Source organism: Apteryx mantelli, chromosome 4 (assembly GCF_036417845.1).
Source record: "Apteryx mantelli isolate bAptMan1 chromosome 4, bAptMan1.hap1, whole genome shotgun sequence".
Taxonomy (NCBI): domain Eukaryota; kingdom Metazoa; phylum Chordata; class Aves; order Apterygiformes; family Apterygidae; genus Apteryx; species Apteryx mantelli.
In genome coordinates this window covers 53,332,635-53,438,813 of record NC_089981.1, presented here as the reverse complement: position 1 = coordinate 53,438,813, position 106,179 = coordinate 53,332,635, and the positions used below count along the sequence as shown (strand labels likewise).

Genomic DNA, 106,179 nt, shown 5'->3' with positions numbered 1-106,179 from the left:
TTTCAAAACTGGCTATAGTTTCTCCTAAGATTTGTTTATTGGCTTTCTCATTTGTTTCAAGTTTCTTTTTCTCACCTTGCAGATTTTTTATGTCACTGTTCCTCTAGCTGTCCTTCTCACCACCCACAGTGTTCCACTTCTTTTTAATGTCCTTACCTGAATCTTTCACTCACTGTGTTCACAACTACTTCTGTACCAGCCCCTCTTCTTGGAGCTCTCTTTTTGCCTCAGTATTGCAAGCCTGTGGGAAAGAAAAGCTCTGAATGCCTGCCATTCCCATTGAAATCATCTATAGATTGCATCATGTGTAGATTGCAGCAATCCTTAGAGCATAAAGCTTCGGTACTTTTGTGGCAATGAGCCTGAGGCATTGGTACTTTTTTCTCTATGCAAGTCTTACTGTGTGCCTTGCAACTTTTCAGCACTGAACTTGGGGTGGCAGCAGAGGAAGAGAAATATGCATTATTAAAACTTATATCTTCCACTTGCATATAGCAATATGTTTGTTCTGATTATTAGCATGCTGTGTATGTGCTAACTTTTTTTTTTATACAGGACTCAATGATAAAGTGGTAGCAGGGAATGTAGAGAAACTCCCTTTACCATATGAACCCCAGCTTCAAAGGCTCAAACATGGCCTTCAGGCAAAAGATCTCCAATGTATCACCTTTTCTCTTTTTGCTGGAAGTGGTATGTTATTTTCTTTTCATACATTTCTAGATTTGTTGAGGACACACTCCCCCCTACATGTGATTTCAGTCTTTGTGGAGAACACTTAAAAAAGAAAAAAAGGAATAACTAAGTAGTGAACACTTAAGAGGACGGCGTGCCTCAACATTTAGAAATCTCAAAATATCATGAAATCTTTAAACATTTCTAAAAATTAAAAATTGTGTCCCTCCATCTCTGATTTCTGAGACCTTAGGTTGAACTATCTCAACTTTATTCTACCTACAATGCCTAGAAACAGAAGAGTTGTTTTTAATGACAGTGGAGATTCCCTGAATTGCAGTTTTGGAGACAGGACTTGAGAGCAATCCACCTTGAGACCCCTGGGAGAACTGGCAATGCTGCTCTCCTGACATGTACCCCATGCAACTGAAATGACCTCAGCAGGATTGCAAGGCTTACAAAACGGAGTATGAGAGGCTTCGTTTCTAAGAAGAGGACTGAACTTTCATAAACATCCTTAAATGTTACAGAATCTCAAGTATTATTACAGGTGAAGTTGTTATTATAGTGAAGTTTGAACTAGAAAAGCAGAGAAAAGGATGTGATTTCCTTTTGTGCCTTTCTGGGAATAGGTCAGTTTTGTTCTATGATAAACTAGAGAGTTCTCTGAAATATGATGGGGATAAAAATGGGTTTAATTGGAGAAAACTCTTGTGTCTAGAGAGGGCAGAGCAAGAAAAGCACTCCAAGATGTGCTTTTCATCCTAAAAGGTTAAAACATGATGAAGACAGACAAGCTGTAGAACACAGTCACCATAGTAACAGAATTCATTTATTCATCTTTCCCTAATCTAATCAAGAAGAAACACAAATGGGGAGTGGGGGGGTTAAATACAGAGAACTTGTTCCCATTAGTACTGCTTTTATTTATAGTCCTCTGCTGAACAGCATTTTAATACACATCTGCTGTTTTTATTTCACAAATAGGCAGGCAAAACACTACCTTCATTGTCTTTATACAGATTGCAGAGCACATTATCGAGGCTTTGTTTAACGCTCAGTTGTTTGTCTTTGGTGTTCTCACCTGCAGTAGCTTTTCTTTACAACAGGCAATATTTTTAAGGTAGACTATAACAGTTCCAGTACTCAAATCAAGACAAGCACTGCTAGTTTTCATTATGTTAATTCCTCTAAATGTTAGGGGAATAAACAGACTCCTTTCTTGAAAAGGGGGTTTGTTTAAATTTTACATGTTTGTTTTAATTTTTACATGAAGTTTTTTTGAATGTAACAATATATTTGGAGAATATCTGGGAACAGTAAATAAACATTATCTTCCTACTGCCTCCCCCAACTATTAGCATAGTCTTGTTCTCCTTTTTAAAGGATTTCTTCCTTTTGTTTAGTATGAGCTCTGTTTTCTGATGAGTTCCTCTAAGCGTATTCTTCAGTGGTAAGATTTATCCTTTATATATCTTTGCACAGACCAAACTGACCCAGTGTTTCCTTTCTTCTCTTCCCACAGCTTTGCTTTGTACTTCACTTCCCCTCACCAAAATTCAGGAGAGAAGAAGCAACACCTGTGGCGGTTAAAAACAACCATCATAACAAAAAGTAAGTTTTGCTCATCTTCAGTGTGATGATAAAGGAGAAAACAAGTCTTGATAATTGAGATTTTTTTCGTATTGGCCACTGGGGAGCATTTTGCCCAGTAGAAATCATTTGAACACAAGGCAACAGACAGCACTAGTGACTCAAAGTTAACACCACCACAGATTAAGTTAAAATCAAACTTCACAAGTCAAATACTCCATATTGCATTAAGAGTCTCCTGAATTACTTTTCTCTGAAGACAGTTTTACCAGAAAGGCTGTATTATGAATTTTGCACAATTATTCTTTCTATGCACAAAGATGTGCTTTTGTGCATTTTTTTCCCACTTCCCTTAAAAATTCACATGCATAAACTGCTGAAAGAGGGACTAAAATGAAATATTCACAGCTATTACATTCCAAAATAATTCTTAAGGTGTAGAAAAAATTGCTTTCTAGATATGATAAGACTAAATTCTATGTAGATCTACGGAATTTGGCTCTTTAAATTTATCATGGCATTTCATTCAACATGTGAGTTGGAAGGGAGAAAACTACGAGTAAGATTGTTTTCCTCAAAGGGTGTTTAGATCTGTGTGCCCATTTATCCACATTCATCAGTCCCAGAGACTTTGACCTTTATCTACATTAAATGTGCAAGAAATATTTAATTTAACCAGAACTCCTAAGGAAATTGTAACCTAGCTTGCTTTTGATTTTTTTTTTAATAGAATCTGTTCGTTCATGAATTTTGGAAAAACAAAACACTGCCTTAAAATTATTATCAATGTTTGTCAAAAGTATCTGCTATGGTACTTCTCCATCTCTGCCATAGAAGGAACGCTTTTTCCTGGAATATTCTTTCTGTCTGATTTCAGGCAAGCTACATCTGCCTTCTCATCTCCATACGTAAGAAGCAGGACAACTGGGATTCCCACCACCCATCTGGACCCATTGAAGACTGCTCCTCACTCCCATGCTGAGAACCCCTTGGACTAGCGTAAGATCACTGAAACCAAAGAGGAAAGGGGAAAATAAGCATCATTTACACAGTAATTTAGAAGTTCGCTTTTTTTTTTTTACATTTTTATTACATTTGTTTTGAATGCCTTGTAGAAATCCATCACCCTTGGAGCCACCAGAAGCTGCTGACTTTCTTCAACCATGTCAAAGGAGGAACAGGTACACCTCCAAATTCTGTCTCAGCAGTATTTTTTCCTCGCTTTTAAAAGTAACCAGGTGGATTTGGTAAGTAACTATGAATTTGGCAAGATTCTTCACCTAGTCTTTTTAAAAATATGCTTTGAAGAAAACTACTTTGATAAGCAGGCAATAAATTACAGGTATGCACCAAAGGGCTAAATTACAGGAGGTGTTACTAGATTGTGCTCTCAATAAACTACCCAGTGTGACAACAACGAATGCAGATGAAGAAGACTACTTGCAACTGAACAAGGATTAAAATGCCAGGGTTACAATAGTTTTAAACTATATCAGTTTGTCAGATGACCTTAAAATTTACACTCAGTATACACGAGACAATATGCCTGTGATGATGCACAGAGGTAAGCGGCAGGACATTTAATAACACTCATAAAAAGGCTGGTGTGCTGATACCAGGAATAGTGTGATTCGGATTCACATAGGAATTAGGCACCAGATTTGGAAGTCTTACGTTCAGGCTCATACACTGGGTAACCAGTCTGTGAGATGAGTAGAGTAGGATGACTGGTATTTATACCTGCGAAGGTAAAAGGAAAGCCTCCTACCACACCTCCCTCCCTCTAGTGAGCAACAGCATTAGCAAACCTTACATTTTGGGGTCAATTATCAGCTTTCTCAGCAGTGCAGTATAAGGCTATTAGCATTTTTGACCCATTGCTTTCATTTGCTAGCTTTCCCCTAAGAAAACAAGCAGAGTGCAACAGTAGATAAGAGTCTATTTCAAGGCTGACCCCTTGGTTATTTAAAATACACTATTACATACATCACGCTTTTATCACAGGATCAAGTGTTCTATTCATGCCCTTGGCACATGTATGCTTTTTCACTGGGGTCAAGATTTGTCTCATATTGTCTCCAATCCAGCTTTTACTTAGCTACAAGAATATATGTTTTTAAAAAGAAAACGGTATTTCAGATTTTTTTTTTTCTTTTCTCAGTTTTTGTGATATACATGAAGATCTGGGTATCCTTGGCTTTGCTGAAGTTTTAAGTCAAAAATTAGCATATTTTAACTTAAAAAAAAAGTTTAGCTGTTTGGCAGATATGTGGTAACTGTAATAATATGCAAATAAGGCAACTTTTGTTTTTAACACTGGTATGAGAAATGGATTCAATAGAAAAAGTTGTCCATCTTAACTTCATTAGTGAAATGTGCAGAGGCTTGCTGTGTCCATTTCTGAGGTTAAGGACCTATCCAGTTTGCATCTGTTTTGTGCTCCCTAGAACCTTTCCTACTAAGTTGCTATGATACCCAGTCCATTTTAATGGAACATGAAGCTTCCCAGTAAGCGAACTGCCCAAAGCCATAAGTACCCTTTGAAAGTGAATCAGGCATGTATTATTGTAGGTATTTCACAAATAAAACTAAGAATCAATGTATATATATTATTTTCATGAAAACATATTAATAAGGAACACTTGAATTTGGGTTTTTTTTTGGAATTAGCTTGAAAAACTAGCCTGTAACAAATTTCAGCATAACAAAGATCCATGGGATCACACATATAATAGAAGGTGACATTCCTGTTACTTATAGCTCCTGCTCTTACTAAGAATCCACCTTGGGAAAGATACTGACTTTGTTTCTGCTGATTTTTCTTTCTGCTTTACACTTGGGCTGCTTTGTCTGGATTAGCTCTTCAGGGGTATTTCCCAAAGGAGGCAGGAGTCTCTTCTTACTGTTCCGGTTTTCTGAGAGCCACTGTGGAGGCAACTCAAAGGGTCCAAAACCAAACTGCATGGAATACTTGTCATTTGCCATATCAGCTTCTGTGGGCACAGCTGGGGCCACCTGAGCTGCAGAGTCTGCAACTGTGTGTGGTATAAATTTGTGAACTAAAGTCTGTTCTATCTCTAAACTGGTTGTAGGAATTTCCTTCTGCTGAAAGTCACCAGAGCCAATGGATTCGGTTTCATTCTCCTCATCCTCTGTCGGCTTGAAGATCTGTTGCTGCCCGATATGAAACATCTCCAGAAGCTGGCTCCCCGAACGGACGTTGGGCTCCAGATTAGCATCTGCAGCACTACCAGAGCTGACAATGTTTCTCCTGCTATACCTTTGGTGCAACTGTACTATGGTCCCCACCAAGCACTTTCGTACAGATTTGTTGACAGTTAAAAATAACAAAGGATTGGCTAGCAAAGAGACCTTGGGCAACCAAATGGCAGTGAGGAGCAAGAAGACTGAAATATCTGAAATGTTGAGTATGGTGCGGTAAATCACCAGAGTCACATAGGGGACACTGCAGAAAATAAATATCATAACCATGGAAAGTAGCATGGCATGAAGTTCAGCTTCTCGCTGGGAGGCATAAGGGATAGATATTGTATTCTGAGGGGTCCTTAAGGCAGCTATGATGACTTTTTTCTTCTGGCTGGCACTCAGTGCCCTGCGGATAAGAATCATGAAGAGAAATACCACAGCCACTGGTACAATCACAGTGGTGATATTATAGATGATGACATACACCAGGTGACCAAGGGAGTAACTCCAGGATTCAGAACAGGTGGACATGGCATAAATATCAGACACACTGGTCACAGCAAATACTGGGATGCTGGCCACTATTGCATGGGCCCAGATGTAGATAACCAGGTCTCGGGATTTTGCATCAGATATTTTTCTTTCCAGGGGGTATAAAACAGAGTAGTACCTGTCAAAAGATAAAATAAATTAAAATAAAACAAAATACAAGTGATACAATGAAAAGGTTATAGTTTATAGTGAGCATAGTGCCCAAACTCCCTAACTGGGCTGCCAACTGAGTAGCTGCTTATGAGAGAGCAGAAACAAGTGTCCAGCTTTGCAGGTCTGTCTGAAGAAAAAAAAAATCCACACTCCAGGAGCACATTAATGGTGAACAACTCTTTCAGTAATTGGGACTATATTGCCTGGTCTGATGCAAATGAACATTATCTTTTGCTGGACAAGGATACGCTGTTTCAGTGGCAATACTGCTGTGCATTACAGATAGCAACACTGCATTTATCAAGACACTAACATTAGAGTAAGATAAATACCGCTTTGTTAGCTACAGTTTGGTTTTCTTTTGCAGAGCTAATGTATTCTCTGGTGAGACACATGATCAGACTATCTAACAATAATTTTATTTAACATACATAAATCCAACTGTATTAAACTGTAACCAGTATCTGCCCTTAAAAATATCTAAATTTCAGTCACTGTCAAGATAACAAGAGTTGTGCATTTAGGTGAGATCATTGACTGCAAATCACATAATAAGCTAATTTAATGGAAACCAAAAATTTATTCAGTCTGAAGGGCCACTTTTGTTTTAGACCAATTTTCTACATTCAAAACTTATCTGAATTAATTTGAGTTGTTTTAACACTTTCCAGAGATATCAGAGTGAACTGAAAAATAAAGGTATTCAATGTTACAGAGAAGAATATTTATTCCAATACATTATAGAAAGAAGCTGTACATTGCGAGCAAAGTACTGGAACAAGAGCAGTTCATGTAATGGCATGATACAACACTAAATAGCATCTAAAAGACTAAAATGAAATAGTATCAAAAGGAGAAAGGAAGAAAGAAAAATCAAGGATTATAATACTGCTCAAATTTGATCTCTTACCTGTCTAGAGCAATGGCCGGAAAACTAAGGATGGTTACTGAGCAGAAGACTTTGTGCAAAAACTTGGCAATTTTGCAGAAGAGCATCGTATAGATCCACCAGCAGCAGTGAGGACTGGCACTAAGAACAATGTCAAAAGGCACACACACCAGGCTGGCACAGATCCCCGAGCAGGCCAAATTCTTAATGAATCGGTTTGTTACAGATTTAAGTACCGATGTTCTGCAAGTTGACCACAGCACCATGATGTTACCTGAGAGCGGAGACAGGAAGGATAACAAAGCAAAACAAAAGAAAAAAGGAAAAAGAAAAATCAAGCAGATTTGATTGGTCCCCAGTAATACAAATAAAAAGCACTTGTCTGGAGTTTGCCGTGGTCACTGACATGAACCATCACACTGGTCAAACTAAAAAGTCTGTGTTATGGCTACAGACTTTATAAACCAGATGACTGAGAAACAGTTCTTCCTCAGCTATCTCCTCCCACCATCTAGAAGGACTGAGTTAGGGACTTCCAGAGGCAATGTCTAAGTAGAATATCCAAACCATGTGTTTAGATGCTTACATTGACTCACATGTGAAATAAGCCATCCTGAGCTAAGTGCTCATATTTGAATAACCAGTGCATAATTTATTTATTTTAAGAAAACCAACCACTGTAAGTAAATATAAAGCTTCCTGGAAGGACTAGTTTGAATTTGTCTGTCTCTGTGTGTCATTGGATCACAGCAAACTTGTTTTGGCTTCCACTTACCACCTCAATGGCAGAGATAAGCCTCTGTGAAGCCACAGTCAGAAAAAAATTGCCTTTATTTTTTTTTCCAGTTCAAGAGATTCTATACATACATAATAACATGCAATTAAACAGGACAGGAAAAAAAAAAGTTCTGCAAATAACTTCACTAAAGAACACACAGAATGTACATGCTTCAGTTTGCAGTAGGGAATGGATGTCTGGGGAACAGAAGCACAGAGAGAAATCAGCTTTAGCTAAGACAGTATTTTTCAGTTATTATTGTATCCTAGTGTATCCTAATCTCAGGAAGAAATCTCACCTCAGAGAAACAAACAGCCCTCCCCCAGATTTCCTTGTGATTCTAAGTCACCCAGCAGCAGCACGAAGTTAAATGAAGCAATACGTTCTTACTGCGTGCAGTTCGGGGCCCCTTCTACTGCATACCAAGACGTCAAAAAAACCCAGCTTCAAAATATAGGATTTTATCTCCCCTTTAAAAATCAGTCTTTAGCAACCTGATTGCTTGAAAAGAAAGAGAAAGAAGGCTTAACAGAAATGTGCAAAAATAAATTAAAGTCTTATCTTGAATTCCATAAAGCACAAGCAACTCTTAAGGCTTTTGCCACTTTAAATACAAGCTAAAGACAATCCTGTTGGTGAAGGCAATGCAGAAAACCCCTATGTGATCACAGAAATGCTTCCTTGCCCAAGGTGCGTTTCACGCACAAAGGGTGCCCTACAGACAGGTGAGCCGGCAGGATGGCCAGCAACTCAATCACAGCCATGTCGTTGGCCACCCGCTGCAAACTGCAGTCAGGGTGCCCAGCTCCAGGACCTGGTGCAGGTGGAACTGTTGCACCTGTGTCAGCTCAGCGAGAGGTGGCTCCTTGCTGCCCCAGCCTGCTCAGACCAAGTCCCTTTCGCCATGCCCACACAGGCGCTGGGGAGGCACATTAAGGTGGGGAGAGGCAGCGGGAGGGGGACAGCCCTTTCTGCCTTCCCTGCTGTCGGTGCAGATCCTGCCAGTCCTGGCTTTTCCCCTCCTGAGGCCGGCGATACACAGCAGCAGCTGACTTGCACGCTCGGCAGACACTGTGGCAGGGGACAGCACACCCGTTAGTTCTCTTAGACTGACTTTTCTACAGTACCCACACTGACAGAGATGCACTACTCGTGGCTGCTAAGGAGGCAAGAGGATCTCCATGAGCACAGCTGAGCAATGCACACAAATTCTGCAAGACGTAATCTGGTCCCAGCTTTGCCCCCATGCACACGCACGCACACACACATGTGCACATACACATCAGTCTGGCTCAGGCTCTGGCACCTACAACTTGAGCTAGTGAACGCTGCCTGCAGAGCGAGTGTCTGAAAGCTCACTGACAGCGATAGGATACACAGGCTTTCACAGCCTATTAAAATGGCAGCGCAGCAGATGAATAGCGAGGCGTTTGGAGTGAATGTGCCAGAAGTGCACATCTTTAAAGAAGTGTGCAGCTCATATGCTTCTAAGCAGGCTGTCCAACTGAAACCAAAAACTGCCTCATGTTTCAGCTAAATGTTTATCATATACACATGATAAAAGCAGCGCAAAAACCTACCAGGTTTTCTCAGGGTTTTGCAAGCATTTCCTTCTGAACTTAAAAGGCATCAGAGTTCTTTCCAGAAAGCAGCGCTCTCCCTTGTGGGGAAGGGGCTGACAAAGAAATGAAAGCAAACATACTTTTTACGACTTTCCCCAGTAACTATTAACAGCCGTTTTAAGAGAGAAAAATCTCAAGTGGAGCACATATCTCTTGATGATGCTGTCCCCTAGATAATCAACTCTAATGCGATTTACTAAGCAGCTCTCTTTCCACAGGGCACTAAGCAATAGACAGTAGTTAAATCATCCAACCAGACAGCAGATTGAGACAAAAATAAAATAGCTCTGTGTGCCAGACTGATTAAACTATGTTCAAATTTTCATACTGAAGAAATCCTGCAGTCACTCTTTGTTACCCAGCTCATTGTGCACCAGGCAAGAGTTGTCCTCAGTGATATGTATTACTTACTGGACAGGCTTAATTCAGATCTACAACAACTCTCAGCACTAGCCAAACTATGTAGCCGTGCTCAGTGCCTATAGCTCGCATGTGAGCAAGTTGCTTTCCACTAGCACCAACTAAACGGCAAAGGCTAATACCATCCTGACAGAAAGCGATTCTCCTTAGTCTTGTTTCTCCTACTGCACAGCACGACCAGATCAACCAAAGCCCAGCTACAAGCATAACAGTCCTGCTCGACAAGGAACCCCATTTACTCTAGCACAGTTGGACAGCATGCAAAGCCAAGTCAAGCTTTCTGTCTCCACGAAAAGTGGAATTGTTCTTCTTGTAGATGCTATCAACAGCTGCCTGCTACTGATATTCGGTATTGTTGATGCTTACTAGAAGCTCTTTTTAGTTGAACTGTCATTGATTTATAAGGCAGTCTGATTTTTTAGTGTTTTTTTTAAGGGTAAACAATATACACAAGGGGAGAAAAGAGCATCTTGAGCTGCTGACTGTGATATGAAAAAGCAGCTGCAGCCCCCCCCAGTTCTCTCTGTTGACACTACCATTCTTCGGCTTGTTTTTTCTCTCTAACCAATAAAAAAAACCAAGTTTTTATTTGCTGATCAGAGTTTTCCTATGCTGCCCGGATAACTGAAATGCCAGCAAGAATATATTCTTGTTCATGAGGCCAACATGTACACAAAAGAACAGATATATAACAAAAAATACCAGAAAGTCCAATTTAGCTTCTTGATAAAACAGCATCTTTCATGCATCATTTCAGTAAAACCACACAGTATTAACTTTAAAATTTACCTCACAGATACGCTATTTAGGACTGCAGTACTTAAATGTAATTCAGAATTTAACTTTATATAAATTGCATAATGTGTCTTATTATGCACATTCCTTTTTGGTAGCTGACAAAATATTGAGTTAAGTATTTACTATTTGATATATTTTAAAGAATGGAATCATCATCTAGTTTTGGCAGGTGCTTTGGGCTTGACAATATATTCAACATGCAGTGTTCAATCAGATGTATTTAAAGCTTCTTAAATTGCTAGGAGATATTCAGTCAATCAAGCCACTTGCTTTAGAAAACCTCTCTAACCCTCCAGTTATTAAAGAAGTACTTCTCAGATAGTAATAATATATTATTACGATGCCCTGGAGTAGGGGAGAAGCTGATGATTTTGTTTTCAAATTTAAATCTTTTACATAGTTTGTATTGCACTGATTTTGTAACCTTACTTCTAAGCAAGTTTCACCTCCATTACAATGAATATAAATGAAGAATGGAAAAATAAATCAGAGAGTTTTTTAATAATATTTCAGATGCTGCTAGAGAAGTACTAGGCTATTTTTCAGGATCTTACAGAGAAGTTTGATTCAAGACTCAAGATTTACAACTGTGGAATCACTTCTACAACTCATGTCAGATTGTCATCTATACTAGCAAGTGCCAGAAGAAAATGAAATTAACTCTGATGCTGGCTGATCCTGGATGGAAGTGGAAAGAATAAAGCACTAAAGATACTGGTTCTAAGATGAAGAAAAGCTCTTTAGACAGACAAAATGAAGTTGGAGCCTCAAAGGGGGAAAAAAAAGAGAGGCAGGAAGAAGCTGTATCTTACCAAAGCTTGGAACAGTGGAAAGTTAATGAGTGCATATTACTCAGGGAAACATATATTTTCTTCCACTTGCAATTATAGCTTGCATATAACCAAACCATTCTGATGAACCAGATCAGTTTCAGCATAGACTGTTGCTCTTTCTGCTGATGCCTTCAAATCAAATATTCCCCTTCATGCATCTCAAAGCCATCCACTCAGAGAAGAGAGTGCACCAGAAACTCCATATACCATCAAGTATAAAGAAGCTTAAGAACAAACTGCACCCATTTTCCATTTCATTGCTCCTCACCTTTCACCAGCTACTTATTTCCATTGGAGAGGATAACAGCATTCCAGGCAACAACGTAATTTAACAAACATTAAAGCAACTGTGCTCTGAATCTTTTCACAATTTGTAGAGCCGCTTTTCTGATCTATGTGTGTTGCTCATTCACTGTTGAACCCATGAAAGGCAGTGGTTTACCACTGATATTCTGCTTGGGTTATGGCTGTTTAGGCTGTTTCACATCCTCACAGCAGGTAATGCTGTCATCTTCTATCCTGGGTTATTTTCTGAGATGTGTCTGTTGGATAACTGGCCTAGGGCTACACGACCTTGGAACCAGACTTCATAAATTGCACAAGATTGTACAGATTAGCTGGGAGACATCCAGGGAAAAGTCAGAGCGAATATGCGTCTGACAACGCAGCATCTCACTGCTTCCTGCAAGCCAATGCTGACCAGGATATGAGCATCCCTTATAAATGATTACATGTGACAAAGCATATCCCATATTGGTTGCACAGCTTTCAGACATCTGAAACAAAAAGATAAAATGTTTTTTATTTAAAAAGAAAAAGTGTGTCTTTGCTCTTCTCAGAGAATGAGCTGTGTCTACATAAAAGCCTCACTACATCTGACATTAATTGGTAACCTTATCCGTACACAGACTGAATGAGTAGGAGGTGAGCATCCAGCTTGTCTGTGCCTTTGAACATTTCTCCAGGTAAAAAAGAGGTATAGGAAATGCTAAAGGTAACCACTCTGTGAGAAGGAGCTCTTCTCACATTAGAAACAAATATGCATACAGCCCACCAAGCAAAGTCAAATAAAGTTAGTTTTATCCTCTTGTATTCTGATAAATATCAACATTCAATAAAAATCTTTGTGTATTATATACTTACTATTCTACTGCATTCAGATTGAAAGGACACAGATTTTGATTCAGAAATATCACTGACAAGCAGCCACACAATAAATGAAGTTGCACAGAAATACACTGAGAAAGTAAATACAAGAACGGTCTGACTTATCACGGTGCTCAGACAACGTCCTTCAAGCCACTATAGTGTTTCAAGTTCATTGTATCTCCAATGAGTAACATTCTCTGAGCATTAAATGTTACAGTACATTATTTTGATTCAAAACAGCAAAAAATATTTTCACTCCCCTTCCAATTTGTACCCTGCTCAGATTTCACTGCCAGACACGAAGTGTTGATGCAGGCGTTAATAGCTGAGATAGTTTTGAAATAATAGCTCTTAGCAATAATTCAAATTATGCAAAAGACTCTGAATAATACCTTTAACAAGCAGAAGGATGGTCTCCATGGAAACCAGAGACTGTTATCTAAAATAAACACACTTGCCATGCAGTAATCCAAACAAAAAAAAATTTTTTTTCTTTGTCAATTTGCTCATGGAACCTTAGCTGATATGATCCAATCCATTAGCTGGGCATAAGATTCATGTTAGATTTTTCTTAACATTAATCAGCACATAACTGAATCAAAATGGAGTCCATATTCTAGTAAAATCCTCCTTCCCACACCTTGCCGATTCCCCCCTCCATCTGCAGGAGGGTTCTCAGCATCCAAGTGCCCTTCCCACCAGAGAGAACTACCGGAGCGCCTCCCGCGTACCCACATGCAGCGCAGTATCACGGGAGAAAAACTGGCAGCCCTCTTTATAAAAAAAGAAACTAGGATGCAATGAAAAAGGTTAGAAACTGGGCTTTGTCCTTTAAAGCCTTTCATTAAAAAAAAAAATTTTAACTGGAAAAAAAAATCACAGGTTCTGTCGACATGTTCAACAGGAAAAAGTTATCTTGTTGAAACACCAGGCTGCTTACCTTCCCAATCCTCAAACACTTTTTTTTCCTTTTCTGAGCTGTTTTGAGTAAAGTATTTTCTGCAATAGTCATTCTGTCAGAAAACAAGCCTCACTGAAAAGGCAGTACACTGGAAACATTTTTGGCAACCCATGGTAGGAGGCTTTTATGTGGACATGGTGGGTAGCCCTTCTTATCTTAAAAAATGTATGTTGTCTGCTTGTTTGCCTCCAGAGGGAACAGGGATGTAAGAGGATTCATGGTGGTTCACACTGCATGAAAAAATGCATTTTTTATAATTTTTCTTCATATATTCTAGTTTTAAAAAAATAAAGTCAGACTGACAGGATTGCCTTTATAAATGAAAAAGTTACCAAAACAAACATGTTTGTTCCAAACAAAAGGTTTGTTCCTGAAAACAAACTCCCACCTTTTCTAATATTCTAGCTAAGAACTTCAAACTTCAGTGCTAAAATCACTACCGCACTCCAGTTAAAAACAATTGCCAATAAATTTGATTTAATCTGTTATTTTAACATGCTGCTTTCACTTTTAGTTTACGCACATATGCAACAAAATCTTTTATATCCAAGATAAAGTGTCTGCTGCAGGAGTAACTAACTTGGAACAAGGTTTGCTATGTACTGCAATATTTTTTTCCTTCCATAAATCAGGTGATCGCCTTAATTTTAGGATAATGTTTCTCACTCTTTTTCTTAGAATTCTCATTCACACGTAACTCTTGGGGTAGGGCTGAAACTGGTATTCACATTCATGACTACTAACTGGCACTTTAAACAGAAAATCAGTGTATAATGGGCTCTGTCCCCACCCAGAACCTAAGACATTCACATTGTATTCCCTCATTTTTAGAAAGTAGAATAATTTACAAAATTACTTAAAGCAAGCAGGGTTCATGAAGTCAAGAAGCGTTACACTTCCTCAGTGTACTAGGCTCTCACCAGAGCACGTTCTCTCCCCACACGGGCAGTGAATCTTTAGGTTTCATATGATAAAAAAATTGTTTCGAACTGAAGGAGTCAATATCATAACACAACAGCGATGAAATGAGCTTTCAGTTAAAAGCCATACTTTACAAGTAGCTTATTTAAATATATGACATCAGGCTGAAAAAAGTCATATTCACATCATAAGTATTTATTTAGAAGTATAATTATTTCCAATTGATCAGTGTAGAGCTCTAGTCACCAAAACGAGCCCAGCTGCATTACATCAAGGATGAATTTGCCCAATACAGAGTAACCTGCAGAATGTTTCAGCATAGATGCAAACTATATTGGAAGCCCTTTAATTTAGAGTGTGGTATGTGATTACATAGTTTCCCTTCCCAAGAAAGTGTATAGGTACAAAAGACTTTAGGGAAGGAGAGTGGCTAGTTCATAGCAGTTTGGCCCCAGAAAGCATTCCATGCAAGATAGTTTTACCATGTTGCTCACTGAACTTTTTAAGGGCTACATTTAACTTCATAAGATGGAGGAGAAACAATTTGTCCTCATTAGGAGGATGAGGAATTTGCCGATATACAGAGAAAACCGTAGAATTGCCATTCAGTAGCTACAGCACCTTTAAAGTAGAAGCAATAAGCAAGTCCTGGTATTCAAAAGCTTCCCAAATCCCAGTATTCAAAAGCTTCTCTGAAGCTCTGGGAGGCCGGGGCTGTATAGCCGAGTGCTACAGGATGCATGCGACCAGCAACGTGAGCTCAGAGCTTCCCGGGGGCTGCCCGATTCCCGCGAAGATGAGCTTTAAACATGCACATCAGAGCCTCCAACTCACAGTATTCTGGTTATATACAAGCACCTGACACCTATTACTAGTTCTAGTACATACAGAGGATTTAAGTGGATGTTATTCGAACACTGAAAAGTGGCTTTATTTTCTTCATGTGGTTAACTGAAAGTCTTCATTGGAACTTTAAAAACAGCTGGAGTAAGTGCTGAGTAAGGGACTGTGGTATTCATTAAAATCACTATTTTCCAGAAAAGTACATTTTTTTAAAAGCCTGTCTGTAACACTGCTGTCTCTATGAACGCCTCCCTGCTTTCATGACCGTAAATATCTTAAATATTTGTAGTTCTCCTGACTGCAAAAACATGCTATCAGCATGACTGGGAGTAATACTGTCTCCAGCAATTATACCAAATGTTATATTGTTCTTAACAGATTTTATTTACTCAGCTTTTTCCATTTCTGTTTGTTCTTCTCTTATTCTTTTTCCTATAACTGTATTTATATAATATGAAATAAAAAGAAAACACAAGCACAGAAAAAAGCAATAGAAGGCAAGATACAAAAACAGAGGCATCACCAGAAAAACAAATAAATTTAAAAAAGCAGAAGCAGAAACATCCCAAATCTAAGTGCCAAATCCTTTATTTGCTAGTATTCTCTCTGAAACTGGTTCTTTAGCAGGCAATTCTCCTGCTCTTGCACAGTCACACATTCATCTCCATTGGCAGTAGTAGTGGTGGGAACGTGGTACTGATATGGCACTGACTCTTATTGCAGTGTTGCCTGGGACTATTCCATGCAATTTGATGACAGTCATTAAAGGTCAACACCTGCCTATACAATCCACTGCAGGAGCTACTGTGGTGACAGTACATCAAAGATGATCACCCCCACTCTGCCTGAAGAGAGACCAATAGTTTTGCTGCGCTTCTTAAAAAGGGTAATCCAGTTTAGAGATTAACTGAAACTGCTGCTCTTCGATTCTGTTTTTTCTAGGAAGGCAACAGACTTGGTAAAGCTCTAAAATGCCTTATTTTTTATATAAAACAGCACTCAACATGCAGGGCTTGATTCAATTGTCTGGTGCTACACAGGGAAAAACTAGCTGGTAATGGGAACGCAATACTTGTCATAGCATTTTGAGCGTTTGCAAGTTCTAGTTGATGATAAAAGTTTCCCGGGGAAAAAAGCTGGTATTATCACCTCAGACTTCTGCTGGAAGCAATACCTTCCTACAACATCCCTCTAAGTTCTAAGACCTCAATGTGGTTGCAAGACAATTATGTAAGGGTAGGAGACAGGACTGCCAAATTTTCTTCAGGTTTCTTCTCACTTCTCTACTAAGAATGAAAGCCTTTCATCCATGTGATCTCTCTGGGGAAGAGTAAGAGAAAGAAGAATACTACTCCTGTGGAGAAAGTTTCCAGCTTCGGTGGATGTTGGGATGTTATCTGGGGCACAGGAAGCCATCAGGTTCCACTACCTGCTCCATCAGGCACATTTCTCTCAGGTTTCCTCTATTAAGAGGTGCTTGATCCTCAAGATAGTACAAGCTTTACGGGCTCCAATTGCAAACAGCTTCCTGTTTATTAACTTTGTAACCTAGCAAAAGACTTCAAAAATTAGTCATATTACGTTTTACACACAAACAATATTCAGCAGAAAATAATTATTCCTCCCAAATAATAGTGTTCCATGTTTATGTTTTTCCTTTTTCACAAGCCTAATGTTCTGCTAAGGAAGGCAGCCTCTATTTGGCCTATCCTTAAAGCTGACTCTGAATACAGCTCACTCCTGCTGTCAGTCCAGCAAGCATTTCTCTTCCAATCTTATTTGTCACTTTGCATTCTGTGCCAGGCTCCTCACTACCCGTGCCATCTCTGCCACCAGCGCGAACCGCTGCCAGAATCCAAGTGAGATGAAATCAGCAGAGCCGTGGCCTCTTAGCTCTCCATCCCAGACAGAAGGGGAGGCGCACAGAGCACCGCCTCCAGTGGAAGCAGGATTTTTCACTTGTTAAATTCCTGGGTTTCCAAGCTGTATCAGTATCTCTAGCACAGCGCGTGGGAAATAATTAACTGGCAACTGCAACTCTGCCAAACCCCAGCAGCTGATACTTTTATGACTTTCAGACTTTGATTCTGAGCCTGTAAAGCAGAATTTCCCTACCTGGCATAATTTACAGGCAACTGAGATCCTAACCCACTTTTGTTTCTCATACAAGCTGCAAACCAGTGAGGAGAGAACAACTCAGCTAGGGCAAAGATCAGTGTTGGGGTGTTAACCAAATCATCATTTATCTGGAAACCTGACCCAAACTCAAAAGACTCGTGACTTCTTGTTTTAGGCTAGCTCTGAAATTTGGATTCCCCAATGCTTCTGCTGCCTTCAGCATTTATGAGCAAAGCTCTCTGACGTGATAAGCAAAGCTTGTCAAGCAAAAGCTCTTGATTTTTAACTGTTATAGCAAGCATTTAATAACACACAAAGACTAAAATGGAGGCAATCTTTGATTATTTCTCACGGAAAGAGTAATTTTCCTTGCCAAACCAAACCACAAAGAACATGAAACCTCTGCAACTGGATCAAAACCAAAACCCAAGTAGGTCAAGTTTAAGAATCACAGTTAAACCCAATTTTTGGATTAATGGTTCTGGGAGAAAAATGTGCACACATGATTGGGTTTTATAACCCACTTAACCAGGATAACCATGTAGCATCAGCAGAAAGTTTTGCTTTGAGATTCGGGTTTTATTTGAACCAAAGACTCTCACTAAACCTGATCAGTGAGATGTGTTGGGGGAAAAATGCATATAAAAGTGCATAAAATTCCTGCAAAATGGAACTGCAGAAACAATATGGAACAGTATAAACATTTTTTTCTGGACAACTAAAGTCCAGCAATCTGAAAGATCTTAAAATAAATTTAAATTTCAACATACATTGAACATTCTTTTTTGAAGAACCTAATTTAAAAATATATATATTTGGCTTTTCTGAGCCTCCTGATAGCTGCAGCTGTGTCACTATAAAGAAGAACTTGTGTATTTGGTATTACTGTATTTGGTATTTACTTGTAATTATTTGAAAAAAAACTTAAAGTCCTTACTAAAAAAAAAAAAATCTTAAATTGGCTTCCTAATTTGTATCTATTTATATTATATATGTATAGATATAATCATAGAATCACTGAATGGTTGAGGTAACATGAGGTAATATATTACATATATGTAATATCTATTTTCTGTAAACAAACAGCAAACAAAGACAGACAGATATTTTATGCCTACAAGCTATACCCTGCTTTCCTCTTTTCAAACAATATGATTTCATTTTCAGCCATTTCACTTTATATTTTTTCCCCCACTCTGGGAGCAAATTACTTCTCTGGTGTTGTATGTTAAAGGTTAAACAGAATTGCATTCAGTACAACTACCTACTTTATTGCACCTCAAGAGTTTACCATTTAAATATTTAGGTTTCAGCATAGCACTACATAAAGTAAAAGAAGTCTGCAAAAATTAACATAAGGCTGAAGGAAGTGCAAGGAGGTGAAGATGGAGTAAAGCTGGGAAACATGCCAAGAAGTTTAAAATTGTGGTTCTTACATCAACCATAACTTGTGTGATATGATGATATTTGTAATGTCAAAATTGTTATGGGAAATAATCATTAATATAATTCCACTCAAGAAATTTATTTCATGATGTCCTCAGACTATTTTATTAATATATTGTCTGGTAGGCAGATTCTGAAGTAACTGCTTTGTGCTAAAGGTCTTGGACACTCAGTGGAGATACTCTGCTGTCACATCTTTAAAAACTTTGCTCACTTGTATTTCACATCTGAGGAGAGGAAATAAAGGGCTACACTGATATTTCTCCAATTTTTCATATCCATTGCCACTCTTTCCCACCTCATATTTCCTACTTTCTGTCTGGTTAAAGGGACAGAATTTCTGGGTGGCCAACAATCCGTTTCTCCCCTTAGATAATCCTTTGACAACTACCGAGATCATTTAAGCCAATGAAGGAAATAACCGAGCTTGCCTGTTTTACTGAAGTACTCTAGATCTGTCTGAATTCCTTGCCTCTATTTTAAAACTCATATCCTCAAAGAACCCAAAACTCTTCAAGCTCCTTACAAAGGTGAAAGTTTAAAGAAAATTACTTCTCCAACTTCAGGACATTGGATTGTTCCCACATCATGATAATATCACAAAGGTATGGCATTGCCTTTAAAACTAAGCATGGAAATTAAAAATCTGAAAAAGAATGTCCAGATTTACTGCTCTAACCATAGCAGGAATATAAATCTTTTCAAAGTTATTAACTTTTTGAATTATAGTACCTATGGGACCAGTTTATTTAACTTATTCTACAAATATAACCTCCCAAAATTTTAAAATTTTAAAAACAAACAAACACATTTTTAAACCCAAGGACTTCACAGGAGAAATAGAAGAGAGGGCAAAAGGATGAAAGGAAATAGATATATAAGAGGTAAAAAGACTGATTCTGAAGATACATTAAATCATTGGCAGAACAAGTATGGGATTCCCACATCTCCTTTGTCAACCTAGTATGATATCCAGTGAATCATCTGGCCTCTCTACTACCAGGCTTTGTGCCAGTCACCCTTGGAGAGCAAATTCAAAGTGGTTACTGAAACAGTTCAGGGCCTAGGAAGCTAATGAAGCAGGTAATTTTTCTGAATAGGCAGTTTGTCTGTTCTTCCTCATCCCTGGTATGAGAGAGATAACTTTTGTCCCTTTATTATATCAAGAATGCACAAAAGGGCCATTTTCAACCTGAGTATCATGGAAAAACTGAGGGATGCAATAACAACACTTCTTACACATGCAAGGTGATTTCAAGCAACACATCTATTCACCCAGGCTTGCCTGACTACTGTGCTGAATCTGACTGCAAATAGCAACACAAGGAGCAAGCACATTTAAGATTTGCTTTAAAATAATCATGTTATCCTCCAGTAGCTTTTTTGTTTGTAGATAGCCTGTACCTACTTCTGTTGACAGCCTTGCTAAGTATGTCCAGTCGCATCTCTTCAGATGCTCCTTTTTTGGCCGAAACCACCCCACGTACCCCTGTCATTCAAATACAGCCATGTGGGTGCAGTTAAGGAGATGTTATCATTAAGATGTGACTTTTCACATCCCGGGTACTACTCAATTTCACTTTAATGACAAGACCGGCCCCAGTCCCTCCTAAGTTCCTCTAGGAGGAACTGCAAGTCCCTGGTCCTCTCGGAGGGACAGGTCAAGGTCAGATCCCAGAGCAGACCCACAGATTTACCAAATGAAGCACATTAGTGTACAGACTTAACCCCTGTGAGGCTGTGGAGAACCGCATGTCTTTTAGTGCGGCTCCAGCATTTGGCCTGTGCCGGAAGCCACTACGGCAGGTAGGAACCACAGCTCCCACCTTTTGTTCCGGGCCTTAGAGCACCTCCTGTGCTCTCCAGAGTCCGGCTCCCCCTGCCTTCCTCCTCATCGCTGTGCAGGTCAGAATGCAAAGCAGCAAAGCAGCAGACGCTCAGACATGGCCCAGCAACATCGTACTTACACAAAACTATCTCTCATCTATCTAACACTTTTCCAATTGTTCGCTCAAGGTATTAAGACAATACTCATAAAATAAGTTAGTTTCAATGCCATTGTAGTATGGTGTATACCACAGATTTACCCTGTCTGGACAATTTGACTAAATTACTGGTAAGTTCATTTTCCCTAGCTTATTTGAGGAAAAAAGCACAAATATACACAATTTTAAACAAATGATGCTTAACAGAGGAGCACGGTTTAAAAAGCCTGTGGCAATTACTAGTGGTTAGCAAGCAAACTTTAGAGTATCATTAATAAATAAGACTATCTTGTATTCTTTCTCTTGCTTTAAAAAAAAAAAAATCCTACCCAATAGGACCAACTTCTGTTCTTCTTTGAAGCTGAAATAACGTTTGTAGCTGAAAGACACCATAGTAACAGCTATTTCATGGAGCAGAAATTATTTTCTCTTCTAACACACAGTCTTGTGACTCATATTTTTGTTTTTTGCTTTATACAGCCAAGAAAGATCTGATGTCATTTCTGCATCAGTTTGACTGGGCTTCCCTCTCTCTAAAATGCCAAGTAGGCAGAAGAAAATTTTATTCTTCATATATTTTTGCCATGCAACCATTCACCAGATAAACAGCTGGACACATTCACTCTTGATTCTTTATACACAGATGTCTTCAGACAGAAATTACATATGCTTAATACTTCCTGCACAGTAAGATTAATTTACTTTATATTTAGAAACAAGCTTTTTCTTTCTCTTCTGCAGCTGACTCTAATGAATAGTTCTCTCTGCTCCTCCCAGCCCTGTCAATGGAATCTGACACTACCCCCAGGAAGAAGAAAATAGAGCGAGGGGCTCTGAACCCTACTTCTGAAACACCATGACTTACAAAGTGAGGGGGAAAACAAACAAACAAACAACAAAAAAAACACCCAGTATGACCCTCAACCAAATAACAAACAAAATCACATGGAAAAATATTCTAATTATCACAGCAAGGCATTTCACTTAAGATATATGAATCTACAGCAACAAATCAGATTTATTCAAGTTCAAAGGGAAGAGATGTGTGCATGGAATACCCTGAAAAAGGCAAGGTGCTCTGCTGTCAAGATCAAGGTGACATTTTTGGCCTGATTGAAATCAAGACAATAGTTTTTGTATCTTTTTTTCTTTTTCCCCAAACAACTTACACAGCCCTGAAGTAAAATCTGAGATTTTGTTGATCAAAAGTTCTCATCTGGGACTCTGCCAGAATTTCCTCCCTCTCCTTTTCCTAGTGTCCCATTCAGAGCAGTATCACGCTAAGGCTTCTGTAGTGTCTGCTCTCCTGTCTGCTTCCTTTCACTTTTGCAGCCTCTCCCAGCAACAGCGTTCCCTTGTATTTGTTCAAGATCCTCCCAGCAAAAGACACTGCTATTCTCAGGTTCTCACTGCAACGCAGCACTGTTAAACCCAGAAACTCATTGGGTTTAATGGGATGGGCCCCCAACATTCTTCTTTTGAATGTCCTCATGAAAAACACCATGGAATCCTAATACTATTGCTCAAAGCTTCCCTTCTATTATAAGGGCCAGAAATTCAGCTTGATCCATGTTCTATATCTCCTCAGCAAGGCCAACAGGATTGTTTAATCTAATCAAGATTGATGACTCAGTATCAAAAAAAGACATGTGAGTGCCCAAGACTGACTAAGTAAAGGGAATCAGATCCACTTAGACTAACTAAAGAAACAGTGAAATTTTTCCTGGCCTTAAGAATAAAAGATTTTAAAACTCTAGATTTGGACGTTCTCTGGCAATAAATTAGTACTGAGGGCAAGAAGAGCTGTGTAAACTGCATAATATCTACCCCAAAACAACACTCAATTAAAAAAAATCCTTAAATTGAGTATTTATTCTAAATCCAATTTTAGTTCCTCAAAATATTACATTTCTTCACTGCTATACTACTCCCCAAAGAATGGAAAGATTTTTTTTTTTTTTTTTAACTTTCTTTCAATCTATCATTAACTGCCCTGCTGGAAAAGAAAGATAATACTGTCATTTTTACTGTAAGTCTCCTTTTCCTCCCAAGTGTTATAAATACAATTAGCCATCCATATTTGCACTTCATAAGTTGCTGGGCACAGCAGATGATACTCTATGCTGAAACCTGCCATAACATTGCCAAAACCTTGCCAAAGGTCTCTTTGCGCTGCTAACACAGGCTTATGCCTTAGCATGGGCTGACCCAAACTCCCTCATGATATATTCAGCTGAGGAGAATCTTTCTGCTGATATATGGGATTTTTAGATGTATTATTAGCTTACTGAAATCAAACTGCTCTTGATATGAAAAATTCTGACACAAAGCTGGAACAAGGTGACCTGAAACTAGTTTCTATTTTCATTTTCTGAAACTAGAAAATGACGTCATTATCTTGCTGAATGCACGTAACCTGATAAAGTCTATCATGTATTAGCCATATGCATGTAGAATTAGATGGAGCTAACACATAGGTAGCACAGAACTAACCCTATAAAGGACGGCATCCACTGTAAGAAACCAGAACCACATCTGAATATCCTATCTCTTCCTCCGAAGAGAACTACACATGGGCAATGACACAGCACACATCAGTGACACAGGCAGTAATAGCCACAGATAACCAACACGTTAGTCACAGTCATTGACCTCTGCTTATTAAATATTTAACCTATCACTATAAAACAAGGTATGTATTATTTATATTTCAGTAATTGCCTTTCCTATTTCTACATTTCTCACCAATATTTCAAAATGTTACAGTTCTGCTTCTTCCCTTTTGCTTTCCTACAAAAAATTACAATGCCCCAGTAGTTGGGAATGCTCACACAATACATTTGTATATTTGCTCCCCTTTTGTACCAAATCATGAATTCTCAGCCAGCACAAGAAAACGTTTCAGATACCTCTGTACGGTATGGGAAAAAACAAACAGAAGATAAAAACAATCCAGCAATTACTCTTAACTTCTGCAGATTAAGTAGCAGCAAAAATGTATGCCAAAAAACCTACACCTATTTCAGTATGAGGGAAATACTTTTTCTGTTTGCTGTTGCGAAACACACCCAAACATGAACGATTCCCCAGGCAATTACAAAGAGCTGAGCTGCTCCTGTGCAGACTAAGAATGGTTTTTAATTTATCAGGAATTTCGAGACCTCTCAATCAGTATAAAATAACAATCATCTTCATCCAAGCTAATCAAATCAGTAATAGTGACAAGAACAAATCATTTCCCAAAGAATAAATACTGAAAGTCTAACAAACTCAACAAGCCACAGATGACAGTTGAGTCTGGACCCCCTTTCTTGTAACTATCCCAAGTAATTTATTCAGTTGCGTGAGTCAGAGAGCCACAGGAAGTAATCCTGGCTGATACTGAGCATATGGGGAGCACCAGCTATTTCAGCAGGACTCTTAAGCTTTGATGAGTTGCTCTATGAAAATTAGCAAGATGAATCATAGATTTTTGCATTTACTCTTCTGCCCACAATCTGCTGCCTTGCTTCAATAATCAAACACAGGCATTTTTTTCCTCATACCTCCTGACTGGTGGTTCCTGATTGGTAACCGTCTCCTTCGCCTGAGATGCCAGGCAGAAAGTACAAAGATACGGCTGGCATCCCCAGAACTTCATAATCATCTCTTGCGTACTGATCACTGGCAGACTCACATCCTCCCTATGCTAGGAAAGGAATTGGGAAAAGAAAACTTACGCTCATTGGAGGGAGAATGGAAGGGTTGTAAGAAAATAAGAGCAGAAGAGAACTCGGAGGCCAGAGTGGGGAATGAGAGGCATGAAAAAAATGTGAGAAAAAGCAGGGCAGAAGAGGATAAGCAGGGAGAGAACAGAGAAAGCAATGCACTGAAAATAATAACAATAACAGGAAAATTCACCAAAGTGAATTAGAAAGACTTCAACTTCTCATTTGCTCAAATCAGTAAGAAGCTTCTTCTAATGAACACCACAAAACTCAGTGACTCTGGGAGGTTTAGTTAGAACTGGCCCAAGCAACATAAAAAGCAGGACACCTTTTCATGTCACTGAAGATAAACAACAACACTGCATTTCTTTAGACAAGTTACTACTGAGTAGCAGGACAATACCAATATAGGAAAACATGTTCAATAACATAGTACATAAAAAGTCCCAAGAGGATTACAAAAGTCCAGCTTCTGTCTGTAGCTCGGAAACTGAAAATATCTTAAATACAAAGAGACAAAATATCTTTCCAATAACCACCCCTTACAGGTTCAGTATTATTGATGATAGCTGGACAACCAGAGAGTTGTAATGCTCAGAACAAAACTCTTTCATTACCACTCAGCCTCCTGTGTACTACCTTTACTACTACATTTATGAAGGATACAACACCCACTATATCTTAGGCTTTTCCTTTGCAATGGCCTTAGTGGATATAAATCCAAAGTGTTTTCTGGTGTGTGTTGCACACAGAGGAAGAAATAGGTAACAAAGGTCTTGTCCTTGAGACACAATGCGAATAATGTGACTGTGGAAAAGTACCTAATTCTCAAACATTGGGATAACAGTAGAACATCTAAGTCCAACTCAGTGTAAAAATTGCTACCTCATCTGCCAAACTGGAGCTTCCAGTTCAGGGCTGGGAGATTCATATGTGAACACGCAGATGTTCACATTCTGAGCCCACAGATTTGTTTTCAGGAACAAAAGATGTTTAAGAACATCTTAGGAACCTGAGTAATGATTAGCATTTCCAAAGCACTTCTGCAAAAGAGTATGGTGCTCTATGTTACAGAATTATTTTTGAAAACAGTATTTTTTGCAAAAGAAGCTGGCAAGCTGATTACTGAGAAAGAATAGCAACGATTGTTGTAATTAACAACAGCGAACACTTCGCTGCTGCAATTCATTGCTCTTCTGGCTCCACCTTTGCAATAGCATTGCCTACGAGGGAACGTAAGGGTCAAAATGAAAGTAACGTTTTGCATCCTCACTAGAAGAACTTCAAAAGCTCCACAAATTTAAAAAGAAAGGTATGCATTCTCCTTGGGTTTTAAGCTCATAGTTTAACTAGTCTTCTGTGTTGGAGCTGTATTTTTGGTACTACATGAATTCCATGAAGGAAAAGTTGTCCAGTTAATGGATGAAGCCCCTTCCGCTTTGTGACTCCCATTGTCTGGATGCAAAACTCATATGCCTGTTTTCAAGTAACAGTTATATGATTAGTCCTATTACCTTAAAAAAGGAACAGATACACATATTGTGCTCTTCAGGGGGAATATGAAGAGCAAGATTAAGTTTGCATATTTTGCTAGTGCCTGGAAAATTGCTGTCTTCCAAGACAGCACAGAAAAAGCTTTTGTTAATTTGTCACACAGGAGTTCGGCATACTTCAAGTAGTGGGCTACTATTAAAACATCCTAGAAGAAAAAGTGGTCTGTGCTCCAAGGGTATAATATTATTCTGTTATCAGTTGTTTTTTTTTTTAACTTTACAAAACCGAATTTTACAGGAGTCCTTCCTCTAAGAAACTTGGAATTAAAACAGTAGCTGATCCAGATTGAAAGACAAAACCAAAAAATTCAGAGCATTTTACTGAGAGTTTACAATTACCTCTGTAAAATTTTAACTTCAAAAACAAGCAGTATGATGATGCAAAAAAATATCCTTACATAAGAACTCAAAAATATGTTGTTAGGCCTGACTCATTCTAAAATTACTTTTGTAAGCAGCTCAGCAGACCTGCACACTGAGGAGAACCATGGTCTCCCACCTGTCTCCTAAAGGAAGCAGAATTTACATGACATACAGGCACTTCCCAGACTTTAACAAAATTATTTTTAGTGAAGATTATTCATTTTTGGTTCATGCCTCAAAGCATCCCTACAGCAAAGAAATCAAAAACTCCTGGTATTTCAAGGATGGAAGGGTTTATTTAGCATTTCAAGCTTTATTGATAAAATATGCTAAGGGAGAGACATAACTGATAACTTCAATGGTTAAAGAAATATCTCCTAAAGCATCTAGTGTATGCATGAATGCAAAAAATGTGAATGCAATATTAGAGTTGTATATACATTAATAGCTATTGTTACTGAATAGCCCTTTCATAGTCTACTTGAAAGCCATATCTGGCAGTATGGAGCAGCAAATACAGCCAGTATGTCAACAGCCTTTTCTGATTTTATATGGTTAAGTTTAACAATGCATCAATTATTTTGATCTAATTTGCAAAGAGTCTGGTATTTGATACCTTAAAAAAAAAAAAAAAAAAAAAAACACACAACTCACCCAGGCCAAATGCTTTGCCAAAGATTTCTGCCATATTCCTCATTACAATATTAATGCCAGTCATATCCCTAAATCTTCTACAATGCTTTGAAAACATATACCACAAATGCCCCTGGTATTTAACAGAGAACTCCCTTACAAGCATCAGTGGTAGGCACTACTCTTTCATAGCTGTATGTTTTTAATGCAATTTGATAATGCTATTCCAACAAAGAAAATGGACATTAAAAACAAATTTTATAATGCCATACACTAACGGGACTATTTCCATTCCTTTGAAATGAGTAGATATAATTGGGAAGCATTTTTATATACCCTTTTATGTCATTCTGGTGATCCCAGGCTGCCTAATTTATGAAATAGTTGCAAAATATTTCATATCCAGCTTTCCTTTGCTGGGTGATGGAGTCTCTGTAGGACACACAAGGAGAGTCACATTATAAAGGAACTTACTTAGAAAAGTTAAAAATAAAACAAAATGCAAAACTGAGACATGAAGCCACTTTTCTTCCTTCAAACAGGCCACTGTCAAAAGCTTCAGCTGTCCCAGTGTTTACTTAGACAAACCCAAGCACAAAACTACCCTTTTCCTTCCTGCTGAGATGGTGTCACAAGCAGTGATGGGGAAAACAGGACTGAAGCATCATCTCTAATTCACCCTGTTACGAATAATTGAATGAAGAGAAGAAGGAGATTTACACTTCTTCCTCTACTCTTCCAACCCTTTGGTTAGGTCAATAAATAAGAGTAATGCTACCCATGAAAGAGGGAGACAGCTTCTTCCTCTCAAATACCAAGAAAAAAAGGAAGAGGAAGAGATTACCCCTACATGCATATCACACACGCTAAGTTCAAATTCTGATGGGTCTATAAAAATGCAGCTTCAGCCTCCCAGAGGCACAAACACAGAGCATCTGATTAAGCTACAGGAGGTTCTCTGCAACAGAGGACTTAACCCAAGCTGCCAGCAGACGACTCCTGTGTCAGTGATTCATCCCTCACATCCCCGAGCTCGGCTGTGGCGTGATCAGCGCTGACATACCCCAGCCGTCCTCCCTGCGGTCTGCCAGAGGAACCAGAAGGCACTGCCTGGTTAGATTGCTATTTCCTTCAACCATATTATTAGGCAAATACTGATAATACAATTACGGTCTCACACTGCTCTAAAAATACATAAAAACTGTAATTCAATGCAACTGGCACTAAAATTACTCCCTTTCCTCTATTCCAACATTTATTTTGTTAACTTATTAATGATGAAAAGATAACTTTTACCCATTTCATGTTGCTGGGAAACAGAACAAACATTAAAGAAATGCAAACCTCCTCCTCTTAGCCACATAAATAGTCTTAGGGTTATTTTTTGTTTATAGTAATTCTGTATCACATTTGAAAACAGAGAGATTTACAAAGACTGTTTTCATGCCATTTTTGTTGGCTATAATAGATACTAGTAGATAAAAAATTTTCTCTGGATGTAGCCTCTTTCTGCAGTGGTGTGTTTGCAAACATTATTAATTCAATTTACTATTTGTTTTCATTTTTTCCCCTATTTGAGCCATTCACAGATTTTCTTCTACACATTTTCAACAACCAGTACTCCAGCTATACTGGACTGCTCATGCTCGTTTCATGGAATTGCTCCATGCATGCAAGCGTTGTCTCTCTTCAGAGGACAAAACAGAGAAAAACCTAATCTTGCTTTATGCTAGCATTTCGGAATAACACACACCCACAAGAACAACAGTTTTTGAAAGGTAACAAGAGAAGCAAGAATGTTAGGGGAGGTAATAGCCTTTATTAAGCTGATTGCACAAGTTGGGGGGGGAGAAAAAGACAAGCTTTCAGGCATACAGACAGCCCTCTCCTAGTCATGAGGATTGGATCTCAGTATTCTTTGACCTGTATGTCTACCTGCAAGGGCTCGCTCTTTTCAGGTTTAACACAAACCCAGCAGGATACTTATTATGTTTATTGAAATGCAAGTAAACAAAATGCAAAATAAAGCTGAGCTTATGACAAATACGAAAACTAAGTAATCTTCAAAGCAAAGTTTTGAGGCTCTAATAATTCTGTCATTCAGACAGATGATGCATCAACACTGCAGTGTATACACAGTTCTCCCATTCATTTTGATGGAATGATAGGGCACTTTCCAGCATATTTACCTGAAAATTTCTACTCCCACACATTTAATTTTCTGTACTTGGATTATCACTGCACTTGCCTCCACACAGTATCACACAGTCCACAGGCAGAGCAGGTGGAGGTAAAACTCCAGGGCGATGGCATTGTTTGTTTGGCACCAGTGGGAGAATCATCTGGAGTATCTGGCTTTCTGCAGATAAAACTGATTTACCCCTTTGTGATCTTTAGCAAAAAATACATTAAACACACAGGGGAACATATAACAATCAAATATATTAGGGAAATCTCTCACATTCTTCACTCTGCATCTGGCAAAATAACATCTTGCCATATTTACATCATTAGTTTGCTGGGAAAAAAAAGAATCTTGCAAAATCAGCCCTTTTTAGTATTGCACCATGCCACAAAGAGTTTGTTTACCGTGGCCCAACAAATGGTCGTGATGAGCCTGAGTGCTTGTTGCTTTAGCATAAATCACATCCATGACTTCACACATTTGGATGTGAATGATGATAAACCGTTCAGCACACCTCCCCTCTAGCCTGAGTCCACATAGATGGGCCAGAGCATTCCTGCTACCCCAGGACCAACACCAAGTTTCCTGACATCTGCTCGTCTGTTCAAGGAAAATCAGAACAAATTTGCATTCCTTGTTTCTACTGTTTTGAGGTCCAAGCTGGATCTATAAAGTAAAACTTGGATTTGCCAATAATTCTGAACTTAGTTGTTACAACAAACACAGGCTACTCTCCTTGTTAGCAGCAGCAAACAAATGAAAGGTTATTCCATTAAAAAGTCACGTCTATGACTTCTAAGCACCTTTTCTACCATATTTTGAAAACATTTTGCTGTGGTCACTCTGATTTCCCTATAAATCTTCCTATGAAAATCTTTATGAAAAGTAACCAAGGCCCTTACCATGAACTAGAACCAAATCAACACCTGCAACAACACACGGCCTGGTATAACATCCCATAAAACAGGGTGGCCAGCAGCTTTGTTTACCCAAACACTTGTTCACAGTAATAGCTGACAGTAAATTAAACTACTTCTTTTCTGGACAAAACAAAACAAAGGACCCTCCCTCTTTCCTGCTAAAACATTACCAACACCTATCTCTCTGCACCTCATTATAACTTTCTGCATCACCAGTTGCCTTGAATAAGACTTAGCTTCTTACATGACAGAGCACAGAAATCTCTCTCTGCACTCATAGTAATAAATGGGGTCTTTGAGAAAGAAACAAAACGGTCAGCCAGGTGCAGCACAGGAACCATCACTATTCGGAAGCACTGATTTTGTTCACCATCGCCAGGGGGATCCCAGGGTACCAAACCCGCCTCGTGTGAGTCCGTGCTCAGCACTGACGAGCGCTGCACGTGCTGACAGCTACGCAGAGATTTCAGTGGTTTTTGGTTACCAACTACCGGAGGATGCAAGACGCTGCTGAGAGCAGAGTATCCTTTTCTCCCCTGTTGTGCCCGAGTGAGCAGGGCAGGAAGAGTGAAGATAGTTCCAGATCTCATAACGCTGCCTGCTGGGTTTTCAGCAAGCGGCCACCCTTACCACCTTTCTTGGCATTTTAAACAGTACATGTAGATAGGCATTGCATAAGAAAGGCAGAAAGCGGGCCATCCTCTATCTGCCCGAAAGGCGTTCAGAGAAGCACTAGACACTGCCACTAACACTCCGAGTAGGATTACAGACATAATATCATGTATTAATCTTGCACACACACTCTTTAAAATTATGTGCAAAAGCAAGTTTTACACAAGCTGTCTACCAGGGCCCTGAGTACACCAGTAGGCCTTACTGGCCGTGACCGGCCTGACCTGGGACCAGCACCCACACCCTGCCCGCGGGTCCAGCAGCTGCAGTAAGTTGGAGCCTAGGCACCCAGTCCTGGCCCGAGCTGTGCTGCAGGTGCATCTGCCTCCCATCTCCAGCCCTGTCTCATGGATGGACCTTGGAGCTATGTCACTTTATTCTCCAGTTAAAGAGACTAAAGGTTGTGTCCAGCCACTTTCTTCCTTCTTAAAAGGAGCTGAAAAGACAACAGGCTGAACAAACTCTCACACAGGAGCAGCTCTTGGCCTGTAAGCAGCTTCCTTACTCATGCTGAGCAGCAAAGCTTCCTCTCCTCCCATCCCACCTGGGGTAGCTATCTCTATGGCTGGTTTCCTAATACAAAGGAAAGTTAAATGTAACAAAGCAAAAGCTCCCATTTATCCATAAGATCAAACCCAGGTTCTCCACTGCTTCATTAAAATACATGGCACTTTCTTGTGTGCATTATTTGGATAAGTATTTCTGCAGTACAGGTCTATAATTTAATGCTCCCTGTTGACTACTAACACACGGCATTTGTGACTCCTATTATATGCTGCTATTGTAGTAGTTATCATGTCAAAAAGACTATTTTCAAAAAGTTTAACACTGACTGTACTCAGGACGTTCAGCAACAAAGCAAAAGAGCCAAAAGATCAAAGGAACAAGGAGACGAGGGGAAACTCTTCAGTCTGACTGCGCCTTCTCCATGGACCAAAGTAATTTTCTGTAACTCACCCCCATATCTACAATCAGATTTCAGACTTTATTCCAGTTCTTTACAGGTTTTGCAACTGTTAGAGGTAAAAAAAAAAAAAAAAAAGCAAAGAATGATTTCTCCTGAGATGGTCACAGTTTGTAATCAATCTTTCGAGAATCCCTGAGCAGCAGCAAATTGTTCAAAAGACTCCCCAAGTCACAGCAGAATTATTCCATGCAGTGGTAGTATCCAATTAATCAGAATAACTGAAAGCACTCACATGCTGTCACGCTGTCATGCTATGAAGGTTCGATAGCAACGACTGAGACAGTAATATAATAATAATAAAAAAGATGTTTATTTCCTCACACAAGTTCTTGGATTAGTAACATCCATTAAAATAATGCGATTACTAATTTAGGAAGGATAACACAAAACCATCAGCTACTAATTTAGAAAGGATAACCTGAAACCGTCGATTACTGCATTATTAATTGGAAGGACTGCTTATCCCTACTTGAAAGCTTTCTTGTTCACTCTCCTAGTGAGAGGACTCTCAACCTCGAGGAGTTACCTTAACCCAGCGCCCCAGAAAAAGGGGGGGGGGGGGATACTCACGGTCCAGCCGGAGAGGATGATCAGGTCACGTTCCGTCCCTGCTCAAACTCTCCTAGCTCCCAAGTCTCTTTTTATACGGCTGGGGCTCTGGGCAAACACTGCTTTTGCTGACTTTTTGCAAGTTTCGCAATCGCAGGACTGTCTGTTTGTCTGCTTGGGGGGACCCTGCTAGCGAGGCAAGACCACAACACCTCCGTATTGCTTCTTCCCTCCCCGGGGGTCCGTGCAGATTCCAGGTGGCAGACTTCACTTCTCCAGTCTTGTTAATCATTCCGCAGCCTTGCGCATGTCAGTCCTTGCGCATATCGGTTGGTAGACTTCTTTAGTCCTGTTAAGTCCTCTGTTCAGCAGCTTTGTGCACGTCAGCTCTTGTGCTATCAGTTCTTCTGCATATCAATTGACAAACTTCAGTCCTGTTAACTCTTCACTCGCCCATCACATGCCAGCAGGGATTTTCTAATCAAGACTCTTCCAATCATTCTGCAAATCAGAATTTATTTTAAAAATAGCTTAGCTGAAGCAGAATAAAAATTGTATGGATTTTTTTTGTTTTAATAAAAACTATATTATTCCTAGAGCTTCCAGAGGTACAGCTTGGCCACTGTCTAGACTGAGAGACCAGAAACAGGAGAACTGAGACAAGATCACTGGGTTGCCTAACTAGCCATGTTACCTTTGGAAAGTCACTTATGGCTCAGTCTTCCAAGAGCAGATGGTGATTCTGTTTGGTGACACCTTAAGCCTGATATTCTGAAGATGGCAAACATCCATCTGTATGGCTTCTCAGGACAGACAGCCAAAAATCACTAGTCATTTTTGACAGTTTCTGAAGTGTGGACATAGATGCTCATGACAACTATTGCTCTTTCTGCTATTACCTTCACGTACTCTACTTCCTTGTTCTGTTTGCTTGCTCATTGAACTTTTGAAATCTAAATTATAAGCTTTTCAGACAACTTCAGTCAAAATGAAGAGTGACTTACATAGGGATGTTGAATGCTTCCAAATACCAGGGAAACACAATTCTGAATATGGATCCAAATTACACAGCCCAAGTTCATCTCCAGTTTAAAAATTAACTAAAATTATTAAGTCAGGGAAGAAAAAAAGGACAGTAAATCAGTTCAAGACATTGCTAAGGAAAACCTGTAAAAAGTAGAAGCCTCACAGACATGAAGTAAATTCTTAAGGCAAAAAAACAAATGACAGTCTTGACTTGTAGAGGACTGAGATATGATCACAACCTCACATGCTTGAGGAGAAACAAGAGATATTAAAATAGCAAAAACATTTAAACTCATTAGTCAAAACTCATCATAGTAGCTCCTAATATTCTCCACACACTTCAACATCTAATTAAAAAATGTCCAACTTTACATTAATCTTTTCTGGAGGCCACTATAAACATTTTGTCAGATTTAATTTGCTGAAGAGCAACCTCCACATCTGCTTCACACTCTGTCCCTGTTACAAGGCTTCGGTCCTCTCCCACTGCCAGAGTCAAGACTGCTTCCAGCTCTAGGACCTCAGTAGTGGCTGAGGCACACAGAGGGATTCTCCACACTAGCTCCTGCCAGGCTTTGCATTTGAGAGGCTGGATTTAAATCTCCATTAATACAGGAATTTCTAAATTACCTATCATTTTTATGAATGTCTCTGAATTTCTCTCTCATTTTCAAGAGCTAGTTTAAAGACGTGATGCTCATCTTTAGAGCATTTAATAGGTCAAGACTTAGCTATGCTAGAGATTTAATTTCAAGGTGTGAATCCTTAGGTATCTCTTTTCCTTCAAGACAATGCCTGAGACAGAGTGCTACAGTGTCAGGACAAAATATTCTTATACCAAAGGTAATTTTGTCATGGAAAAAAACTTCCAGAGGATTTTGGCAAGTGTAGAGCTCAATCACATTAAACAAAAATGCCATAAAACCTTCCTTATAAAGAGTCTTTAAGCTGCAGTAAGAATGATGCTTAGAGCACTAAATATTTACAGCCTTTAAAGCGTATCTGTAAAACACAAAATAAAAGCCTACCTCAAATAAATCTATGAAAGGACTAAAATGAAGAGTAAGCAGAATTTTCTGTCCCAAAAGAAATAAGAGCTAGAGCTTCTAGGAAGACCAGAGATTTCAGAAACTTTGTGGTGTCTGAGCACGTTCCATTTATTGCACAGAGGATGTTGAGACAAGCTTACATCCACAAAAATTTAATCTCAGGGCCCATATCCGACAGCATACATTGACCTCAAAGTTACCTTAGGGATGAAAACAAAGGAGAAGGAGAGAAAGAAGGGAAAGGAAAAAACTCTCCCCAACAATGAGCAGAAGGAGAAGCGATGAGGTCCCAGGACGAGCATCCTTCCTTGGCTGTCCTTGCCACCTGAGCGGGTGATGATGGTGAAGATGATAAGGATGATTTCCTCCATGCTTTTCCCTAGTAAGACATACTTTTCCTCAAGACCCACTCAAATCTCCTATTGTTTTTTCCCCACTTACGACACTATTAGCCCTACCTGGATCATGCCTGATCAGATGCAAGGGCTGCATGGTCTGCAACATAAGTTGCTAAGCTTTGTGTCTGTATATGATTGGGAAATGCTTATCAGATATTTAAATGGCTGCTATCTACTCTGGTGTTCACTAAGACTTGCCTTTCCCCAAAAGTTAAACTAAAGGTTACAAAACAAGGGTTAGGAGAAGGCAAAGGAAAGAAGAGAGGATTCTCATGCTGGCGGCCACCTCTCCTCACGGGAGCCCATCAGAAGAGCAGTATTGGGGTTTGCAAGTGCGAGGCCACGAGAGTAACAGCACAGCAACAACCGCATGAGAACAAGAAGTACTGCCAGGGCAGCTTGGGTGAAAGGCAGGAGACAGAATTGCAAATTGAAGGCCCTTAGGGTTACAAAGGTTAAAGCACGTAAGGTACTGGACAACATGTGTAAAAGAAATAAGCAGTGACAGGCAACAGTGCAATTTCCTTCCATTTTCTATTTTTGTATCTGTGTGCGACATTGAAGATGTTAAAGAAGTTTCATGATAAAAGTATCAAGGCCCGGGAAGAGATTGTACTACCAGATTAAACCAAGTAGCTACAGCCCCTTTCACTTAATAAGGCTAAACACCAGAAAACCTCAGCACACCAATATGCTTGTTCCCAGGATGTACCAGTTGAAGTCAAGTGTCATCCTGTCCAAGGACAGCTGGTACTCCCTTATCAGCTGCAAAAGACCATTTCAATATTAATTTCATTTTAGTATGAATGGAACTGCTAACACCAAATAACAGTGATCATTTAAAGCAGATTTATGTAAACTGATGCAAATCTGTGTGTAAACAGTGCTTACAAATGATAATTTATAAATTAGCTAGTATATTGCCAGAATGAAAAAGGACACTAGACAAGAGCTTTGCTCTTAGACCTGAGAGATACATATTAAGTAACTAATCTCTGCTACTCTTTAGCAAAGCAAAAATGTGCACAATGCTGGATACTGCGCTTCTTTTTTTAAAAAAAAAGAAAAGATTTTAACAGGCTTTTGGGGATAATTTGCTATCTCTCCCAGAAAACCCACCTGTAAAAGATGACTGTCACAGAATAAATTTCATTGCTACACAACAAAAGTAGGGCAAGTCAGTGGCAAAGCTAAACACATCAAGTCCACGTCTAAAATAAAACAAAGATATTTCATAAATTCTATTAATAGAAAAGAAGAAAAATTTTTTTAAAGAACTGCTGCTACCTTAATATTGATCATTCTGTACTTTATGCTAGCGACTGAAAATATATGGAAATGCAAGAGCATTTTGGCCACTTGAGGTCCTAACACACAGTGCACACAGCCATTTACTTGCTTTATGATATGTGTAGAATCATTTCATGTTTGGGCTATTTTTATTCCATGGGTTCCATGTTTTTTCTACTCTGCAGCAAAATAAGACAGTCATTTCTCCCCAGACTGTCACACAGGTCTCAGAGAATACTGGCTTCTCGCTAGAGCTGAATATACAGCACAAAAATTCCCCACAGAGTGAGTTTTCAACTTTCAAAAGAAGAGAGGTCTCATTCCTCCAGGCTGGTATTATTGGATAGATATGACTACCCCATATCTAAAGATGGCTTTGACAGAAGATAGAAGCAAACCCAAAGTCTGTCTCCGAATCCACAGGGAAGCCCCGCAGGCAGCCTGCAAGCAGCCCAGTTCATCTAGTAGCAGATCTGAAACAGGTCTCTCTCCACCCCTTCAAACAAAATCAAAGATGTTTTCTTTCAGATCAAGATTCTCAGGACCGCAAAGCTATCCACGCTCCGAAAATCGTGTAAAACGTGTAAAATTGTTACAAGACTTTGTCAATGATGTTAAGATACATATAATCGTAATTTATTAATGTACTGCTATGCAAATAGCCACCATCTTCGTTAGTTCTCTACATGGTGTTAAATGAAGAAAAGATTACTTGTTAGCAAAGTATTTAAATACCGGAGCCTCTAAGGCTTGTTATAGTCTATTTGCCCTTCCTATACATTACCACATGTGATTTATTCACTTTAGGCACTGCCACCCAGAAGTGTCTTTGACCTTGCGAACTGCATTTTTGGGTGCAAAGCAATCCGTGCCTGGCGCTGAATTAGCCCCAGCAAGTAAGAAGTATCTGAAGACGGCTGCTTGTTTGGATCTGTCCACATGATGTTCTACTGCACTATTGGAGAAATAGGCTCCAAACAGTAGTTCAGCTTCCAAAGGAGGCGGAAAACACCGAAGTGCATTTTTGCTTTCATAAATGTGTAAAACAATCAAAATAAGTCTCCAGAGGCTGGTACCACATGCAGTATCAAGCTTTGCCAACTGCATGCATACTTCAGTGTCTCCTCTAATTAGAGCCATTTCTTTTAGCTGACCAGTTGTAAGAAGCTCAGAAAGCAAAAGGATGCATCTTCTGTCCTATTACAGAGGCCTGTTACAGTCAGAAAACTTTTAGTGAGGTTAAAATTTATTTCTTCTTTCAAATTAAATTGTAGTCCTGGAATGCTGAACTTAGCCAAATCTAGCATGAACACTAGAGATCTGCACTGGATGAAAATAAGGATAATAAGTAAAGATTATTGTAAGTGAAGTAAAAGAACATTCTGTAATATACTACTGAGTTCTGTAGCTTTTTCTGTAAGTATTATAGTAATTCTGCTGACCTGTACATGATGTTCCTTGCAATGTTCCCTTTTTCTGTTAAGGTATCAGTGTTTGGGTGGAAGTGGGCAAAATAAGGACTAACTGTGCCTTTTTAAATATGTGCTCCAAAAAGACTATAGAGAAGCATAGGTAGCAAAATCCTGCTATAATTTCCTGATGATTATCAGTCGAATACACAATGTTACTATACATAAAATGCGCAGTGTCCCTAACTAAACCTTCACAAGACGGAGACAGGACTTACTTGCAAAAAACAGACGGATGTTACATCCAGCCATCACAGGCTATTTGTGTGCTCCAAGCAAAATGGCATAAATGCTCATCTCTCTGTAGCAAACAAGGACCAAGCAAAGAGGGCAGGCTGCACAGCAGTTTTGCCCACAAAAGGCAGGAGGAAGAACAGCGGGAAGGCGAGTGAGACTGGTGGGCTTGGAGTTTGCATGTTTTTTTGGTAGTGGCCACATGCCGTGGGCAAGTGGGAGACTGCTGAGGCTGCTCTGAAGCGTTTGCTGCTTGTGGATGTGAGAGGGTGTGGTGTGAAGAGAGGTGGTGCCTGGATCCTGACAAGGGGGCCCAGCACCCATACAGAGGGCAGGAGAAAAGGCAGGAGCTGAGGAACCAGTGGAGTGTAGGGAACAGGGGCAGTAAATATGCACTGGGAGCCTGCACTGGCAAAGGTACAGATCAGCTTGCTTCTCCACTCTCACACACACACACACACACACACACACACACACACGTACTCCAGGTCTCACTGCACTGCTATGTATCTTAATAAGGATATAGTACAGTAGGAGAAAAGCAATCTTAAATACTGAAGCAAAAGACATGCTAAATTAAAAAAAGTTTTCAAAAACTAACATATATTAAGCTCAAGGTGCAGGTCAAAGTCTGGGAAAAGATAGGGCTATGCCGTTTACTGCACAGAGCACAGCGTGTGCGACTGCCTATGCAGGGCAGGTTTTGTACACGTGGATACAGTACAGGGAGTTCTTGGCCCTGAAATAAAAGCCTCACTCTCTCGAGGTGAGGAGTAAACCAGAACAGCTAAGAGAAATAAAAAGATTCCAGGTGAGGCCTACAGGGACCCTACAGCTCTCACCTCCACTGCAGCAGCACTTGCTGTGCTAAAGATGTAAGTCTCAGGGAAGGACAGTGTTCATCTGACCGAGGGGAGGAAACCCACTCCAGTGCTCTACATCAGAGTCTTCTTGTGCACCAGATGCTTCTGCAGAAGAGGACAGGAAGCAGCAGAGGTGGGGTATTGCCATACTAGGCACAGAGCTTGCTGGCTTTGAGACATCAGAGAGGACTGCATGAGAACTTGCCTGTCAGGTGCAAAGACAGGGGACCTAATGGGATCTCCAGACCGCTCACAGGGAAGAACAGGGGAAAGGTCAAGGACTGCAGCACTTACTGGCACCAGAAACCCTGGGAGGTGTTGAAGGGACGTTCTGGAGGCTAAATTCAGGCGACCAGGCAGGATTCTGAAGTCTAGGACTTCCACAATGACCGTCTTTAAGAGACTGCCACTTCTGTATGCTAAGCCTGAGATGCAGGTAGAGATCTGGAGCCTCAATGCACGAATGAGGTGGTGGTGTTCAGAAGAGGATTTTAGATATTGTAGGAAATGGGGAACCCTTTGGGACAAGAGCAACTTGTAAAAGAAAGGCTGTGTCTTAATCACACCGGAGCCAGGCTGAAAGTTGCAGCAGATTATTTAAACCAAAAGCTGTGGAAAGCCAAAAGGCACAAAGCAGCATGCAATTTAGACTGACATAGTCCCAAAAGGAATGTAGCTAATGCTCCTCTGAAAAGGCTAGACGGGAAAAACAGCCTAATACAATAAACAGAGAAGATAAATCAGACCACCCTCTCTTGTTTCAGATACTTCTTAAAAATACAGATACTAAAATCTAACAAAAAAATTACCCTACTTTAATATTCTCTATTTTTTCCAATTAATTCAAGCAATAGCAGTGGAAGATATACGTACTCACTTTGTTGTCTGTGCTACAGTATCAGAGAAATGATCCAGTTATGCCACAAGGAAAACAGATACACAAAAAAAATAAGGCCTGCTGAAGTTTGTATAAGAAGCCAAGTGAAAAAAGATACATAGACAGAGATACAAGAGGTGACAGGAAAAGCAAGATCACATCTTATTCTCATATTTTATCAGTCTTCTGGAAGAAATTGCTGAGTTCTTGCTTGGAATTGCTTTGACACACAAGAAAGTCAGTCAAAGGGGGTAGAAAAAAAAAACAGACAAAAAAAGAGTTTCTGTCCCCCCCCCCCAAATTACATCCTCCTCCCCCCCCGCCCCAGGAATTGGGGGAATAGAAGGAAGGACCACATTTGTCAGGAAGTAAGCCAAACTATTAATGACAGAGAATAATGTGAATTGCAATGATTAATATCATAAGCAATAAAGCACTTAAAATGGCAGCAGTCCACGGCAATCTCCCACCAGTCCCCAATGACAGCAAAAGACCATGAGAGGAGGATAACACAATTCCAGCATTCCCTGCCATCCCATTTCAGCTTTGCCGCTGCTTTTGTTGCTGCCATAATTGCCATTTGCATTGTCTGGCTGATCTAATGCCTTGCTGTGATAGATTACATGATTTCCTCTCAAGCCGACCTCCACTCCAGGATATTCTCCTTATTGCAGTGTTTCTATGGAAGCTGGCTGACTACAAGGCACCAGCTTTCATCCTTGCTTCCAGCTGCTAAACCTAATTTAAAGATGCTAAAAATAAAAAAGGCTTACCTGTAACAGTACTATTAGAAAAGCAAGTAACTGTACTTGCTACAGGGATAGCATTCAATTAGCTGCAAGATGGAAAGAGGTACAATACAGTAATTATTTCACAGGTATTTCTGTCAGCACCTGGCTCACTCTCAGAACATTTTGAGAACTCTTTTCCTGTCAGATACTGAGACACCAAGCACAGGAGACAACACAGAGAAGCCCATGCTCTCTGGACTTCCAGTTCAACCATTACCTCAATCATCACCTACATTGCACATCCAAACAATGCACAGTCATCTACAAATTTTGTGATGATTGAGGGGGTGGAGTAGTACAGCAGTTAACCCCACCCCACTCCCCCCAAAAAACAGTATTTTGATCATTTGGAAGTTTTTCTTTAAAGAAAGTGTGGGTACACAATACAGTTTTGTTTTTATCTGCAAAACACTTCTCATGGATATTCCCACTGGTACACATACAAACTGCTACATGATCTGCATACAGTTTCATCAGACCCAAATTATCAAAAAGAAGATCCGTCTGTAGCTCTTGTCAGGTAACGTGATAACAGTGTCGTCTCCACGAACGACCACAGAGCAAACGGCAAGTGGGGGAGCCCCAATAACCCACTCAGGGGACGGAGCCCCCGACCCGGCCCCCAGGGCTGCCACAGGGGAGCCCCCAGCCCCGTGGGCCAGGAGTGACCCCCGTCACCATGAGGCAGTGGGGGAGGCTCTCTGGGCCACCTTACAGATCAAGGGTCACTGCCCAGGGAGTACCAGGCACGTCCTGGGATGCAGAGGGAGAACATTTGGGGATTGTACGAGACTTATTATGGGATGTTTAGGGAAAGGACCAAAGGTGGGGAAAGAGAGGGTGCAAGGTGGCTTATCTGGCCATGCTCTGTGCCTGATCAGCTGTCTGTCCTGTCTCCTCATTAAACTCCATTTCTAACTATTTTCTTGGCTGAGGGGACTCTATGCTGTGTGCTTGTGAGTGCATGGAGGTGTATGTGCCAGCAATGGGAGTCAACACCCCCCCACCCCATCATAGGGGCCCATGCATCTGGGCTGCCAGCAACTGGCGAGACCGGAGTAGGTGCATACTGTGCAGGTGCATGTCAGTGTGCAATCACTAGCAAACATCAAGCCAGACTAGCCGGCCAGAAGTCTGGAATGGATACTGCAGAGACCAGCAGGTCTGAGCTGGCTAGTGGAAGGACCAGGAGGTCCAAGCCAGCTATGGAGAGACCGTGGGGTCTGGGGGTCAGCTACTGGTAAGGTCATAATTCTGGACCAGCTACCAGAGAGACCCACTTGCGCACGCATGTATGTGAGTGTGTGAGTGTGTCCATGCATGGGACAACTGCAGGACCAGAGCATCCAGGGGCCAGCTACTGGATAGACTGGGTGTCTAAGGCCAGTTTTTGGAGAGACCCATATTGCATACATATGTATATATATTTTCCACTAATGGTCTTTCATCCTGATCAGCCAGGGAGGGGAAGAGAAGGTGGCCACCGGTGCTGTTTGTGTGAGTGCTGTGTTTTCTGTCTGCGTTGATCCGTGTGACCAGCCACATATATATAGGTGTGTGTGCGCGCGTGTGAGCATGTGTCTGTCTGGGTGTCTGGCTGGCTATTGGAAACACATGCTCAGCTTTCCTACTGGCTGGACCGGGGAACATGGAGCTGCAGCAGCCTCAGCTCTATTGGGCTACTGGATTTGTCAATTCCTAAAAACTTAACAGCAACTTTTCTGAGTTCTGAGAAACTTACACCATTTCCCAGATCTTGAAGAACATTTCCAATAAGTGGCAAACTTACCTTTACCCACAACATTAATTTTTTTATTTGTAGGTCACCATAAATTATATGATGGAAGGCTGAACAGAAGAGAATAAAAACTCATTTAAATGTTCATGGTGCCTGCTTGTTAACAAGCCAATAAATGAGAACCAGCACCATTTAAAATTCTTCCCAAGTACTGTCAGTCACTCACATACCTCCAGCATAAAGATCAGAACAATATCAGAAAATGTGTATGTCCCCTTCCTTGCCAAACAGATTATATAAATGGCTGTTGGAGTCTTTCAAACTAGCTGCTTGGGTTCATTCATTGATATAAATAGATTCCATAATGCAATAACTGACCTGCTTTGAAAGAATCAAAATCCACTTACCACCTGCATGTAAATGCAGAAAACAAGCACTCAGCCTTGAAAATCAACAGTCTGTGATACAAAATTATAACAATCCTGACATTTCCTGCCTCATTTGACTTCAAAATATACAATATAAGATTGTATATACCAATATACAATCTATATACCAATAAATACTATATATATATAGTACACATATACCAACATGTACATATACATACATGTGTGTATGTATACATACATGTACATACATATATACCAATCCATAGAATAGACAGACAGGGCTACCTCGGTAATTCCAGGAAAGAAAATCCTGAGTACAACTTTTTGGGGTGGTGTGCTACAACCATGATACTGTAGAAATCAAAGCTAACTATATCATTTATTGAAAAGCAGCTCTTTTTACCTGCTAATCCAGTGAGGACACAACAACTAAAATCAAATGTTGTGTTTGTGTATTTTTATGTCTTCCAAAAAGTAAGAAATTCTGCAAAAGTAAATGGCTGAAATACTGATTTACTGCCTATAATATTCAATACAAAAATCTTGCTTTACCTAAACTTACATTTAAGGTCAGAATAGTCAGTGACAAGGCAGTGAGATATACACCCACTGGCATTTCAGCTAATGTCACTCACAGTGAAAAGTAAAACATGACATCTAGTTGCTTAGTTAAACAGCTCTGCTTCATAGCTGGCACTGAAGTAATCACATGGGGGCTACAGACAGTAAAATGACTGGTATCAAACAGTTTCACTCTGAATAACAACCAGTTAAACTGGAAACAAAAATGAATAAGAAGCAATGATTTTCTGATTAGACACTATGTATGTGAAGGATGTTAAGCAGCTAAATTACATGTTATGGCAACAAGGTAGAGCACAGAAAAGTTGACTGGGCAAGACACATTCGCACACACAGTGGCACACACAATGGCATGATACTTAACAGACCAAAAAAAGCTCTAAAAATACTGCAAAGCTCAAGAAAAATAATTGTCAGAGAACAGAGATTTTGAGGAATGGTGGATCCATATGTCTTTCAGTCCAGCAACTAATACCCAGCTGACCTTAAGGAGAAGGTTCCAGGGTTACATTTCAAGGGCACGGTATTTTTGTCTCAACTTCCTAAAGGGCCAAGTACCTGACAGCAAGCGCCAACTACCTTCTACAGCACCTGACAATTCATTTATCGAGTCGCTACTTAAGCCAGCTTTGCAACTGATTCATACCATAAATCATGCACAAACATTCAAAAGCCTTTAAGGATTTTAGCTTTCATAAAGCATCTGCTGGAGAAACATAAGGAAATGTAAATGAACAGCCTAACAGAGCAAGAATTTATATACATTCTAGAAAGAAAAAAAGCAGTAAAGCCTGCAAGAATATGTTCTATATGGGTGAACATCCATTCTGCACAGTGATTGCAAAGTTTTATTTGATTTACCACCACTGGAACAGAAGTATTTCTACAAAACCTAATCAGAATTCTAGTATCTCATTCTCATTTCCATCAGGTACACATACGCATGGGTATTTAAAGTCAAGACAGGAAAAGGAATACTGAAAAGAAGAAAGGAGCTTACTCATATGCACATGTGGAATGGGAAGCAGTCGTCTTTATTCCTCAAGAGCAAGGACGGGATGTCCCTTGACCACCTCCCCAGGAACACTCTAGCATATAGTATCACCATAGTATCAGGCACTTACTCACATTACAGGTACAAACCATTTTCAGACTGCAAATAGTTATTTCTCCCAGTTCCTCTTTTTTAAAATGTACCACTGCTATCCAGGGAGTCCCGCAGCCAGGCACCAGAGAAGGCATCTTGCTGAAACAAAGGAGGACGGTCTCCATAGCTACAGGAAACCCCTCTTTCCCACCTCATTCCCCAAACTCAGTTTTTCATCAGTACAGAATTGTTTAGCACATCACTTGAAAAATACACAAAAAGCAAAAATGTGATACCTATCCATACAGACTTTATTAAAGAGGCAACATTAACTCAAATTACTGCTGCAGGTTTTATTATACCTGGGGCTTGGAACTGCTCATTGGAAAATGCACGGGAATACTATTACTACATGGTTATTATTACATGCAAATATTATCACTCATTATTACACTTGCCTGATGCTTCTCATTAGACTAGACTTTCTTTTCAGTCGCTTATTACTTTGTCAAACTTTAACTATTCAGGCTGATCAGCAATGAAGTTAATCTATGCAAGCTGCCTGGTTTAGGAGGTTTCAGCCAAAACAGTTCCAGCTTTTTCTAAGAGTGAGACCAGTAGAAATAAAACATCATCTTTTCCGTGCTGGAACCTTTAGTGCACTTTTTCTCCAGAGGTTCCACCCATTTTTGGAGCAGGGATACAAATTTTTTGCAGGAGCTATTGCAGATGTGCCTCCCTTTCCTTGAAAATTCATTCGGTCTAGTCTTTAACCATGTACCCGTGGTATTTTTTCCTGCAACATTCCCTGCTTAACTCTTTATTGAAGACAGCTGTGGCACACTTCACAGGTAGCTAGTCCAAGATGCAAACATTTATTCCTTATACTAGTTCACATCTGCCTTTACAAACATGTTACCTAGACTGACAGTTAATTTCAGATTATATCCCCCAAAGGATTTATGTCTTTATAGATTAGGTGCTGTAGCAATTACGTTTTACATCTGCTTTGCACAATGTCAAGATGGGGAGATGAAAACTGGTTTCAAGGACAGGGAGAGGCTGGAGCCAAGCAGCCAGTAGGATACGCTCAGGAAAAGAGGCGAGCTTGAAGCCCTGCCTCGTGTTCAGGACACAGGCAAGGCAGCAGGGGTTCACTCTCCCTTGGAAATCCGGTATCTGTTTCAAAGCACTCGGCAGAGCTCCCTGTTCTCCTTGAGGGGAGCCCTCCCTTGCATACCATCCCAGAGCGCTTAGAGCATGAAGTAGGAAACCTCTGCCCAAGAGGGGATGAATCAAACCCACAGCTTCCAAGAAAGTGCCATAACCACTAGATTATAATTCAAACTGTATCAGAACCTCCTCAGCCTCCCTAGCTGGGAGGAAAGCTGCATTTCCTTCTGTACAAGACAGATGGCTGAAGATAAAAGAGCAAGTAAAAAAAGCCTCACTCCCCACAGCCCAATCAAGGCACTGATCTACAAGGTCTGGGGAAGTTTCCTGGACTTGGAATTGTTTGGGATACATTAAGTAAAACTTGCATAAAAAGGAAGATGCATATTCAGTCTTGGAAGGGGGACACCGGCACTCAGGACATGCCTTTCTCATTATAGTTTTCATTAATGAACTAAAGTTTGATTTCTAAAGGTCTGAAAATAGAGGGGTTTTTTTAAGAAATCCATGGAGTTTTTAATCTACAAGGCTAACATGAAAACTGAACAGACTCAAATAACCTCAAGACCACACGAAGACTCTCAGATGTGGGAAACATGAAAAGAATTGAAACAACATGCTGTGATAATGGGATATAATCTCACATAAATCTAACAGGACCTGAGCATTCAGCTGCACCCATGGTACAAGCACAACCCATATAAGCTCACCCATTTAACTGTGCAGTCATAGTGATATGTAAATAAATGTAAATAATGTATGTAAACAAGCAAACTGAGGGAAAATCAGTTAAGAGAGAGAGAGGCCATATTCTGATCTGCCTCCCAGCTATTATTCCCAATTATCCTTTCCCTTCTCCTCAGAAGGATGCAAGATGATAACATCTACTCCATTTTGCCCATCTGTTTTGTCTCCCTTTCAGTCTAAGATCACTGCGCACGCTGTTTACAAGCGCCCTTTGGAGATCCTCTTCTTCAGATCCCAGACGCTCTCCCACCACTTGCCTTCCACTGGATCCAGCCTCACTCACTCCCAGTGGCCTCTGCCAGTCATAGCCAGAGCAAATACTCCCTCTTCCTGCTGTCAAAGATGTGGTGGTTGTGTTAAAGCACTAATTATTCCCTACAGATTACCTCTAATGGCAAGAGATAAATAGCCTTTATAAAGCAATATTTCTATATGCCAGATTCACCTGTGAATCTGATGTCAAAAATTCTCTTTGATAAAAGGGAAGCTATTAAAAATCCACTGGCTTTGAAAAGGAACCCTACATCATTCCAAGCCTTAAAAAAAGACAGAGAATGGAAAAAAGGCATCTTCAATTTGCCATTCATCAGTTAAGTTCTTTGCCACCTATTTAAGAGTCATTGGCCACATTTATCCTTTTTCAAACCAGTGACAACAGCAGTGGTAAAAGCAGTAACTCCATATTCACCTAAATTTAATATCTAATATTTTTTCCACAGTTAGCATGTTCAAATACTTTCTCTTCATAAACTGTTAATTCATTTTTGAATAGCAGCCAAATGGACAGAATATACTAGAGCTTTTTGTTGTTGTCTTTTCATGCTGAATGAGGGAGATGATCTGAATAGAAAAAAATACTATAATTTAAAGTTACAAATATAAATTTTTAAGTTTAATGAAAAGCAGCCTATAAATTTTGTTCTGCCCTTTTGATTTCAGACTGAAAGATCTGAAGCCTCTACTTCTTTGGACTGCAAATGGGCCATGAATAACACCAACACTATTTGTGATCCCCCCTGTGCAAACTGCCCTGCGCTGCATCACTGAAACATGTCTCAGTGCCAGTTGCAATCTTACCACACTGCTGCTAATCCTTACAGGACCCTGTGTATATTAGAAGCCAAACCAGCCTGAGATATGCCCCCAAAAATGAAAAAGAGGAGTAAGATCACTGTGTGAGCTCCATCTCTCTTGAGACGCCAAAGTACAACTATATGGTCTTCAAGATGAGAAAACAAACAAGAGAAAATTTGAGAACATCTGGTTTACACAGGGCTCTGGGTGGGAGGACAGAAAACAAAACACGCTTTCCTACGGCAGTGCAACAGAACTGCTGCCCAGCATGCTTCCTTAGGGTCCTCTGTATCTGTAGGGGCAATGCAGATACAACAGCAGCACTCTTGGCCATAGGCCTCACGTATACAGCTGGATGTAGCTACCAGTCTATTGGTCAGCATGGGGGGAAGCCAGCGGAGTCTCACTTTGCCGGCCTGGGGATCTCTTGGCAGCAAGAGCTGGTCTGTCCTTGGAAGCTCCTGAACCTCCTGATTTCTCAGCTTGCCCTGTGACCAGAAGCCCCATATACACCTGGTGACGGTTCGGACAAGGCAGCACAACGGGCGAGTCGTGTCGTCAGCCTTCAGCGCCCTGCATTGCTCAAAAGCTGCATTGCTCTGGGACACATCAATCCCTGTGGCCACAATGAATCATATCGGAGCTCAAGTCCAAGCATCCTATGGCAAGAGGAACTAACTTTCATGGACATGGGGACACCACAGGTTTTCGTTTTCTAACATTGGAATGGTACTTGGCAGTCATCTTCCAAATAAATCCCTACACAATCAGCAAAACTCACCAAATCTCTTTTTGCATTTAAAAAAGAAAAATCCCAAACAGAACTTTACTCTTCCTCAAAGAGAAATAACTTCAGAAGCTCCAAGAAAAACTGCACTTTTGTTATCAATTTGTATCACTGAAGGCGCTCTTGATAGTATGGCAATAGGCGTCAGTACAATACTGTGAAGCAGACAGTCAGCAGAAAGGCTCTGTAAGAAGAACCCAGAGGAAAAGACCAACAGGGTAACAGGCAAAACAACAACAAAAACAAAAACCCACACCCACAGAGAAAGCTTACAGCAACTACTACTTGTTTTTAATAAAGATATTAGCTTGAATAATTTTGAGAACAGAGAACTCCAATTTTTGCCTAAACAGTATTATTTAAGGCTTGAAAATGAGTACTTTTGTAATTAAACAACTGCCCATTCCATTTCTTACCTGGACTAAGCTAATTAACAGTGGGAGACACAGGAATATGGTCTCCATCCTCAAACCTCTGGCAATTTTACAGTACTACTTCTAAGCCTAAATTTGTTTTTCCCTCCTTCTTTTTACTGTTCTGTCAGCTTCACATGAACAACAGCTGCCTTTCAGTAGCAGCCATTTGAAATTGCCAGCTAAGGACCCTAGCTGGTATTATCATGAGTTCAAATCATCATTCACTTCCACATGTAACCTGACTTCATCACCTCTCCCTTTGACCGTGTCCATTTGGTGGGACAGGCAGAGGGAATCAGCCAGAAATACTGCAGGGACACAGCTTAGACAAAGCAAAACACTTCCTCCTAGGCAATAAGAAATGATCTTAGATGAGTCAGGTTTAGTCTACTAATCCAGTACAGTTCTGTTTTGAAGCAGATCTCTACCATTCTTGTTCTACTATTGATTTTTACTACCTTCTTTCAACGCAAGTTATGACACACAAAGCTTGAATCTCTTGACTCATTTTTTTCCACAGGAGAAAAACTGATCGGAAGCAGTATCGGCAGTATGCACTGCTTCTCAGGTCATACTGTTCCCTGCTGCATCATCCTGCTGGCTAGTGAAATCAGTAAGTCCTTCCCATTGATGCATGTTACTTTCCCTCATACTTCAGGTAATCAAAGTTACTGCATTACAAATAGAAAAAAAATGCAGAAGTTCACCACATTAGCTTTCAGTTTGCTAAGCTAAATAGGTGCAGTTAAGTGGTCCAAGACAAAGCCACTCATATTAGCAAGCTGAATAAAAGCATAATTATTTTAACACCTATTTTCCTATAATAACTTTTCTAAGAAGCAACAGATTTAATCACAATGTACCTGTACAATTAAGCCCTAAGCAGACTATTCAGTACAACTCACCCGGCCCCACACCAGCAATGTATCTTTTTTACACATGTACTTTTCATTCAAGAATTCCTGAAGCACACACACTCTTGATTTCAAGGAGGGTCAAGAACATGTGTGGGTCAGTAAAAGAAAGTGGTAACTAGAGGCTGATGCTCAGCAGAGGTGTCCATAACAGTATTTTTTTCTGTAGTGTTTGGTGCTCGCAGATCCAAGTACAGTTCAAACTGTGGAACAAGAAATACTGTCAGTAAGTGTTTTAACTGCATTTTACTCAACCCTGTTCAGAGTTGATGGCTTAAAGGCTAGGAAATGCCATTACTGTGAGAACTGTCATTGCCAGCCATGGAGCTGCACAGGAATATAGCATTAACAAGGCCTTCTAGCTTCTTACCTACTCCGTACCTCACCTTGTCCACTCAATAAACAAGTTCATCGATGTTTGCAAGGCACTTAAAGTTTCCCAGGTGAATTTCCCAACTCATATGCCCAGCTAAGCATCCCAGACTGAAATGGCTTAAAAGTTTTCAATATGCTGTAAATCCTCAATAGAGGCAAACTAAGATGCTGGCCAGGATACCTATAAACTCACCAGTTCCCTCCACCCGCCAGCCCTCCTGTCTTGTACTGAAATCTCATGGCAGGCTACAGCCAAAGGAGGGTAATACTGGTTGGGTGCAAAGTACAGAAATGCTTCAGCAGATTTCCCCCATCTTATTCCTCAGGCCTTGAACATTAAAATCATAGGTAATCTGCTAATCAAGAACTTCCACAAAGCAGTGGAAAAGGAACATCGGCAAGTCTGCACAGATTCAAAGTCTCATAAACAGCTGTTTAAAACTGTAAAATCTTAGCACAGGGTTGTCACTTCATTAACTCAGTAATTCATAAACTTATATGAAGAACTCTCATCTTTAACTGCCCTAAATTATAAGGGACTTCTAAACCAATATTTATGTTTTGTCCATTCCAAACATGGAATAATCTGATTCTTTACGAAATCAGAAATTTTTAATGACTAAAACTATAAGTTAGGAGAAAAAAAAATAATAAAAAAAAAGATCTGCAAATCAGCAAGCCTCTTCTTGGTATCTCTGGTTGGTTCTATCAGTTCGATCCTCTGCCTACTGAGATCACATCCAGATTTCAGCTTTGGCAAGTTTGTGACAGTTATATAATCCTCTTTAAAAATAAATTCTAGAATCTAGTATTATTCTTATCATTACCTAAAATAATTAAACAAATCATCTGAGGATGTGCTTTCCACGTATTGTAAAGTAAACATAAAAAAAAAACAGTTATCAGAGGAACTGTTTTTAACTCTGACTCTTTATTTTTCTAAACAGATATCACAAAACACTCACCCTAACACTGTCATTTCAAAACACAGGAAAAACTAATACAAGAATACAGTCTACAGTTACAAGTCCCCCCACAGGTCTGAAATTGGAGAGAAAAACATAGCGTACATCTCTCTCAAGACAAGCTACAGCTATGTAGTTTTTCTGTAGGCCAAGTTTCCAAATTAAATTTACAACTCAGTCTGTGATTCTTCCCTGGACCTCTCTGAGCTGTATATTGCTGGTTATGCCAGATCAGTATTCATTATCTAAACTGAGGCATTCACATTTGTTCCCTTTCAAGCTGGAAGCAGAAATCATTTCATTCTTTTAAAGAGGTAGTGCTATTTCATCCAGTACCAAAGTGGTTTGGGCGTTCATGAGGCTGTGGGATGCACAAGTTGCATGTTCTCCTAAACCTGAGAGGATTCAAACTCACAGATCCTACTTCTGAGGAGAGCACCTCACCACCTCATGCTTCAGGGGGAAGGACTGCCTCAACTCCTCTTGAAGGGCTTCCCCTCTGCAAAGAGGGACCTGGGACTCATTGGACCAAGGAGCTGCTTCTGCAGCTCCACTGAGGCACTCTCCTGGGGCAGCAAAGAGCTGGATGCCAGCCCACACTCAAAGGACCATGACAGGGAATAGATGAAGAGAAAAACTTTATGGAGCTTGGGCATGCAGAAACATGAGGTAAACACCAGGCTGCTCTCCCCTGCCAGTGCAGGGACAGGGCTTGGCACATGAACAAGCAGCACCTGCAGCATGTATGAGGGGTGAGCAGGCAGGCACCTAAATTCAAAGCCCTTCCAGAGCTCAGGGCTTCGGTTTCTTTGTGGCTTTGTTTCCCTCCAGCAAAGAGGGAATAACAGTACATAGGGATGTTATGGGAAGAAATACTTGCAAGGACTCTCATGTTTTCAGCTGTTATGATAGCGTGTCATAAATATTCTTAAAATAGTGTTTCAGGGCAGCAGAAAGACAGAAAAAGAAGGCAGTTTCAAAAAAAAAAAAAAGTTTCCATCACTGCAAATTCACAAGGCCCACTGCCACTGTATTTGTCACTGTACTACTGCATTTTCATATTGAAGAAAACATGATTTCCTCTCCTGTTTTGTTCTATGACAGGCCTATGGAAGCTAGTGGTCTGAAAGCTTTGCCCGCTTCCCCCCCATCCTATCTGCAGATGAGCCCCTGATAATGGGCCCACATCTTTTCACATAGAGTCTACTTCTTGAAAGCAGACTACAAGAGTGCCAAATCATGACTTTGAGCAAGTCTTGTGAAATTTAGGGCTTTTTTTCTTCAATTCCTAGCTGCTGAGGGTCTGGTAACATGAGAATCTTGGTTTTATTCTTCTGATAAGTTTTAAAGTTCCATGGTCACAAAACTAAGCCTGGAAATATGACCCAAACACACACTCTTAAGGCTCAAAACCCAAAAGACAACTAAAATTCTGACTTTTTTTAGGACATTGTTGGCAATACTGGGATCAGGGTCTTAAACCTCACTTACTGTTTGCTGGCTGTCATTTTGTGCCAGGCACTATCCAACACACAACACAGTAAGTCCTTTCCACAGACTACCAATTCTCTAAACAGAAAAAGCAGGAACTATGAAGTCCATCCCCCACCACGAGAGAGAGAAAGAACTGAGGATAAAAGTCTCAATCATTTACAGTAATATCCAGTAAGTCTATCACTGAGCCAGGATCTCAGCCCTGTTCCAAGACTATCCTTACCATCATTTTAGAAATAAATGAGTTAAGTGATATTAAATACCAGGAAGCAGAAATCAATATTAGAATGAATTACTGTAACCACGGAAATAGATTCTAGCATTACCCAAGACCAAAAAAACAAAAACACACCCTTGATAATAAGAAATAACAACCATGTGCAAAGCCCTTCTGAACTCACCTGAGAGAGATGAGCACACTCTCAGTCAGGCCTTGTGTGAAAAGCCTCATCTTTTCCAATAACTAGCTTTCCCAATTGGTTAGGGGTGGCATTTTACTGAAATCCAACTGACTGATCTCCCAAACAGTGCAAACTGGTCTCCCCAAAGGCTTTTTTTTTTTTTTTGGTAAGAAATACAAATGCATTTCTAACAGAATAATTTCCTGCAAGTGCTTAGAGAGCAAATGTACAAAGATTTGTAAAATAACACAGCTGTGTATTAGTAATTTACTACCACCTGAGGTGTACAATTCTTAGCTTAAAGACAATAAGTAAGTAAGATAGCACGTGGTTATACATGTTTACAGCATAAAGTACTTCCAAAGGATTCATCTGAAATCTGCAGGACACAAATGCAGAATTTTTGTGGTGTGAAACACAAATTCAGTACGACTTATTTAAAACACTCCACCTCCTTTTCTAGGATGATCAGAGTAGATCCCACTACATTTAAAAATAAGGGTATAATCAATGCATTAATTTTTTAATCCATTTAAACCCCAATAGAAAAGTTTACTAAGAAATACATACAAGTAATGTACTGATTTTCATCTGTTACGGATGGGTAATTTTTTATAGTAGTAACTTTTGCACATCAGAAAACCATAAGGAACTTGAAATCACACACCTAAGGACCTAAAAACCTAAAACACAGCAAGCAGAGCCAGTGTGGAAGCATTACACCCATGCTGATCATCCCCCGGGTCTGCAGTCACGACCGCGACCTGCACAAACCACGGCAACAAAAAATCCCTGCAATACTCACGGACCCAGCAAAGAGCCAATGAAGATGACAACTTGCACAGCGATGGTGAAGTGCCGGTAGGTTTGCTCCTCGCTGTACTCCCCGTTTTCCAAGGCACCGATCCCGCTGCCGTTCCTCTTGTTCCAGGCGATTTGTGCCGCAGACACGTTCCTGATTTCCACAGCTCTGGTGACAACTTGATAGAGCGCGTGCTCGCTTTGGTTTTTTGAGATCCAGCTTCTGTTGTGCCCCATGGCGAGGTTTCTTTGGTGCTCCTCGCTAGTGATCACGCCTTGCTGACCCCGTGCCCGGCGACGAGGCGAGCGCGCCAGCGAGGAAACGCTCTGGCGAGTAACGCCTGGCGCGCGGAAGCATCTCCTCCGCGTTGGCGCGTCCTGGAAAGCGGGCTTGGCTCCTCATGTTTCTGCCTTGTAAAGCAGCGTACCCAGAACAGAAGGGAAGAAAATAAGGCAGGCTCTTCCTCGCTATGAGTGGCCCCATGCTTCTCACTTCTCAGCGCCACAGCATTTCCTCAGCATGTTTTACTGCAGTGAACAGGAATGAGAAAAAAACGCAGCCCGCACGGTAGTTCATCCTCCTCACCCCACCTGATTATCTCACACACACTACTATACATTAAAATAGGTCAGGAAAACTTAATAAACCGCAAGCTCTGCCCCCCCCCCCTTTCCTCAGCCTTCGCATTAGCTTTTTTCACAACCTGGAGGGAGGAAAAACACCTCTTTCCCAGTGACAAATCTCCCAGAGCTCTCTTTGCTCAATCTGTCCACTTTTCCTATCGTGAAAAACGAATTAATCTCGCGGTTCCTGCTCTCTGTGACATCTGGGGATAAGGAGACCCTCAGAGAGCCGTCAGAGGAGGTAAATGAATGAATGTTCAGCGGCTGCCACAGCACACCAGCTGCTTTCCGGGAAAAATTAACTCGTTTTGCAGTTCCCAGCGAGCGAGCACTCCAGCCGTCACCGAAACGAAAACCCTCCGTGTCATCCTCCGTGGCCTCCCGCGGGTGCCCCCGCGCTAGCTAGCTAGCTAGCCCCAAATCCTGTAATACTGCGCGCTCAGGCACTCGAGTAACGCAGCCGCGCCGCTCCGCTCCGCACCCCGCCGGCTGCCCGCAGGAGGCGGCGGCAGCCCCGGGGCGGCGGGAGCAGACGGGGCGGCGCGGCGCGGGCGGCCCCAAGAGCGGGCGGGGGGGGTGGGCTCCCGCCGCCGCTGCCGCCGGCTCGGGCAGCGACGCCATCACGTGGCCGCCGCGCGCCGGGCAGCCATTTTGGAGAGGAGGTGTCGGGTGGGGCCGGGCGGCGCTGCACTTTGCTTCCTGGAGGAAAGTTTCTGTGGTGACTTCGGCGCAGTCGGAACAGAGCATGACGAGGGGTGGTGCGTTATTCTCACCTTATGCCGACAGCAGAAACATTGTTTAAAAGTAAGATTTTCTAAACTGATACTTTAAAGCACGTCCCATAACTCTGATAATATGTCCAAAGACGTTTCAGACACATACGCATCATTTGTTATTTTTTTCTTTTAATATTGAATTTGCTGGGAAAGCTCCCATATGGGCATACAAAGTTCAGGTTTTAACTGTGCAAAAAGCGTGCAACCATATGATGGCACCCAGCTTAAAGCATGTTCAGCTTTAGTTTTAATGTTTTAGAATGATGGCTCTGTAAAATCAAGCTAAATAGTCTAAGGAATTTTTGTAATGTTTTTAATACATACCCTTCAAATATTCCTGTTAGTTTTTCCACTAAATAGTTTAAATAGGTTAACATAACTAGGCAAAGAGTTACTCAGTTTCTGGTAGCTTTTTTTTGTTTGTTTTTTTGTTACATGGACTAGCACAACCATATATGACACTTGATTTCCCTGGTGTAATTAGACAAGGTAGGCAATCTCAGAGCAGTGCCACAGGCACCACCGTAGCCATTGTCATTTCAATTTCTCCTTGCTAATGCTGTATCTTCCAGAAGTGAATTGAAAGACATCAACTATATTGAAAAATACTCTGCAATGGAGAAAAAGATTCATGAAATGTAAACCCCAAGTTTCTGTTAAAGTTTTCCTAAAGTTTCTTAATTATTGCTGTATCATATCTCCAAATTGGCCAGCTTTGCTGTATCTTTGTGTGGAGGAGAAAATGAGTCCAGCGTCTAGAAACTTTTTATTTCTTGTGTTTCTTTAACATAGAAAGACTATTTATGCAAATTGATGGATGAGCATACTCAGCTGCACCAGTGGTTCAAATACAGCAGCTCTTCTTAAGAAGGTGCAAGAAACTTTCTAGTGAACAAATACAGTGGTCCAGGTCAGATTTGACTACAAAAGGAGATCTGTTTTGCTGTTAGATAAATGCTACGCAGTTTTTCTCATGCAGTTCAAGCAAAAAAAGATCACAGAAAAATGCTATTGCTAAAGGCAGGTTCCAGACCTGACAGGAAACCAAACAGTGAGCAGTATCAGAACAGTGATAGATTTTAAGATTTGGTTTTGGTACATACTCATGACACTATGAAACTACTAGTTATAAATAAGTTATAATCTCAGCTGGGATCATAAGAACCTACTTTAAGTTAAATGGAAAGATAAACTTGTAACAAATTCACAATATCAGAAGGATGAATTGAGGACTATAGAAACTATCCTGTAGAGTAGATCCATCCTTAAGCGGTCTGTTTATAACCAAAAAGTCTGTACTCAGAGGTCAGGGAGTAAAGTGATACTTGCCAAAAGTCCATTAAGATAAACCTTGTGAAAAATTAAGGGAAACCAAAAAAGGTTCTTTATGCAGTTAAAAATATGAAAAATTGAGTCCATTATGCTGCAACAGTAGAGATTTTAAATAATGTAAGTATGGCTCTAAAACTGTATTTTACTTGTTTTCAATTAAGCTGATGGTATTTGATCTTTGGGAAAAGACAATATAGCTCATGGGAATCCTGGTATGAAAATGACTAGGTACAAGGCAAAAGCAAAGCTCAAAGATTCAGGCCATTCAGTTTCAGTGGACTGCATAATTTCTCCCCTAGATTTCCTAAAAAATGAAACCACATGAGCAGAGTTTATGGCTGCAGAGTTACAAGCTATGGACTACCATACTGTTAATTTTCCTTTGCCTTGGGATTACAAACTTAGTAGGATAAGCATATATGTATGTATTTATTTGGGGGATTTTTGTTAAGATCACAAAATTTAAAAAGGCTACATCATCTTCTAACAATCCTTCAGTTCAGTAGTTCCCACAGGAAGGGAATGAAGAAAAGCACATTTACTTTTCTGTTCGCCATTGGTTCCCTGGGGATTAGTTGCCTCTCTGGTAGACAGGTTGCTCATGCTCAAGGACTGACAGGTTGCCCAGGGGCAGGGGTCTCACTTTGTGTTTGGAGTTCAGCCAGCCAGAAGGTCAGGGCTGCTCACTCTCCACCGCCTAATAACAGCCAAAGCAACCTTCAGGGGAAACATTTTTTTCATTTTCCACGTTTTTTTCCCCTTTGCAAATCTTTCTCAAGGTCTATAAAAATAACTGCTAGTATTTGGTGCATATCTGTGTATTTATGGGTGCAGGGGGAGGCAAGGCTGCTTGGGCCTGCGAAGCTGTGCGGGCCGCGGGTCTGGGCGAGGCGGGTGGCAACGCGGCGCAGCTCCCGCCAGGGCGACCGGGACCAGCCCTTGCCGGGGGCCGGCGGAGCCCCGGGGCCGCCCGCGGCAGCGGCGCGGCCGGGTCCCGCGGCTCCTCCTCCGCGGGGGCGGCGCCGGGGCGCTGCGGGGAGCGGACGCTGCTGGGCCGCGCCGCGCAGCTTCCACGGTGGCAGCGCCGCGGGGCCGCTCGCGATGGCTGCCGCGCGCCCGCGCAGCTGACATGGCCCGGAGGAGCGGGGCGCAGCAGCTGCCGGCGGAGGCAGCCGCGGAGCCGCCGGAGAGCTACCAGCTGCGGCAGGAGAACGAGCTCCAGGTGCTGGAGTCCATCTACGGGCGGGACTTCCAGGATCTGCGGCGAAACCAGGCCTGGAAGGTAGCGAGCGCGGCCCCGGCCGCGGCGGCGAGCTGCGGGGGTGCCGGGTCCCCGGCCGCCCCTGCCGCGCTCTGCTCCGGCGCGGGGAGCCCCGTGCCCGCCCCTGGGGCGGCGGGGCGGGCGCGCTGTCCGCCGCGGGCTGCTGCGCCCGGGGCAGCTGGACGCGCGGGGGCCCCGCGGCGCCGCCCCGCTCACTCGGCCTCTGCGGCCGCTGCTGCTCGGCCGACCCCGTTGCACATGGAAATGAGTTTCGTGCAGAATGTTTGCCCATCTGTGGGGCGTAATAAATGTGGTTTTTCGGGCGTATTGCTGGTCTCCTTGCTTGCAATAGGCTGGGCTCCCCTTTCTCCGTCCCTCCCCGGTGAACGGAAAATAGAAAGTGGGAGGCAGAGCAGGTCTCTATTTGTGCATCAGAGGGATGGTTCCCTCCTTGGCTCCTTTCGGGCGGACGGCAGGAGCGAGCAAAACGTGCCTAGGGAGCATCCTTAGCGCTTTCTTGCTGGCATCAAGTCCTTTTATTTCTCGCCTGACATGTCTTGTCTCTTACGATTTGCCTATTGCCCTCCACCTCTTTGGTAGTCAGCTATGTAACTGGCTTCCTTTGTAATTATCTTCTAGGCTGATACGTTCTTTCTATAATTAATGCTGTGCGTATGACTTGCCTTTTAATTAATTGTCAGATATATTTTTTAAATTTCCTCTTAATTCATTCCTTAACCAACTAATTGCATACCTGCTTAAATAATTCATGTCATCAACATACGTGTTGCTGAGGTTTTTGCATATTTATTCCATGCTAAGCTTTACTCAGTCTATGTCTGTTTCCATGAGAACTTAATACATTAACTTTAATTTTTACATTTTTTTCTTTAATTACAACTAATTAATGCCTAGGTCTACTACTCATTACTCTTTTCTACTTCTCTTTCATGTGCACAATGTTTTCTTGAGAATTTTTTCCAAGTGGCACTGTCTTGTACCTGGAGGTACTGGTCACTCATTTCAATTCCTTCAGTTCACAGTTACTGTCATCTCTGTTCTTTACCTTCTTTTTTTGTCTTTAATTTCTAAAAAGTATCACAGATGCTATTGTCTTTCTGCCATAAACCTGAAATTAAAATTCTCCCAGAAACCTGTGATTTTTTTTGGGGGGGGGATGGAATGTGATGCTAAGGCTATTAGTAACTCTCTAGGTTATCAGAAGTGTTGCTGATCTCACAGACTGTTAAATTCATTTTCCCTGTCTGAATTGCAAAGGAAAAGTAGAGGCAATCCTGACCATCTTTAACCTATTGCCATTTTTTGTAATTCCATGTGATCTTATTTCCCTATATGTTTGTCATGTTATTAAGGTGTCTTTTGTCTCTGTTTCTTTTCAGAAAATTAAACTTCCTATTAAAAAAAAAAAGTATGGGATGTCTCTACGCACATGTTTTACTTTATTTTGAACAGTTAATTTGATCAGTAGAGGGAAGGACAGTAATTCACAAAATTCTGTTTTGTGCCAAAAAAAAAAATATAAACACACACAAAAAATTACTGTCCATCTATTTGGCCACATAAGGTGTATATAGTAGATGTGATGCTAGGGCCTGTTCCCATGTCAGAAAAGAAAATACCGACTGATATTTGTTAGAGATCTAAAACAAACAAAAAAGAAACAGCTTTATTTATATAATTAATGTTTTAATTTGTGGTATTCCATAAATAACCTGTCACATTTATTTGTTTCTTTTCCTGCTAAACAGAATAGGAGGGTCTTACTATAAAACTATTACTATTTTTGCTTGGTCTGATTCATCTTTCTGATAACTGTAACCAGACTTACCGGAAGGAGTTCCAAAAATACGCAGGATAAACTGGGATAATCAGTGAACCAGTTCACTTTATCATTGAGCAATGTCAATACCATTAATACATATTTTTTTCATAGTTTGAATGGATGGTCTAGCCTGAATTCTGACATAATGTAGGTCATGAAAGTTGTGTGCAATAATTCCTGCTTTAGTAAAAAGTACTAATAAATCAAAATCTTTGGTTTCCATTTTAGGTAAAACAACCTCCTGAAATTAATTTAGTTCTACGTCCTCAGGGATTGACTGGTGATAATGAAGTATATGCCAAAGTTGATTTGTGGGTCAAATGTCCACATACTTACCCTGATACGTGAGTGAACATTAAAATGTAATCTTTTTTTCTGAATATTTTTCTTTGTTTTCCATAGTAAAGTGTAAGCTGAAAAACATGTAGTTTTATTCACTGCTGTTATTCTTGCTTTCTGCATGTCAGTACTAAGCCTGTAGTATTTTAAAGCAGGTGAATGTAAAACTGTGCCCCTGAATTGGATGTGGTCCCTTGAGCGATGGAGAGTAATAGGGATGCCTCTGTGAGTAGAAGACTTGAGGCCCCGATTTTTAGCTTGAGGATACATAAGCATAGGTATACCTGTTAGCATCTTAGTGCCCTTTTTGAACTTTTTCAACTCATGACCTGTTCTGCTGAATTGGGGCCTGAATCTTTATTTAAAAAATAGTCTGTTGTGCTAGTTGTATCTGCTGTTCCTGTTTTCTGCTGAGTTAGCCTTTTGGAAGACTAATTGCTGTTTTCCATCCAGAACGTAAAAAGGCTTGCAGGTGATCAGGACCTTCCTTGTTTTGGGTTGGAGAGTAATTCTGGGGGTAAATGTTGCTCTGGGAGCACAGATCAAAATGATGAATTCAGTCCTTCTGTCGCTGGTTGTGTCCACAGCATAACTCCCGATAGCCCATCCATTTGTGCAATGACCTGAATGGTGTAGAAGGGAAGCATTATTCCTGACCAAGTGATAACTCAGTTATACCCTGCAACACAGGGCGTAGCAACCACTGTAATTTTTTATTTAAGGTAGCGTTGTTGCAGATGTTCTACTTATTCCTATAAACATTTTTTTCTTTTGTTATTTATTGCAGCATGTTTCTTTAAGTTTGTGTCACCTGTATAGTGGTAATAAATAAATTTTAAACACTTAAATGTTATAATATTTTATAATATTTTTAAAGGACTGTTACATAGATTACTAGTTGAGAGCTGAGTTATAAGAGATTGCAGGGTTTCCTTGGTAGTCCTTCTGTTGGGTATAGCTAACAAGCAGTCTCCAGCCAGAAAATTTAGCGTTAGTGATTATAAAATAGTATTTCTGGTTTTATGTACTGCTTATTTGAGCATTGACTGATTTCCAAGTCACTGTAAACTCCCTTCCATTTCCCTCACCCATTAAATCTTTTATCAACCTTTTGTGTCTTACACAGTTGCTTTTTACAATCAGTTCTTTTAATGAGACATTTTTTCTGTTCTGTTGCTTGTATTGTTTTCTTTCTTCCCCCAGTGTCCCTGAAATACAACTGAAAAATTCAAAAGGCTTGTCAAATGAGAAAATAAGTGAATTAAAATCCAGACTAGCAGAATTGGCAAGACAGCGCTGTGGAGAGGTAAGAGTTTTTCACTTCCCTGAGAAGTGAACTTGGGTCCTAAATAGTTCTATTTGCATATCTTTGCAAATAGAAAAATACCCCTAAAATAAGGAGATGAGAAAGGGAGTTTGTTTGTTTGTTTGTTTGTTTGTTTGAGAGAGGATGCCTGAACTTGGCTTTCTTTCAGTAATTTTCACCATCTTTGCTGCCGTAGTCAGTGATTTTTTCATGTCACAGTTCATTAATAAATGGTTCTGACAAAGACATACTGAAATATGGTAAATTCTCCTAATAAGTAACAAAATCAGCAGTCACACACTGACCCTGCTGTATTGCTTTTTGAAGTTGAGTGTCAGTTACTAAACTGTGATCTACTCGTGCTTTGAACTGTATTGAACTCTGGGTGTCATTCATGTTTGTCTTCTTTCAGGTGATGATATTTGAACTTGCAGACCACATTCAGTCATTTCTCAGTGAGTATAATAAACCACCTTCCAAGTCCTTTCATGAAGAAATGCTAAAAAATCATCAAAAGGAACAAGAAAGACTGGCCCAGGAGGAACTGCGTAGGGTACAAGAAGTTAAGAGAAGAGAGGAGCAGGAGGTAAGAGAAATTAAAGTGTGAATAACCCTGTATTCTTAAAATAACATAAACAATCGTGATTTTGTAAATCATGCCTTCATATAATACCTTATTAGCAATAAATCGGTATTTTAGTAAATTATCAGCCTGTCAGACCTGTCATTCTCAGTTGATCAATAAATACCATATGAACTATCTGCTGCTGTTTTTGTGACATGTTTTACTGGTGTACTTTTTACCCTCAGAAGCCTGAAACAAACTTAAATGTTGATTGTTAACCCTATGAAAACTATTCATAAAGAGGACCTTATATACATGTATGACCAAAGTGCATTCCATCTTAATCTAGAAAGTAATAGCCAAATAGATATGTAATCGTACCTCCCTTCACTGTAGGGTGACTGAAATCTTCTCTATGACAGAGTTCTTCAGAGCTTGATAGATTTAATCTAAACAGGCATCTTCATGGACCTAGATACTGTTCTTCACTGCAATTAAGGAGATTCATCTAAATCCCAGAGACTTGTGGTGTAGAAAGAGAGTCTCCACACAGTGGGAGCATGGGCAGTATAACTATGTTTTCTTTTTTTAGAACATTCTAGCTTATTTCTCAATATCTTTTTTGTTTGTGAAACACAAAGAGTAAGATTAGCAGTTGCATTGTATATACTGTTGCATGTCTAATAGCACTGAAATTCATTTCAGCAACGTGAAATCCTTGATGAGATTCAGAGAAGGGAAGAAGAGAAAAGAGAAGAAAGAAAAAAGAAAGAGATTGCCAAACAGGTATTCTTTTTAAGCAGGAGTGCAAAACCATTGCAATAATTTTTTTTTTTCCTCAGTACTATAATACATGCATATAAAAATTGGGGAAAATTACACAACTAAATTGTTCTGGACACCTTTTCTCATCCAATGCTTTTAATAGCTCTAGATTTAAAAAGTGTTGTTTCTTCTTGATTATATGTGAGTTATTTCTGAAAGAAAATCAACTGTAGGGCAAATTAATATATTGGCGTCTTTTCAGTGTACTGAGATGGATATTTTCAAACAGACATTGAATAAAGCTGTTGCTGTGTTTCCAGTTTATTGTAAAGCATCCTTATGTTCTTGCACATATACCATGCTGAAATACACTTCTCGAATCTCAGTGCTTCTTCCTCACCCTCGTATGCATCTTTGTTATGAGAACTATTATTTCTGTTTTCTGGGTGACTTTATATGATAGTTGAAGTGTTATCCATGTATATTGAGGATAGGAGTAGCTTATTTACTTATTCAGTGTTTTTCCTGATTCATAGGAACGTCTGGAAATAGCTTCTCTGACAAGTCAAGAGAACTGTCACAGGAGAGAGACTACAGGGTATAGAGTTGTTCCCAGTTTAAATGGGAGCTGTTTGGAACATGGAGGGAACAATAAACACCGTCCAAATTCAGCTGGACGTTCCAAGTACGTATGTCAGTTTGGATGTTGATTTTTTCTTTGACAAGCATTAGATTTTAAAGTGAAATTTGAAGGCAAGAAAGTAACATACTGTATTCCTAAACTGTTCATTTTTTAATTTTTTTTCCCTCTATCTTCAATTGGCACAGTATGACAAATTCATGTGGCAGGGTAAATTGGAAAATTTTCTTTCCAATTGGGAGAGACAGATGAGCCCTCAGTTTAACTTTGAAAGTATTTGCCAATCACTGGAAAATGTATTCAGGGTTTACTTAATTTCTTAAAAGTATGTGATGATGTTGACAATTCCAGATAAAATTCATTTTATTTCCACTGATGAAGATTTTAGAATAACACAATAAATTGGAGCTTATGCTTGTCTCAAAGATCTCCTGTAAAGATATAGTGGTGTAACATTCCCTTTCAGAGAATCGGCTTATGCTGATCACATATACAAAGCCAATTCTTAGAGTTACTACAGAGTCCTTTTGCTGATACATAACTCATCTAAGTTAGGATTTCTGATGGTGTAGGTAGACACTAACGAGCTTTTGAATGTTTTATTTTCAGTTTCTAAGCACCTGTGGAGTATCTTTGGATGTAAAACAATTAGAAAACTGCCATCTAGTTCATGGTACTGTTTTGCTGACTGTCTTAAATTCTATTTGTCCCTGCTTTATAAGGTTGTTTTTCAAGATTAGAAGCAAAGACCACTACTTAGCCACAAGGAAAAGGCTGGAAAAGAAATTGTTTTAGCCAACTATGTGCTCTGTTTTGTACCTGTCTCTGGATTTCGATGTGTAGCATATGGAAGTGAAGATTTAAAGCATTATTCCAGAAAGACACTTCTTTGAAATATACCATGTAGCTAAGTAATTACTTGTTTCAGCAGCTGTGATTACCATGGCTGACAATTACTTCTGATTATTTTAGATGTTAATCATTTCATTTATAAAATATATTTGAATTTAGAAAGCCAGATGCGTTCTTTGTAGAATTTTCTTTATACAGCACTTGTCAGAAGTTCCAGAGTGGCATCTCTTTTGTATGTAGGTTTTTTCCTTTTTATTTTTTGAATAAATTCAATATTTTGAAAGAGCTTCTACATAACCCTTTGTGTACTCATGTGATCTCTACACATGATTGCATTTATGTGGGGAGTACACTGTGTAATGGAGGTGTGCTTATTAATTCTGAAGTAGATTATACCCAGAAGTGATGGAGGTTGATTTGGGTTAGTGGCCTGGCGTTCTTTCTAATCTCATGTGCAGCTTTGTACACGTGCGTGTGCATGTGAGCAGAAACACCCCGGTCATACTTGCTTTGAAACTGTTTTCTAAGTGCTAAGTACAATGTAGTAAAAAGTATTATGTAAGATTATTTTGAAATATGCAATTGAATAGAGCAGTCTCTGTTAGAAATTCTCATTCATATTTCTATTAATGCTACAGATAACAGCTGAAATTTGTTAAAAGGTTTAGCTTAGATTAAAAACTCATCTAATGCCTCCTTTCATGCAACTCAGACAGAGAAATCAAGTTGGACTATTTCGTTGGCAGAAGCTTTTGCATTTGAGTTTCCAAAACTGCAGGCCCAGTAGAATTTAAAAAAAATTGTTTTCTGTTTTCTTTAGGAAATATACAGCTTTCTATAATTATTTAGGTTTGGAACCTACCTTTTCTTTTAGTTTAAACAAAATTTTCATTTTCTTGAAGAATGAATTTAAAGGTGTAAAGGAGGCAAATGGAAAACCCATATTAAGTCAGGAAAAATAATTAAGTTGAAGCTGGAATTAACTTTAAAAATTACATATATTTACTTTTTTGTAATGTTTTGAAAGATAATGCAAATCAAGTGAAATTTATTTATTTTTCAGAGCAGTAGTATGTTTACCTTTTTTATTTTTATTTATTTATTTATTCTTAATTGGAAGTGTCATCCCGAGCTGCAGAAGTATTAAGGCTTGGATTCAACTTCTTGCTGAGAAGACTTTAAATGCAGACTCCCAGTGCAATATGTTGTTGTCACTACAATGCTAGATTCCTAATCAGACCTGCATGTTTGCACTAGCTCAGTATCTTTGAAATTAGTGGATTTATCATTTGATGAAGAGGTCTTTGAAAGCTAATCCTATTGCCAAATTGATATTTTTGGTTAATGCAACAAGATTATCTTTTTGAGTCTGGGAAAAATGTTGTTCTGCTCACATTGCAGACGGGAATGCCATCTTTCTATTGGCAATAATGAAGAGTCCCCTGGAAATTATGAAGTTTTGAACTTTAGTACTAGTGGTGCTGGACAACTTATTGTCCATAAAGGAAAATGTATAGGTAAGCAGAATAAAAATTGCAGCTTGAAATACTGTGGGTTTTTTGTCTTGTTTGTTTGGGGGGGGGGGTTGTAGTACTAACATAAATGCACATCCATTGTCTTATCCATGGAGGCAAGTGGCGCTTCGGGAAATTTAAACAATGTAAAGAGGTACAAAGCAGCAAGGATGGAGAGAAGATTGTTGTGGAACATGAAATGTCCCAGTCAAGAGTGGGAGGGAGTAATGTGTTATTTTGTGACAAATATTTTTTTCTTTTCTTAGTACTATTTTAAGTAAAAATTTGCTTTAACTGAATGACAATACCCAGAAAACCTTCTCAACATTTTATATTCTATACATAACTAAAATAATCCTGAGAATCATTTGCTTTTAAATTTAAATAGCTGGCTTGTCAGATACACATGGCTACCAGGCAAGAATGATTTAGCTGTCAGTAAGGTATGTGAAACCAGTGATAAGCACAGGGTTAGAAACCACCATTGTTGCTGATAGCAATGAAATTAAAGCGGCAGTTGTAGAGAAAACTAAAGTATAGACGGGGGTAGGAGACTTTCAGAGCTAATTAGGAACTAAAAGGTCTCCCTTGAAATGCCCATATGAATGGACCATCAAATGTTTTCCTTGTTCTTTTTCAACATAGGACTTCCTCAGTGGAGGGATGAGCAGTCTGGAAGTCTCTGGAGCAAAGAGAATTTTATTATTTTGCAGTTTGAGGAAGATCAGTTATACTACTATGCGTAGAGTTCGGCATTTTCTCAACAGGAAAAGTGTTAGTTATTGAAACCTGAAATTCTTTAAAATGTATATCAATTTATGACAATACGCTATTGTTTTCAGGATTTTCATTTGACTACTGCTAGTATTTTGTTTATATAGCATTCAATTTTGTCAGAGCTGATGTTTTGCAGACCACAATTATGGATGTAGGTTTGAGTTTATAGAATTGTAGAAAACAGGCTTACTGGTGTTTCTTCAGTGTTTGCAGGAGCTTTGTTAAGCCCTTAGAGGGAAGGGGAACACAGCTTCTTTTGTTTCTCTTATGTATAGGCAAGGATGAACAGCTTGGTAAATCGGTTTACAATGCCTTGGAAATTCGCAGTGGAGAATTTGTGTTAGTATATGAGTGGATTCTGCAATGGCAGAAAAAAATGGGAAAATTTCTTACTACGCATGAAATAGAAAAGATTGAGAAGTGTAAGAAACAGGTAATACATCTTTTTTGTATATTTTTTAAGGTTTAGGGGGTTTCCTGTGCTTTTCTTGGGGCTGTTAATATGTATTGAACTTGGGAGGATGGTGATGAACCTGAAAATGCTAGTGTTTACAGTACTTCTGCCACAGAGGAAGATGGATGTGTCGGAGTGTTCAGGGGTTCGTTTACAAGAATATAAATACAAGAAAGTATATTTGTAAGCATGCATAAATAAATTAAGTAATAAAATAATAAATAAAATTCTGAAGAAAGAGGAAATCAAGCTTATCCAGCAGAAGCAAAAGTTCTTGCCACATGTCTATAATGTCTCCTCTTCAAGTAAGAGTGAGAATGTCACATATTCTAGATATATTTTGTATATGTTATATATTTTAGTAATGGCATGTTCATGAAACTTGACACCTAACATGTTATGTTGTGTTTCTCTAACAGCTTCAGGGTGCAGAAACAGAGTTCAGCTCACTGACAAAGCTAAGTCACCCAAACATAGTACATTATATATGTATGAACCTTAAAGAGAGGGATGATTCAATTGTGGTGGACATCTTAGTGGAGCACATAAGTGAATGCAGCCTTTCTACGTACTTATGCAAAGAGACTCCAGTTCCCATTGATCAGTTACGCCATTATGTGACCCAGATTTTGTCAGCTCTTGACTACTTGCACAATAATTCAGTGGTGCACAAAGTTCTTTGTGCTTCCAGTATTTTGGTAGATGCTGAAGGAAACATCAAGGTGACAGACTACAGCATTTCCAAGCGCTTAGCTGACATCTGCAAAGCAGGTGTTTTTGAACAAACCAAAGTTCATTTTAGTGAGGATGCTCTTCCCAACAAACCTGGAAAAAAGGGAGATGTATGGAGTCTGGGCTTGCTTCTGCTTTCTCTCAGCCAGGGGCAAGTAACCAGGGAATATCCAGTTGCTGTTCCTGGCAATTTACCTGCTGACTTCCAAGACTTTCTGGAAAAGTACGTGTTTGTTGTGTTCCTATATCTTTTCCCCTTGATTTCTAAAAGAAAAGACTTTCTTGAACAGTTTTTCAAAAGAACACCTAAATCCCCCTATGTCAGTAGTCATAGTTTTTAGAGGAGAGGTGCTCACGCCAGGCTCGGGCTGCTAACCTGGTGTTCAGGAGAACAGGTCTGGTGCTCTCTTCTGCTCTGCCCTGCCACCGACTTTCTGTATCACTATGGACAAGTCATTTAGTCTTACTTTGCCTCTGATTCCCGTCTGAATGATGAAGGTGATAATTTCTTAAACATAAGAAGTATTTTCAATATTTAGGCCTGATTTGGAATAGCTCTTTGAAAAGTTCTCTTCTTGGTTTTCTAACAGATGTGTTTGCTTGGAAGATAAGGAAAGATGGAATCCTCAGCAGTTGTTACAACATAGTTTTATAAACCCTCCACGAGTGAAAATACCTATAGCAGAAGAAAATGCAGATGGTAAGGAACTCTGTTCTTTCTGTATTCTAAGTGGCCTTACATAGGTAAGATGCCTACAGTTGCAGAAGATTTGAACTGTGCTAGAGCATCACAAGACTGTTTGTGCAAGTGCTTTACATTAACTAACCTAGAAGTTACAGACCATATAACCTTCAAGTTCCTTGACTTGCTGAGGTGGACTGACTGCCATTGTATCATCCGTAGAGGAAGCTGATGTTTTAATTAAGCCTATAAATTCATCCACTTCTTGCACAGTGTGAATGTCAGCCTTAACTTCTCCTTGGGTAGTTTCTGTTCCAGTGAGACTTCTTCCCTCATTATGTTCCTATTAGAATCAGTTCCTTTGCCCAGTATGACATGTTAGTAATTAAAAGCTGTTTTAAGGTTTATGTTTGTACCTGGTCTTAACTCTACCCAACAGAGCACTTCTATATTTTAGGTTTTATTTGCCCTTGAAGTTTTTTAGGGTTTGCCTTCTTCATGATGCTTATTTAACATTGCCTTGTACTTCCTGTCCACCCCCCATACTGCCAGTGGTGGTAATTTTGATGTCCTGGTTTCAGATTCAGCAGAAATAGATTGCATTGAGACAGTTGTACCCAGCAGTCAGATCTCCAGTGCTTCATTCTTCACAGAAACACAGAGGCAATTTTCACGTTACTACAATGAGTTTGAAGAATTAAAATTACTTGGTAAAGGGGCTTTTGGAGCTGTCATTAAGGTATGGTAAAAAAAATTAATTCCCACAATATAAAATCCTTTTTTGGAGATGCATTTGTTTTCTCTGAAGCAAAACAATACATTCAATGTTTGCTTGGCTTCATTTATTATATTCTAGTTCTCTGTGCCTGTATTGTGCTTTGTATCTGGAATAGGCTGAAATGTTTTGTGAGAGGTTTCTGGTAATCTCCGGAGAGGCCTGTCAGTACAGGGAAGCTTGTATTTGAATTGCAGTCATTTCCTAGGTGGAAGGAAAACTTCCCTCTTCAATGAAATCATTCTACCATGTTCTGCTGGCTCCTCTTGCTAAGACATTTATAAGCATTTGACTTCAGATTTATTTGAATTTTGCAGGTGCAAAATAAGCTTGATGGCTGCTGTTATGCTGTGAAACGTATCCGCATAAACCCTGCCAGCAAGCAATTTCGGAGGATTAAAGGGGAAGTAACATTACTTTCCCGCTTGAACCATGAGAATATTGTGAGGTATTACAATGCTTGGATAGAAAAACATGAAAGTCCCGTTCACAGTGTGTCATCATCTGAAACTACTGAAGAGAAAAGAGTGTCCACCAAGGCAGACCTTTTCATCCTTCCCAATGAGGAGACAAATCATGTGGAAGCCAATGCTCCTCCTCCAGTTTTGACAAGTTCAGTTGAGTGGAGTACTTCATGTGAAAGATCCTCCAGCAACAAGTTCAGTGGAGCTGATCAAGAGTCCAGTGATGACGATGATGATGGTGACGGGGTGTTCTCACATTCATTTCTGTAAGTAAGCTTCAGTGTTGGCACCAGAGGGAACAGCAGCACAGTTGGTTATTCCAAGTTTGTGTCTTTTATCATTCTCACTTGTTTTGTTGGAGAACATTCACTGCATTTTCGTTTTGTCCTCGGTACAGGAATATTGTATTTGCCTGTAGTCAGGTAACCAGGGGGAGGTGTGTGTATGTAGGGGGCATTTGTCATTAAAAACTGCCAGTGTGAGGGGAAAACTTTGTTTTAGACTTCTAGAAGTTTTGTATCTTTTATTTCAGAATGCATGGCTGCTTAGTTCTGCTGTGCTGGAAGTAAACGTTTAAATAAACAATAACAGAGAAATATTAAAAATCCTGCAAAATACCTTACTTTTCCTTTCTTTTTTATTTTGTTTTTTTATTAACATATTTCATATCTGCCTTTGTGTATGGTGTGGTTCTTTTGCTTGCGGTGTTTTTTAAGCACTGGATTGTAGTAAACATATCTTGATTTCACTTATTGAATACAGAAATTAAATCATACTGCTGCAAATATGTTTTCTCTTTAAGAAACAGAGCTGTCGGAGGAAAAGTTTTGCTTTGTTTAGGTTTGCAAACAAGATACTTTTTTTTTTTTTTAAGTGTAAGTCTTGAATAGGAGCTTAGATTTTCTTTTTTCAGTAAATCATCTTCAGGTTTCCCTGTTAATATTTCCTGGTAATATTTATTTAAGGAATACCAAAACTTTTGTGTTTTCTTTTTAAACAGGCCGACCACAGATTCTGAAAGCGAAATAATTTTTGATAATGAGGATGAAAACAGTAAAGATCATCCTCCAGTAAGTATATAGTTAAGGCTGTTGAAAATGTAAAGATAATAAAACAGTCTTTGATAAACAAACAGGTCATTTCAGAGGTTTGTTTGACTTTTTGATGCAAGTATAGAGTAACCATTTAGGGCTATGTTCCATCAGGGCAAATATCATGCCACCGGGTGAACTGCATACCATAAAATTAAAGTCCGATACAGCTAATCTGGACTCTGTTCCTCATGGTGTTAGTTGAGCTAAATGTGAATCCCATTTTATAGTCATGAGCCTGGTTCTTGCAAGTTTAAGACTTCAGGATGTATGTGATTTATCAATTTACCATGTAGATTGCCTTACATCATCTGGAAGTTGAATTTCTGCTCTGCTTGTAGGTGGTATAAACCAACACGTTTGCTCATACTGGCCACTTTCTCAAAGTAGTGACAATACATGTTGTTAGCAGTCAAAAAGAGAAGGGAAGTCAAAATGTGTGAGTTTTAGTTGTTTTTAAGATTTTTTGCATCACACTGCTTGCTGGGAAAAGTCAGCGTACTGTATCTCTGGAAAGCTGATGCAGTTTTCTACAGCATATAGAATCTATCTTTGTCAGTCCTGATGGTTTATAAGATGCTCATCTTAATGCTTGATCTCCTTCCTCTTTCTGTTGAAATGTATGTTGGCGTGACAAAGCTTTCAATATCTAATTTGATCAGATGGCAGAAACAAAATCTAGGGCAGTATGTTTCACTGGAGAGGAAGAGAAAGGATTTATATTCTATATCTAAGTTGAAATTTTTGCATTATTACTTTACTAAGTATGTTGTATATATTTTATTTTCCCCCAAAATTTTTTTTTTGTGATACACTCTGAGATTTAGATTTCATTCAGAGCTTCTGCAGTGTTCTTCTTCCAGTGTCTAGTTATAGCAAATTGTTATTTATAAATACTTTGGAAGTGAGAGTTGGGTCATGTCTGTTTTTAGAGCAGATCTAGAAGCAGTGATGTTACAAAAATGTCAATATATTGCTTTACTGTTATTAAAAGGCAGCCATAGAAGGTTAGTTCACATGAATGTGTTCCAGCCATTAAAAAATAATAGTATGCATAAAAAAAACCTTGGACTGCTTCCTGTAGCTAACTGTTCTGTTGCTTTCACTGTGATAAAGGATGAAGAATGCAATGAACAGAATAGCCATGGAGAAGAAGACAAGCCACCAATGATTCAGACAGTACATTATCTATATATCCAGGTTAGGCTGCTCATGATTTCAGAGAAGACAGTGCTGTTTTTTCCAACCTGCAGAGATTAATTGCTTTTTTTGATGAGAAAATTAATGCCATTTTTAAAAGTGCAAAATGAAACTGAAGTTCAGTGTTCTTTTTGCAACAGAATAGTTTTTTGAAAGGTTTTGCTGGTGATGGTCTGTATCCTTTCTGTGAGGAAGGAAGCTGCTGCGGCACACAGGGGTCCGTACACCTTCGTGGGCTTCCACAGCAGTGGCTTGCGGCAACATACTAGAGAGAGCAATGGTTTGTAGTGCCATCGTGTGTGACAGGATTGCTTTTGTTTCCTGTGGACCAACCAAATTTGGCAACCCCTGGCTAACCTTAGAATGAACAAACATACCTCCTTGAGTCCCTGGCTTCCAGAGCACTGAACCTGAAAAACCCAGCTTTATTACAGCAGCTGAAGATAAGCAATGATTTCCAGTGCTGTTGAATGCAATGTATTTTTCTGCTTCCTATCTTTCTGTACTGTACTTGTTCTTTGCTTAGAATACCCCCCTGCCCATTTACACTGTAACTAGTATTCTTGAGTTTGGTTATGAAATTAATTTCCAGTGAGGGGTTGAAATGTACTGTGTTAACTTCCAGAGGTGCAGTTACATTTCATAGATGTGTTACATTTTCATAGATGTGAAAATGTCCACATTCTTTTCAAGTGTATTTCTTTTTTTTTTTTAACAGGAAATACGGTAGTTTGTAATGCTATTATACAGCAATAGACACAAACCAAAGTTCCTGAAGGTTTAAAACTTCAGGCTTTACTACTTAGACCATCTTCCTTCTTTTGGGAGCTAGACTATTTCTGGGAGAAGTATATTAGCACATCTATCTGTTCTGTGGTGGTGTGCAATTTTTTATAAAGCACTTAGTGCTAGTCCTTGTCTGGAAGGAAGATGCGACTAGGTGGAACTAGATCACAATAAGCTTGTTTGCCTGTGTTAGGCATATCCATAATAGAAGCTGTTCAGGGACCAAGTAAAATACAGCCAGAGATGCTTTAAAAGCTGGTTTAAACATACATTATGGCTAGACTGGGTTCATCTTGTTTTTAACATTTATGTTGGAGAATATACTGCTTTATAAGCTAATACAGTCATTCCAGAAAATGGGGTAATACCCATGAGTAAGTGCATGCTTTTCTTTTTAGCTAAAACACATCTCTTGGAACATTCCAGACAACTGAATGTTTTGGTGATATTGGTTGCTCCTGAACTGTGTATTAAAAGAACCAAGCATTAATGTGCTCACACGTATAAGTTTCTAATAGTCTTTTTTTTATTGCTTTTTCTTCTGCTCTGTCCCTTTCCATGCACAACTGAAGATGGAGTACTGTGAAAAGAGCACGTTAAGGGATACTATTGACCAAGGCTTATATGAAGACACTAGTCGGCTTTGGAGGCTTTTCCGAGAAATTTTAGATGGGTTGGCTTATATTCATGAAAAGGTTAGTAAATATGACGGTTATGATCTGTCCATAATATATATGTCATGCCTTCTTCTGTATGGATTTCTTCTTGTTCTGCTCGTTTTTGAGTATTTGATTATATAACTATATATATTAGCAAGGTTTGTTCCTTACCTAGTCCATTATAAATCTGTTATAGGGTTTTAGAATATAATATCATGAACTTGAATTTGATAATGAATCACTTTAGATTTTTTCCTTATGTCACAAAAATTTGCCTTGCTTAAAAAATGTTGTGTTAGGTATTTTTTACCACTGAAAACTGTTTCTAGCTTCTGGGCTACAAACTACAGTCTTGCTTTAAAACTAATCATCAGTGACTTAATGCAGTAGTTTTCCACTGCATATAGAATAACAATTAAGTATCTAATACAGTTTTTCAGTCTGTTATAAAGAGAGTTTTGTTTTGCATTGTGTTTGTTATGCCTCATATTCTGTGGGTCTTTTTTTTTTTTCTTCCGCTACTATAACAGGGAATGATTCACAGAGACTTGAAACCTGTGAACATTTTTTTAGATTCTGATGATCATGTGAAAATTGGTGATTTTGGTTTAGCCACAGATCATCCAGCAAATACGGTAAGTACATCTAAAAGTGAATGAAAAACCCCTCAAATTTAGTGTTGTAATAACATGAAAGATTAAAATAAAAGATAATGTTCATCAGACTTTATATAGTGAATGCCATAATTTTTTTTTATATTTCTAAGGTTCTAGAAAACCTTGTATTGCCAACCAAAACAGCAGGAAAAGCCAACAGAAACTTTTCAAGCGCCATTTACAAAATAGCCCTTTTTTTTTTCCCCTGATTTCAGGCTGTCTCTAAACAAGAAGAAAATCACTCAGATAATTGTGCTAAGTCTGACGCATCAGGTTAGTATATATAGAAGCTTGTTCTAACTAATTTTAAGCAGTCTTATGTCAGACAATCTTGTGTACTCTGTTAAAGAGAAAATTTCCATTCATCTTCGAAAATAAAAAGCTGGTTCCTTGAGGTTCTCTTTCTCTTTTTTTTTTTTTCTGGGAGGATGTGGTATCATCACTCCTATTTTACTGAAGAAAAAAACCCAATTTCTTGGTAGATATGTTGCATATAATCTGGCTGTCTTGATGGTTATGCCTAAAAATGAATTTGCTTCTACTGTTAGCTTTCTGCCACAGATTGGTGCTTTTCCCACGATGAGATGTAGAGGATCTGTGTGTGGCTCTTCTGCCTGAATTTCTGTTCTCTTGTCTGTACAGGGCAATTTCAAGACTTCAGGGCTTTTTGTTTCTTGTTTTTTGATACCCTCTATAACAGGCTAAATTTTGTGTTTTGAGAAAAATGATAATATATTGTATGTCTTAAGGTGAGTGTAGTGGAAGTGAAATCTAGTGTCATTGTGTGCTGACTGACTAAAATTCTATAAAATTATAGAAACAGATACTTGACATGCAAAGGTAAGAACTGTGTGTTCGGCGAACTGTTGAGGAATACCTGGGTATCTCTCACTACAGACTGCATTACCACCTGTAAGGAATGAGGACAAAAGATACTGGGTGTTCCTGACTGATGCTGTTTCTCTGCTGCTTTCTTGAAACTAATACTCTTGTTTCTTGCCATTTAGGTAGTTTGACAGGGATGGTTGGTACTGCACTGTATGTCAGTCCAGAGGTCCAAGGAAACACTAAATCTACATATAATCAGGTATGATTAAGTAGACTTAATAAAAAGGCAGTATGGATTCTAGGGTACAAGCTACAACTCAAGCCACTCATGCTCAAAAAAGATGAATTCAGAGTAGAGCAGGAATGTGGTGTGACTTCTGAGATGAGCAAGGGAATGAGAAATATTCCTTTAAGAGGATACTGAGGGTAGAAGGATGTAGGCAAGACAGTTTATCTGCCTGTGCTGTGACCATGGCGAAGTACAAGCCACTTGGAGTTGAGAGCAGATAATCATGGAGGACCTTTGTAAACGAACAGGGTGGAATCTTACAGTCTTTTGAGGACTAAAGGCAAAATGTCATCATCAGAAGTATATATTGCTCTCCTGCATTGCCAGTCTGATATTGGGGGATTCGGAAGTGGGGGTGCATTTTTTTCTTAAAGCGAATCCTGTTTATGTGCAGAGACAAGATAAATTTCCAAGCAAGAATGTTTTCAAAGTGAAATGGAGTGTTTTATTTCATGGCAGTGCTGCAGGATGGAAGGCACTGCAGATTATCAGACCTTAATGGATTGTGTCATTTAACAAAAATTATTAAAAAACCACAACCTCTCAGGCTTTAATATAGTGTGAAATTTAACCAAAGCATTATTCTTTTTCTGCTGTCATCTTCTGGCAGAAAATTCACAGGTATTGCATTCAGGTTTCCATTTTTCCTTCCTTAGAAAGTGGACCTTTTCAGTCTGGGGATAATATTCTTTGAAATGTCTTACCATCCCATGAGTACTGCATCAGAAAGAATCTTTGTTCTTGGTCAACTAAGACTAGTAAGTATGCAGAGAGAGTGATTGTGTGCATCAAACAGTTTATTAAGAGCAGGAAAAGTATGCAAAACTTAGCAAAAATTTTTCCATAGGAAGATCTTTAAAAAAAAAAAAAAAAGTTTATAAATTGTGTAATAAAAAAGAAAGAGTAAAATTAGAGCTGCTGGTGACATCCCCTTAATGCATTGTGTATTTCCTAATGATATTACCACCAGTCAGTGTTTGCCTCATTGTCAGTGAAATTTAATTTTTATAGTGCAAAACATTAGAGGTGTGAACTTTAGATAAAGAGATTGTGGGTTTAGTACACCTGGATTCAGACCCTGTGGGTCTTGATCAGAAACAAGTTGGTAGACTATAATTGTACTTGGTAAATGTCTTTGAGCATGGATTGTTTCTTACTTAATTTTACAAAACTTCATAAAAGCATTTCAGCGACATTTTTCTTGCTGTTAGCTCTTCAAAATAAATTTGCCATGTGGGTATTGTTTTTCCTGTGGGCAATAAAAATACCTAGTCTCACTGCTTAAAAATGTAGGACTTAAAAATAAGACTAGCCTGCACAAGCTGGACTGCCTGTTCTAATTCAAACATATTTCTTCTTTTATAGCCCACTATTGTATTTCCAAAAGACTTCGACGAAGTCAAGCATGCAAAGCAGGTAATTTTGAAGTCATTTTAACTATTAGGTATTCGCTGTCAAGAACCATTAATTATTATTTTTCCCCACTTAATTTTAAATTAGCAATCTCTGCCAAGTTACTATTACATGACATTAGAACAAAGTTAAAAAAAAACCATGAAATCTCAAAGAGTAAAGTAAGTAAAGTTGCCACTGAAATATACTTACCCATGAAGTTCCATGAGCAGAGTCATAATGAAACACAACGTTCACTGGCATAGCTTTTAAGTTCTAAGGGTCAGTTCTGACTCTCAGGTCAGATAAATTGCAGCTATGTTATTTAGCTCTTGCTTTAATCTTTTGAAAGTGGTCTGTGTCACAGAACAGAAAGAATGTATGCAAGTTAAAATGACTACTCTGAGTTTGGAAACAGCTGCCAAGAGGTATTCTGGCAATTAGGACAGCCAGAACTCAATGGATTTGATTTTTTTTTTTTTCTTTTTTTAATCTCATTTTATTCAGTCAGGCCTCCATGGCTCAGGAATGAAGTGATACAGAACACTATAATCTCTTCGGACCATCTAGAGAAATTTTTTTCTTATACAAGTGGACTCTCTTGTTGACCACTGACATCAGCTTTTTTCTGTTTTGCCTGTGGAACAGCAATCTGGTTCTTGTTAGTATCATAAAATGTTTCCATCTTGTACAGTTTACCAAAATATGTCTAATTCATGTTTGAATACTTGTCAAATGGAACTTTTACCAGCCAGGAAAATTCCCACTTCTTTAATGTATATAACTCATAAATCTTTGTTGTTATGCATATGATTGTCTTCTCTTCTCTTTGTTAATAAAGAGATGGCAGAACTGGCATAATAGAACAACAGAAAGACACTACGTATTTTATGTCACCCCAAGAGACTCGACTAGATAAACAAATTTCTAATAATGTCTGTGTTTTAGTAATTTTTATTCAGATAATATCACAATAAAAGATATTTAGAATTTAATAAGAAAAGAATATCATCCCCAGAGATACAAATACTGCTTTTTTTTCTCCTGTAGTCGCATAATTTTATTAATGTAATGTGACTAAGAATGTTGTTGTAAATCCTGCTAGCATTAAAAAAAACTATAAAATTTTGATTTAACTTGTAGAGATTGGTTATTACATGGCTCTTGAACCATGATCCTGCTGCACGACCAACCGCTGTGGAGCTGTTAAAAAGTGAACATCTTCCACCACCACAAATGGAGGAGTCCGAACTTCATGAAGTACTTCACCATACCTTAGCCAACGTGGACGGAAAGGCCTACCGGACTATGATGAGTCAGATATTTTCGCAGCGCATATCTCCAGCTATAGACTATACCTATGACAGTGATATGCTGAAGGTTTGTTGCTGTTGAGGAGATTTTTCTTTTTCTTTTTTTTTTTTTTAACTGTTTTGGATTTTGAAAAATATTTATGAGTAAACTCCAATCATGTTTTCTATAATTGCATTACCTATAAGATTAATCTTACAAATCAGTTGCCATTTAAAGCCACAAATCTGAACTATGTGCTCTTGAATACCCACTTCCCATTTGAACCTTACATTCTTCAGTGAAGAAGTAAGCAATGTTTGATTGTAGCAGCAAAAGCTCCAAACTTATATGCACATGATTACTTTTCTACTCTTAATCTCTATCAAATTAATGGTACTTGCATCTGATTGCAGGCATAATGTTTTGGCTTTGACTAGTTTCTGCCTTTTAAACGGTGGCAATTAAAATAATCCTTCTTTATTTCTAAACTCTTAAAACTTTCTAAATCTAAAAATACAAGGTAGCATAGTACAATAATGCTTTGTATAACTGTAATTATTGTTTATTATGAGAGCATTGCAACTTATTATAGTGGGAGAAGATAGCAGAATGCGTATTACCTATATCACATAGGATGTTCATGGCATATGAATTACTTATGTACTTTTTATTTGTGATGGTTTCAGGGTAGTTTTTCTGTTTGGGCAGCCAAGATACAGCAGCATGTATGTGAGACTGTCAGCCGGATTTTTAAAAGACACGGTGGGTTTATTTACAAAAGTTGTTCACTTCCTTTTTCATGGTTGAATGAATTTAAGGGAATGGAATGGTTTTACCACTATCACGTGAGCTGCAAAGTATGTTGAACAATAGTTGCATATCATTTGAGGTTTAAAATTGTGTTTTGCTGTTATTTTCATTTCTTAGTAATAGCTGTCAACTTCAAACCCGAATGATTTAAATTCTCCATAGAAAGAACAGGGAAAATCTTAATATGATGTCTTTTGAATGTATTTGGTTGTTCTGATTAGCTTGTAGGAAATGCATAAAATCCAGATATGAATGTAAGGACAGCTCTACAGTGAGAGACCAGACATCCATCTAGCACAGTAACTTCCCTCTGACCGTAGCCAGAATGTGGTGGCCTAAGAAAGAGTGTAGAAAAAAGAGAGGAAGTGTATATGGGTGGTTTCACTGATACTGCTCTTAACGCTCTTCAGGAACTTCCTGAGCCATAGCTGGTGTCAGGATGTTTAATAGCCTGTGATGTTTTTTCTTTCCATGACTTTATCTAATTGTTAGTATTTGCTTAAAATTAGTTTTTAAGAACACATTGACCCATTTGAAATGCTTTAAATCACATTGCTTTATAGTGGTTTATTAAATTACTTTCTGCAAAAAAAATTTAAAATAGAAATGGGCAGATTTCCTAATATATCATAATCTGATTAAGCATGATCAGGCTTTGGCAGTACAAAAGAATGAAAAACTGGGAAATATAAAACCAAACAAGAAGAAGCTACTTTTTTTTTCTCTCTTTATTTAAAACTTGTCAAACTTTGGAAAGCATTTGTCAGTCTGCAGTTTAGAAGAGATTGAAACGTTTTCACTCAGCTTCTTTTTTGGAAGAAGACTGGGGTTTTGTGGAATTTTTTTCCCATTAAATAGTATCTGTTACCTGTAATGATTGGGATTAGCATTTCCTTATTTGGGGGGCTTTTTTTTTTCCTCTCTTTTAAATGCTGAAAAAAATGTCGAAACCCAATTGAAGACATTGGTAAAGCTTCTACAATAAAATAGCTTTTTGGGGATCAGTAGAGAATTTAAAACAGGAGAATATTTTTTCAATAATTAGTGTTATTATTGTTTATAAAAAGGCTCTAATGAAGATTGTATTCATACAGACAGATGGTAGTAAAATACAGCAAACGCTACTTTTGCCAGAAAACAAATGGTAAATTTGTGAGGTTTTAAAGTGAACCATAAACACTTATGGTACCTTTTGAGACACAAGATCCAGCAAACTTGGTCTTTCATGGTATTGCAATGATGCATATTCTCCATAGCAGTGCCTCTAGACCAAAATAGTACTACTGGTATCCTAACAGTTTCTTATTTGTTCCTTATGCGTGCCTTTGTGAAAGATGGTGTTTAAATAGGGAGGACAGGGTCAAGATTCTGCCATACTGTGGAATTTGCAAGTCTCCTCTGTTTCTATGAGGGCTTCCTGTGGCTTCCAAGAAGCGTGCAAGACAAAACATCAAAGTTTGTTTGATGGCTTTCTTCAATAGACTTTCCTTCACCATTTAAAGACATTCAAAATAATGTGTATTGATTGAGATTATCATCTCAGGTTGTTTGAGCTTATAAAAAGCAGATGGTACTTCTGAAATGGGAAGTAATAGTATTTTATCATCTTTATGTAGGAGCCATCAAGCTGCATACTCCGCTGCTAATGCCTAGAAACAAAAAACTGTATGAACATAATGAAGCTTCATATTTCATGGATCACAGTGGGATGCTGGTTATGCTTCCTTACGACCTCAGAGTAAGTAGTATCCTCTCTGCAGGCAAAGCTGGGCTTGGAGAATTCTGTGTTGTTGTTTGATGCTTTTGATTCACCAGTCAAGAATCTGGGTTAGGCTTCTACTTACTCTGACTGCTGAAGCAGTGGATCTTTCAGTGTCTGTTCCTGTATTCCTTAGTGCTGTTGTTTTGTTCTTGGTAGCTGGAGCCCTGACCTCATAGGGAAGAAAAAAGTGCCATGTTATAAATGTGGTAGATGTCACTGCTGCTTTTTTTTTTTTTTTCCTTACACTTGTATGAGAAGAAGGACCCTTCCTATGACCGATGAAAATTCCAATATTCCTTTCTTCTTTACATGCCTTTGTAGAGAACGTGTGTAACAGTCTGTCTGGTTTTGTGTTCCTCTCTGCTAACAGATGCTCTTAAGAGTCATGCTGTAGGGCTACTCTGGAGAGGGACTGCTGCATGCAAAGTTGAAGTTACACTGTCTGTGATTCCTCCATAGTTACTACCCATATACATTATATGCAATGTTAGTGTAGTTAATTAACTTGTACTTAATTTAACACCTAAGTGCTTAGGTTTTTTTGTTTGTTTGTTATTGACAGTTAAAGAACCTGACTTTTTATATTCCATTGCACTCACTTAAGATCAGCATGACTCATCTTTCCTTTGCATTCATAACATCAAACTATATGGTATGATCCACAGTTAAGGATTTGTGCAGAACATATGATATTGAGCTTTCTGTTGGAATTACAAGTTTTGGAAAATGTGTTGCCAAAAACTTAAACAAATATTCCTTTATATCATTATGTGAACAGCAGAATACCTGCTAATACATTTTAATAGCCTTAGTTTGTGATGCATTTTCCATGTATCAGGATAATTAAGACAGTTATTTGTGTCCATCTCTAACTTCACATAGGAAAATGTTTTTACTGATTAAAGACTTGGACCAAAGACAGTTAATCTTATTTGGCTATGGCAAACATTTTAAGGCATTATGACACATGTGAGAGTAGAAGTGTTAACCCCTTAGTAGTAACTCATCTCCAGTTTCAGAGCATAGTCAGAATGAATGTTTTGTTTCAACCTTTTTTTTTTTTTTTAGATTCCTTTTGCAAGATATGTAGCTAGAAATAACATATCAAACTTGAAAAGGTAAGGGACATAAAGAGATGACATTTTGTACAGATGCCATGCTTTATGACAGTGAACACTGAAGATGCTGATTCATTCTTCGATGTTTTCTTTAGATACTGTATAGAGCGAGTTTTCAGACCTCGAAAGTTAGACCGCTGTCATCCCAAAGAACTCCTAGAGTGTGCATTTGACATTATTACATCCTCTGGAAATAGCTTTTTGCCTGTAGCAGAAACAATTTATGCCATTTCAGAAATCATTCAAGAGTTTCCAGTGCTACAGGTAGATCCTCTAATCATACTCTTTGGTTAATAAAATTTTTAGTATTTTTTACTCTTCTTCCATCCTAAGATGTTAATCTAAGTAAATATTTAGTCAAATGTGTTTAAAAAGAATAGTTCCTTTAACCTCAAAAAAGAAAGAATTTTCTATTTTCTGTTTGAATCCTTACACCGCTATTGAAATAACATCTCTCTTCTGTTAGACGAGTGATGCCATAGAATACTGTAGAATGGTGCAAACCTTGTTATTCTTTAGTTACAGGTGGGAGATAAGGTGATGGAAGGAGAGGTCTGAAGTTAGTTTTGAACAATGGAGAAGTTATTACAGGCTTAGTTTTTTGTTTTTTTTAAAGAAATTAGAATGCTAGTAAAACATTAGTTGTTTTTTTTTTTTTTCTTATTATGCTTTGCTAGGAAAGGAATTACAGTATTTACTTGAACCATACTGCCTTACTGAAAGCTATACTTTTACACTGTGGGATACCAGAGGATAAACTCAATCAAGTCTACATCATTCTGTATGATGCTGTGGTAAGATATTAGTTATTCAACTAATCTTTGTATTCATCACTGTAAAGTATCTTATTCTGTGGGGCTATCTTTAAAAATGAGTAATAGGGCATTGCCAGCTTACCAAGGAACATGTATTCATATACTTAAAGGCTGAATACATTCAAGCTACAAATTTATATTAATAACTTTTCTGTTACTTCTGGATTGGGATGTTTTAAGATAATTTTTAAATGTGTGTTTATGAGAAAATTATTCACCTGTATAATTAAGAACTAGTAGGCTATTAAACTAAAATTTTAGTGTTTTTATTTCAATAGAAAATTTAGTGCAGCTGTTTCTTAATAGTGTGTGGGTATTTTCCACTTCATAAGCAGAGAAAATAGATTTAATTTGAATGATAGGGGAGTGTGTAAATCTCAACAAAATGCATCTTTTTTATTAATCCTCTTCAATTGTATTTTTTTATCTTTTTATTAATTTACATATGCATTTCAGAATTCCTTTGTATTCATTTATTCAGAAGTGCTTTTCAAGAAAAGTTTGTTGTTGTTGTTGTTGTTGTTGAAGTAACCAAGCCAAATATGACCTCACTAAGAGATAAGTAGAAGAGGGTTATTTATCATTTTTGTTCTTTCATGGTGGTATTGCAGTTCATAAATTGTGCAGTTCATAAATCAAAAAAGTTGTGTTTTAATTCTTCTCAGCAATAGTAATTTTTTTTGTTTGTAACTCAGTTCTAAATATGTGCTTGAATCTGTTTCTTGTGCTGTAGACTGAAAAGTTAACTAAAAGAGAAGTAGAAGCCAAATTCTGTAATCTCTCTCTCTCATCAAGTAGTGTAAGTAATTTTATTTCAGTGTTAATTTCCTTGTAACTTGGCAAAAATCAGTAGTATTTTATTTGCTTTGAAATTTGCTCAACCACAGGAAGAAAGATAAACTATTGCAATTGCTGTCCAAAATAGATCAGTCTCTCTGGAAGTGGTATGACTTTGTTCTCTGCTCTCTCTGTAAGTCAGTACTGCTACATTCCAATTTTCTCTCTTCTCTTAAATGTGTTTTTCAGACCCTGCAAATAATTAAAGAGTAAATGAAATATTGTGCAGTGGTATTTAGTAAAAGAAACTTAGAAAAAATGTAAAATAATTGTCTGCAAATACTGGCTTGTGTATAATGAGAGTTGAAGTTGACTTCTGGACATGAGAGTTTTGTTTGTCTATTCCTTTTCTCAAGTTATTAGGTAAAATCAGGCTGCTAGGTAACAGGAGTGAAAAAGGTAGATATTTTACCCACACTAAGTCAAAAAAAAATTTTTTTTTTTAGATGTTACCTATATGAGCACTGTGAGTGGTGCTGAATATATTAGCTTTTATTTTATTTTTGTTTTCAGCTTTCTCGACTTTACAGATTTATTGAGCAGAAGGGAGAGCCAAGTAATGTATTTCCATTTTTAAACACAATGATAAAACAAAAAACAGGTGTCACTCAGCTCTTAAAGCATGGCATGAAGGATCTAGAGGAAATCATTGGTCTGTTAAAGCAACTTGGAATAAAACTTCAGGTTTGTAAAATATTCTGCTAATGAATTAATTGATTTTTAGATGACTGGATCTTGTCATTTGCCAGGAAACAAATTACTGATATTTTAGAATTAAAAAAAAAAATCAAAACGTGCTTTGATGACAAGTAATAATAATAGTATTGATTTTTAGAGATGCATTTTCAGAATAAGACCTTTTCATGTCAGAAGTCTCTGGCTTAATTTTCATTTAATTGTTTTACATAGATTTTCAGCCAAGATTGAAGGCATTACCCAGAACATAAAGGATTTTAAAATTTTGAAATAACCTGTAAATATTTTCGAAAATGGAAAAAGCTGATGATTGCTGAGGGTTTTACATACTCGCACCCCTTCCCTGAGGCTTGCTATTTGGGTCTTATGCTGTAGTTGTCTTGTGATGCTTTAAGTTTAAAGCATTCTTTCCTGATTTTTAATTGTATTTTAAGTTTTTTGGGTTGTCAGTGTTTTTATATGTCTTCTTTATGTGAAAATAGGTTTTTAATGCATAGTGCTAATAGGAAATGAATTACATTTTCCAGTGATAATGGTACAAGACACACATTCATTTATATTTTACAGGTTTCTATAAATCTGGGACTAGTTTACAAAATACAGCAGCACAATGGTATTATCTTTCAGTTTATAGCATACATCAAAAGAAGACAAAGAACTGTGCCTGAAATTCTTGCTGCTGGGGGGAGATATGATCATCTGGTATGTGCTCATCTCTTTTAATGAACTAAAAAAAAACACAGAAAAAAAACTTCTTGACATTTTGCAAAGACAGCGATATTGGGGGTTTTTTTTTGCTTTGTTTTTTTTTCTTGTTTTCAGATACCACAATTTAGAGGACCACAGACAGTAGGACCAGTTCCTTCAGCTGTTGGAGTCAGCATAGCTATAGATAAAATAACTGCTGCTGTTTCCAGCATGGAGGATTCTGTATGTTTTCGGTGTTTGTTTGTTTGTTTTTTAGTCCTGACATTTCAGTAACCTACTTGTAGTCACAGAAAGGGAAAAAATAAGAAGCTCAGATGTGCAAAATAATACTAAACTGAAATAGACAGCAAGCATCAAGATGACCTGTTTTCTTCTGTGTTTCTCTACATAGAATTTTTTTAAAAAAATAAGAATTCAGGGAAGAGAGGGACTTTCATAGCCTTTTAATTTAAACAATGCATAGTCTAAGAGAAAAATGTCCTGTTTCAGACAAGAATACCATGCTAGATGTTTAGCTAGTAAGTGTTACTTTGCCCCTACCACTTCTCCCTGTATAAAATGATTGGAGGTGGAAGGGAGCTTAAGAAAATAGACTACTCTGTACATGTCACACAATTTCACTTTGCTGTGGAATGTGTATTTTAAACTTTACCTTTATAAGAATAAATTAACACTGCTAAGCAGGGCAGGAAGAAAAGAAAGGAAAGGCTAGGATACTTTGCAGCTGAGACTGTACAGATGCCTTATTTGTCAAAGAGCAAAGTTCAGCGAAATGATTACTTTCAAACATGCTTAGGAATATGGTGGATCTAAAAAGAGGTGGATCTAACCCTTTATTTCAGATTGATGTGCTTTGAAATACAATAATATGTTTATCCTCCTTTGCTCCATTGACTGCTTTATATTGGGAAAAAGGAGGTCTGGTTGCTAATACTGTCCCCCTTGTTTTTACTTTTACTTCAGGTTTCTGTCAGCTCATGTGACCTCCTGGTTGTAAGTGCTGGTCAGATGTCAATGGGTAGAGCTATCAGTATTGTTCAGAAACTCTGGACTGCAGGAATTCCAGCTGAAATAATGTATGACTGGTCCCAGGTACAGCTTCTATCCACATATGTTAACTGAAGTATCTTTTAATAGTGGTTGCAATTACCAGAAGATTATTCTGGTTCAGCTTTAAGTATGTCAGCTGGTGACTAACAAAAGAAATACCACTGAATTGCCTGTTCTGAGTCATGTGCTGCAGAGGAGACAGTTTGAGCCACTCAGTTGCTTGCTGACCTTTTAGTACTCTTTCAGCATAATATTTTCCACAGTTTCGATTCCTCTATTCCAGATCATTATGCTTTACCTATGACCATGCTGGGTTCTCCTCCTTTTGCAATTTTTAAGGGATGAAGATTTGGGTATTTTTTATCTCTGTCCAGTGCTGCCTGCAACCCGCTGCCAAGTCAGTATAGCAAGCACTGCCATAAGTTCAGCACTGAGAATGGCATAAGTCAGGCTCAGATTTACATAAAACCCAACTGGAGTCAGCTTTCATGAAAAGGTGCCAGTCATGCAGGACTGAGCTGTTAATAGAGAGAAACTAGCACTTTTGGAACCTCATGTCATCCTGAAGATAATGTGTAAAGTCAGTTAAAGTTGTGCCTTAAAAGTGCCATTTTGACCTCTTGGCTCTGAAAATGAGTTTACAGTGTCTAGCTCAAATGTAGACTTCTACAGTGTAGAAAGGAGGTGAGATGAAAATGTTACCGTAACAGAATGGATCTCTGTAAACTTTATTTGATTCAAAGAATGTATGCAACTGGCGTTGTCTTCTAAATCTGCTGAAATGCATGATAGCATGCATGCATGAATGCATGATGCTAAGTCTACGCTGTGGGGCTCCATAGACTGTTCCTCATTCTGGTCCCTAGTTGCATCTGCATCCATGCTGAAAGGAGACTGGACTGCATTTCACTTTTCCAATATTGTCTGAGTTTCCTTTGGGAGGACACTTGGAAGGCAGGCAAGGAGGAAGCAGCAGTGCACTCCAAAATACCCCCCATAGGAAGGCTGTGTAGCTAGGACAGTGGGTGTGCTGCAGAGCATGCCTTGCCCATAGAGTGAATTCAGCTAGCACATGCGTGTGGGAACTATGACTGCAGGGCTAACCTCAGGACATCTTGTTTATCTAGTGTAGACTTAGCCAGATTTCAATTTTTAAGGAACATCAGGTGGATAAATATATCCATAAGGAAGTTTCACCTCCTGGACTTGTTAATACAGCATTCCTCACTTGAAAGATTATATACTCAGTGCAACTACTGCATATCAGGTTATTTTAACTGAGGATAGGAGACCTGGTTGTGTAAGTGATCATTTTATAATCTGCCAAATTTCTGTTCCATTCTCCCTGCCCCATCTTGTCTTAGTCCCAGGAAGAACTACAGGAATATTGCAAATGCTCTGGGATTACGTATGTGGCTCTTGTGTCTGATAAAGAAGGAAGTCATGTAAAGGTAAGCGTGGGCCAGGAAGATGTTTGTTGGTGTTTCAGATTTATAATCTGTTGTTCTGCACTTTTTAAGAAAAGTCTGCTTCTTATCTCTCCATTACACTGTTACTCACCAACCTCCTTAACTAGGAGAAAAAGTCTTAAAATTAATGCAAACGTTGCTTCACTTTGAGTTATCAGTGTGTCTTTATGTGGAAGAAGTTTTCCATTGTCTCAGATTTCTTTGAAACTATGAAATGAATTAATTGACTCAGCCTTCTTTCCAGCTGACAGCTTTCTACAGTTACAAAACAAATATAACTAAATTATAAATCTAAAAAAGAAGTGAACAGTTCTAAAATATCCTTGATTCGGTATCATTATGAAAAAGATCTGTACTCATTTAATGGAAAAAAAAGTAATCATTTGACAGGATCTGGCACAGTCATGTCATCTAGCCAGTCTGTGTTACTAAAATATTTTTCACTTGTTATTCATTCTCTTTCTCATTGTAACAGAGAGGACAAATAACTGTACAATAATGGTATGAACAAGTAGATTTTGATGATGAGAATGAGATGTATCTGTGCCTTCCATGAGACTCTTAGAGTGTTTGGTTTTTTTAAATATGGTTTTATCAGAGCAAAACCAACAAAGAGCATGATAACAAGTTGAATGGCATTGTGACTGACTAGTCTTTTTCTGGTAAAGATGGAGCAAATAAATTGTTTGAATGTCTGAGTGTAACTGTGGCAGACTGAAAGCCAAGCACAATTCCAGAATAATTCCTTAACTAAAGAAAAGTTCAAATCCATATATGCTTTTATTAATGTGGTGTTTGTACCTATAAACTATTCTCTTCAAAATTAATGATCATATCTTAAAGACAAGTAGCTAAGCAAGTTCAAGTTTTGGGAATGTAGAGGAAATTGGTTGCAAAAAAAATATAATTAAATCAAAGTTTTATTTGGCAGTGATTGATTGGTAATGATGATAGTTTCTTCCCTTTCACTGCTTCGCCTTTAATGGGTGATTAATCCAGTTTGTTTTTGTTTAAATTTGAGACATTTATTCACATGCAGTTTTAAGAATCAGCAATCTAAGAATCACTGAAATACATCATAGGTGAAATCCTTTGAGAAGGAAAGGCAGACGGAGAAAAGGATTTTAGAATCTGACTTAGTAGATCACCTGGTCCAGAAACTGAAAACTAAAATCTGTGATGAAAGATGTAGTAGGTAAGTAGCATAACAAGTGAACATGAACGGTCAAAATTACAAGTGATTGCATGCTTTTTTAATTAAATAATTTTAAGAAATGCTTACTTAAACTTTGATTTTATTCCATAAAGGATAAGATCTTTGCCAAATTGCTTTTGCGGGGAAAAGAAAGCAAAGGGCTTAGTTATAGAATTGCTATTTTCACTGAGATTAAGAATTGATTTCTCTAGCAATCAAAATAACCTCAAACGTCCTTAGGACTTCAGAAATTTAAAGCCCTCTGTTCACTAGAGTTGTGCTCCGGTTGCCAGTTCAAACACTACTCGAACACCAGTACTGTACGTACTGCAGGCCTGCCTGGAAATCCTTCTTACATTCATATACCATGTAGTAATCAGAGAATCAAAGCAGCAATTCCCTTTCATTCTGAGGCAGAGCTGATGCAGTAAAAATGAAGGTGAGATTGTAGCACAACTGTATGGCCTGACTGGCACAAGTGAAAGTAACACCTGGCAAAGATTTGGGATGCAACACCTCATCATCATATCTTTGTTAAAATTACTATGTAATGTGACCAGTAGAAATTAGTACAAAAATCACTGGAAAGGCTACAGTCAGGCCTGTGTGTGCACACACAGTAAAACTTATACACACACACACACACACCTCTTTGTAAATATATAATTATACACACATGTATATATGTTAATATAATGTGTGTGCGTATGTACATATGCACACCATGGCAGCAGCAACAGACATGCTTTAGTCACACAAACAAGAATTAAGAAGCTAACAGATTTGCTATCTGTATTTCTGAACAGGCTTTACAATAAAAGAAGTCTTCAAGCTATGACTTAAGTCTCAATAGTTTGCTTAATTGCAGGGGAAGGACATCTTCTTCTGCTACCCACCTCTTCATTATCCTTAATCTGGTCTCTGCCAGTCTTTGTCAGCATTTGATTTTGCTGCTAACATGATTCTTATGTGTTCTGTGACAGACCTACAGGATCTAGTAAAGGTTATGAAAGAAAAGCATAGTGTCTAAAAGGAATCTTACTTACAGATCCTGAGAACAGAATATAGAAAAGCCCATATTTGATGATATTAAACAGAGAAATGCAATAATATGATTGTACTAATACTGGCAGGTTTCTTTGTTAACAAATCCTGAATTTGGAAAGTAAAAGGATTCGAACTAATAACTGAAAGCTGCTTTTAATTTGTGTGACATTATAAATATTACTTTGATGCTTTAATATTATCTCACAGAAACCTGTAAAAAGCTATAGATTAAATTCACAATTCGGAGAGAATATTGCTTATAATACTTTCTAGTATATAGGATCCAAATCATTGTTGGAGGACAGGAAGCACAAGAGTGTTTTTGTATCCATGGGAAATTTAAGGATTGCTGGGCTATTGGCACTGGATTATTTGTGTAATCTGCTGGGCATGCTAAATGATATTTTATAATGCAGTTCTTTTGTATGCTTTCCTACCTGCTCCAGAATAGAAAATCTAATCTGCAGGTAAATGCTGGGAATCTCCATAAACTTCTTCAATTGTTGGAGTAAAATAAGCATACTTGTATGATAATCTCGAACCCAGAGTTATTGCAGTATTCTTTCATTATGTAAATTTATTTCCCTGTCTTTCTTGTTTATTTTTAGAGAAACCTCAGATAATCTCTCAGTACAAAATCAAAAGGGATCATTTGCTAATATTTCAGGTATTTGATCTCTAGTTATAGAAAATACACATTGATTTCTGTCTCTGTTGAAATACTGTTTGTAAGAAGTATTTGTTGGATCATAATTTTAAATGTATTGTCAAAGTCAGAGGAATAAAATGTTTTCCAGCAGTGTATCTGGTTAGAGACACTTCCTCCTGATCTCAAACATTGTCCTGAGCAATTTAAAACTGAATTTTTCTCCAAACTAACAAAATATAATTGCTCAGACCAGCAGATAGAACATTCTCCATACAAGTATTCTTTGCTGCAGTGATTTTGGAGGGAGGGGAAAAAAAACAAAACATGAACACATTATTGGTGAGAAGTTAAATGTCATCTTGTTGAAAAATGATGTGATTTGTGATTGTGAGTCTTGAGTCATGCACTTTGAACTACTGTTCTGCTAAGATTTTTTTTCTTCAAGTGAGAATACCTTACATATCTAGCTACAGATTTGCATTCCTTACTCTGATAACTAAATTTTGCATATTAAAAAAAAAAACTTAAGTACTTGCTCTGTGCATAAGATAAAGTTTGAGGTTTTTGATAATTAGTATTGTAATAAATGCTTGTATAGGGTGTTTTCTTGGTTTTGGTTTAAGAAAAACTAATCTTTTTCTTTCATAACAGTGGGGCAGCGGTTGCCACACTTAACTCAGTTTTTCTGTGATTACCTGAAGTGACAATTTGGATTTCAAAATCAGCAATTAATCCATGAAATTGCTTATCTTTTTTTTTTTAATTGAATCTACTATTGGACTGGGCATTAATCATTGCCTCATTCTTTTAATAGTTTTTGGTATTAGATATGCTATAGTGCTCTGTAGAATTCTGTGTTCCATTTGGAACCTTGTGTTAATTTCAGGGAACACAGATGGAAAATACCAAATTTTTTATTGCTACCAGTCTTTCAAAGTCATAAATTAGCATTTGGGAATCTACTTGCACATGTTCCACTATCCTATCTACTTGACTTACTTTTTCTTTAGTGATCTTTGGACTTTATGCTATATAGTTCTTTGCTGATTAATATTTGTGAATTTTCTGCTTCTGGTTACTTTTTGTATAAACATAGAATGTATTCTGAAACTATATGTTTGCATCTTAGGTGTGTTTGACTCTCATGGAACTCTTATAGTGCCTAATGTTAGTGTTATAGCTCCTGAAAAATTATCTGCCAGTGCCAGGCGTCGTCAAGAAATTCAGGTACACATGCACACAAATCGAATAAGTATTAAGAATTATTCCTTAGAAGTTAAGGATGTTGGAATTCACATTTTCCATAGCACCTAAATTACTTGTTTACATTCTGTTTATTCTTTATTCATAAAAGAGACTGGGAACAACACAGAGGGTTGAAGGTGAGGAAAATTTTTTTAATGTTTAGGACCCTGGGTATTATCTGTAACATTGCTGTGGCACAGCTATCGTTATACATGTATATTAGAAATCTCACTGTAATAGGAACAATGTTTCTGGAATTTCCTACTTCTTGTAAATGCTCAAGCATGTTAAAGTTGCAAATTCAGCCTGGTTTTTGTATGCAACATGTTTGTAAAACATACTCCATATGCATTTCATTATGTTGCCTCAACATAAAGGCCTAAGAAAAAATTCCAGATTAAAAAAAAAACACAGCTAAAACACAATATAATAGTATTGTAGAAAAGGTGGAATGATGCTAGAAACAAATGTCAGAAGTTGCTCATTTAGGATTATTGGCTTCAAGATATTTAGATTACATGGTAAAACATAACTGTAATTTTATCCCCTCTTTAATTCAAATTTAGGTGTTGAACAAAAATCACCTCTGTAAAAAGTTCTTGGGACATAAATAAACAAGTAGACGTTACTCTCTGAGCTTTGAGCTAAGCAGACTTGCTATATTAAGGTTTTCAAGCATCTTTCTAAGGTACTAAAACCCATTTTTATGCAAGGCTGCAACCATTTCTGTAAGATGCTATGCTTGCATGATTATAGTTTGCTCTGAAAACAGCATTACAAGGCATGAGGCACACACTTTGCTATTGCCCTCAAATCAGTCATCCTCCTTTAGCTAGAGACAATTCAGCGTATCCAGCATACAGCATCATATTCCTCTGAAAAGTAATCTAATGCCCATAAATAGAAATGCAATTTTGATCTACATACACAAGAATTCACAACATAACATGCAGTTCTGACTATCTGCTTTAGTATAGTACCGGTATTATCAAATCTTTCCCATTGCTGCAAGGGTGGTTATGGATTTGTTTGTTACTGAAAGTTATGTTAAATGTAAATTTTAGTTTAAATAAGATCAAAAGTTCTACATCTTGTGTTAGAGTCAGCCTCTTCTTTTCTCATAATCTATAAAATAGAAAGCAAGTGTTCCCAACCTGTGTCACAGAAGCAGTATGCATTTTACTTTTGCCCATCTTTTGTTGGCAGGTACAAACAAGACTTCAGACATTCATTTCTAGCCTGCAACAGAAAACAAGTGAGATTGAGATTTTAGCAGTAAGTATTTTGCAGAAGCATGCATTAATTTCAAACCTTTAATTGAACTGGGTGATGCAATTGCTATTTGGGAACAAATTACTTCCATTAGTCTCACAGTAGAGACAGCAAACGTAACCAAAAGAAACTTCTAGCTAAAGACCCGTATCATGTTTGTTTGATGCTTGAAAAGTATTTGGGTATTGGACAGTTGCACAGAACAAAATACTTGTTTAACAAGTGTTTAGTTGTAAAGTCTTAAGCTATACTTATCCCAGCTATGGTGGTAGAAGATTTAATGACTTGTTCCTGCTAGATTTGCTGTTACATTTAAACCAACATGGCTTTTGTGTATAGTTTTTAGGCTTTGCTGAGCATGTCACAAAGGACTTTAAAATGGTACATACTTTTCAAAGAACAAACCTGTTTGCCTATTTGTAGCTTTCCCTAACGAAATCTTTCATGAATAGCTTGTTTAAAATACTTAAAACTTTGGCAAATTCCCAGTTCTGTCAATATGGGTTCCTCTGCGGAAATCAGAATTTCTGATTCCCTTTTACACGGATAATCTCAAGTTGGAAAATTGACAACAGGAATAAAAACTGTTAAATATTTGATTCCTTTATATTATTTTTGCAGGTAGATCTGCCAAAAGATACTGTGATATGCTTCTTATCATTAGAGGTAAGCAGCTAAGTATTGTCTTTGAAACTCTAATTGAAACCCTAATTGAACAACAGATTTTAAGTTTTGACCCTAATGGAGTCGAATGTAAAATTCACCCATAACATTTTTTTTTTTTTTGAAGGCGTTTGAATTGGGTTTTAAAACTTCAAAGCACTTTTTTAGCCAAAGGGCTTGAATGAGGCTAGAAAAAATCATTTTGCCAAATGCACAGACACCATCAGAAGCTCTTAATCCAAAGCTTGAGGTTTCTCCTAAAAACAGTTAAATGAAATTAAATCTTACTGCTCCTTTTCAGAAACCTGTAAGCTTGCAAAGGCTCTTTTGGAGCTATTAACGAAGGAGGACCCAAAATACAGAGGCAATTGTTTCGAGTACAGTAGCTGAACCATCTCTTAGTGAGGCCAAGGTAAATAGAGGATGTATGAGTACTCTATTGACCACTTTAACAACTCAGAAACCTCTTGATTAGAAAAAACAAAGAAGTTCTTTTCCTTCCTCCAGTGAGAGCAGTGGCTTTAAAGTCAGACATTCTCATTAGAGAGATGGACTCCTCCAAAAAACTCTAAAGAATGACATCTGGCCTGGAAGTGGATCTGGTACTCACATGCATGTTTTATGTCTACTGCTCTGAAGCAGTGCTTAGCTGGTAATCAGACCTCAGTGAAATATTATAAAATATTTTCAAAATACTTAGTTGATCCAGTCTATCCAAATGGTGGAGACAGTTTATCACATTTTACTTCAAAAAAGGGAACATGCACACAATCAGCATGGCCATTTTGCATGATAATTCACTTCTGACTCTCATTATATTAAAGTTCTTGCATGCTTTTTTTTTCCTAAACTGTGTTAAGATCATTAATGTCTCATTTTTAATATATTTTCTAAAAAAAAAACAAATTACAAGTGTTGTTTATACAAATTTTGTTTAAAACAACCTTTTTGATAGGCTGTTTAAGTTAGGGGCATTGACATTACACAGTGTTCAGAAGAGTGAATCCTATCAGAAAAAGTGTTTATTTCAGAAGAGAATATAATACTGTATCAGTGTTCCCTGTCAAATTCTTTTCCTTAGTTTGATGGAGATAGACAAACCTTTGATGCTACTGTGAGACAACTGACATCACGATGGCCAAAACAGCGATCCTCATATCTACAAGCAATTTGTGATGAAATTTACAGTATCAAAATGGAAAAGAGGTAAATTTGTTAAGCTATTATAGATATGTAAAACATCCCAATTATTTCTGCATTTGAACTTCACTAAATGAATTGCTCTTAATTTGTCTTCCCCTCTTCCCTCCCATTGAGGGGGAAAAAAAAAACAACAGTAAGGAAATGTGTCTTTAAGTAGTTTTCCCCTACCATGAAACAAAAGGCAAAGAGTTACCTGATCACCCAGTCCTCACTTATGGTATATACTGATCTAAATTCTACATTTTTGGAAATCTTTTCAAGAAATTTTGAAATGTATTCTATTATCTCATTTGCTGCTTTGTTCATAAAACTGAACAGCAAACAGTAGTATGCAGTATACATTTATGTGGACTACAGTATACATTTGTGTATACTACTACTAGATAATAATCCTGTTTTCTCACAGGACTTACTCAGCCTGACTTTCAAAACTTGAGCACCTTTAGTTCCTTCTGATTTGAGGGGAGGCTGTGGAATCTGGCACAGCTGATAAACTGCCGAACTTTAAGTGAATACAGTGCATGCTCTTCCTGCACATACAGTAAAGCCTGTTTCTGTTTTCTAAGCATAAAAAACATTTGGGTTGAACTCTTAACCTCCTTGTCAGATTCTGGCAAGGCTGAAACAGTCTCATCTAGGCACATCCAGTTTTAAGCCTCAAATTTTAAACTTGTATGTACTAGGACAGTTAAATGAGACTTGGTATTTATATCCTATGATAGGTTTCATTTATACTACATTTTCTTAAACTTCTGTTCAATTTGAAAGTACTACTTAATAACCTTTAAATAAGACTAAAAATTGACTTGATTCTTTCCTCTTAAAAGAGGATGCAACAAAATTGCTTCATGTTTAATGTTTACTAAGGCAACTAAATATCAAAATACTTTTTTCTGTAGCTTGCAGGGCTGTGAGCAAGGGACTAATTGCTACCTACTAAAATATGCTGGGTGAAAATGTTATGCCCTCCCTGATGAAGTTTTCCTTTCCTGTTTCATGCTCCAGCACAAAATATTGCTTAACCATAGCCTGCAGATCACTGAATAAAAGCTGAATGGGCTAGATAAATGGAAAGAAAATGAAGGGGAAAATTGCAGGGACAGTCAAAACTAAAGTTATCACTTTTCTACTGAATCTTTGCTGTTGCCAAGCTTGTTGCCAAGATTTGCCACATTTTGTTCTAGTAGCTTTTGAACTTGTAGTTCCAAAGTTAAAAATCCTCTCTTTTCCTTCCCCCTGCAGGGTTCCTGCGCTTATCCTGTACAGTTACAGAGATGAATACAAGGTTTTGTTCTAGTACTTCAAGCTTCCTTTATGGGACGCTTCCACTAACGGACAACAGTGTTTTTGCATAAAAATTTCAGAAAACTTATAATGAAAGATAGGCAACTAATGCTTTTTTTAATGTGTCCAGCTTGAATTTCAAGTGTAATATAAAACTGTAAATGTATTCAAAAAAAGGTGGAAATAAATGTTTTCTAGTCACTTAACGAGCAAAGTCTGACTACAGCCAGCACTATGTGATACCATGTAATTCTTGTTCCCTTACCATGCAAAAGACAAATTATCAGCTATACAGGCGTGAAACTTTTCTTATAATGTAGTTTCAGAATGCCTGTCATGTCAATAAGCAACAGTAGTACTGAAATGAGAAACTCAGTTCAAGGATTAGTGAGGATGTATTAACTTCAGCTCTAAAAGACTGCTTTAAACTTTTTATTGTACATGAAGGCCTTCTTCAAAAAAGTTTGGTTAGTGAACACTTCTTGACATACATATTACAAGAATTTTTTTTTTTAACTACTACTTAAGATTAAAGTCTCTCTATAAAAAAAAAGGGCTAAGATTTAAGTTGTTTAAGAGAGTTGTTGCAAGTCTGATTGCCTATGCTTGTCATGCCCATACTTTCATATTTAAATCAAGCAGCTGCTTCCTGGGAGATGAAATAAGATAGATTGATACAGGAAAAGCTTGTTTCAGACCTGAAAGACCTGAGTCTAGGGATTTAAAGAAAAACAGCAACCTACAGATGCTTAGAAACAGAATGACAACTTTTGAGTTAGCTTTCTTCATGAAGGTTGTCAGATTAAGTTTGTATCTCAAGACATAGAAATGATGAGGAAGTTAGAGCTTCCCTGTCAAGGCTTTTTAGTTGTTTATAATGGCTGTACACAGTTAAAGCTATACAGTAATACAGCCATGTCAGGAAAAATGAAGTTAAGCAAATCTAAAGATGAGCTATAGCAGCCTTAGTTAACTATATGTTTCACACCAAATTAGTTATAGTACAGGAGTGAATGTGCAGAAAAGCTAGCGATTTCCAGAAGCATACTTGTGTTTACTCCCCTCCTCCCTATTACCTTTAAATAGTTTGCTCCTGTTTCTTCATTCTCTGACTTACCTAAATGATTGTCTTCAGCACTGCAGGCTCATTGCATCATCAAATACCTATGTTTTCAGCCTTTTTCTTGCAGTGAAGGGGATGGCAAACTTAAAATATGTGAAGAATTAACTTTACAGACAAATAAACCCCAAAACTTCATATAACTAAAGTTGCAACAGCAACACTCAGAGTAGCATCAAGAGCGAGTCAGTCCCAAAGGCACAGATAACTGTGTCATTCCTAGCCATTCGCTGAGGCAAGTAACATCAGTCATTACAACCACATCCATTTCTCATTGCGTTTAATAGGAACAATTAAATATTCAACTTTTATATCTGCTTCTAGGAAGGTGCTACTTGAAGATGTGAAGTATGGGGAAATTAGATCCCTGAATACACTGAAGGATGAAGCTTTAAAAAAAAAAAAAGTTGACATGAGCAGTCTTAAGCCATGTCTAAATGGAACATGATGCAGAGTCTCACCCTCCCCCCAACCCAAACTAGAATCAGCAGAGCTATTACCAGCATAGAGCAAAGACACAGCTGATTGATTAGCTCTGTGAGAGCTCAGGCACCTTAGGGATAGCTGCACTGCATCATGTAGGCATGTCCCTCAGAATAAGGTATAAACAGGAAAGCTGCTGTTCCCGATAATATGTTGGCACCCACTTTCCCTAGTACTACTGAGGCTTATCTATAAAATTGGGCATCTGTCACTGAGACTCCAGTTCTAGCATCACTTTGCTCATGTTACTGCATTTCTCTTCACCCTGTGTTACCCCCCACATGGGTTTTACACTGCCCATTTGTATAATACAAAACAAACAGCAGTGTAAGTACAAAACTAATTGGCAGTTGAGTGTAAAGCTATTTCAGTATAACCCTGTAAATACTCCTGCCATACAACAATCCACAGAAAGCACTTTTGGCTTGCAGTTTAAACACAAGTACTGATCACATCCCAGTGTCCTGCTGCAAGGAAAGCCAAAGACAAATGGTAACTCAAAAAGAAATGGACTTTGCTTTGAGCAAGGGTCTGGTCTGTTAAAGTGATGGTAGGCCACTGGTCCATCACTGTGTTGCTTTACTCTTCTTGTTTTTGCTTTTCTTGTCTTTCTTCTTCAAACCATCCATGTTAGCTCTCAGTAAATTTGAGTATGCCTGAAAGAACAATTAGAACCATTGAAAGAAATACTTGGGTGACAATATACTAGATGTAACATATTACTCATGGATACGTATCTGCATTCTCTCAGTTCTCAGTTACAGAATCATGCTCTTACCAATGCAAAGAGTTAGCTAACATACAACTGAATTAAAAAAAAAAACAAAAAAACAAGTGCAGACAGACAGACAGTCTAAGATGAATCTGTGTGCCAGTTTAGCACTGAATCAACCCAATCACAGCTAGGGGGAAAGAGATAATAGTTCACAGCTGTCCAGTGCTTCCTACTGACTACTCTTCCCCAGTACCTACAAAAAATGAAGATAAAAGGCATACAAAACTTACCATCTGGAATTTATTTACTTCCTTTGAGCTCACCTACAAAAGTAATACTGGAGGTTAACCAAGAAAAAAATGGCATATATTATAAACTAAATATCAGTACGTGTTTACCCATCAGTGACCATCTAGTCTCTTTAGCAGCAGCTGGACCAACTCATCACATTCAGTGCTAAGTAGGCTGAACTGACATGTCAGAGGCCTTCACTAATTTAGAAAATCAAAACCACTCCTCACTAAATGAGCAAAATCCTCTAGAGTTCTTCCCGAAAATTCATCTGTTTTCAAATGTAGAGGAGGTGGAGAAACATTCTAAGGAAGGTTTTGTCTCACTGTAGGACCATATCTTAATTTTTTGTGGAGATGCAAGCCCTGGAGTAAGATATTTTATAGACCATATTCTCTCAACTCTTTCTCAAAATAACATTTTCCTTAGATGTCCTCTGTGATGGAATCCAAAATCAATTACAGCCTTTCCCCATCTCTCATTTAAAGCGAACACATCAGGTTTTCAACATCTAAGGTTAAGATTCCCTGAAATACAAATGTCTCTGTAAATAAGCAATTCAGGTATGCTAGGTGAGATTAAGGCTTAGAAGAGTCTGCCCAATCCACGCACACTCTTGACAGGAAACGAGGACCCATTTTCTATTATTTCAGTCTGGGAACATACAATTGTTTCCTGGGTTGTAACAACCTTTAGCCAACCATCTAGGCCTATAGGAAGCTACCTCTTGTCACCTGAAGCTGGCCTGTACCTTTCTTCTGCTTGGAGTCACACCATCTGTCCTGTGTCCTTTCCCCATGTTATCCTTCTCTCTCGAAGGAGTTTCCCCCATCCCTCCAGAGAATTTCACCCAGAACACGGCAGCCAAGACTACTGAAAACAGGCACAGTCCCTTTCTGCTGTCCAGCAATACCGTTTTGAAGCAAAATCCAGTATACATACAGAGTGAAACTAATCAGTTATACCATCTATAACACTGAGATGAAGTATAAGCATTAGACTTCAGTAAGTTTAACACTTTGGCATCCAAATTTCAGCTGTGTTTAACTACCATACAATTTCTTCATGAGAACTAACCTCTTAATGCCATAAAACTCGTGTCAAGAGACATTTCATTTACAATATGGGACATTACATCAGTGCAAAGCAGGGCTGCTAATCATTCTGATCTGAAGCTGACGCTTACCACTGTGCTAATTTTCTTCTTTCCATCAGTTGCTCTTAGAAGACACTTATTGTCTGCTGGTTCAAAACTTTCTACATGGCCTTTGCGTGGGACTGGTTTTGTTCGACCATCATCTGTATTGAAAGACAAAGACTGTCAACTCACATTTCACTAAAATCACTGCATGTCTCCTGACATGAGATGTTAAAAATAACTCATGAGGAGATTTGTAAAACACCTAGAATTTAAGACCATCTGAGCTGACAATGCTGCCACATTGTTCCACAACCCCTTTTCCCTACGACCCCAACAGCACCTGCTCTGTAAATCAGATCTGCATGAAAAATACCTTATTGAACAATGTAAATCCTTATACTGGCAAACTATAGAAACTGCTTGTTTCAGCAACACTGTTTTAAATGCATTTCAAATTGCAGCCTATGATGCTTGACTTTTCAAGTACTGCCAGCTATCCAAAACTTTCCTAAGAAACATGATAAGCAAATGAAAGCAACACTGTACTTCTCTTTCAGAAGTCTGAAGATGAAAATTTCCAATTAGTTTTAATAATTAGAAAGTCTTCATATTGCCTGACAGTTAAAAATACAACCTTATTTTACAATCATTAATGCTGCAACTGACAATTTTGTCAATATTACTACTTTTGTTTTCAGATACTCCAACTTAAGACTACATTTTTTTAAAAAAGATAGTAGCAACATCAAAAATTCAATTTAAACCAATATTGCCTTAACCTGATAGGAAACTTAAAACTTACATTTCTTCAGTGTTATGAAAACACTGCCCGAAGTTCTGCACTTTTGAAAGAGTCTTGTAAGCTCTGTCAGGAACTGCAAGAAAAAGAGACTCCGTCCTTGGTTGAAGGCCACCACATAAGCATTTATTTCTTCTCACTACACAGCACAGTCATTTCTGCCTGAGCAGCAGCCATTGCCTCATTCAGATGGCGCTGTTACAACAAAGCAAGTCGCTCCAAGTTACCCGGGAAGAAGCAGTGAGCAGGAAAAGGAGAACTGACATTTTTTTCCCACACAGAAAGCACCAGACACGAGGCACAGGGGCGGCCAGTCCGAGCTCCAGACTCTGCAAGAAAAGGCTGAACCACCCCTCGCCTCGAGCTGCCACGGCGCCCGCGTTTCTGCTCCCCGCACGCCACCCCAGCCACCGGCACCACGAGCCCCGCTGCCCCCGCCGTTTCCGCGCCGCCGGGGCCGGGCCGGAGCCGCCCGCGCGGGCCTAGCGCGCCCCGCGGGGCCTCCGCCGCGCCGCAGCGGCACAGGGCCCGCCCGGCGGCCATCCGAGCCCCGGGGGCCGGCAGCAGACAGGCTCGGTGCCCCGGGGACGCGCCGAGGCCCCACACCCGGCGGCGCCCTCCCACCTGCTCGCTCTCCAGCAGCACCATCCCGCCGCGCCGCGCTGCTCTGCCGGAAACGCCGGGCGCACGCGCACGCGCACCGCCGCGCCGGCCGGCCCCGCCCCCGAGGCCCCGCCCCCGCTCGCCCCGCTGAAGGAGCGGGGGCGGCGCCTCGCGCCGACGGGCTCGAGACCGCGCAGCGGCGACGGCGGGGCCAGGGCCGGGGCCGGGGCTACGACGAGGCCCCGCCCCGCTGGCGCTCCGCCCCGGAGAGCGGGAGCGCCACGTCAGCCGCCGGCTGCCGCCCCGACGCAGCGCAGCGGCCCCGCCCCCAAGAGCCAGCCGCGCTGGGCGCCCCCTGGCGCTGGCCGAGGGGCCGTGGCACTGCGCGGGGCGGGGCGGGGCGGGGCGGGCGGCCGTTGGCGGCGGGGGCGGTGCCGCCTGCCTGGCTGTGCGCGCCGCCGCGGGAGCCGCTGCCGCCGGCGTCGCTCCGCTTGCCTGCTCGCGCGTTAGCGCGCACGAGCAGCCGGGCCGGCTGCTCCCGCGTGTGTGCCCGCGGGAAGCCGTGAAGCAAGCTCGCCGCTCCTGAACGGCCGTTTAACGGACGCAGAGGTGGGCACTGCGAATGGGCACTGGAGGGAAAAGGCCGTTCCCACTCGGTTTTGTCTCCACCGAATTTTAACCACCCTGAAGCTGGCATCTAACAGCATCTCCGTGTGATTTTTTTCAGGAAAGCAACTTTTGTGAGTGGAGCTTGGAAAAACAGCATGGTTTTAGGTCCACTTCAAAATCCTGCGCTTACCCCAGCAGCGCTGTCACCTCAGCTGTGTGGCCTTGTCACTACGGCATTACCCTTTTCAATCAAAACCTGTGATATAAGTGATTCACCGAGATTAGCCCTCAATTCTTAAGGCACACGTGCATGTCTGTTACTCTTCCTACTCAAAAACCAGTTATGATGTTCCTCAGGACACTGCACAGATTGTGAGGATGAAAGGCTATGAACCAACTCTTATGTCCAATTTACTGAAGTGGATTTTTCAAGTCAATTATATCTAGGCTCTATGAGAAACCAGGAACATCTCATAGACCATAATGTTAGCTTCTGCATAAAAACACTGTGCAGCTGGACATCATTTCCAATGAAGTGCTGAAATGACTGAGGCAAAGGATCTTGGCTGCTGAGTATGACTGGCTGTAGGCTCAGAGGATGAAAGATGTGATTCAGGATATAAAATGATCAGGAGCCCTAGACTTGTACAATAAATAGCTAAGGGGAAAAGCAGCATTTGGGTGGGAAGAGAGAACACGTCACATCCGTAACAAGATTCTGGAAAGTGTTTTCTGTCCATCCCAACTTACTTCATCTATAAACACACAGTACAAAGTAACATCTGATCTAGTGCCTTTTCCTATTTCTCATTATGAAAACTGATTTTTTTCCCATCCATGGGCCTAACGGAAGTGGAAGATAATTACATACAGATAAAAAGGAAAACACTTCTCAGTTTGATAGATGCTTGAGCCCCTAAAGAATTCAAATTCTTCATTTAAAAGTTCAAATGTACAATCTGAGACAGAACTGAAGTATCTTCTGGCATTACCATTCTCATGGTGACAGTGTTATTTCATATACAAAAAGACACTTTAGAATCTGTGGGTCTACTCACTCTGAAAGTCCTTTTCTGAGTTTATGATCACTTGCTATCTTTTTGCAGATTCACCAAGAGGCAGTAGAGGGTGCTATTATTGCACATACAGAAATAAAATGTCTGTGCCTAAAGCACAAGGAAACAAATACCCAAGAAGCAGGTCATCACAACATGGCTATGGCTTACTCAAGTCTAGCAGTTTATTAAATTAATGCCTTTCATTAACTGTGGATGTTTTTATCCTCCTAGTGTTTTTTTACTTATAATATTTGAAGTTGAGGGGGAAAGACTTGAGAAAAATTGTTTCATTGTACATTGTTTCTCATAACACAAATATCTCATAAAACCTGATGCGATGAATATATGTTATTCAAGTCTTCTGAAAACTGACATTCTAAGGGGTCATCATCAATAGTATGGTCAGCAGTACTGACAGGCCAAAGCCTTGCATAATTATAGAAAGTGATGGTACCCTGCCCCTAAAAGTTTACAATCTGTGTCCACAACAAATGAAGACAGGTGGATGCAAGAAGTCACTATTAACATGTCCTTCCTCCAACGCTGGCCAGTTGCAGGAGCAGTCATAAACTCCTAACTACAAGAGATGGTTTTGTTCCGAAATCAAGAGAATGGTTGCGTTTTCAAGAGGTCTGAATGAGGACAATGCAGTAGTTTTGCAGATTTTTATAGGCAACTTGTGAAAGAAGAACAGAAATGGAAAAACTCAAACAATTGCAACATACTCCCTCTTGGAAACTTTCATGATCACAGACACTGGAATACAGAAGAAATGTATTTCCACTTATGCTTGCCAAAAGAGAAGATGGGTGGTCTTGTAGCTAAAAAATTGGGACTACAACTCTCATCTGAATTCTGACCCCTGAATTCACCAGAGGATTCTTGTGTGGCCTTGAACCAGTCTCATAACTTTCCTGCATCATGGCTTATAAACATGAAGAAAGATATGTTATTATTTCCTGTATTTGTTATTCAATGAAAAGTATTAATGCCTGTGGCATGAGTACCATGGAGTCCTCCACTTGGGAGGAATATAGGAACATTATCAGAGTATGCAGGGATGTGACGAGGAAGGCTAAGGCCCGTTTGGAATTAAATCTGGCTAGAGATGTCAAGGACAACAAGAAGGGCTTCTTCAAATACCTCAGTAGCAAGAGGAAGACTAGGGAAAATGTGGGGCCTTTGCTGAATGGGGTGGGTGCCCTGGTGACGAAGGATGCAGAGAAGGCAGAGTTACTGAACGCTGCCTTTGCTTCAGTCTTTACTGCTCAGGCCAGCCCTCAGGAACCCCAGACCCTGGAGGCAAGAGAGAAAGTCTGGAGAAAGGAAGACTTTCCCTTGGTCGAGGAGGATCGGGTTAGAGATCATTTAAGCAAACCTGACACCCACAAATCCATGGGCCCCGATGGGATGCACCCACGAGTGCTGAGGGAGCTGGCAGATGTCATTGCTAAGCCACTCCCCATCATCTTTGAAAGGTCATGGAGAACAGGAGAGGTGCCTGAGGACTGGAAGAAAGCCAATGTCACCCCATTCTTCAAAAAGGGCAAGAAGGAGGACCCAGGGAACTACAGGCCAGTCAGCCTCACCTGCATCCCTGGAAAGGTAATGGAGCAGCTCATCCTGGAGGCCATCTCCAAGCATGTGGAGGAAAAGAAGGTGATCAGGAGTAGTCAGCATGGCTTCACCAAGGGGAAATTGTGCTTAACCAATCTGATAGCCTTCTATGATGGAATGACTGGCTGGGTAGATGAGGGGAGAGCAGTGGATGTTGTCTCCCTTGACTTCAGCAAGGCTTTTGACACTGTCTCCCATAACATCCTCATAGGGAAGCTCAGGAAGTGTGGGCTAGATGAGTGGACAGTGAGGTGGATTGAGAACTGGCTGAACGGCAGAGCTCAGAGAGTTGTGATCAGCGGTGCAGAGTCTAGTTGGAGGCCTGTAGCTAGCGGTGTCCCCCAGCGGTCAGTACTGGGTCCAGTCTTGTTCAACTTCTTCATCAATGACCTGGATGAAGGGACAGAGTGCACCCTCAGCAAGTTTGCTGACGATACAAAACTGGGAGGAGTGGCGGATACACTGGAGGGCTGTGCTGCCATTCAGAGAGACCTGGACAGGCTGGAGAGGTGGGCGGAGAGGAACCTCATGAAGTTCAACAAAGGCAAGCGCAGGGTCCTGCACCTGGGGAGGAATAACCCCATGCACCATTACAGGTTGGGGGTTGACCTGCTGGAAAGCAGCTCTGCGGAGAAGGACCTGGGAGTGCTGGTGGACACCAAGTTAAGCATGAGGCAGCAATGTGCCCTTGTGGCCAAGAAGGCCAATGGTATCCTGGGGTGCATCAGGAAGAGTGTTGCCAGCAGGTCGAGGGAGGTGATTCTCCCCCTCTACTCAGCCCTGCTGAGGCCACATCTGGAGTACTGCGTCCAGTTCTGGGCTCCCCAGTACAAGAGGGATGTGGCACTACTGGAGCAAGTCCAGCAAAGGGCCACAAAGATGATTAGGGGACTGGAGCATCTCTCTTATGAGGAAAGGCTGAGAGAGCTTGGCCTGTTTAGCTTGGAGAAGAGAAGGCTGAGAGGAGATCTTATCAACGTGTACAAGTATCTGAAGGGAGGGTGTCGAGAGGATGGAGCCAGACTCTTTTCAGTGGTGCCCAGTGACAGGACACAAGGCAACGGGCACAAACTGAAACACAGACACTTCCATCTGAACATGAGGAAATACTTTTTCACTGTGAGGGTGACAGAGCCCTGGAACAGGTTGCCCAGAGAGGTTGTGGAGTTTCCTTCTTTGGAGATATTCAAAACCCGCCTGGACGCAATCCTGTGCAATATGCTCTAGGTGACCCTGCTTGAGCAGGGGGGTTGGACTAGATGATCTCCAGAGGTCCCTTCCAACCTCAGTGATTCTGTGATTCTGTGATTCTCTTCCAAAAAAATAGATGGAACAGGGGAATGCTGACATTGCTTTCATTTTGCCAAAGGCTGCCCACACTCAGAGGGAATAAACTATTCAGTTGGTGAAAAAGTCCTGAACAAACACTAAAGGAATACTCCCAATCATGATATACTTGCTTTTTGCTCTCCCAGCTGCCCAAATGTAGTAGCTCCCCTCCTGCCCTGTGCCCCCTCCCTCAGCAAAAAAAAAAAAAAAAAAAAAAGACATCTTGGATTAAAACAGTAGCAAGAGGAATTGATGGATCCTGAGAGCTTGGCAGGGGTATGAGTATTTTGTAACCTGATCTGTCATGTGACTAGGACCAGGCAATAAAAATAAGTCTCCTACCAGCCGTCCTGTTTGCTCTACTTTATTATATGGTGTCAGTAGAGAAATCCTTCTTTTTTCTTTTTTTTTTGGCAAAAATTTAGCAAATGAAGCCACCTGAATCATTACATCTCAAAGGAAACCTGGCAGAGAACTGGAGGAGGTTGTTGCTGTGCTTCCAAGTTTTCCTGGAAGCAAGCATGTACTGAAGAGAAACAGCAGTGAAATCTTCTATTTTGCTACATGTGGTGGGAGGGACAGGAAGCAGAAAAACAAAATTAGAAGTAAATTAAATTCTTGATCAACTTTAGCAGAGGTTGGCAAAGATCTATTTGAATTAGCTAGAAAAAATTACTTCTCATTATGGACTATCACACAAATTCAGCTGCTGCACACCACAGTGAGCAGAAATGTAATAACACACTGTAAATTACAGTTTGCTCACCACAGTACTCAAGATGAGTTAATAACAGATAATGGCCCACAATTCACAAGTGGATCATTTTGGTAATTCTCTTTGATCTGTAAGTTGAAGCACACCATGTCAAGGTATAACTATGCACAGGGAAAAGAGTCAGTATTATTGCAAAAGCCCTCATAACCCTCCCCCCAACACACACTCCCCCCATCCATCATTAGCGCTGTAAAAACATAGGTGTGCACCTCACTGCCTTTCTAGCCTCACCAGATCTGAAACTAATGGGCAAAGGAAGAGCATTCTAGAGCCAACATTTAACCAAACTGCTTGGACAGAAAGACAATTAACCCTGAAATAGCTACCAAAACACCCTCAAGTTCAGTGTTAGAAAAATAAAGAAGAAAAATTCAGACAAGAACGATGAACAGATACTCTTTTTACAAGTGCTAGATAGATTCCAAACAAAGCAAGTAGCAGGTTACCTAGGTACAGGCGAATGTCAGTCCGAAGATCACATCTTAAACC

General features: G+C 39.3%; 3 protein-coding genes and 1 long non-coding RNA gene across 16 annotated transcripts; 1 reads left to right on the top strand and 3 right to left on the bottom strand.

The window, feature by feature from the left end:
* Positions 1 to 1,491: 1,491 nt before the first annotated feature.
* GPR176 (G protein-coupled receptor 176) lies at positions 1,492 to 54,070 on the bottom strand. 3 transcript variants are annotated; one of them, XM_067296625.1, is made up of 4 exons: positions 53,441 to 54,070; positions 7,088 to 7,340; positions 5,068 to 6,142; positions 1,492 to 2,252 (listed from the first exon to the last, which is right to left on the bottom strand). In XM_067296625.1, the coding sequence occupies exons 1-4, from the start codon at positions 53,667 to 53,669 to the stop codon at positions 2,232 to 2,234; spliced, it is 1,578 nt and encodes a 525-aa protein (XP_067152726.1). In that variant the 5' UTR covers positions 53,670 to 54,070; the 3' UTR covers positions 1,492 to 2,231. The 3 variants fall into 3 exon arrangements, with proteins under 3 accessions (XP_067152726.1, XP_013795877.1, XP_067152727.1); XM_013940423.2 differs by having other exon boundaries at positions 1,492 to 6,142; XM_067296626.1 differs by lacking the exon at positions 53,441 to 54,070 and adding an exon at positions 32,511 to 32,938 and having other exon boundaries at positions 1,492 to 6,142.
* A 675-nt stretch (positions 54,071 to 54,745) lies between these two features.
* On the top strand, positions 54,746 to 95,356 carry EIF2AK4 (eukaryotic translation initiation factor 2 alpha kinase 4). 11 transcript variants are annotated; one of them, XM_067296622.1, is made up of 39 exons: positions 54,746 to 54,860; positions 59,497 to 59,612; positions 60,811 to 60,913; positions 61,326 to 61,499; positions 62,184 to 62,264; positions 62,780 to 62,928; positions 65,137 to 65,252; positions 66,302 to 66,459; positions 66,900 to 67,435; positions 67,803 to 67,912; positions 68,476 to 68,633; positions 68,987 to 69,399; positions 70,134 to 70,203; positions 71,341 to 71,424; positions 72,783 to 72,905; positions 73,400 to 73,504; positions 73,741 to 73,798; positions 74,533 to 74,612; positions 75,299 to 75,400; positions 76,008 to 76,058; positions 77,178 to 77,414; positions 78,014 to 78,089; positions 79,754 to 79,875; positions 80,968 to 81,017; positions 81,113 to 81,281; positions 81,695 to 81,811; positions 82,566 to 82,631; positions 83,183 to 83,353; positions 83,933 to 84,067; positions 84,137 to 84,295; positions 85,037 to 85,165; positions 86,488 to 86,574; positions 87,675 to 87,787; positions 89,443 to 89,501; positions 90,613 to 90,710; positions 91,935 to 92,003; positions 92,622 to 92,666; positions 93,745 to 93,869; positions 95,109 to 95,356. In XM_067296622.1, the coding sequence occupies exons 4-39, from the start codon at positions 61,329 to 61,331 to the stop codon at positions 95,161 to 95,163; spliced, it is 4,647 nt and encodes a 1,548-aa protein (XP_067152723.1). In that variant the 5' UTR covers positions 54,746 to 54,860; positions 59,497 to 59,612; positions 60,811 to 60,913; positions 61,326 to 61,328; the 3' UTR covers positions 95,164 to 95,356. The 11 variants fall into 11 exon arrangements, 8 of the variants coding, with proteins under 8 accessions (XP_067152723.1, XP_067152722.1, XP_067152717.1 ...); XR_010884164.1 differs by lacking the exons at positions 54,746 to 54,860; positions 95,109 to 95,356 and adding exons at positions 57,237 to 57,446; positions 92,965 to 93,075 and having other exon boundaries at positions 93,745 to 93,827; XR_010884163.1 differs by lacking the exons at positions 54,746 to 54,860; positions 93,745 to 93,869; positions 95,109 to 95,356 and adding exons at positions 57,237 to 57,446; positions 92,965 to 93,075; positions 93,171 to 93,253.
* On the bottom strand, positions 79,701 to 91,966 carry LOC136992084 (uncharacterized). The gene is made up of 3 exons (XR_010884166.1): positions 91,883 to 91,966; positions 79,982 to 80,068; positions 79,701 to 79,786 (listed from the first exon to the last, which is right to left on the bottom strand). It is a non-coding gene; the product is annotated as an uncharacterized lncRNA (long non-coding RNA).
* Positions 95,357 to 96,932: 1,576 nt separating the features above from the next.
* SRP14 (signal recognition particle 14) lies at positions 96,933 to 100,374 on the bottom strand. The gene is made up of 5 exons (XM_067296624.1): positions 100,324 to 100,374; positions 99,703 to 99,775; positions 98,946 to 99,058; positions 97,759 to 97,791; positions 96,933 to 97,409 (listed from the first exon to the last, which is right to left on the bottom strand). Exons 1-5 carry the CDS (start codon positions 100,345 to 100,347, stop codon positions 97,320 to 97,322), a joined length of 333 nt encoding a protein of 110 aa, XP_067152725.1. The 5' UTR covers positions 100,348 to 100,374; the 3' UTR covers positions 96,933 to 97,319.
* Positions 100,375 to 106,179: the final 5,805 nt, after the last annotated feature.

Bases quoted from the DNA above. Each gene is read 5' to 3' on its own strand.
- EIF2AK4 (XM_067296616.1), top strand. From the start codon at position 57,294: ATGGCCCGGAGGAGCGGGGCGCAGCAGCTGCCGGCGGAGGCAGCCGCG. The intron at 62,929-65,136 runs GTACGTATGTCA...CTCACATTGCAG, and splicing joins AATTCAGCTGGACGTTCCAA to ACGGGAATGCCATCTTTCTA. The intron at 81,018-81,112 runs GTAAGGGACATA...TGTTTTCTTTAG, and splicing joins AACATATCAAACTTGAAAAG to ATACTGTATAGAGCGAGTTT.
- GPR176 (XM_013940423.2), bottom strand. From the start codon at position 53,669: ATGGGGCACAACAGAAGCTGGATCTCAAAAAACCAAAGCGAGCACGCG. The intron at 7,341-53,440 runs GTCCGTGAGTAT...CTCCGCTCTCAG, and splicing joins CTTCATTGGCTCTTTGCTGG to GTAACATCATGGTGCTGTGG. The intron at 6,143-7,087 runs GTAAGAGATCAA...ATCTTTTGACAG, and splicing joins CCGGCCATTGCTCTAGACAG to GTACTACTCTGTTTTATACC.
- SRP14 (XM_067296624.1), bottom strand. From the start codon at position 100,347: ATGGTGCTGCTGGAGAGCGAGCAG. The intron at 99,059-99,702 runs GTAAGTTTTAAG...CTTTCAATACAG, and splicing joins TTTCATAACACTGAAGAAAT to ATGATGGTCGAACAAAACCA. The intron at 97,792-98,945 runs GTAAGCGTCAGC...TTACTTTTGTAG, and splicing joins AGAAGAAAATTAGCACAGTG to GTGAGCTCAAAGGAAGTAAA.